At 43.1% G+C, this 144179-nt stretch overlaps 9 protein-coding genes and 4 pseudogenes across 9 annotated transcripts in view; 8 read left to right on the plus strand and 5 right to left on the minus strand.

The window, feature by feature from the left end:
* The first annotated feature begins 13124 nt into the window (after positions 1 to 13124).
* On the plus strand, positions 13125 to 20861 carry LOC133905372 (probable calcium-transporting ATPase 8, plasma membrane-type). The gene is made up of 8 exons (XM_062347135.1): positions 13125 to 13140; positions 15264 to 15508; positions 16380 to 16434; positions 16517 to 18456; positions 18533 to 18691; positions 18981 to 19152; positions 19261 to 19559; positions 20377 to 20861. The coding sequence occupies exons 1-8, from the start codon at positions 13125 to 13127 to the stop codon at positions 20680 to 20682; spliced, it is 3192 nt and encodes a 1063-aa protein (XP_062203119.1). The 3' UTR covers positions 20683 to 20861.
* A 399-nt stretch (positions 20862 to 21260) lies between these two features.
* Positions 21261 to 27810, minus strand: LOC133905373 (benzyl alcohol O-benzoyltransferase-like; annotated as a pseudogene).
* Positions 27811 to 31796: 3986 nt separating this feature from the next.
* LOC133905061 (calcium-binding protein CBP) lies at positions 31797 to 34847 on the minus strand. The gene is made up of 5 exons (XM_062346763.1): positions 34140 to 34847; positions 33069 to 33115; positions 32697 to 32872; positions 32249 to 32267; positions 31797 to 32125 (listed from the first exon to the last, which is right to left on the minus strand). The coding sequence occupies exons 1-5, from the start codon at positions 34705 to 34707 to the stop codon at positions 32021 to 32023; spliced, it is 915 nt and encodes a 304-aa protein (XP_062202747.1). The 5' UTR covers positions 34708 to 34847; the 3' UTR covers positions 31797 to 32020.
* A 3696-nt stretch (positions 34848 to 38543) lies between these two features.
* Positions 38544 to 42961, plus strand: LOC133905241 (uncharacterized). The gene is made up of 13 exons (XM_062346974.1): positions 38544 to 38826; positions 38916 to 39013; positions 39162 to 39244; positions 39365 to 39491; positions 40553 to 40616; positions 40906 to 41003; positions 41093 to 41177; positions 41290 to 41413; positions 41628 to 41729; positions 41809 to 41873; positions 42327 to 42408; positions 42502 to 42581; positions 42677 to 42961. The coding sequence occupies exons 1-13, from the start codon at positions 38621 to 38623 to the stop codon at positions 42732 to 42734; spliced, it is 1272 nt and encodes a 423-aa protein (XP_062202958.1). The 5' UTR covers positions 38544 to 38620; the 3' UTR covers positions 42735 to 42961.
* A 1677-nt stretch (positions 42962 to 44638) lies between these two features.
* LOC133905374 (cytochrome c-type biogenesis ccda-like chloroplastic protein 2) lies at positions 44639 to 48135 on the minus strand (annotated as a pseudogene).
* Positions 48136 to 53765: 5630 nt separating this feature from the next.
* Positions 53766 to 57886, plus strand: LOC133904945 (uncharacterized). Its single transcript, XM_062346602.1, has 2 exons — positions 53766 to 54082; positions 56841 to 57886. The coding sequence occupies exons 1-2, from the start codon at positions 53989 to 53991 to the stop codon at positions 57632 to 57634; spliced, it is 888 nt and encodes a 295-aa protein (XP_062202586.1). The 5' UTR covers positions 53766 to 53988; the 3' UTR covers positions 57635 to 57886.
* A 1427-nt stretch (positions 57887 to 59313) lies between these two features.
* Positions 59314 to 63595, plus strand: LOC133905495 (PP2A regulatory subunit TAP46-like). Its single transcript, XM_062347301.1, has 9 exons — positions 59314 to 59794; positions 59874 to 59996; positions 60319 to 60405; positions 60634 to 60738; positions 60860 to 61021; positions 61639 to 61674; positions 61808 to 61879; positions 62574 to 62851; positions 63210 to 63595. Exons 1-9 carry the CDS (start codon positions 59645 to 59647, stop codon positions 63442 to 63444), a joined length of 1248 nt encoding a protein of 415 aa, XP_062203285.1. The 5' UTR covers positions 59314 to 59644; the 3' UTR covers positions 63445 to 63595.
* Positions 63596 to 70442: 6847 nt separating this feature from the next.
* Positions 70443 to 74093, plus strand: LOC133905150 (uncharacterized; annotated as a pseudogene).
* Positions 74094 to 78181: 4088 nt separating this feature from the next.
* On the minus strand, positions 78182 to 82468 carry LOC133905580 (uncharacterized; annotated as a pseudogene).
* A 4756-nt stretch (positions 82469 to 87224) lies between these two features.
* LOC133905375 (scarecrow-like protein 3) lies at positions 87225 to 89876 on the minus strand. Its single transcript, XM_062347136.1, has 4 exons — positions 89646 to 89876; positions 88307 to 88623; positions 87963 to 88254; positions 87225 to 87230 (listed from the first exon to the last, which is right to left on the minus strand). The coding sequence occupies exons 1-4, from the start codon at positions 89874 to 89876 to the stop codon at positions 87225 to 87227; spliced, it is 846 nt and encodes a 281-aa protein (XP_062203120.1).
* Positions 89877 to 123031: 33155 nt separating this feature from the next.
* Positions 123032 to 125889, plus strand: LOC133904335 (BTB/POZ domain and ankyrin repeat-containing protein NH5.2-like). The gene is made up of 2 exons (XM_062345802.1): positions 123032 to 123755; positions 124566 to 125889. The coding sequence occupies exons 1-2, from the start codon at positions 123288 to 123290 to the stop codon at positions 125511 to 125513; spliced, it is 1416 nt and encodes a 471-aa protein (XP_062201786.1). The 5' UTR covers positions 123032 to 123287; the 3' UTR covers positions 125514 to 125889.
* A 10081-nt stretch (positions 125890 to 135970) lies between these two features.
* LOC133905043 (protein STRICTOSIDINE SYNTHASE-LIKE 10-like) lies at positions 135971 to 141437 on the plus strand. The gene is made up of 3 exons (XM_062346739.1): positions 135971 to 136407; positions 140395 to 140664; positions 140786 to 141437. The coding sequence occupies exons 1-3, from the start codon at positions 136127 to 136129 to the stop codon at positions 141360 to 141362; spliced, it is 1128 nt and encodes a 375-aa protein (XP_062202723.1). The 5' UTR covers positions 135971 to 136126; the 3' UTR covers positions 141363 to 141437.
* Positions 141438 to 142736: 1299 nt separating this feature from the next.
* LOC133904381 (protein STRICTOSIDINE SYNTHASE-LIKE 10-like) overlaps positions 142737 to 144179 on the plus strand; it is an 11314-nt gene continuing 9871 nt past the window's right edge. Inside the window, exon 1 of the mRNA XM_062345848.1 lies at positions 142737 to 143289. Coding sequence (XP_062201832.1) covers positions 143009 to 143289 — 281 coding nt within the window. The 5' untranslated portion in view covers positions 142737 to 143008. The remainder of the gene's footprint in view (positions 143290 to 144179) is intronic.

The following is a 144179-nucleotide window of genomic DNA, read 5'->3' on the forward strand; positions in this document are numbered from 1 at the left end:
AAAAGATACATTCAGGAGTAGAAACAACAACTCTAGAGATCTAGAGATGCACTTTAATTCAATGAGCCAAGATGCATATTTCAAGCTCGTATGCACCCAAGTAAACGCCCAAGCCATTATTAGTTTAGTCTGTTGTCAAGCTAAATGCAGTGGACATGAACGTTATACAAGTATATCATCAGACACTTTCAAGCCCCTATAAGGGATTGCTTGGAAAGGTGGTTTTGGGATCAAATCTCCAGGAAAACCTAACCGAATGAGTTTGGAGGACCCATGCAAGACACCACAACATGAGAAAAATGACTGACACGAGAGATTTATTACAGTTTCAATGCCACATAATGTCAATAAAAAACTCATAATAAGCAGGAGAATGCAAAACATGCATACAGGGTACAGCAAATCATTCTAGACTGACATCATATAATCATATCATTTCATACAGGTCCCTGGCATAGAAAGGATGCTTATATTAACAGCAATTATACAACATAAGTTACATGGCCATAATTCTCAAAAGACCTATCTACACTAACAAACATAAGTTAAAGACGTGTCAACAATGGAATGAGCACACAACCCAGCAACAAATCCTTCTAAACTGACACCATAATCAAAACCACTGGTGTCTATGAAGCAGAACTCAAAACTGAATCAGTGAAGATTGTGTCATCAAGGATTGACTAGCAGATTCCGACCAAAGCACTACATCTAAATCTGAGCAGGCCTTAAGATACCACAGAGAAACAAACAGCAGCAACAAATTAGTAAATCAACCAGAGAATTCCTCCACCCCACATAGAAAGGATTTCTACTGATCAACCTTCAAACATAGGCTCCAAAACCTTTAAGGGTACCATCAACTAGCATCAATTTACACCTTGGAGAAAGGAATCGAAATCCACCACACATGTTTTCTTAAGAAGCCTTCAAACTTCAAATTAACTAGTTGAAAAGTGATAACAAAGAGCAGCGCAGCAGAATCACCTCCATGAGCATTCCAATAGTTATAAAACAAGAACTGTTTTAACTTCCAAAGAAAGCATCTTGATCTGGACCACATCGATCTCAGGGAATGCCCTCACTAAGATACTTTGCAACCATCTTCAAATAAACTGACCAATACCATGCTGGAAGAAAGAAACTAGTATCATGGAGCTGTTAAAATTCTGAACAGACCTAAGAACCATCTCCAACAATTTCTAGACCTTCTGATGAGGCTGACTATCATAAAGGAATCATATCAGAAACAAAAGCTGAAGAGTTCCAAGCAGGCCAACTGTCTCCGGTAACAACATCAGGTACTAGTTTCCACCAACAAAAAACAACCGCACGATCTAAGCAAGATGTTTGCAGCAAATCGACAACCTCCAAAGGAACATACCAATCAGCATATAGACCAGGGACAAATCGAAACCACACGCTTCAGTTAATCCTGTTTCGATCATGCCCAAATTATCCGTGGCAACCAAATAATCTGACCCGACCAATCAATCCACCGTAACAAACAGAACTCGAAGCAAAAGAAGTGCACAACCCTAGATACCAACAAATCGCGATCAGTCACAATCGCGACCCAGAATAGGGTTCAGGGGAGCTAACGCAACAGAACATGGGAACAATCCAAACTAGCACCCGAATCGAACATTCCAAGGCACCACAACGAGAAGGGAACGATCCATCTGCTAGCCCAAGTACCTGATCAACCAATCGAAGAACAGAGGAAAAGGCGTGAGAGATCGAAACCAATTGCTTCTTACCTCCGACTTACCTGTCGCCGGAAAGAGGCGCGCGGCGCAAGGGATCCATCGACCGATCTACGAAGACGAAGAGGGCGGGGTCGAGTGAATTTATAGAGCGCCCCTGAGGCCGAGGTCGGTTGGGTTGGGGGGGGGGGGGTCGGAGTCGGAGTCGGTGCCGCTCTTGTCTAGCTGTGGACGGAGACGAAGGGGGAGCGTGAGGCGCACGCGGGTTTGGTGGCAGACGAGTGGTCCCCGCGTGGCAGTTACCGCCTTATTATTATCTGTTCGATCTGGTGGGGCCGTTCTTATCGTTATCGCTTATATACAAAACGATAGGCGTCGTGAGTCATGATCCACCATTGTATAGGTCCTATTTTGCTGAGCTTCGGTTTAAAAAAATTAAAACATACCATTTTTAGCATTATAAATTTTTAGAATTAAGGTTGTAAATAGATTTAACTTTTTTTTAAGACATCTTATTTTAATTTTAGATTAAAAATATATATTTAAATCACTTTATTTTATAATATAAACTCCTAATCATACATTAATTTTGAAACCGGAGCTCTACTAAATATACTTATAGATCCGGTTAGAGTTCTAGCTTCCAGTTTCGACTAAGATTAAGTTATTTAAATATATTTTTTCAAATTAAAATAAAAACAAAATAACTTACTAAATATTTTTAGTGTACTGACCGAATATTAAAACTCTGCTAAATATGTCTATAGTTGCCAATTTTTTTGTGGGGGAACTCGACATGCTCGTTCTGCTCGTGAATTGACGAGAAATAGAATAGCGTGGGTAAACATGGGTTGGGCGAGCCAATTATTGTCATCCATCAAACATCGCCTCAAGTGCGTGAGCACGCCAACGCTTTGACGAAGCTAGCATGGGTAGTCATCCAAACTGTGCCCATAGGACATATGCAATTCGGTTATCCTATTCATAAATATATACATGACGTGTACATTCTAGAAATAGTGTCATATATGTATAATTAGAGCATGTTTGCAATGCAGAAATCTTACAAATTCTGTATCGAATTTCAAAAGAACAATCAAATTATCGCGAGATCTAGGGAAATCCACGTGTTCTAATCGGGATTTAGGGTGGGACTCTGATCTGATCGTTGGCATGTACTACATGAGAGGACAGGAACTAAACCAGTTCCAGCATTTCGGCACAACAAAATGTGTTCGGCTGGCTAAGCAAGAAGAGATTGCCCAGAAACGATAAAAAGAGGATTAGGTCAATGATCTTTGGCGAGTGTTTCTTCCAAAGTCTTCAGCCAATTCACATACTGGGCGCGCTCCTTCTGAAGCAAGTGGTGGAGAATTGAGCTTGCAAGTTTGGAGTTCACACCTTTTGCTACCAAATATTCTTGCAATGCAGCCTATAACCGAGGATCCAAATCTCTGCACACAGAAAGGCACACATAAAGCATACTTATCAATTTTAGACTCCACAATTCAAATCAAAAGATGTAATATACTTAGATGCTTACCTTACTACTCTGACAGTTGTTTGACACTCACCGTGCAATACTTGCAAAACTCTAGAAGATTGGCGTTACCTTCAACCACAGCCGAGTCACATGCCGTTACTTCGTTCACTAAACAAGAACATGTGCAATGATGAGCATGAATGAAGTGCAACAAGGTATGCCACATATGCATATGATGAAATACCATAAAATATGCTTTATAATGCAAGAAAATATCTTTCCTAGATAGCACTAATCATAACATGAATTGTTCAAGAGTTTTCGTAATTTTAGGACATGGTATTAATTAACTGTGATCTAATCAAGATAAAACATATTTAATTAATTAATTATCAAAAGTATTTTATTGGGTTCCAACATTTTTAACATGTAGTTCATACTCGTAAAAAGCTAACGCAACTGGTTTTATCATTTTGGAGTTCCTATAAACTAATTATGAAATTTACAAACTATCAACACAAAAGAAAAAGGCCTAATGAACAGTAACTCCGGAGTCTCCGGACTTATTCGGAAAATTCCTCGGACATTCCAAGCTGTGGAGTCTTCGAAAACTTCTCTGGACTCTTCGGATTCTTGCAGAAAGCAATTCTTCGCGAGGAAAAATTGCCGATTTGATTTACAAGCCTCTTCAACTCAAAGGGGAATATATTTGAGAGATTTTATGTAGTTTATAACTCACTCATCAACCTAGCAACACAATTCCTAACTCAAATCTCATCCAAATTCTCTAAATTAACTCCAAAGCTAAAGAACTTAAGAGCTTCACAGCCCTAACTCTAAATTCGAAATCCATCCATCCAAAATGTGGATTATTACCATGGATGTCTAGGAGACTCACCTAAGTTACTTTTCCGAGCTTGGGGACCGTTGGTTGATGGAAAAAAAGCTCGGGAAGAGAAAAAATGTTGGTGCTTCTTGTGCTTCAACCAAGAACACCAAAAGACATCAAAATCAGTTCGAATCCTTCGGGAAAACACAAATGAATTGGATGGATGATGCCATGTCCCAAAATCTGTAATTGCGTAATTAAGCATAAATATGCTTCTTAAGCATTATGTTTAATTTTGCGTGATTTTGTTTTGTAACTATAAAACAATTCGTTTAAAATTATTTGGATAAGAGAAAAATATTTGGGAGAGAAAAGAATAGAAATCGCATTAGAAATACCCCATTTTCTCTTACACATGGGCCTCACAAAGTGGACCAATCACCCCAACCACTCAAATGGGCAGTCCCACCTGCTCTCTCTCCTCCCTCACTCCCCACACCTCCACCCAGCAGCACAACAGCTGCAACAGCTCCCCCCTCCCCTCTCAAGCTCTCTCACTCTCCCTTGGATTTCTCTCTCTAGGAGCAAGATCAAGATATGCATGTGGTATCTATGCATTCTCTAGCTCATGAGCTACTCATCTATTCAATTCATTTTTGTTTTCATGGAAGAATCAAGTAGTTCTTAAAGTTCTTAAGCTTTTTGGAGCAAAAATGGAGTTTTGGACAAATTTGAGCTATAAAGTCGTGTTGCTAGTTGATGAGTGAGTTCTAGGACCCATGGACTATCCCTAACATGTTCTCTTTAGACTTGGAGAAGATCGCAACTCGAATCGACCAAAAATCCACTCGAGAACAACTTTTCTGGGCTGACCTGGATACTCCGACTTCACCCGGATACTCTGGGTTTAGCAGAAATCGTTCGTCGAATTGTGTTCAAAATGTGTTAGGGTTTAGGGTGCAAGATGGGTTTAGAATCATTTAGATAGGGCATATACACGTTTGTGTATCACAAATTTGTAAAGTGAGTCGAATCAACCGAGGGAAAATTTGTGGAAAAACCTAAGTCTGCCTCACCCGGATAATTCGGGTAAATTCGGAGACTCCGGGTAATTGTGTTAACAATTCACCGAAAGCCTCTCCCGGAGCCTCACCTGGAGTGTCCGGCACAACCCGGATAGTTCAGACCATCCCGGAGGTTCCGGGTTAAGTTAGAAAAGTGGCTAACCGAGCACCTTCACCGGAGGATGGCCTGGAGACTCCAGAACTCAGATACTCCGGATTCACCCAGATACTCTGGGCCAGTCAAATAAAAAGACAGTAGCCGAGCGCCTCTTCTGGAGGTTCACCCGGAGGGTCCGGACCCGGATACTCCAGACCAACCCGGATACTTCGGGTGGCTGTTATTTTTTAGATTTCGTTTATATCGTTTAGTATTGCATTGATTAGCATGTCTTGTACTTCTAGCATGTTGTTAAGCATTGTGGCATACCTTGTCGCATTCACTCATGCTCATCATTGCATAAGCTCTTCTTTAGTGAACAAGGAGCCGGAGCGGGAGATGCCCGGTTGAAGACGACTCTAATCTTCCGGATTTCTGCGAGTGTTACGTGCGTAATTATAGGCAGTCACCTGAGCAGTAAGGCAAGAAACTAAGCATATTGCATCTTTTGTTCAATTGAATGAAGTCTAAAATTGATAAACTATGCTTATGTATGTTTGCATGTGTCAAGTCAAGATCGGGTACAAATGGGTAGATCCTATGTTGAATGCATTACTTTCACCTTGAATGTTGTTCATCCTTTCCTTGTCACCTTGAGTATATTGTTGGTGTCTAGATTATAAGTTAAATTGAAATGCTTAGCAATGCATAGGTCATTCGGTAGAAGTCGAGTGGTGAATTGTTTCATCGTTCGCGAGCATAGGTGTTATTTACTTTTGTAATGATCACAATGTTGGATATGGGTTGATGATGGTTGGATGAGTGGTGAGTATGAGACGAGATGTGGACGGTGCTAGGGGTTAAGTTAGTTGCTCACACCTATTTGTATAGGTTGCTTACCGCTTATGTTTAACTTAATCATGTGGTTTTTTCTTGCTAATGGCTCAATGCATAATCCCTGTAGTCGAGTTATGTATATGTGCTCTTTATGGTTTAAGTCTTGTGAGTACATTCGTACTCATGCCTGCGTTTTCAAATACTGCTGGTGAGGAAGAGCTGGTGTTTGGCTACTTCGTGCCTGCCGTTCAAAGTGGCGGGTAAGAGTAGTGCATCCTACTCTCAGAGGTCGTACTTTTAGGGTGGAGCCCAAGGGCATGTGGCTCCACTCTCTTTTATTGTATAGGTTTATGTTTCCGCTGCGTAGATGTTGTTGCCTTTTGATGTAAATTGTTGAAAATGGTTGCATGTTAAAGACTTATAATATAACTTTAATTACCTGCTCTTTCTTAAGCTATGTTGTGATGCTAAATGTTGGAAGGCATGTGTTCCGATCTTAGACACAAAACACGTGCTGGGACTACCGGGATGATATTCTATTTAATCATCGAGGTTGTGATTATGAATAATGATCCTCTTAGTGATTAATTAGAATATTATTTGGACGGTTCCTCACAGCTAGAGAATGCATAGATACCACATGCATACCTTGATCTTGCTTCTAGAGAGAGAAATCCAAGGGAGAGTGAGAGAGCTTAAGAGGGGAAGGGGGGAGTTGCTGCAGCTGTTGTGCTGTTGGGTGGAGGCGTGGGGATTGAGGGAGGAGAGAGAGAGCAGGTGGGGCTGCCCATTTGAGTGGTTGGGGTGGTTGGCCCACTTGTGGGGCCCATGTGTAAGAGAAAAGGGGTATTTTCAATGCGATTTCTATTCTTTTCTTTCCCAATTTTTTTTCTTTTATCCAAATAATTTTAAACGAATTGCTTTATAGTTACAAAACAAAATCATGCAAAATTAAACATAATACTTAAGAAGCATATTTATGCTTAATTATGCAATTACGGATTTTGGAACGTGACAGATGAGAAGCTTGTAAGCTAGGGAACGTGTGAGTACCACATGCATACCTCAATTCCTTCTCTTAAGGTGGGATTTTGAGGGAGAAGAAGAGAGTGCTTGAGAGAGAGGGAGCTGTTGCTCCCTTTGGGGCTACACGAGTGGGAGAGAGAGGGAGCAGATGAGAGTGAGTGGCTGCCCCCTTTGGAGAGATAGGGTGGTTGGCCCACCTGGTGGGGCCCACATGCTAGGGAAAAGAGTCAACTTTAACTGTAAATTCTATTCTTTTCTCTCCCGAATTTCTTTCTCTCATCCGATTGACTCAAAACGAATTGCTCCAGCGTCCAAAAAATGAAAGTACACAAATTTAAACATAATGATTAAGAAGCATGATTATGCTTAATTATGTGATTACGAATTTAGGACGTGACACCACCTCATTTGTAGCTATCTAGAAAGCGGATTGCTACTGCTTGCTTCATGATTATTACCCTTTGAAGCAACTTAGACAAAAGTAAGTATATGTTTAGACTTGACCGATTTATCACAAAAACAATCAGTCCTTTGCTAAGTTCTTAGACACTACTTTCATTGAACCAACCTCAATAATATCAGCAGTAGCAGTACTCATCTTATCAACATTGGAATATGAATTTTGATTAGAAAAACTACTTCCTTTGGCCCAATATTCTTTCTTCATAATGTTAGCATGTTGAACATCACTAGACTGATTTGTATGTTTCAATCGGTCATGGATAGGACGTGGCATTATATCAAATACCAGCCTTTGTGGTGCTACCCATCCCACAATAAAAGGAGTAAATTGCATAGGAAGAGATGGCATCCACATACCATTATAGCTCCATGTTGGGCAAGGAGGGAAAGGCATTGGAGGGAGCACCCATAGCGATGGAAACATCAAGCCAAGTGACGGGTAGAAATTAGTAGCATAGCCTTCTCCTGATGGATAGTGATTATGCACTTCTTGCCTTGAAGGTGATATTGGTTGCTTTAACCCACTTGGTCGACCCATCTGTCCTTGGATGGCCTTGATCTTCTCATACTTGGACGAGAGTTGCTTGAAAGTAGGCTTAAATTTCTCAACCATGTCATGCTTCTCATGCTCATTTAGTTTGCACTTGCCAACCTTCATATTTCTTGGTTTGATCATCTTTGGCTTAGCACTGACATGCAGCCAACGATTGAAGTTTTTACCGCAATCTTGACTGATTCTTTGCCTTTGGGAGATTTCTCAAGTAACACTTCTTTTAATAAGTTTTTGTTCTTCCCTAAAAGCTTGGGCCTTTGTTCACCAACAATCACATTTTTCCCTTTAGTTGATTCAGCTTGAGTTGGCTGAATTAGAACGCTCTTGTCTTGGAGATCAATCACGTTAACAAAAAACAATTGCTTATCTATTTGCATCTGCGCAAAATTTCAATCGACCTTCATTAATGGCCGATTGAATCTATCGATGAAAAATATTACAATCATTAGCATCATGAGAATAAGAATTGTACCACTTACAATAAGCTTGCCTCTTTAACTCATCTAATGGTGAAATTACAAAACCATGAGGCAACTTAATCTGTTCTTCTTGTAGAAAGTAATAAAAAATTATATCGCATTTTGCTACATCAAAAGCAACAGACCCATCATGTTTTTGTTTAACCGATGTTAGATGGGACAATATAAGATCAGTGTCCCCGATATAAAAATATTCACGAAATTTCTGGTCTAATTGGGACCACATATGTATAGAATTGGGAGCCAGAGATGTAAACCAAGTAAAGGCGGTTCTAGACAATGACAAAGGAAATAATCTAATTTTCAGCACATCGTTGGAACTAGTTTCACCTAATTGTGCAAGAAATTGACCCACATGCTCCCTAGTTGTCCTATTATACTCCTCGATAAACTTTACAAAATCAGGAACTTTGAAACCATGGGGATATAGAATTGCGTCATAGTGCTCAGGATACGACTTTTGGTGCGCATAAGCTTTCCTCATAACTTCTAAGCCAAATTGTTCTCTAAGCACAGTAGTTACTTGTTCTCGCATGATTTCAGCATAATCGACTACAATTCTAGTAGGGTTAGCTACTGGTTCAAGTGGCAGTGTAGGCACATCCGGCACATAAGACATGATAGGAGGTGGTGTGGTGAAATTTTGTTCAGGTATCGGCTCATAAGGGACTCCCGATCTTTGCGGTGGTATAGATGTAACACTATATGTTACAGTTTGATAATAAGATGTTTGCACATTAGGATAACTTTTGGCTCTATAAGCTTGAGACAAAGTTGAAGGATGATGTCCCAAAAGTCTTCGTAGACCTCTTTCCGATGAAAAATCTTTTTTTGTGTAATTCCAAATGTGAAGTTCTAGTATATAGTGTTTGATACAGGTTTTGTATCACATCAGTGTTAGTAGCATGAGAGGTAACATGATTAGGTGCAACACTACCCATAATATTTCGGCTATCATGAGGATTATTCAAGTAAGGATAAGAATTGCTAGGTAATGTATTAACAACAGTAGGTGGAATTAGGGTACTAACATTACCAGTAACATGTTTTTTCAAATTTTGTTACTCATGCATTTGTAAAACTAAAGACCAAAGCTTATCAACAAACATGTCCTCAACCATCTTTTGAACGCTATTAGCCATAATTGCACCAACAGATTGATCAATCATAATAGCAACATCTTCATGAGAAGGAGAGGGCTGAGTACTCACATTAGTTAGTACCTTAGGGCTTGTGTCGACGGATGGTGGGGAATCTTCCTTCTTGAACACGGCTTGCTGAGTCTTTACATAAAGCAAGAGCAGCTACTGCCGATGTTGCTCCAAGTCGGCCTCTTTTGCCAAACGTGCTTCTTCCAACAACTCATCGTAAGATGCCATGATGATGTTATCCTTGTTGATTTCTGAAGTAGACATGTCTAGGGTTTTAGAATTTAGCTAGGAAATGGCCGAAAAACATCGTCCCCAGCGGAGTCACCAAAAAATGTGTTGATGTGAAAAGATACCGCAACAAACACTGAGCACCTCATGTGCAATATCCGGTGAGCAACACCTAGGATACCCCGGTCGTGGCGCTGCGTCATCGGACCTTCGTCGTCACCTACGCTCGGGAGGGACCCCGTCAGAGCGTGGATGATCGGCGGCTTGTCCTTAATTGTCGAGATCAAGAACGGGTAGCAAAATAGATGGGAAAAAAGAATAGGACTACGAAAGCTAGGCAAAATACAAAAGGTAATGTAAATTATGTTTGATCATTTGGATGATGATTTCAATCGGCCATGACCCTCTCATATTTGAAGGGCGGCAGGTCTTAGCCATACAAGATCAGGACTTCTAATACAAACTGAATAAAACTTATAGATATGATTCGGCTATACTTTCTGATCTACAAACTTTCTATAATTAATATATCTTTCCTATTCAACCACGTAAATTCTCATATATCTACCCGAATATCCTTTATTGCAATTTGACCTTCTTCGATTCAACTACGTTCTCGATCCGAACATCTGTCTGCATCGCCTGGTCGTGATCGCTAGCCGCGGTTACTGTTCATCGATCGGAGGTATTGTTCACTAGTCAAAGATATTGTTCATGGTCGTAGGTACTGATCTCATTCCACTGCAATAGCCACTATAAATACCAAATCTTGTCATCAACAGATTTGCAGCGGCACGAACAACGTCGACACGAGGAACTCCTCGGCGGCGCAGGAGCACTTCTTGCACGCGTGGCACGTCTGACACGGTGGTGAAGTCTGGTGCGTCCTTTAAATGGGGGGAGGGAGGTGTAAGTGTGTGTGGCGCTGGGTTGGGGGAACCAACCAGCGGGAGGAGAAGGAGGTGTGTTACCTGGGAATGAAAGGAAGGGAGATCGGAGGGGGCGAAGGAGGAGAGCTCATGGGCTAGCTCGGCACATAGGGCGGCTAGGATACCGCCGTCGTTCACGCCACAGTGAAGGGCGGTGGATGTTCTCAACCGCTAGAGGAACATCGGGCACGGGCTAGATTGGAGATGGGATGTGTCGGAGGGTTAGCTCCTATCGCAGGGATCTTGAGGGACCCCTTTTTAGAGATTCGGCCGGGGGGATGATTCTGAATAAGTTTGCTGGAGAAATAAATGGATGTAAATGCGATGGCAGGTGGTGAGGAATGATCCAATGAAGAAAAGAGTAAATGCGCTGAGGGATTTTTAGACAGGTTCGGGCCGCACTGCGCGTAACACCCTACTCCTATGTGGATGCTATAAATGCCCTGAGAATGTCTCTCAGGAATGTGCTAGTTACAAGAATGTCTGTCTATCCTAGAGCCTTGGGCTCCTTGTTCTTCGGTTTCTATGCTCGTACAAAGGTGTTCTTTGATCTCTGTTGGGTTCAGTTGGCTCTGTGTGCGCCTGTCTGAGCTTGGATTTTCCATAGACTGTGTTCGATCTGCCTCTGTGTTCCAGCTTGTCTTTGTCCGTGCTGCCGACTGCTTTAAATACCCGCTAGCGGTAGCGCACCTCGAATTGGAGGGCACGAGTTCCAAGGCACCATAAATGGAAAGGGCGTCATCATGGCCTCTGCGCGAAGTGACGGGGGTTGAAAACGCGCCCCGCGCCCGGTCTTCAGTCGTCATGATGGCGATGGCAACGGGCGCCGCGGAGGGGGCACACCAGGCAGCCGCAGAGCAGCCCGGCATGCCCGCCCGGTCTTTTTCGCCTGCCATAGCAGCGCGGCAGATGGAACATCTTGGACCTCGTGATGCTATCCTGAGGCGCGCCGGATGGCACAGGATGTGACCTATGCATTAAATGTCCCCACACCCTTCTGCTAGAATATGGCTGGAACTGACACCGAGCGTGGCGGGAGCAGTTGGAGGTGACAGGCAACGCGCGCTCTTAAATGCGGCATCGGGCCTTTCACTGACTGACACCTCATCGCTGGACCCCTGTGGGGGCCACTGACGGGGAGCTTCCTGGATCGTTGGGGAACCGAGTGCTCGGGGGTCACTGTTCACATCCCCGAGCACTCTCTCCCGAGAACGCCCTCTCTTGGTCCTCGGGGAACCGAGGGCTCGGGGGCCACTGTTCATGGCCCGAGCACTCTCTCCTGGACTTGACTGTACGGAACCTCGGGGAACCGAATGCTCGGGGGCCGCTGCTCGCAGCCCCGAGCACTCTCTCCCGGAACTACCTTCCTTGAGTCCTCGGGGTACTCGGGTGCCCGGGGGGCTACTGCTCGCAGCCCCGGGCACACCTCTCCCTGTACTCGGTTCTCCTGGTCGTCAGGGGACTTGGGTGCTCGGGGGTCACTGTTCACCTCCCTGAGCACTTTCTTCCCGGTCACTTAGTCTTCGTAGATCATCGGGGAACCCGGGTACTCGAGGACCACTGACTGTGGCCCCGAGCGCCCTCTCTCGGGACTTAGTCTTTTTTACCTTTGCGGGGATGACCCCGCGGGAGGGCGCCACGTGGCGAATTGCTGGCCTGGTCTCGGGATTCGGGGATCCCTGGTTCCTGATTCACCAACAGGACGGGAAGCAGATCGATCGGTAGATGAGACCATCTCCAACGGTTTACCTTCACGAGTCGTATTCCCTTCGTAAAGGGATTCTCGTTCCCTTCAGCGTTCCAACGACTTCCCTTCGTGAGTCTGATTCCCTTCATGAAGGGATTCTCTCTTCCATTCCCTCCACCACAGGATTCTCTCTATTTTTCCGTTTAGGAATCCTTTCGAAGGGAAGCTGTTGGAGATGAGAAAAAATAAAAGGCATTAGAATAAATAGGGAAATCAGAAAGGAAATGAAATGAAGAGAATATAATTGGAGATGATCTCTAGATGCTACTACGGTTTTTATATAATTTTTAAATCAAAAATTATAAATATATACATCCATTTTGAAATTTACAAATCTTTATTCATTCCGTCCGTTAATTGTAAATATTGGCAAATATTCATGTCGTCCTTCTAATGGATGACAAGTCTAAATAGCCTGCCACGGGGATATGATGTTGTGTGGTCTTTTAAAATGGACACATATATTTACAATTTTTGAATTTAAAAATATAAAAATAAAAAATTCCTGCTACCGTGGACAAGAGTCTGGTGCGATGCGGTCACAGTCCGGTACATTTGCGAAGAACCTCCGATGAGCAATTTTGCATTTTTAATGAACTAGTATTTGTTTTTAACTAAACACATTCGATCGCATGAAAATATTTGAAAAGATTTAGTCGAGTTTCAGACTTTTGGATACTCTTGGAAGTTCATGTGCTACGTACGAGCTCTAAGGTAAAATGATCGGCTTACTATTGTCTTGTGTCACGCTTAAACAAAGGCAACATACTTGTCAGTGCTCGGTAAAGTCTATTAGAACGCTAGATTCTTAAAACACGATTTTTTTTTAGATAATAGAAAGTTCCGGCTTTCACCTCGAAGAGGCTATGACCTAAAATATTACATCATTGTGCAGCACCTCCGTCTGCAATAAACATAAAAAACCAAACTACAAACACGTTCGGATGACGAGAATTAATAATGAGAAATCCTATTACTAAATCTTCATCCATGGTGTGCAGAAATCTGCATTACCGCCACCTCCAGCTTCGGCAAACGCTCTTTATTAATTCTTGGTCTTCTTCTTTGGGTTGTAGATTTGTCCAAAACCTAAGCCAGTGTGTCCCCTGTATGGTACTGCATATATGTTTTCATAGGAGTTTTATCAAAGACAACGTCATTCCGACTTAACCAGATAGCTCAACATATAGCTGATGCACCTAATAACAAATGTCTTTTTAAATTGGCGCCCACCCCTTTGAACCATGTCCCAAACATATGATTAAAGCTAGTTGGGGGGGGGGGGCTGTAAACCAAAAGTAATATGAACCAGTCTCCACAGAAACTTTGCAACATGCCAATCAATAAAAAGATGTTGAATAGTCTCATTATCAGAAAAAAAAACAACACCTCTCACTACCATGCCAATTTCTCTTAACTAAATTATCCTTAATTAAAACAATTCCTCTATGCAGATACCACATAAATATTTTAATCCTGAGAGGTGACCTCATCTTCCAAATGATTTTAGAGTGCGCTACATTGCCGTTAGTCATTAAAGCTCTGTGCATTGATTGAACACTAAAAAGGCCCGTATTCATGAGATTCCAACGAAACATATCACTATCAGTGTTTAAAGTCACATGAGAGATCCGGGCCACTAAATCGCGCCACTAGATTCTTAAAACACGATAATAGAAGAAAAAAAGTGCTCTGGCACTTACAATCTTATAAGAATTTAAATTTGTATAAGATTGTAAGTGCTCTGACACTTATAATCTTATAAGAATTTATGACGGAGAGCTAGATCAGTATACGTGGATGCGACTAGTTTATGTCGAAATTAGGTTGTCATTGTGTGAACATATTCTATTTCCAATCCTTAGAACATCTGTAGAGAGCGAACCAGTAGTTGTCCCTTTTGTGGATACTTCCTAATGTTGTTTAATGTTAAAATTAACAATGCTAAGTTTTTTTTTGTTTACTCTGGTGCTAGTAAAAAAATGATCACTTAAAGAATCTTAAGCGAAACAACATATTTGCAATCAACGTTATTGGTGCCAAAGAATTTATGTATAGTCACTGACCAATAATGTAAGTGGATAAGATGAAAAATAGAGTATATTAGCCTAACTTTCATCTTTAGACGCTCTTGTACAAATAACATAAGTGGATAAGGAATCGGGTTCCCAGGTAGGTTTTGTTGACTTTTGGCGGTGCTAGGCACCTTTCGCTCAGTGTCAAAAGCTTTTCAATTATGTCCCTGCAAACTAGCAAATTGATATAAACGAATAAATAATAAATACTATCTATCCTATCCTCATTGGGAGGCTACGATTAATCTCATCATTCTATTAGTGGATTTCACGGTGAGTTTTCTGTAAATCAAGACTTATATCAGTAAGATAGTGAGATTAATCGTAGATTTTGAATAAAGATCTGACAAATAATATTAGTTGTTTTCGCACATTTGTTTAGTTGCACCAAAAGTCCGAAGTGCGCTGCTGGCCACCCATCAGACCAGACGGACGGACATAACAAAGCCGCTGCCGGCCGGCCGGCCGGCCCTGCCGCCGCACGTACGCGGACCGCACGCTGATTCGGTACGAACTGGCGATCTAAAGAGCAAGGCTGGCCGCCGGTCAAGAACCCCGGACCACGACGCGAGCTGTTTCTTTATATATATATATAAGCCGCCCGCACTGACTGGTCGGTCGGTCTCCCTTTCCCTGCTTGCAAACCACTCTTCGTTCGCTCGTGGCTGGAGAGGACTCTGCAAGAGCAGTTCGATCTGCCGTCCAAGAACCCCTCCGAGGAGGCGCAGCGGCGATGGCGCTCCGCCGTCGGCACCATCGTCAAGAACCGCCGCCGGCGCTTCCGCATGGTGCCCGACCTCGACCGCCGCAGCCGGAACGAAGCCAAGCGACGCTCCATCCAGGTGACTATCACCACTCCTAGTACTCTAGTGTCTGCTGCCTGCGTCCCCCCTTCATAGTTCATGGCCTGATCTCCCCCCCCCCCCCCCCTCTGCATCTCCCCAGCACCTGACACTTTCCGCATCTGCAATTTTTTAAGCACCTTTCCAAGTCCAACTAACCCACTCTGCATCTGATTCATCTTTTTCTTTTCCGCTAAGAAGAAGTGCATGCTACTGCTGCAGAGTAGAATTAGTATCAGTTGGTCTTGTCTTGCCATCAGATCGTGACACGGACACCTTCACCAATCTAACTCTAATCAATCTCGTTTTGCAACTAACTATTAGGGGAAGAATTCAGAGCGTTTCTGTTGCTATCTCAGTCTCTCAACAGTTTATGTAGTGCATCCAAATGCTGCCCATTAGTTTATGGACGGGTTGACGGGCCAATTCGCGCAGGACGAGTGTGACTGCGACGCTCAAGGAAGCTTCCAGGAAGCAGCCTTGAGAGGGGCCAAAGAGGAAGTACAAACGCATCACGTTCACACGTCCTTACCACGTTGGCCAGCACATATCACAATCTCCTGCATATCTAAATTCGTCTTAGTTTAATGCCCTACACATCTATTTTAGCTTTTCTTGTTTGTTTGACTGGGTGAATCCAGCATTTTGTCTTGGGTTAATTAGTGGATTAGTAAATTTCTCTAGTTTTGGCGCATGGGGTGGGTGCACATCCATCTTTGAAGAAAAGAAATGATGTTGTCTGTTACTAAACTACAAGTATATTATATTAAAGAAGTAGCTAGCTTGTATCTCATATCTTATATGTAAGAAAAGTACTTTTATATTATATGCTATGGTAAAAGCATTTCCTCCTTTGTGTTTCATTCACCAGGAAAGTATTCGGATTGCCCTCTATGTGCAGAAGGCTGCGATCACTTTTGTCGATGGTACTGCATTTCTTATCATGTTACTGTTTGTTTTGGTGCATTATGAATTCCCTTTAACTTGTGAACCATCTGATGTTTAAAGGCGCCAACAAGAAAGAGTACCAGCTAACAGAGGATATTATGAAAGCTAGATTTTCGATCAACCCAGATGAACTGGCATCAATCACAAGCAAGCATGATTTGAAGGCTTTAAAGATGCATGGTGGGGTAGATGGGATATCCAAAAAAATCCGTTCAACATTCGACCTTGGCATATCTGCTAGTGACTTAGATACAAGACAAAACATCTATGGTGTCAATCGTTACACGGAGAAACCTTCAAGAAGTTTCTGGATGTTTGTATGGGATGCATTTCAGGACATGACTCTTATCATTCTTATGGTATGTGCTTTGCTATCTGCTGTAGTTGGTCTGGCATCTGAAGGTTGGCCAAAGGGAATGTATGATGGCTTGGGAATAATACTAAGCATTTTGTTAGTTGTGATGGTTACTGCTATCAGTGACTATAGGCAGTCGCTTCAGTTTAAGGAGCTAGACAATGAAAAGAAAAAGATATTTATCCATGTAACCAGAGACGGCTCTCGACAAAAGATCTCTATATATGACTTGGTAGTTGGTGATATCGTGCATCTATCAATTGGAGACCAAGTGCCTGCTGATGGACTGTTCATTCACGGATACTCCCTTTTGATTGATGAATCCAGCTTATCAGGTGAGAGCGACCCAGTTTACATTTCTCAGGATAATCCATTCGTCTTGGCAGGAACTAAAGTTCAAGATGGATCTGCAAAGATGATGGTAACTGCTGTCGGTATGCGCACTGAATGGGGAAGGTTGATGAGCACGTTGAGTGAAGGAGGAGAGGATGAAACACCATTGCAGGTTAAGCTAAATGGAGTTGCAACCATCATAGGGAAGATTGGCCTGGTGTTTGCCACATTAACATTTGTAGTCCTGATAGTTAGATTCCTTATTGAAAAATGTTTAACAGTTGGTTTGTCCAAATGGTATTCTACTGATGCATTGACTATAGTAAACTACTTTGCAACAGCAGTCACAATTATTGTTGTTGCTGTTCCTGAAGGGCTGCCTCTAGCTGTTACTTTGAGTCTTGCATTTGCAATGAAAAAGCTGATGAAGGATAAAGCACTTGTAAGACATCTTTCAGCATGTGAGACAATGGGATCTGCTGGTACCATCTGCACAGATAAAACGGGAACTTTGACTACTAACCATATGGTAGTTGACAAGATATGGATATCTGAGGTTTCAAAGTTACTTACCAGTAACAATAGTTTGGAAGATCTGCATTCCGTTATTTGTCCAACCACACTGAGCTTACTTTTGCAGGGCATTTTTGAGAACACTAACGCAGAGGTAGTCAGAGAAAAGGATGGCAATCACACTGTTTTAGGAACTCCAACAGAAAGGGCGATATTAGAATTTGGCTTGAGATTGGAAGGAGGTCATGATGCTGAGGATAGGACCTGCAGTAAGGTTAAGGTTGAGCCTTTCAATTCAGTCAAGAAGAAGATGGCAGTTCTGGTCTCATTACCCAGTGGCACATACCGTTGGTTCAGCAAAGGTGCATCAGAAATTATTTTGCAGACGTGTGACATGATGATTGATGGTGATGGAAATATTGTTCCCTTATCGGAAGCTCAGAGAAAGAACATCTTGGATACCATCAACTCTTTTGCTTCGGATGCTTTAAGAACATTGTGCCTAGCATATAAGGAAGTGGATCATTTCTATGAAGATACAGATAGTCCGACATGTGGTTTTACTCTAATATCCATTTTTGGCATCAAGGATCCTCTGCGCCCAGGAGTCAAGGATGCTGTTGAGGCCTGCATGTCTGCTGGTATCATTGTGAGAATGGTGACTGGTGATAATATCAATACAGCTAAAGCTATAGCCAAAGAGTGTGGAATATTGACTGATGATGGCATAGCAATAGAAGGTTCAGAATTCCGTAGCAAGAGCCCAGAAGAGATGAGGGACTTGATACCTAAGATTCAGGTTCATTTCGCTTTCCTCAGCCTATAGGTACACTAATATCTTGAAACAAATTTTAATTATCTACTAACATTGGCAGGTCATGGCTCGTTCTTTACCATTGGACAAGCATACCCTTGTGACAAACTTGCGAGGTATGTTTCATGAGGTGGTTGCTGTGACAGGTGATGGTACGAATGATGCTCCAGCATTACATGAAGCAGATATTGGGCTTGCTATGGGCATAGCAGGCACAGAGGTACTATGTTATTATGCATTCATTCATGGAAGTGACATTACCAGCAACTGATTATATAACCTATTTATTTATTTCTCTAGCCGTGATTTGAATGGTTTGTCATTATGGCCTCACAGATATTAACATCAAACATATTCATCTTTGCTATTCTTACTGTTAAATTCTCGTGCTGACTGCGTACTGGGTTAGTGCCGTTGGAAGTTTAGAACTCCTGACTTACAAAGGCTTGTCCTTCAGTAGCTCTTCATGATCCTTGAAAGATAATGGTATAACCTTACAATTTTTGCAGGTAGCCAAGGAGAGTGCTGATGTGATAGTACTTGATGACAATTTTACAACTATAATAAATGTCGCAAGATGGGGTCGTGCGGTTTACATAAACATCCAAAAGTTCGTGCAGTTTCAGTTGACTGTCAATATTGTTGCTTTAGTCATCAACTTCGTCTCAGCATGCATCACAGGTGCAGGCATTATCTATAGTATTTTTTTTTTGTGACACAATGGATGTTCTATTATTGATTCGTGATATCCACTATTCAAGTAACAATATTTTGATTCTTGCATCACAGGGAGTGCTCCTCTCACAGCAGTGCAGTTGTTGTGGGTCAATATGATTATGGATACATTAGGAGCTTTAGCGCTAGCAACAGAGCCTCCAAATGATGAAATGATGAAGAGGCAACCTGTTAGGCGAGGGGAGAGTTTCATTACCAAGGTCATGTGGAGAAATATCATTGGGCAAAGCTTATATCAGTTGGTTGTACTTGGAGCTCTCATGTTTGGTGGGGAGAGAATTCTGAACATCAAGGGTGCAGATTCCAAATCTGTTATCAACACACTCATATTCAACTCTTTCGTGTTTTGTCAGGTGGGTGCGTTATGGCATACTCTATGTATGCTACTTCTGCTTCATCCCCTTACTCTAATTCCAAAATGCTGGAGAGTTTCTTTCCTCAGGCCTATTGTGAAGCTGAGGTCATTTCAATTTCCATCATAATATGTTTTTGGTCCTTCTTCCGCATCTTCCATCATAATATGTTATTAGCCCTTCCGCATCCCAAACCAGTAGATTTATATGCAAATGATACATTTCCAGTTCGCTATTGATTGTGTCAACTGAAGGACCCCTTGTCTAGCACAGTAGCACTTGTAGAATCCTCACCACTGTCACCAGTCACCATTTTAGACATCATTCCTTTTTATACCTTTGGTTCATTACCATCGTTACATCAATATGATTGAAATAATTTTGTACTGCTGTAACCTATATCCATTTTTATGATCCTTGAAAATTCACATATATTAGATTGGTGGAAGCACAACTGTTTATTACTCTCTGGTCTAAAGAATCTGTTTATTATTCTCTCTGTCGCTAATATAGTTCGCGGTGTGATTCATGTGATCAAACTTTTGATTCCTTGAGCTATAATATAGGCGGAAGTATATGGATTGGTCTCATCAAAGTAATGTTTGTATATTTTTCTTGGAGAACACTTTTTATGATATAACCTATATCTTTTATTGTTCAATCATAAGAACCATGGCCGAAGTCTTGCACTGGAGACCATGAAAAGGTTTAAAAACTTAATATATTTGATGACAGTCTATGATTTCTTTTATATCATTACATCCGATCAACAAGAAATAGAAGATCTGATGATGTTCCTTCATCGATGTTGTACCAGGTATTCAATGAAATAAATAGCAGGGAGATGCAAAAGATTAATGTCTTCCGTGGTATCATCAGCAATTGGATCTTTCTTGCAATCATAGCTGTGACAGTAGCATTTCAAGTGGTGATCATAGAATTTCTTGGCACTTTTGCCAGCACTGTTCCACTTAATTGGCATCTTTGGTTGGTAAGCGTCGGCCTTGGATCCGTTAGCTTGATTATTGGTGCCATCTTGAAGTGCATACCAGTTAAATCAGGTGAAATTTCTGCAAGTCCAAATGATTACGCGCCACTTCCCAGTGGCCCTGATAACATATAACTGAAGAAGAATGATTGAAAATTACTGCATTTGCTAGTATAGCCGATTCATGAGAACGGTTGGATCCACCACAGCTACCTTCTCTTTTCAGTCCTGTTTGTAATAATTAACAAACCCTTATTCAGTTTTGCCAAATTGTTCTGTTTCTTGTGATGCAATTGCTTGTTACATGGTCCCAACTTGCAACCTTGTCACTACCAGATTCTGATATGTAAAAAAGATGGTGATGAACACAAGGCACTCTATTTTCATGGGTAGTGGAAACAATGTTCTTGCTGATATTTTAGACAGTTTATCATGTTCTATATAAAAATCATCTCTAGATTAAGAATAAGTCCTCTACATATTCGGAAGTGATACAATATGAAAATATTATACTACTCTAAGTACGGTACGCCTCTCCACCCCAATTATATAAGGAGGGGAGAATGTATGTCCAAAGGAAGAGAAGAGGGAGCAACATAAAGAAAGTGAGGTTAGAGCCAAAAACCGGATAAGCAATACGAAGCAAGCATAGGCAATATAAGCAGAAACAACTCATTAAGATCTATTACATATTAGATTCATTGACAATAGTTTCAAGACCTACAATATGAGAGAACTCAAGAAGATTCTTAGAATTAGATTTAGATACATCCTTATTGTAATTGTATTCTCTAGAGATTAATTAAGATAGAACAAAATACATAGCTATTATCCTTAGGAAAATCTAAACCTGTATAAAATCTTATGCTATTCTTTTCGATATATATAGTTGATAACCAACTATCTCTACTTTAAATAAGTATTTGCATAATTAACTATACCATTCCTCGTCACTGTTGTGGTCTGTCAATAAGTGTATAACAAGAATTCAGTGACGCCCTACTGAGATGCGTTCATGCAATAAAAGAGAGTACCTTCCAGGAGTGGGTCTCGGGGCGTCCGCGTCGTTCACGATGAAGGACAGGCACACCTCATCGTCGGGCCCGTACCCGAGCGCCGACGTGCGGCTGCGCCAGATGCAGGCGGCCACGAGATCGAACCGAGAGCAGCCCCCGCGCATGTGCAGCGGCGCGCGCCGGCGCAGCCCGGCGATCTCCCGGAGCCCGAAGAAGAATGGGACGCGCGCTATGTCGCCGAGGGCGTTGACATCATTCTGTCAGGCCCGCGCCTGCCGGCTCACGGTACTCGAGGTGAGGGTATGACGGCTGCGGGGGCTGTCGCGCCATGAACATCTCCCTGCCCCACGCCGGCGGCACCGATGGCTCCTCGGCGCCGTGCGCGAACTCGCAGATGGCCTTCTCGAGCTACATGGCTCCCAGCGCGTCCACGACGCAGTGGCAGATCCGCTGCCCGAAGATGAATCCTCCACACTTGAGCCTCGTCACCTGCCCGTATGTAACAACAGGTAATTAATTTGCTTACGGTGCATAGCAATAGTATCGCTGGAGCCTAGTGGCGGATCCAGGATTTGATGATTAGGTATTCAGTATTAAAAAAAATATTTAATCTAAAATACAAGAAGTTCATAGTAGCATAAATTTTAAAGTATAAATTGTTTATAGTAGAGAAGTTTTAACTAATTAAGAGAAATTACAAAGTACTTAAAGAAAATTACAGTTTAACTTTGTGTTACTTCATGGCTTGAAAGTGTTTAATGATGTCACCATCCTTAACTTGCACATAAAATTCACACTCAACTGCCGACTATCGAACTGGGCAGTCACAACATAGAGATCATGAGCTCCTGATACTTGCTGCTATGGTATGAGAATGTGTGCTCTTTCCAGTTAATAGGTCGAGTGAAGGATGGATGGTAGCTTGGGCTCACGTTTTGCTAGGTGGTCTGATGGATTGAAGCAGCAAACAAACAAGTTGGTCCAACTAGAGATATATATACGTAGTATAGTTACTATATACTCTTTTTTTTTTTTGCAAAAAGTTAGATATTCAACTGAATACCCTTGCATCATAGTGGGTCCGCCCCTGGTGGAGCCATGGCGGTGCATGCATGATGAGATCGTGGCTAGGAGTATGCTGCATGCATGCATAACCTTTTCCTGATAACGTTGGTCCATACCTGAATATACAGCAAGGGCGATGGTGGTGCTCTCCAGTATGAACTGCTCAAAACAAGGGAACGGCGGGCTCTTCATGTCGCCGAAGTCGTCGGCGTTGAGGTCGGTGTCGACGTCGCCGAACATGACGCCCTGGGTGCCGCACTCCACGACGAGCTTCCTCTCGGGCTCCTCATGGAGGCGGCCGGTGAGCGGATAGTAGGGGATGAGCGCCCTGGCCACAGCGCCTCCCGGATGACCTTGGCCGGGTTGCTGTGGTACAGGTGGATCCGAGAACTGTAGAACCGCGCATGCCCTCCCCGTCGATGATGTCCAAGAAAGGCTTCACCTCCTGCGACGTCGACTCTGTCGGCACCACCAGCACCGGCTCCCCTCGCCGCACCCTGAAGGCCGGCAGTGATGGCTGTAAGTGGAGAATATCACGCGAATTTTATATTGATTGATTCAAGCCACAAGGGATTACATATATATATAGTCTAACGTGGCTAATGGGAACACAAAACTAATATGAACGCAACACATGATTAATATGAATTGAAGAGGTTGAGCACACATCACGAGGAGGCTAGGTATGTAGGACCCAAAGAGGTAGTCTAACATGCCCTGTAGTCTAAGTGTTGCTGGCATGGACGTTTAGATTGGATTTGAACTTGGTGAAGACAGAAGTATGCAGCCTTTTGGTGAAGATGTTGGTGTACTATGACAATCAGAACATAGAGTACATGGACATTGCCGAGTGCGATGAGCTCCCGAACAAAATATAGATTGATCTCGAGGTGTTTGGTGCATTGGTGCTGCACCGAGTTCGTCGAGAGATAAATGGCACTGATGTTGTCACAGTAGATGAGGGTTACACGACGCAAGGGACTGTGAACCTCCTGACGTAGTCGTCGCAACCAGCAAGCCTCGACAAGGGCATTAGCCACATCCCTATACTCAGCTTCTACACTAAAACGAGACACCGTGTTCTACCGCTTGGATGACTAGGAGATGAGTTTGTTGCTAAGAAACACAGCATAGCCTGATGTGGACCTGCGTGTATCGGGGCATCCTACCCAATCAGCATCGGAGTAAGCAAGGAGGTCTGTTGGCGAAGACCGATGTAAGAGAATATCGTGATCAAGAGTGTCGTGAATGTACCGAAGGATATGCTTCACTGCAATGAGACGAGGTTCTCGAGGATCATGCATATGTAGTCACACTTGTTGAACAGCATATGAAATATCCAGACGAGTGAAATTGAGGTACTGAAGTGCACCAGTGAGATTGTGATACCGTGTAAGATCACTCACAGAAGGACTAGCACAGGAGGAAACCTTCGAGTGAGTATTCACTGATGTGCTGCAAGGCTTGCAGTCTAACATACCAGCATGCTCTAGAATGTTCAACATGTGTTGGCGCTGAGAGAGGAAAAACCATTAGCACGCCACTGCACAGTCACACCTAGAAAATGATGAAGGACGCCAAGATCCTTCATAGAGAATTCCCGTTGCAACGCACAGATAGTCCAATGAAGGAGCTGAGCTTAAGATGTTGTCAGCACAATGTCATCCACATACATAAGCAGCTAAGCTGTGTCGGTACCACGATGGTAGACAAAAAGAGAGGTGTCAGACTTGGCCTCAACAAACCTGAGGGACAACATGTAGGAGGCAAAGTGTACCACGTGCAAGACACTTGCTTGAGTCCGTAGAGAAGACTTGTTGAGGCGACATACATAATTGGGATGGGAGTTGTCAACAAAGCTAGTTGGGCAACTAACAGTATGCTGTCTCGAACAGGGTTTCATGAAGGAATGCGTTCTTCACTTCCAGTTTATGAATAGGCCAATCTTGGGACAAAGCAAAGGATAAAACGGTGTGGACTGTGGCGGGTTTCAAAACAAGACTAAAGGTCTCATCAAAGTCACCAGGGTGCTAAGTAAAACCATGAAGAACCCAGCACGCTTTGTAGCGGTCAAGAGAGCCATCAAAGTTGAGCTTATGCCAGAAAATCCATTTGCCAGTGACAATATTTGCCTTGGAAGGTCGAGGAACAAGATCCCACGTGTTGTTGGCGAGAAGGGCGACATATTCATCCTCCATGGTGCTTCGCCAATTGGGATCGGTGAGAGTGGATTGGTACGTCTTTGGGATGGGCGAGAGGGTAAAGCATGGAGGTTTAGCTGCTGGATAGGCTGGCGGAAGCCTTGCTTGCCGCGAGGAACCATTGCATGAGAGTTATCGACTGGTGGGATCAGTAACGCACTGACCAGATAGCGGATGTGCCGGGGCGATGGTCACTACAGGCACCACGGTGGGGGCGCCCACTAGCACCGTGAACCAGGGGGACGCTGGGACCTGGCCAGCCCAGGTGTACCGGATGGGGACACATGGGCTTCGCCAACAGGTGAGGAGGGCACATCTAGGGGTCATGATGCACCCAGCTCGCACCATGCATCCACATGTGTGACCAAGGGTGCTGATGCAGCTCACACGACATGCCCAGTGGTGGGCGTAGCACCAGGCATGATAGCGGCCCAGTAGTCTAGGGGGGAACCATTAGAAACGAAACATGATGGCTTGACAAGAACCGGCATGCTCAAAATCCAATAAAAATCAAAAGCAATAGCGGATGTGGGATTCGACTCAGAAAAAGGGAACGAGGTCTCATCAAACGTGGCATAGCAAGATATGATAACCTGATTGGAAAACTGATCGAGACACCTGTAGCCTTTATGATTCGAGGAATAATGAAGGAAGACACACAAGGTGGAGCGAGGTGAGAGTTTGTGAGGGGCGGTGGTGGACAAATTGGGGTAGCACTTGGAGGCAAAACACGCAAAGATGGTCATAGGTATGATGCACCCCATAAAGTGTAAATAATGGTGTGGAGAAATTATGCGTCTTTGTGGGAAGGCGATTAAGAAGGTAGGTGGTGGTATGAAGTGCTTCTACCCTAAAGGAGGGGGGAGACATGCGTGAAACAGAAGTGAGCACACAAAAGGAACGGAGAATATGCTTAGTCTTGCCATTCTATTGAGAGGTGTATGGATAGGACATGTGAAGATCAACACCATGAGTGAGGAAAAAGGTGCGGGAAGAGGAGTTGTCAAACTCCCAACCATTTTCTAATTGAACACTCTTGATCGTGCTGCCAAATTGAGTAGCCGCATAAGAGAAAAAATTAGAGATAATGGAAAACATATTGGACTTGAGACGTAAAGGAAACATCCAAAGGAAATGCGAGCAGTCATCAAGAATGACTAAGTAGTATTTGTAACTGGACACACTAACAATGGGATATGTCCAAAGGTCACAATGCACTAAATAAAAAATCTTGAGAGCTCGAGAATTGGTAGTGGCAAATGGTTAGTGTACATGATGCCTAAGTTAACTAACATGGTAAATAGTGTCAATGGAACTTTTAGTACATGATATGGTGGAGGTACTAGCTAATTTGGAGATAGCATCCTGTCTAGGATGACCGAGAAGTCGGTGCCATAAAGTGGTTGGGGCACCGGTGACGAGAGCACATGGTGGCAAACATACGCCCACAAGCCCGGAGCTATCACACTTGACGATCACATTCTGGGACCGAAGATCCTTCACAAAAAGGTTAGCGGGGTCAAACTCAATAGAACAATTGTTATCAGTAGTGAACTGGCAAACATAAATAAGGTCTTAATAATGTGTGGTACGATAATAACATTGTTAAGACGAAGAGGACCAGGAAAGGCTGTAGATTGAATCGTTACCGACAACGACTGATGAAGGAGTAGAAGACAGGGTAGTGTGAGACAAGGAGAGGTCGCCAGCGTCCGATGTCATGTGCGAAGATGCACTAGAGTCTATGTACCAGTCCATTGTGGTTGGTGGAATAAGAGTCATAGTATTGAAAGCATTCACTACTGACTGTTGGTCCCATGAGCCAAAGCCAAACTCAGGAGTCCAGATGGAGGCGTCGGGGGCTGGTTAAGGAGCTAGGGCCGACAACAATGGGTAGATGAACTAGGGAGACAATAGGAAGAGCACCGGGAATGGGGCAACCATTAGCACATGTGGCGAGGGCGCACCATGGCACAAATGCAGCTGCTACTCTGGGGTGGCAGGAGCTTGCGTGGGCTGGCCGCGAGGGAAACCGAGGGTCGGATGCGGCTCCTGCCACATCTGGATGGTGCTCGCCCACAGATTGTAGAATGAGGGACATCTGTCGGTGCTGCCGTTTGTATTGTAAATGATAGTATCTATGTAGTCATACAAGATGAGACGGAGTCGTAATGCCCATGGGCTAACTAACATGCACAGCTCATCTTTCCTTGTGCAATCGGACCGAACCGCTTACCTGCAGTTTAGTACAACAAGCACCTGTTTAACAATGTCACCAATAGCGATGACCATGATGTTGTGAAACGACATCTTTTGGACAAGATTAACATGTGTTCAATTAGTCAAATAACCACCATTAGCAGTTAATCTCTGTAATTGGTAATTACACATGAAAGGCGTTGGGAGCAACCAACCGTCCCAATAGATGCCTTGCCACCCTTTCAGTCTCTATATATATGTAATGACTGTTTCAGAGATTAATACAAGCATTAATTCTCAACTCTTTATCTCTACTTTCTACTTCTCCTTACAATATGTTATCAGTCACTTTATCTCCACTGAGCAATCGGAACAACAAGCCCAGAGAGGCATAAAGGCCTCTCCCAGAAGGTGAGCATAGTAAACCCATTTTGCCCCATTCATGGCATACTTGCATCTTCCTTCTTCATCGGCTGCCACAACAATCCTACACGTGCCGCAACCCATGCGGCAGCCGCTACTGCCGTTTGGCCATCACCCTCACAGCCACCTGTCTCGCTGCCCCTACCGCCTTTCTCCTTCACAATTAGGATGCCTGCAACACCGACCATCAGCGTGGGGTCCTTCATGGCAACGACTACCACCATGATGGCGGTTGGCTCTAGACCACCACCCACTATTACAGCTTGTCGAGGTGTTGTTCCCCTCTTCAACGGTCCAACGGTGGTGGTGTCCACAGAGGAGGAGGATCCGGAGGAGTACGTCCCAATGCATGGCGGCATGGCGCCATCACGGCCTCCACAGAGTACACCCAGCTTACTCCTCCAACGGACGATGATGCCACACACACCACTCTAGAGGACACCACCCTTCCTTCACCAACACCTACTGCTCCCTCCTCCGAGACGGCAGTAATGGTTCCGGTGCCCTTCGATGCGAATATCACCGCCGCAATTAGATCTTCAGGATTCGTCGTGGTAGGACACTCCCTGAGCCATGGCAAACTACGACCCCATTTCTTCTTTCCGCAACCTCGACCTCAACATGTCGGCTGGGGAAATGACTGAATCCAACGAACCCATTGCTGGACCACCCATGATGGACTCCTTCACCGCGGTCGGAATGGGATCTAGCCAAACCATGGACACCTCAGCATCCGGGTCCTCCTCCTTCGCGCCGACCTTCATCAACTCCAGCCTCGACATCGAGGAGGAGCCCTCCGACATGTCCTCCACCTTGGCCTCCATCGATGCCACATCGTCCACCTTTGCCTTTAGCGCTGACGACGACATGATGGCGGCACGACGCGGCAGTCTGACCTTTTACATTGACGTGACCACCTCTGACCTCCACGTCAACGCTGCTCCACCAGCACGTCGGCTCTGGCGCACGGTGATGGCGGCGGCCAACCGTCGCCCGGGCCTCAGGTGCGGCTCGTGGAACCCGGAGGCCCTAGGCCTCCCCTACACTGGCAACTAACACGCACGACGTGAGCAGGCGGGGTAGAAAAGGTGGGTTGCAGCAGCTGACGGTGGATGGGCTGCGGCGGCTGATGGTGGAATGGCAACGGAGGCCGAACGGGAGGGGGCGGATGCAAACCCTAACTGCTGCTCCCTTCGTGTTTTATATGGCACACCCACCCCACTTGGCCAAAAGGCCGAAAAGGCCTCAGCCTAAGTTGACTTGGCCCATAGGCCAGTAAAGACCGAAGTGCAAAAGAACCCCCCCCCCCAGGTTTCTAACAAATAATTTACCTTGAAAATAATTATGATGCTAATGATGCATGATTAAGTTTAATCACGCGATTATAGAATTTATGACGTGACAGAAGTACTGTCAAAAAGGACAAAGCTTCCTGCAAGCTACCACGGAAACAAAAGAATCCCTCATCCAAAACAGTAAATGTAAATCAACATCAAGTTGAATGATACCCAAGGCCTATGGATCCTATACATCCAATAGATGATCAACATCCACATCTCAGCTCAACCGTGTACAAAAATATTGATGCTAGGATATCGGAACACTCTGACTCTATCGTAATTGGAAATCACGATGAGTCAGAAAGGATAGATGAAATTTTCATCAATTATATTAATTCTAGATAATCATTTGACCGAAAGACTACAATTGTTGACACTTAATTTTCTTCAAAGATTGCAAATGACCTTCACAATGGTCCAGATCCCAAGATTATGGCAGAGTGCCACAAAGCGCTCGGACTGGGCACAATGGAAGGATGCAATCCAAGCATAATTGTGCTCGCTCTCCAAAAGAGAGGTATTCACATCAATAATACCTACTCCTCGTAACATCTTCCCTGTAGGATACAAGTGGGTTTTTATCCGCAAATAGAACAAAAACAACGAGGTGGTGAGATATAAAATGAGGCTTGTAGCATAAGGGTTCACGCAGAGACCCAGCATTGATTTCAATGAGATCTATTCTTCAGTAATGAATGGAATCACGTTCCGATGTCTAATTTCATTGACAGTTCAAAATAATCTATCTATGTAGTTGATGGATGTAGTGACCGCATATCTATATGGGTCACTTGATTCAGACATATACATGAAGGTTCCCGATGGAATCAAAATTTTGAATCCAAATGCAAACTGCAACATGTATTGTGTAAAGCTTAAAAAGTTACTATATGGAGTAAAGCAGTCGAGAAGAATGTGGTACAACCGACTAAAAGAGTTCCTTCTAAAAAAGGGTACTCCAACAATGATGTTTTTCCATGTGTTTTCATAAAGAAGTACTCAACGGGATTTTGCATAATCTCTATATATGTCGTTGATCTGAATATCATTAGAAATACAGTAGATATAGATGAAGCGTGCAATCATCTAAAGATGGAATTTGAAATGAAGATTTTAGGTAAAACCAAATTTTGCTTGGGTATACAACTCGAGCATCTTCCTTCAAGTATTCTAATACACCAAGCCGTATATACCCAGAAAATATTAGAAAAAATCAATATAGACAAGTCATATCCATCCAAGACTCTCATGGTTGTTCGATCTCTTGATATGGAGAAAGATTCATTTAGACCACGGGAGGAAGGAGAAGAGATACTAGGACCCGAGGTTCCTTATCTCAGTGCTATTGGAGCGTTTATGTATCTTGCAAATTATATCAGATCTGATATCGCATTTGCAGTGAACTTACTAGCTAGACATAGCGCTGCTACAACTAAACGCCATTAGGTAGGAGTCAAAAATATCTTCCGATATAAATCTTGGTATTTTCTTTCAAAGAAAATAAGATATAAATATTGGATACACTGACACTGGCTACTTATTATATCCCCGTAATGCCAGATCATAGACATGCTTCATGTTCTTACACTGTGGAACAACCATTAAATGGAAGTCTTCAAAATAAACTCTAGCGGAATGATAAACCACATACAACAATCATGTGGTATTAGTTCAATTGAATCACCAATAATTATCTATGAAGATAATTCTGTATGCATCGCTCAAATGCAAACATGTTACATAAAGAACAATATAACCAAACATATTGCCCCTAAATTGTTCTATCCTCATGAATTGCAAAATAATAGGGAGATATAAATCTTACAAACTAAATCATGTGATAATCTCGCTGATTTATTCACTAAGTCCTTACCAACTTCCGCATTCCAAAAATGTATTCACGGAATTAGTATGCGACGACTACGAGATTTGCGAGGTCCAGTGGGAGTTGATCCCTAGATAATACCATGTTCATATTATATTACGCTCTTTTCCTTTATGAATTTTTTCTATATAATTTCTCATATAAGGTTTTTAATGAGGTAATATCTATCTTATTCCTTCTATTTTCTTAAGTGATTTTTTGGAGGTTTTAATATAATTCATAGATCATAATTATTGTCTCTAAACTCACCAATGAGTTTTTTACTTTCTAAGTTTCTCATATGAGTTTACAACGAGGCAATAACCAATATATATCATATCATTTTCTCCTTATATTTTTTGCATTGATGTTTAAAAGAGTTTTAATGACATATCAACATATTATTCCTTCTCATATTTTCCCATAGGATTTTGGAGAAGTTTCAACAAGAAGTTTCCAAATAGTATAATTGATCAAGAGGAATTTTGTGAAACGACATCTTTTAGATAAGATTAATATATGATCAATTAATCAAATAACTGTCATTAACCGTTAATCTCTATAATTGGTAGTTACACATGAAAGGTCACCCGTTGGGAGCAACCAACTTCCCAATGCATGCCTGGCCGCCCTTTCACGCTCTCTCTCTGTATATATTATGTATGTAATGACTGTTTCAGAGATTAATATAAGTATTAATTCCCTACTCTCTCTCCCTACTTTCTACATCTACTTACAATACATGAAATGAATATGCACGTCCGACTGTTCATTGCTCCTTGCCGAGCCAGGTAGCGCTGGCCTGTAGCTTTTTAACTTTTTGTTCAACCCAAAACTCACTCTATACAATTAAATCTAATGCTTTTCTATCTAATTGCTAATTCATTTTCTTATTAGATTTGGAGTACAAATGAACCAGGGTGAACCAACTACCCATTGGTATTCACTCGCATCGCTATAGCAGTGAATCAGTGATGGTGCGGAAATGAACAGGGTAGAGCTGTAAGGTGCTCATAACAGCTGAGCGCAGAAAGCAAACAACCTTGGATAAATTTGGCAAGGTGCAGACTACGGAGCGGCCACAAATAAGTTTGATATCAGAAGATGACTAGATACATTTTTCATGAGCTGACAGATCAAATAAACATACCGCAACATTTTCTGGTTACCATTAACATCACTGTATATTCCACTCAAATACAATCAACGACCGTCAGTTATCTTTTAAGGTATGTCAGATGGGCAAAGCAGCAACATAGCTAAAATACTCAGAATTAAAACTTCGCTAAAAAAAACACTCTTCGAAAAGAACCACAACTGGCATGGTACGCTTATAGCTTGGTCTGAACTCTGAAGTACACGGCTTTAGGCAATGAGGAAAGGGAGTACGGTCAACATGAAAGCCTCATAAGTGAAAGTTGCTGATCCAGAGAATGCAGTGTCCTTTTCCTTGAACTTCTCGGTCAGGCCCTGCAAAAGTAGTTCAAAGAAATGAGCACAGATGTGATCAGAAATGCATATCTGAGATAAGATACAGAGAAGTTTGGTGAGACTGTTTGTGTTTGCACTCGCTTGGTATGGTGGAGGCATTACCTTAACAGTGAGGCAACATCTGCAGAGGTAAAAAAGAAAACACAGTTAGAATTGTGGTACTGGACAAACTGAAAGCAAATAGAACATATCCAGTTTTTATCAGTATTAACTGTCACAATAGTCTTGCATCAGAAAACATGGCTGAAACTTAGGAGGCCAGTTGATGAACAAACCAGTTTCTAGTTTGATCTTTCACAAGTTAAGAAAAGTTTTTGTTTCAAAATATAGAACAACTTGTTTCACCAATTATGGTCAATGGCATAGGCAGATATCAGCGAGTTACAAATTGTTAAAAAATGAGGACAAGCGCTTCGCCAAATCTTGTGTAGAAATTCTAAGAAACTACAGCCATTTGATCTGAATAAGATTCTTAAGGTTGAACACGGTACAACACATGTAAATTCATTGGGCAATAATGAGCCTACTTAAATTGAAGGAAGGTTCTTACTCAATGAAGTTATCATATTCAATCGCTCTGCTCTTGCCCCCAGTCTTGTCAAATTTAGACACAAGCAGGTCTAGCACGGTTGGAGAAACAGAATATCCCAGACTGAGAAGAGCATCACGCAGTTCTGATGCATCAATCTTACCACTACGATCACGGTCAAACCTCTCAAATATTGCCTGAACAATATGGCGAAACATTAAAAAGCAATGCTAACTGGGAAACATTACTTCATTAAATTAGCTGATTGCCTTGCTTGCATAAAAGTAAAGGGGAAAAGGAACATTAAGTTGCAGGTCATCATTAAATTAGCTGATTGCCTTGCTTGCATAAAAGTGAAGGGGAAAATGAACATTAAGTTGCAGGTCATCTTACTCTCCAATTCTGAAGACTGTAAAACACAGAAGTAAATTCCTTGGGCCCTGAAAGGATGAAAAAGAAAGAAAAAAGATATGAGATACTTAGAGAAAGGGAAGGTACATGAGATAAAAGGGAAATGGTGAACCTAATATAGGCATATTTCATACATGTCAAATAAAGAAAGAAAAAAACACAACTTAGCACTGGTCTTTTGAGTTGAGACTAATTGTGAGATTCACAATTCATGACTTAAATCTCTGTATTGCATAACAAAAGGAAACAAAAAATATATATGAAAACCATCCAAAAATGATTAACATTGTGAAGACCTTGTTAGTACTTTCAACTTAAAAAGAATCTCTACCAGACTGAATCCAACACTAAGAACTCCAGCAAATATGAATGTCCATATGGCACCAAATTACCATTATTAAACTGAAACTACCTGTTCAGTGTTACAGAGCGACATGGCCAGGAGCACCACTTAATGCACTACAAAGAAGTTCCATGGTTTCAATAAGCTAACAGGAACTTCATGTTACTTGGTGCTGTATCTATAGTGCATGAGACCTAGTCTGGACTGGAAAATAATACTGCAGGACCAACTCAAGTCATCTACACTCTACGCCTCTACAATATCATTTTTCATGTAAAGAAATGAATCTACTTGATCAAGTCAATATTTGGCCACTCGATCCAAGTCTAAAAGGAAAGTGGACTCTTCACTTATTTAAAAAAACGATCAAATTGCCACTACAGACCACAGACAAGACCACTCTGCGTGCCTGTCACTGCCTGTTAGCATTCTAAAAAAATTCTAAACCCATCGAGCTGAACTAGGTCATTCGGCAGATGGCGGAAGTCCTCCGTTTCCCAATCCAAAGTCAAAATACCTTGGGCAGCTTGGCAAATCCGGAAACTTGCACGTGCTGCCCTGAGTGCACCACGCAACACCTAAACCACAGCACCGCTGACCAGCATGACGAGCAAATAGCCACCCACAAGCTACCACACCGCGCCGCGCCAAGCCGCACCCTAGAGCGAACAATGGCAGGACGAAAGAGGGGAAGAGCATGATGAAATTACCGATCTTGCGGACGTTGGTGTTGGTGAAGAGGTACATGAGGAGGTGGACGGTGCGGAGGCTGAAGCTCTGGTTGTACCCGGACAGCGCGGACTGCAGCTCCTTGTCGTCGATCATCCCGCTCCCGTCGCGGTCCGCCGCCTGGAAGCACGCCACCACGTTGGGGTCCGTCCCGGGGGGGAACGCCGACGGCACCAGCGCCGCGAACGGGCTCCCGTACCCGCCCGCTGCCCCGTACGGCGCCGACGAGGGAGGCGGGGCCCCGTAGGGTGCGGCCGAGGGCGGCGGAGCCCCGTACGGCGACGACGAGGGCGGCGGGGCGCCGTAGGGCGCGCTGTACGACTGGCCGGCGGGCGGGGCCCCGTATCCGCCCCCGTAGGGGTGGGGCTGGGTTGAGGGCGGGGCACCGTAGTAAGGGGGCGCCGCCGAGGAGGTCTTGCCTTCCTTGGGGGGCTTCTCGCCGTAGGGCGGGGCGGAGGGGGCGGGGGAGGAGCCGTAGGGCGGTGGGGCCCCGTAGCCTCCGCCGCCGCCGTAGGGGTAGCCGGGGCCGGGGGGTGGGTAGCCGGCCATGGGGGTTTTCGGGTCGGGAGACGACGAGATCAGGAAGCGATGGCCTGCGCTTGGGGAATTGCTTCCGATGGGAAGGAATGGAGCAGGTGGGCGCAGCCGAGCAGAGGACGACGGAACGGGGCAGGGCAGGGCTTTATTATATATTAGGATTCGTATCGTCTGGTCAGGCGTGCTACATTAACTCGCAGTTCGCATTTTCTCGTCCGTCGGATCGCTAATGGATGGGTAGGATTTCAGTGGTACAGTATTACTACAGTACCCACAAATTACTGTGCCACCTCTGACTGGATTCATGTCCTATTATATTACGATAATGATAGAGCAAGACTTCCGATGCCGCTAAAAATACCGAGCTTGCTCATACGCTCACGCGTATACGTCTTCTCGGCTTCCAGCGAGTTTTGTCTTCCGTGCCCTTTACCCTTTTCGTATCACGTGCACATCCTCATCGACCAGTTCTCAATTGTTTCTTTCTTCCGGAGCACACTGGCCAAGCTTGGCTTACTCAGTTTGCTCCTGCCCCCTCTCTCTCTCACTGCAGGGCCTCAAAGAAAGCTACGGAGCAGGAGATTATGGGGTGATGGTTTTATGCGTGAAGATGCCGGAGCTCCCTTCATATGATATTATTGAGCTAGGGCTGGTTGGATTTTGTGAGATCTAGAACTCCAACAAGGTGGTGCTTGCGGGCTGATGTTTCATATTGTGTGAAGATGTCGAAGCTCCTTTCATTTGACTCTACAGTGGTCGAAGGTCTAAACTCATCGGTTGAAGCACAACAGATTTGTCACTATCATAAATAGAGTTTATTAGCTGAAGAGGAAATGGACGGTGAAAACCGTAACATGTGATTTTGGAAATGTTGTATTTTTTATGTTGTATCAACATATCTAAGATGTTATTATTAGTATTTTTTGATGTTGCAAATGTGATTTGAGATATTTTTTTCGGGGATGTGTTTGGAATGTTGCTGTCGGAGAGTGAACTCCTGTCGCAGGGATCCCGAGAGACCCCTTTTTAGAGATTCGGCCGGAGGGATGATCCTGGAAAAGCTTGTGTGGGAAATAAGCGGGAACGGAAATAAATGCGATGGCTAGTGGGAGACGATCACCCTAATGCAAGGAAAAGTGGGTACGCTGGGTTTTAGACAGGTTCGGGCCGCACGGAGGCGTAACACCCTACTCCTGTATGAGCGCTATATTTATCTTTGAAGGGGATTCTTCAAGGAGGTATCTGGTTCTAAGGGGAGAACTGTTTACAAAGAGCTTGAGGCTCTTATGTTCTAGCTTAACTTGAGCTGGTTCGAGTGTCTGTCGATCTATCTTTGGCCTGGTTCGCCGGAGATTGTTGGTTGTCTGGTCTCTTGGTCGTCTTGTGGTCGGGGGCTGTTGCTCTCTCCTTTTTTAGTGTTCTCCATCCTTTCCTTTTATAGGCGCGCTGACCTCAACATATCCTGAATGGGAAAGAGGGGACGCGAATGCCAAGGTGCCACGGAGAAAGGCGTAATCATTTCATCTTGGCGAAGTGACAGGGGCGGTGGAGAAATGCGGCGCGCATTCGACCACCAGCCGCTGCGGAAGCCTCGGGGCGCCATAAAAGGGGCCCACCGGGCAGCCTCAGAGGTGCCCGGTGCGCCCACCCTGTCTTGTTCTTCTGCCAGGGCAGGGTGGCAGGCGGAGCGCTTCGATTCTGGCAACGTTATCCCGAGGCACCTGGATGAAACGGGACGGGACCCGTGCATTTAATGGACCCACGACCCCCTGCCAGTGCATGGCAGGGTCTGACACTGGGGCGTGGGCAGCTGAGAATGTCAGGATGTCAGGATGTCAGACCGCGCGTGCCTATTAAATGCGGCATTGGGCCTTTGACTGGATGACACCCTGACGACGGGACCCTTCGGGTCGTTGAATGATCTTGCGCGAACCTTCGGGGAACCGAGTCCTCGGGGGCTGCCACGTGCAGCCCCGAGCACTCTCTCCCGAGCACTTCGGTGGGACCTTCGGGGCACCGAGTCCTCGGGGGCTGCCACGTGCAGCCCCGAGCACTCTCTCCCGAGCACTTCCTTCTTGGTATTTGGGCTCTGCGGATCATCGGGGAACTAGGGTGCTCGGGAACCAGAGGCGGCGGCCCTGAGCACCTTCTCCCGGGACTTAGCTTCTACTTACCTTGCAGGGTGGTGACATGTGGTGGATGGCCGGCCTGGCCTCGGGACTTAGGGACCCCTGGTTCTAAATACACCGACAGTTGCAACTGATGATTTCGAATGTTGTAATATGTGATTAAGGATGCTACAACAAATAATTGGAGATATTGCTATATGTAATTTGGTTGTACTAATGTTGCATTAAGTGTATTGGGACGTTGTAATATGTGTTTTGAGATATTGCCATAGCTTTTGGATGTTGCAGTTGTTTAGGATGACTGATGTTGTATTTAGAGATGAGAAACTTGATTTTATAGATTATGATCTTTTTGATGTTATTTTTTAGTGAGATTAGTTAAGGAGTCGATCTCATTTAAGATTTACTACATGAGTTCAAAGTCGAGTGACCTCATGAGGTTTCACGTGAAAATATTACGTAAAATATGGAGTGATGTTGCGGTGAATTTTTTTTCTGAAATCAGATACATACAACGAGCTATTTTGATTCATATTTTTTAATATTATAAATATTGACTTTTAATGATGCAGATGTTATTTTTCCACATTGCAACCAACTGTTAGAGCTTCCGATAAATCGGACGGCAGATCGCTGGCAGCATCCTTTTTTTTTACACCTCTCGACTGGGTACAAATGTAGCATCTGTTCATACATGCATACACACAACAACACACACCACCTCACACACTCAACACATACACACAGACCTACATCTATACGAAGCAAAGCGTCCTTCTAGGAATCGACGAAACCAGCTGGTTCCGTAGGTGACGGACACATCACGATCCCCTTTTAGCTTCACACACAAGAGGTAGATCTGAAAATAAACGAAAAAACATGGTGCAAACTCGCGTCGAGGCTCGGGCAGCATCCTTATTATTATGACCGAAAGCGGGTTGGAAATTGGAGCGTGTCTGTCAACGGCTCGGAGGCGGCATGCGGAGCCCATCTTGATGAATTGACAACTGCAAACAACACAAGCCCACCCAGCACCGGAATAGAACCTTTTTATTTTAATATTTTCTAAGTAAAAAATTGTAAAAATATGCGTCGTTTTGGAATTTTGTAAATCTAGATAGGTTCTTATAGCCATTCCGACGGGCAATGGGTTTAAAAATCCAAAACATTTCACGTTCCAATGCTTTGAAATTCAAACACTATCAAATTAGTCATGAAAAATTCAAAAAAATATAAAGTAGAATATGCTATCATCTAGCCCATAAAAATTTTCAAACAAAAGCTTGACCTTTACAATGAGAAAAAAGATAAATTTTGGAGTTTATCTTTTTTTTCTCATTATACAAGTTTTTATGCTGAATTTTTTTGAATAACTATATTATAGCATCCTCTACACCACCAATTCTTTTCAGAATTTTGTATGACTATTTTGATAGTGTTTTGTGATAATATTTTAAAAATTTAAGAGTATTGATACATGGTATTCTTTATTTTAAACCTGTCGCTGGTTGAAAAGACCACGAGAACCTAGATTTGCAAAATTGAAAAATAGTTATATAATTTTTCAATTTTTATTTTAAAAATATAAAAAATCAAAAAAAAAATCCTGGAATAGTAGTGTTGCAGCTGTGCCTGTGCATGACACACGACAGCACGAGATGGCGCCACCGTGCCAGGGGCTGCCAACGACCACACATCTGACATGTCGTTCCTGCGCTCCAATTTGGGAAGCTCACCAGTCACCACATCCTTCGGTGAGAGCACGGTGTGCGTAGCCGATAAGCCCACGGCCCGGAATGGCCTCCATGGGCATCGTCAGAGCATGCGCGCCTCCCGCCGCCGCCGCCGCCGCCGCACCCTCCAGGGACGCTGCCAAGAGCAGGCCCTCGAGGAGCGCCCGCGTGCTCGTGCTGGGCGGCACCGGCCGCGTCGGCGGCTCCACGGCCACCGCGCTCTTCAAGCTCCGCCCCGACCTCAACATCCTCGTCGGAGGCAGGAACCGGTGGGTACCTTGACACCACCTCCTCCGCACCAGTCCATTGTCTCTTACGTTATCCTCCTCTGCCACTTATTGGTAGGCCATTTTACCAGGGAGAAAGGTGAATCCTTTGCATCTAAACTCGGAGAGCAATCCGAGTTTGTCCAAGTTGATACCCGCAAGGCGAGCATGTTGGAGGAAGCGCTACAGGGTTAGTAATGCAACATCCTGCGTCTGCTGCGATAGCAGTGAAGGCTATTGCAAAGCTTTTAACAAGTCCTCATGTTTGAGCACCTCAACCAATGTTTAGTTTTGCTCCAGGAGAAGCATAACTAACCTGAAAATTTCTCTTTTCCCAGATGTGGATATAGTTGTCCATACTGCTGGGCCTTTCCAAAGGCAGGAAAAGTGCACCGTATTGGAGGCAGCAATATCTACTAAGGTGGAAACCTGTCGTTCTTGAGGCTCAATTGAAAAAAAAAGTTGCTACATCTGTTGAAGTTAGCGATATGTTACTGACCTGAAAATGCTATTGGCACACTTAACACTTTTTTCTGAACAGACAGCGTATATTGATGTTTGCGATGACACGGACTATTCGTGGAGAGCAAAAAGCTTCCACGAACAAGCAAAAGCTGCTGGTGTTCCAGCTATTACTACTGCTGGCATATATCCTGGAGTCAGCAATGGTAATTAGGGTATCTTCTTTTTATTAGTAATTTAGTATTCACAAGTTTCCTTGCGTGTGCTTATTCTTTTGATGAACTGCACAACGACATCTTTTTGGACGACAATTTAGATAAATCATGTGATACTCCACTATAGTTTTTGAATGGAAGCACAAGATGTGAAGTCAATCTAGTATGAAGAGGGGAAACGAGGAAATTTTCTATGACTCACCAAATAAATTAATGTCAAGTATAGTGTGCCCGAAATTGAAATATATATAGAAATATAATCTAATAGAAAGTCAAATGAGCAATTAGGTGCTCCCTCTGTACTTGAATTCATAACAATGACATAGCTAGACCTGAGCATTTCTCGGCCGGGCCGAGAAAAGGCCTGGTTTTTGTCGGGCTGAATTTTGTTGCCTAGGCCCGCCCATTACAGGCTGTTGGGCCTGCAATTTCAGACCAGGCTCGGGTCAAGCCTAGGCCGGGCTTGGGCCAGGCCCGGGGTGTTTCGGGCCTGCTGTCCTCTGCCAAGTAAGAACCATCAGTCCTCCATGGGTGGGCTTTTTCGGGCCGGGCCAAAAAATGCTCAGGTCTAGGCATAGCACGATCTCGAAGAAACAACATTTACTGATATTTTTTTATCACAATGTGTTGGTAAAAGTTATGGAAATATAATGCAATGAGGGTATTTTTCTGACAAACATATTAATATTTCGTTCACTTTGTCAAGCTAAATACATTTTCTCATATTAGCGGTCATAGTTAAGATCATCTGACTACACATTGTCCAAAATTACATACATTTTCGATGCATGGAGGAATGGAGTATAATTTATTTGTCAAGCTTTAAATAACCCTGTCCTCCTCAAACTGAGGAAGGAACTCAGATGGCACATGCCTTTTCCCAGGACAGAATGTGATAAAAATCAAAGTGGATCACACCAATTTAGTGCAATTTATACATAGATGGTGGTGCTTTAATTTAGTAATAGGAGTGGCTATCTAGAAGAGGCGAATATCTTGATTTTTTTTAGTGCTTGTATCGTATTTTTCATTGTATTCTTCTCTTGTGACAGTTATGGCTGCTGAACTTGTCCATGCTGCCAGAAGTGAAAATGCTGGCGAACCTGAAAGACTAAGGTTAGAGTTCTACATTGTCTAGAAAAGGATTATGTCAAAATAGTCATTCGATGTACAGGAAGGGTGATTGGATTTGGTTCTGTTGTCATGTAGCAGTTAAATTGCTATGCCCAATGATATGTTTTCTCTCCTAATAGATAGGCCAAGTATTCCTTTTATACTGAAGACATCTGCATAATCACTGTATTGCATTAACCCTTGTCATCAACGATTTCTTGATTTATGATGTTAGTAATTAGTGTTTCTATGCATCCATATCTATTCTATATGTTGCTAAATCCCTTTTTAGATTCTTCTACTATACTGCAGGTTCTGGTGGTGCTGGCCCAACAATACTGACAACAAGTTTTCTGCTTCTTGGGGAGGATGTAATTGCATATAACAAGGGTACTTCCAATTTCTTCATTAGTGCACCTATGGGGTTCCTCACTGTAAGGGAAAATCTTAAATCATTCTTATTTGTATTACTAATTCAGGAGAAGAAATCAAATTGAAGCCCTACAGTGGAGCTCTGAGCATTGATTTTGGAAAGGGGGTCAGAAAGAAAAATGTTTACTTATTGTAAGTACTTTGGGATAATATTTACCTTTCCATATCTTATACTTGACAAAATGGAAATCCAATATAACCAGAAAGAAAGCTAATAAATTTCATATTACATTACCTATTCCAGGAATTTGCCTGAAGTGAAGAGTGCTTTTAAGATTTTAGGTGTGCCAACTGTTAGTGCTCGATTTGGTACTGCTCCTTTCTACTGGAATTGGGGAATGCAGGCTTTCGCAAACTTTTTACCTGTTGTATGTTTTTTTTCTCAGATTATGCATTATGAAGTTAATTAATCAGATCCCTTTTAAATATAATTGCTACTTTTAAATATAGTTGCTACTAGCAATAGCAATTAAAATAATGGATGTTGCAGACAGCTAATAGCATTTATCTTTCTGCAATTACAACATTTAACCAATAATTCTTGTATTACAGTTAAACCAACATCATCTTGGTCCTTTTCAGGAGTACTTGAGGGATAAAAATAAGGTCCAAAAGTTGGTCGAGTCTGTTGATCCCTTGGTTAGAGCCGTTGATGGCATTGTAGGAGAGCGTGTCTCCATGAGAGTAAGTTCTTTACCTGTGTCAAGTTTAGTACTGGGCTACGAATGGCCATTGCCTGATCAAATTCATTTTGTTTCTGTAGGTAGACTTGGAATGTTCAAATGGCCGGAATACTATTGGATTATTTACTCATAAAAAATTATCTTTGTAAGTACAGAGCATGAGCAATTGAGCATCCTCGAGATCCAATACCTAATTGATATCTAGAATTCTAGTTTGTAACATTTTTATCCCAACTATCTGATTAGTTACAAATAGGAAGCTTCACATTAACTTCGTACAAACCACAACACAGTTTTTATTGATAGTTTCCTTTGGTTTACAACATCTTCCTTTGGAAAACCATTAGTTTCTATCTTTTGTATAAAACTGGGCTACTTACTGATACTTACTTCATATTTTTTGTTTTCTTTGTATTCTCTTACAATGCTAATTTTAAGAAAAAAAATTAGTAAAATTTCACCATATGAAACTGGGCTACTTATTAATACTTACTTCATTTGAGAAGTTCTGGTGTGATCTTCAGTTTTTACCAGTGACCAAAATTACTAGGGAATACTGTCTGCATTGCATCTAAGCATGCTACATTGGAATTCTCAGGTCGGTGGGCTATGCAACAGCAGCGTTTGTTTTAGCAGTTCTTGAGGGCAACACACAACCCGGTGTTTGGTTTCCAGAAGAAGTGAGTAATGCTTTAGTGGAAGAAAAGAAATGAAAAGAAAATACTAGAGGACTTTATTTCCCAAACTAACTGTCTCAATTTGTTATAATGAAGCCGGAGGGAATAGCAATCGAAGCAAGGAAGCTGCTTCTTGAGCGTGCATCTCAAGGGACAACCAACTTCGTGATGAACAAGTAATTTCTCTTTGTCCAACCTCAAAAACATTATATAATGTTTCAACTCGTATGTTTTCTTTGAGCTAAACATGTTCTTCCACTTCAATTCGCAGGCCTTCTTGGATGGTAGAAACTGATCCGAAGGAAGTTGGCCTAGGAATTTATGTGTGAGAAGCAAGCTTTAAATCACGATTTTCGCGGCTTCATGGCATAGTCCTAGAAAAGCTACATAAGCTGTCGCGGGAGCTATCCTTTGACGAGTTTTAGTATTAGCAAATAAAAAAATTAAAACTTTTACATAATATAGTTCATGTTTGGAAAAATTATTAAGATATTGTACAAGCGAATGTACTAAATATAATATATTAATACTATATGTCATAATATTCTTAATAGAAGTACTTAATCATTAAGAAATGAGTGTTGAAGTATTGAAAAAGAGCAAGATATGTTGTCTTGCAAGGTTTTCTCATAGTTCAACCTTATAAAAAAATAATTCTATGCCTTATAGCGAAGTTGGATTTTAAAACTGATTTATTGTAGGTACATACTTAGGATAGCGGAGCTATCTCTAGCTACAAGCTATGGCAAATAGCGTAGCTATTTAGGGCTATAGCGCTTATAGCTCATATAGCAGAAGATTGGCCCATCGCTTCGTGTTTGAGGTCCAAAACAGCTATAGCTAGCTATTTAGAACCTTGGTGAGAAGATGAAGTGTGATTTACATTCTTGATGCTTGACATTAGTCAACTTAATCTTGGAGTAATTTACAGTCCGCAAGAAGTTGAATGCGGCAGCAAGCAAGTTGAAAGTCCTGTAGGTTGAGCATGATGTTTTTGAACGACCAGTTGGACTATTTTGTTTTGGAAAGAGGGTTGTATATATATGATGGTTTGTAGGAAATAAGCATTACAGATCAATAGAACAATTTGTACAACAAAATAAAGTTGAATGGTGGTGGAAGCATGGTACATGTAACACCCCCGACCCAAAATTCACTCGACGCTCATCCTCCACATTAGGACAAACTATGCGTGCATATCACCTCGCTTATATACTTTCAGTCTATGTTACCACGCTGATCTTTCAGCCTCGCTTCACATTAAAACCAAAAGGTATTTTGGTTATGCCAATGCTAGTATTAATCATTACTGAATAATATATAAATAATCTGGCCCTGAAATTATTTATTTCAATCTATGCCAGTTGCAGTTGATTGTTGATGCTTTGATATAATTTGTAACACCATAAGCCCAAAAATTCACTTAGCTTGGGGCACGTGCAGAGCAAGTTGACACCCATCAAACTGGTTGTGTAACCATTTGATTATCTTATCATGTGAAATTGTTGTAACTAACATAATTATTTTGTATTATTGCACCCTACAAAAAACATGCTGAAGAGAGAAGCATTGCACAAATCATCGACCACTGATATGACCTAATGATAGTTGAGATCATAGGTTCAACCCGATTCATAGGGGTATAGGCATATTTCATTGCTCTGCTATTTGTATGGATTTCCATATATTCTACCAATGTATCCAGAAACAAATAATTTTAGCAGAGTAGATCTCCAATTATCGAGACCCATACAGACTATAGAGGTCAAGATGTTTTGATTGTCCCAAATCGTTGTACATGCCACCAATGAAGGGAGAAGAGGCAGAGGCAGCGTCAGAGGAGGGGAGGTGACAATTGGTGGGGAGGCATTGGGGGAGAGGAGGCGGGGGCAGTTGGTGGGGAGGCGGCAGATGGAGAGGAGACGGAGGTGGCTGGTGGGGAGGAAGTGAACTAGATGGGCTAGGGCTAGAGAAAGATAACGTGGATTGTATGAGCTAAGGTTATAGAATGAGTTGGGGGTTAATTTTGTGGGCTAGACAGTCTAGTAGCCCACTTATTAATTCTTCTTCTCTTTCCATCTTATTTTTTTTCTTTATTTTCTTTCATTTTTAAAATTAAAAAATAATATATATTAGACGAATCTCAAATCCTATTTTCTAGAGTTCGCCGAATCGGACACCCGCACCCGAGTCGGATACCAACACCCGCACCTGTATCCCGGTAACACCGCATGCCTATACAATGCAGAGAGAACTGACTATAGTTTGTTAGCATTCATTAATCGATTAGCTGTTTTACATCCAAATACATTTTTATTGCATGTTGAACATACAGTTGCCTTGCAGTTCTTGTCCAAGAGTGGCCTACATTACCATTGATGTTGCAGGAAACACCTGTCCAGTAGGGTATAAATACCTCCACCAAGTAGAAATGCACCACTGCCATGAAAATGTTAGTGCAACACATATCTTTAGAAAAGGGGAAAATAATGCTAGATAAAGGAGCAATTGATAATGATCTCAACCTCAGATGGCATTTCTTATGCAAATAGGTAAGTTCAATAGTTTGCAAAGACATTCACACATGTGGTGCCAAAACAACAACCAGTCCATATATGCCATTTGATGTGCTGGTTTTTTTGGCAGCCAATCTATATATCTAAAGTTCAAGAGTTAGCTAGTTTAAGGAGTAGATTCATAGTGGTTATAGGAGGACAGAGCTCACAAATGTTTATAAACTAAACAATATGATGTACATATGACTGTATAAGCTGAAAGCAAATGAAAGCTTGCCATATAAGTCTTTGATCTCAGACTCTTGACTACAAAACACAAGATGCCAATGGATATTCAGTCCAATATTAACAATTACTTTACAGAATCATTCAGATTTCAGTAAGAAGTAGATACCTGATTGGGTTTATCCATGCTGAGTATCTTCTGAATGACAGCAAACTCTACAGAAGGCCATTAACTTAATTATGAGGGGCATAAAAGTAGAACAAACAAGTTTGTTCTATTGGTCTGGTGCTGTTAATTAAGTCTTAAAAGCAATTCAAAGTTCAAATCTTGTTGGAATTTTCCAACTGGGGTTAAACACCCACCATGGAGTCCTCAAGAAAAAATAAGACAACATCCTTACCTGCAATGCTCCAGCAAAATAAGCTGCAATGAGAAGAGGTGCAACATAGCCGGTTGTGTATGCCAACAACAAGCTTCCTCCAATAATTGGATCCTGAAAGAAAAAGCTTCAAGTTGTGGTGACATGACATCATCATCATTTCAGAAAACACATAAACTATGGTAAGCATATAATCTAAAATAAAGCACTGCATGGCAGAATGTAACTATTTGCTAATTTTACCAATTAATCAAAGTTTCCATGCTGAAAATCTCTAACACAATTTTTCGCAGTGCTGAACTTTAAACAACCGTAATAAACTATTGCCTGCGGAGGCAACTTATGTATCCAATCATACATACTCTTGAAGTGGCAACATATCCCAAAAGGGTAGCGAGAACAGGCGTGCTGCAAGGTGATGCTGCCAATGCAAATGTAAGACCAGCAAGATATGCTTGTACACCTGAAAATAATATTAAATAAGTGAAAAAAAGAAAGATATTACTTGTGACTAAAGAAAAAGATGATGATGATTAGTCTTTTTAATAGGAAATAAACAATGATGTCAGGAGGCATCACTTGATGGGAGGTTAGCTGCTGCAGCCCGAGGGTCAAAATCACTGAAAAAAGACAGAAGTTGCAACTCAAATATAGAATAACAGAAAATAAACAGTTTAGAGCAAAACCACTTGCTAATATGTACTTCCAAAGGAGCAAAAGCAGAAATATGAATTTCATCAGAAAGTACTACCATTACAATCACTTTATACCAGAATTTATAGAGAGAAATCGAGAAAAGCAGACATTACTTTATCTCATAGATGATATAGCTTAAGGAAACAGGGGAGGAGAAAATTGTATTTAATATGCTCCAGTTTACATTTCATTTTTCCCTGTGATTTACCTCCAGAAGGTTCAATCCCATGATGATGGCCAATCCGGAAGCAGCCACTGGTAGTCCTTGTCCGACCTGACCATGAGCCTTTCCAGCAAAAGAAGCAGCAACACCAAGAATAGCTAAGGTATCCAGCTGGAAATATCAAGCTTTCAACATTATTAATAGACTTAACTACTCATATAAGTGGTTTAGTGTAGATAAGATATTGAATTTACAAATATCCTAACAGATAAATGCAAATTTCTTCTAGTTCTCTTATGGCATAGAGAACCACAATTTGTCCATTCATCTTAAATTACCTTAGCTGGGTCTTTCCCAGAGCCAAATGCACCTGAAAGTTTACGAAGAAAGGACTACATCAGAGTCATCAATTGTGACCAGTTCTGGGGAATCCAACAAGTCTCAAAGATAACCCCTATACTAGTTACCTATATATATCCTAGAGTCGATGATAGAACACTGAGTGTACAAGGAGACAAACTAGTTACAAGTCCAGCGCCAAAAATGACTGCCAAGCTGGAGAAGAAAGGTAAAGATCAGACAGAAAGAGACATGGGCAGTAAGCGGAGAAAAGGAATAACTGAGGAGGTAGAATTGTTTAGAAGAAGTTAACATAGTGAAAAAGAAAACCAGACCTAGTGAAACTGAGAGCAGACAGCTAATCCTGAACAGCCTCATTAGCCTGCTGCCCGGCTGAATACAACAAAGAACAAACCCCCAAACCAATCTCCAACGCTAAGGTCATCCAAGAGGAGCCCTGATGCTCCGTGTTGATGAGAAGCAAGTGGTTTGCAGGGATTAACGCAAAATCAATAAATCACTGCAATGGAAGGCTAAGCAAACATATGCAACATGAGAGATATAAGAAGCACAAATTGAATACTTTACAAGTGAAAAAGGTATGTGGTTGCTATTTACTATAATTGATACATGCTGCAGCTTATGCAATGAATAATATTACTCGACATGTTAGCCATGCTGTAATCACAACTTGACACTATCAATCAAGGGTAATTTCTGGATTTGCCACCCTTAACAGGTGCAAATTTTCCGCTGAGGTTGACATGCGGGCCATCCTGAGTCTATGAAACTGAGCCCGGGTGGCAAATTGCCTACCACTCGGTGTTAAAAGTGGCAAATCCTGAAATGCCCCATCAATCAAACATCGGCAACTCCTTAAGGAACATTAAAAAGGTGAAAAGGGAACTGATTTGAAGAATTGAAGGCACATGTGATTCTCCTCACTAGATAATCCTGTAGCTCGGCAGCATTTGCGGCGTCAGCAGCAACCAGGCTCCCCACTGTAACCTAGACATTGCATTCATGTCAGCCATAGCCATTTCATCTAACAGACTGCGAACAAAAGTAAACATGTCGGAACAGGGAAGCTCGGAGGAGCTACCGGCCATAGGCGTCAGCAGCATGGGGCGGCGCGGGCGAAGGACTGAGCGCCTCGCCGCCGCCTCCAATTTGACTCCATGAACCAAAAAATAGGAAAAGGACGAATAAAATAACCGCGCGCGAGCGAGCGCGGACATAGACGTACCAGGGGAGGAGGAGGGATCGGAAGCAGCAGCAGGCTTGGCTGGGAGATGGGGGCGGCGTGAGCTGCTTACGGTAACGGGGCGCGCGGCCATGGCGACGGAGAGCATGGTGGAGTGGAGAAGCAGCGGCCAACGAGATTGGAATGCTAAGCAGCACGAGTAGATTAACGAGATAATTTCTTACGAGCCATTCCATATTAACGAAATTCTCAATTTATTATTAAAAAATTATGATCATTTGCATACCATTAATTTGATTTTTTTCATCTTTAAATATGATTACTGCTATATCGGAGATAACGACAATAACATACAAGAATGGAGAATTAAGTTTTTTCATCCTAGCTAATACCATCACCTCCGTTACGACGAAGATAACATATAGGAAAAAAAATTAAATGATGGCATTAAAAAGATTATGATTTTTTTCATTAGGAAATCGAGAATTTTATTAATATTCAGTGTTACATAGAGAATTATCTCCATATTATTCCAAGATCCAGTGAAGATAAGCTTAGACTGGCTCAGTTTGACAAGGGCACCTAACATACTCTGCTCAAATTCTTGTTTTTCAGTAGATTTAATCATTTTTTTAAGTTGTAAATGTCCTATCACTGTTATATTATCGCTTATTTTTTAGGCTAAGTTTGCTCCTACAATCTGATTTAAACATGGCCATATGTTTCACACTTGACTTCAAAGGTGGCTAAATGAACGATGTGGCTTGGTTAGGTTCGTTAGTCAAACGGATCGTGTCGCATCAGTCCATGTGCCACAAATCCGATCTAAACATGGTCCATTAAGATCGAGTTCATAAGAAATTGAACACACAACTTTTGTTTGGAAATCAAATACGTTACGATTATACCATATATTATGTATGGTATTATATCAAAACAAATTATATAAAATTTTACAAAAATATAAAAACTTAAACGACCCGACGTGGCCACCTCTGCTCGGCTTCCTCTTCCCGTTTCTTCTTCCTCTTGCCTCGCACACACGCGCAACCAAGGTTTCACTTACCGATTGGCCATCGGTTACCGAGCTTGCTCGGTTATCGAAAATTCGCAATTATCGCGATAACTGCTCAAAATTCGGCTAAAATTCAGACAAAATTCATTTGCTAAAATTTAAAAATTGAGCAAAAATTTGTCAGATTGACTTCTCGGTAACCAGTCGAATCGGACCGGTTATCGAGCGGTTTATACTATAACCAAACACCAATTTACCGAGCAAATTTGATCGATAATCGAGCAAATTTGAGCGATCACCGAGCGATTTGAACGCATTATCAATGATTTTGTAGGAAAATAAAAAACACAAAAAAATCACCAATAAATCAGGGGAAAAAATAGTAACAAATGTGGCATGAGATTTGCTATGTTTTATAACATAAGAAAAAAATTTGGCATGACCTTTGCTATATTTTGGAAGTTTATAAGGCACCAAATAGATACTAATAGAAATACAAGCATGAACATATAATTATTTCATAGAATATATGCATACATTACATATGTAGTGCCTTAAATTAATAAATATATGTCGAATTATTCTAAAGCTAAAAACGCAATCTTATGGCATCTATCAGTAATTACCAAAGTGATAGTCGACGTTTAAAATGTAGTTTGCATAGTATCTACGCCATGTGCAGCCTACGAGAAGGAAAAAATAGTATAATACTATGATATGGAAATAAAGTAGTTGCAAAAGGTAAATTTTTATCACCTTTAGAACCACCAGCTTGGGGGCGATTAAATTCGGTTGTATTGTACTTCTCAGTAGATATGAGAATTATCCTTCGTGCAGATAGCAATTCTGTCTTAAACTCTGCCCAAGTTTGTCCCGTCCATATAGAAATGGTTGAACATTGTCCTTGCAATATGGCATAAAACTCAGGGTCTTACCATTCATAGACCCACTGAATAGGAGACTCTAACTGAGCATCGGGGATATGATAGTGGTACGGATATGATACAGAACTACTCACCATGCTATAGTTGCTGGAATAGCTCCCACTATCTTGTGGTCCATCGTGGCCACCCTGTATGATATGTCTTTGTGAGAATGGGGCATCGTGGTCCTGGTTCTGTGTAGCATGCGAAAATTGACTCTCGCCAGTGAATTGCACGGGAGGAATGATAGAGGATGGGCATAGAGGAACATAGCCGCCTTGACCATCATCGTCACCGCTATCTGTCTTTGAGTTGCTGTCATTCGATTCTTGGTAAGTTGTGCTCTTTGCTTCACTATTTGTGCTCTCATCGCTTTGCACTTATCTTTTGCCCTTACCCTTAATCTTCTTGCTCTTCTTTGTATGCGTCATTTGCTTCTTCCTCTTTCTCATGTGTGTGTCACCTACCACTGTAACAGCCCATTGCTGTAAATCTTGTAGGTTTGTTGTGTCTGTCACCAGGTGAGTTGGTAGGGGTATATCACTGTCTGTGTCCTCCTCATCAAACTCAGGGGCTGCATTTGATCTACCGATCTCCATCCAGTCCCGGAGCGAATTGTTCTCCTCGTTCAATGTGAGCTCCATAAGCTGCTGAAATGGATCATCATCAACAATCGACATGATATCTGCATCCAAATTGTTCTGTATTTTCAGGTTGTAGTTGACATATACCAACTTATGGAGCTTCTTGTAGCTTAAGCGGTTGCGAACTTTAGTGTGGATAAATGCATATGTACTCCAATTCCTCTCACACCCACTAGATGAAGCGCACTGAGACACTAAGCGCTTGTGAAGTATTGTTAGTATAGGTGTAGACGAACCAAACATAGACCACCATTACGCTGCAAGTAGGTAAAGTGATATGAGGCTTGGAAAAGTAGATAAAATGATGCAACTATTAGATATGTCAAGGTTTTCGTACCAGGTTGAGTCCTGCCGTCACAAGCCATCCGTGAAGTGAGCGGACCTACGAACGACAGAGACTTTGTCCGATATGTTTCAACCTGAATAAGTGCTTCCGCAACAGTACTAACATCAGTCATCCTCTCAAATGCCGCCCGGAGATCTTCAAACAAGTTTGGGCCCGTGCCATACGTGTACTGCGTGCGGGGGTTCAGAGCGACCGCTGCAAGTTGATGATCGAAACATTAGAAACATAAGCATTAGTACAATAAGACTGCAAGTGGTAGGAGTGTATCACCGGCATTCATGTAGGTCCCATTCGCTAGCTCATGCATTCTGCGATCGATAGTTGCCATGTACTTTTCAAAAGAATCCCTATCATTGTGATACAACGAATCATACTCCTGCTTCACAACGGTGTATCTCAGGAGCACCTCACTCAATGTTGGCACCTTATCCTGATCAGCAAATCGGAGGAATGCATACAATGGCTGAACGGAATCGACAACCATTTTAAGATTGTCTCACCATGGTAAGCTGGATAGGCAACTATGTGCATATCTCTCAATATCAGAACTAATGTAGCGAGACTATTGGAGCTAACTAGATGTCATCCATTACATGAACATATCCTTTCGGCGTAGAAAGCTATCAAGAAATAAATAGTTTGTGCCAAATCTTGTGGCATTCCACCTCACTAACTCTCCACCAATCGCGGCCTTTATTATTTCATGTAGCTTTGAATGATTGTACAGCCATCGCGATATGGACCTTGCACTTTGAATGACCATGTCGTGTTCTCTAAATTTACCAACTGATTTTAACATTAAATTTATCATATGAGCCACACAAGGCTGCCACGTGATAGTAGAAAATTCCCTTCTGAGAACCTGATAGGCCTTCTTATAGTTAGACCCGTTATCAGTCACGATCTGCATAATATTTTATGGCCCCAAATCATTGACCACTGCTCTTATCTCCTGTATAAAAGAATGAACCAAATAAATATGCAACAATTGAAATACTATGTTACCAACTTAGCAAAATAATGTACCTTGTTCAAATACTTTGCATCTTATCTGTAGCCAGTCGCATCTACAGACTTATGAAAAAATATACGACCATTGCAATACAAGAGGAAATTAATAATACTCACGTGCGCCGGTCCAGTCCACGAATCACACATTATGGTCACACCATACTCTGGCCATTCTAGCTTTCATTTGTCAAATATTTTCTTCAATGCACTTTCATTCTCGTCTAGATACTTACCATCTATATCTCGGTCAGTTGGAGATGGTACACCCTTACCTGTTACAGAACAAATAGTCATAAGTCAAAAAGAAAGAAATATGATAACAATAAATTCATTACAAACTTAATCACTCACCTCATTTCTATGTTTCTTTTACTACAGCAACAAAGAATACATCGTCCGCCCTTCTACCAGGAATGCTTGAAGTGTGGAAAAATTTAGACCATACCAAACCAATAGCTTCCTTCACTTTCTTTTCCTTCACACTCCATGACCCGATGTCAATCCTCGGCTGCACAGGGGCTTTTGCTAAAGCAAAATTGTAATCTCTGACTAAGCCATGACACGCTACACCTGTTCCTCTTCCGTATCCTCATTGTTGCTTATCAAATCTACCTATACACTTGTTGACTCTTGCCTCCGAAACCTCTCCTCAGTCTTTCCCTTCCTCTTATCTCTTGCCCTATCTAGCTCACGTCTGAAATAGTCAAGCACATTTGAAGGCACCTTATCACAATATATAATATTCGATCCGTGCCCTGTCAAATGTTCTTTTAACCTTGTGACACCACCGCCTTTTGTTTTCCTTATTGCAGTAATTGCACCTAAACCCTGAGGCCAAATTGTCCCTGTGCTACCACACCACATCTCTATCCGCCATCGATTAGTTTGTGCTGTCTCTGTTGGAAGAAGAAAACTCAATGATTAACCTACTAATAATTATGTCCATGCATGTTAAATTGAACGAATATTAACAAGATCTGCACGTATAATTGCTAGTAAATGGTCGATTAACTTGAACGAATATTAACAACATTTGCCTGTATAAGGTAATTGACGCAATATGGTCGATAACTGAGCGAATCAACCACTACATCTTCCTAATCGACTACACAACGAACTGCCGCCCTAAAATACTAATACCGATTACCGACCATATTACACGAAAAATCGCTACTAAAAGGTCGATAACCGAGCGCATTAGGCACTGCATCGTCGGAATCGACCGCACAAGTACCTACCGCCCACCTCGTTACGGTTACTAATCGAATAACACGAGAAATCGCAGAGAATAGAGCGGCTACCGAACAGGTTTCGTCGGTAATCGGTCTGCGTCAGGGAGTCCGCGTAGCTCATCGAAGTCGGTTGGTAACCACTGCGATGCGGTCGATTACTGAGCCCAACCGCTCAAGAATCACCGCTCCGTCGTCGGATTCACGCTGGAGAGCCGCAGAGTTGGCTGGACGGGCGACGAAGCTGCTGTTTTGGCTGTGGAGAGGAGCGTGGGGAAATTTTGCTGTGCACAATGTTGACCACAACGCCGAGGAACCTTATCCCTTCCATATGGGCCGAAATGGGCCGCGGTTATTGTGCATTCGGCCCGTTCGCGCTTTATTGCATCTAAGCTCGTTTAACCGAGTACATCACTTTGATCACCTATTTGTTGATGCAAACGAGACGTTTTTTAGAAATTCTTTACACAGATACTCTTAGAATTATCTCTAGTTCTGTATTACATTTTTTATGATTTTTTTAAAGTTTTTTCAAAATTAATTTGAATTTAATTCAAATTCGATTACCAGTCGCATTAAAAACTGAGTCGGACTGAAAGAACCAGTTACCGCGCATTCCGAATGGTAACCGACGCATTTTTAAACCCTGCTCAACTCTTTGCTTGCCTTTTCTGCTCTCGGCTGTGTCAATATATATAGCAAAGATCCTCGCTCGGACAGGCACAGGTGGGCCCCAATCTCGCGATTCGATGGGTTCGTAGCCGCATCGCGAGCTAGTTCTTGCGGGATTCCGACTGCCTGCCATTAGGCTGGCTTGGTTTGGTGCCGCACGTTGGGAGCTTCGGCGAATCGTTGAGTTGGGGGCCGGGTGCTCCTCCTCTTCCTCCTCCCGATGGGGGGTTGGAACAATCGGCCATGGCAGGCGAGGCGCCACCACGACCGCTCCCGCCGCCCTTCACGTCCTCCTCTTCCCCCGCCGGATTACGGTACGGGTACTTCTTACTCGATTTCTCTTCCTCTCCTCCCTTCTCCCACTCTCTATACTGGGTCCGATTCCGTGCTCTTATTTTCACAATCCGATATCGCGATTTGGGTGAAATCAGCTGGTAATCCCTTAGGGTAGGATCGGGTTAGAACTTCTTCGATCTATGCATTTACTTCTCAATTCTTTATGGTCTCTGAAGTTTTTACCAGTGTGTTGAAATGGACCTAGTTATCGGTTCAGTTCCTGCCATCCTTAGAGCGCCTCACCCCGTGTAAATGGTGGATTCCCTTTTTTCTTATGCCAGGTTCAAGCGTAAAATCGAAGTCACTGATACAAGTAACCTGTAGCACTAAGCTTTCACGTTAGTCTAGTTTTTACCATCGCAAAATGTTGCACTGAAATGCCAGGATTGTGATATTTGATTACCCTTCCTAACTCACCCTATTTGGGTACACGAATAGGGAGGGTTCTACAATTGCAAGTGTGCACATTTGTACAACATCTCACTGTCTGCCCAGCATCTTTTGCAAAAATAATAGGATTTGAGTATTAATTAGGTTATGTAAATGTAGCGCCATAATATTTTCAAGGATACAATGAAGTGATAATCAACAATATTATGTAGCGCGTGAATTTTAAATTTTGAATCTTATTCCCTTCCGTCATCCATTATAGTTGCCTAAAAACAATATCAATCGTTCATTCACTGTTTGCATTGATATCTATGTTTATTCACCATACCACGTGATCCAACGGCTGGGATTTACCTGATTCGTGGCTCACTTCGCACGCGCCGTCCCGGATTTGTTGCTTTGTTGCTGTGCGCACTTTGGGGAACCACCTAGTTCCGTCCTGATTAAGCAACCAATGTCCATTGGCTAAGTAGTACGATCTCAAAGTTATGATCTGCTAGCGGCACTTGGTCAATTACTTTCACATTATTTATTATTATTAGATAAATGATGTAGCTGTCAAAGTTGCACTTTTGCGGTAATAAATAAGCTTACCTTAGAATGAGTGCTGCCATTATTGGATTAAAACTTTAATATAGAATTTCGAAAGATTTCATTGTTTAAACCATTACGAGTATTATTGTTCGGTGTCTTTTCTGCCACACCATAAATCTTCATTTATAAGAACAAAGGGGAAGACTGTAAGCCCATCCGAAAAAGTAATAACTTTTTTATCCTAGGTCGGGTGCTGCATAAGGGTGTGTTGCTCTGAGCTTGTCTTCTGCATGAAACGATTAAGGCCTATAAGCCAGTTAAGCCTAAAAATTGGCTTATGTCGATTAGTTGAAACAATGTTTGCAAAAGATAAGGCTCTAAGTTAGGATGAAGGTTTAGTTCTTTTGTTTTAGTGGTTTATGATTTGTGTTTGGGGGTTTTTGTTCAGGTTTAGGCTCTGGCGCACCATGCTCATTTGTAACAAGATATTCCTGGGGTTCAAATGAAAAGAAGTTGGGGGTGGGTAGACCTGGAAAAAAGAGGGAATACTCCCATATTCGCCAGCGAATCATATTGGCAGCTGGCAAATGAGCTCCTCCACTTAAGCTCTTGGAAACCTTATTAATGTAGCCATGGATATGAAAACATGCTAAATAGGAATTTTAATACTAATCGCCGGCTGTAGTTTCGTACTTGATCTTAATTCTTTTTAGAGTACGGAGATGAGACCTCGAGCTTCATATGTTGAAACCAAAATAAAGTTACAGTACAACATCAGCACATAAAATGAAAATATTGGCATAGCCTCCTGGCAAGTGCTCTAAACATCGTGGACACATAATGCCTCCTCATTGCAATGAACTTTTTATACCACGGTTGGTTTTCATTAACTATTTTAGTAATCTGAGTGATTTTTCATGGATTATTTCATGTTGGAAGAATTTATTATTATTTGTCAAATTTGTCGGTTTTTTAGAAAAAAAGACATGTTTCGTTACTGAAACTCACTGCAAAGGTCTGCATAACATTGAAAATACATTCCTTTTTGACTAATTGAATTGGCTAGCACACACATGACCAACATGGACTTCGACATCTAGGGTTGCCAATGGAACTAGAATGGCAAAACATTATCTTTGTAACTCCAGGATTGTGATAGTATTACTTTTACATTGTTACTCGGCACATAACAAATACAGTAGCTAATTAAGAAAAATTATCTGCCTAGAAGGCTCATGAATGAGCACATAATAGTTTCTCCACCTATCTTTCTTCCTGAATTCATATTTTGTTCGTGGTGTGACTTAGACCTTACAGGCTTAAACTATCACTATGTTATACTGTTGCGTTTCTTTTTTTTTTTTTCTTTTGTCAGTATTTATGGCAGAACTATATACCCACTAGTCCTGGTCAGAAGGTTGCAGAAAGTACTTGATTCACTTGACTTGCCTTTAGTCTCTATTGAACTTGTTATCCTTCACATTATAGTTGACAAATTCCTGGTGGTGGAGTGGTCAGTGCACATTAGTGCAAACCCACCAACCTTGGTTCGATTCTCATCTCCTCTTAATCAAAGTGTGCACAATTTCTTACTGTTTATCTAGATTTTTTAAATCCTGTCGTCTATTATTTTATCCGTATATAAAAACCACTAGTACTTGCATATTCTACTTTAGCCTATTACAAATTTGCACAGTAGTATCTTTTTTTTTTGGTTCCTGTTTGCAGAATGCAGTAGGTTAGGAATCTTTTATCTTCCTGCATTACCGTGCTGCTACCCTGAATTCTGATATTCGTTTTTTGTATGCACAGGACACGAGCACTGCTCAGTCCCATTATGGGAAAGGGAATTTTGCAGTTATGTTGGTGACATTTCTTGGAAGAGATTCTGTGAAAACAAGCAATATGTTGAAGTGTATAATAACCTAGAGCAATGGGATGATTCAGCGGCTTTTGAGAATTTTCAGAATGCAAAGGTGAGGTTCTGGGCTAATTATCACGGTCTACCTTCTGACATACCTTTGCCGGACCCTGATATGTATATCGATAAGGTCGACCACCGATGCAAAGTCGACCCTGAGTTGGTAGCTGACCTGGATAAGGAACGTCTACCACCATTTGACTCAGATAATAATTTGGTCCCAGCTACTGAGGCTGATAAGAAGTGTTCTCAGAACCAGTCTGGAAACTGGGACATCTATGTAGAAAAGCCAGCTCAAGTTAATACTTTGGAGGACAATTCAAGATCCAACTTGAGTTGGGGAGTGAAGCCTGAATCTTTCAATAAATGGGGTAATAGCAACTCCGGTTGGGGTCATGCTCTAGATAACCCCAGTTGGCGCAGTTCGAGCAATAACTGGTATTCATCAAATAACAGGAATAACTGCGATGGTGGATCCAACAACAGATACCAGGATCCAAGTAACATATCTGGGAGGAAAAGGAACAGTGGTGGACACATCCAGCAGAGAAACAATAAACAGAGGAGCCAGGTTGAGGGCTACCGAAGAAGCAGCTGGCAGGATCACAGAGGAAGAAATAGTGAATGGCGTCCACTACACAACCGGGCTTGCCAGGATGGTCAGGGAATAGAAGGTGGACTTTGATTTCGTGGCGAAATCACAGAGTTTTGATGAGACCTGGATAGTTTCTAGCTTTTGTTTTGAGCAGTGAGTTGGCTGTTGGAGAAGTGGTAACTGTGCATAGATGTTTGGGTTCTGCTACTGTTATTTCAGAGATGTTGTCTTGGTTTTCTTTTGTCCTAATGGGAGCATGGCTGCTGCCATTTCATTGCAAAGATGTTATAAATTAATCTAGTTGCAACACATTTACACAATCCTGCATGTTACAATAATTATTTCATGAGTTCATGTATTTTTAAAAGACATAGGATCATGTAAGAAGACTAAAAAAGTTTCATGATTTTTGGATTAACAAAGAATTAACAATGAATTTAACTAGGTTTAGCAAATATATTTTCTCACAGAAAATATACAATCTTTTCATGAGTATAAATACTTTTATCATGTAGATAATGTTACAAGGAAACCAACAAAATTTGTTTCACTTGATTTGAAACTCAAATGAATTAGTTATCGATTTTACAAAAGTTAAGCTATTTTTTTTTGTTTTTCTTAACTTTACTGAAATTTGATAAAACCAAACCATTTTCAATAAAATCGAATGATTTTTATGAAATTTGAGCTATTTTCAATCACAAATGAAATGCAGGAAATACGGTCGGTTAGAATTCGAGCGGTCGGTTTTCGATTAAAAAAAGGAAAAATACTGAAATTGACGGTATAAACATGATGATTTGGCCCATCACGTTAAAAAAAAGTTTAACATATAAACACATATTTTTCTATTAGGGTGTATCTTAAGATGATGTTTAAATTTTATTTCATTTTATTTAGAGTTTTATTAATTTCTCCATAATTTTTACAAAATTCACGAGCATAAAGTGAACATATTAAGAAATAGCATTGTAGTTAAAATTTTCATGTCTACTATTATTTTTTCGACATAAAGTATAGTATAAGTAAACTAATAAAAATGGTTTAACTAATTTTGGATGTGTGATGGATTAGTTATGAATTAATCTAATTGCAATATATTTACCCAATCCTGCATGTTACAATAACTATTTCACGAGTTTATGTATTTTTAAAAGATATAGAATCATGTAAGAAGACTAACAAAATTAGTTTTATAATTTTTGGATTAGCAAATAATTGACTATGCATTTAACTAGGTTTAATAAATATATTTTCTCGTAGAAAATGTACATTTTTTTCATGAGTACAAATACTTTTATCATGTAGATCATGTTACAACGAAAGTTTTTTTTGTTCCACTTGATTTAAAACTCAGATGAATTAGTTATCGATTTCACAAAGTTAAGCTATTTTTTCCCCTTGAACTTCATTGAAATTTGATAAAACTGAACTGTTTTCGATAAAATCGAATGATTTTTGATGGAATTCATTTCAATAAAATTGAACTGTTTTTGATAAAATCGAATGATTTTTGATGGAATTCGAGCGGTTTTCGATCACAAATGAAATACGATTGGTTTTTGATGGAATTTGAGCGGTTACCAAATGATCGGTTCGTCCGGATTTTGCGTCCAATTTATAAATTTGACCGAGTAAATTTATCTGAATTCTCACTGAATTTCGACCGAATTTTTTTCTCACGAATATAAAAAAAATGGCTGAGAGCGGTTTTCATGTCCAAACGAATATTTGAACCTGGGTCCCAACGCCAATGTGCCGGCGTACGGCCCAAGTGTTTCAACTAACGGTCCGCCGATCCGCCCACAAATTTTGACGCCGGCCGGTGGACGCCACGCAACGCCGGCAAAGTCTCCGGCCAGCACCCGTCCACCACGCGTGCTCCGGTCTCCGCCACGCCGCGCTGTCGCCGTGATCAGGAGAGGAGAGGAGAGGAAAGGAAAAATAAACCGTGGCAGCCCCCCCACACGCCACGCCAGCCTCTGCTCTGCTCCCGTCTCCTCCGCGCTCTGCTCTTCTCCCTCCTCCCCGCGACTCCGCCCCCACTAGGGTTCTGCGATCTCTCGCTTGCGTTCGGCTCCGCGAGGCAACCCGCTCGAGATGGTGGAGGTGGTGGAGGTCGGGAACAAGATGCAATCGCAGATGCGTGTCCATTCGGAGTCGGAGGGCGACGCCGACCTCCCCCTCCCGGCCCTCTTCGACAAGGCGTCGCGGCTCCACTCCCTCGCCTCCGACTCCTCCCTCGACCAGGTTTGGTTCCGGATCGCGTCCTTCTCCTAATCACCAAGAGATTGGGCGAGTGCTTACGTGCTTGGTTTGTACTGGGCAGGAAGGGATCCGGAAGGGGGTCGAGCTGCTGCGGCGTTGCGATGAGATGGTCGGCAAGCTCGGCCTCTTCTCCCGCAACGAGACCAAGGACGACGTCTCCACGGCCAACCTCAAGTACCTACTCGTATGCCTTCTCTCCCTTTTATTCCCAAGTCTGTATTTAGTCGCTCTCCGTTTCTCTATCCTAGTATCCCTTTTTTTACAATCTCTATCCTAGTATCCTGTGAAAACAATCATGATGTTTTTGATATAGCTTCGAGTCCTAAATGCCTTTAGATCATTTCTTTGTCCCCTTCCCATGAGTTTGCATCATTGATATAGCTAGTGTAAGGGAACTCAATAGTCAATACTGGCTGTTATTCTTAGTCTACAAATTTAGTCCTTTTATTCGCGCAATGGGGGTTAGATTCGTGGACGTGAATTGTGATTATGGATGGTTTCTTCAGGTACCATACTACCTTGGGGAAATGACTGAGAATGTAGTGCAGGAGGACCGGACTTTGATCCTCAAGGTGTCGCAGGATCATTTGAAGGTAAACGATCTGCTGTGTTGTATTGGTTGATTTGGTGTGTGGTTATTATGCAATGCTTTAAGGGGGCTTTCTCACATGATTCCCTCTCGTCACATCATCCATTTCACACACATTCATTGATTTGGTGCATGGTTATTATGCAATCCATTAAGGGGGCTTTCTCATATGGTACCCCCTCATCACATCATCCATTTCGCATGCATTGAACACACCTGCTGGGTTCTGCAGGAGTTCATTTCTATCTGTGAGGCATTGGAGCTTATACCAGAGGACGAGCTCGAATTGTCTAGACAGAAGCAGCCTGATGCTGCAGCAAACCGAAGAGCACAAAAGGTGAGCCTGAATTGCCCTTTTTTTAATGTCTTGACGAGCCATACTCACAGTTTTCATTTTACAAGAGAAACAACAAAGTAAGGCACGTAGGTTACTCTGTTGCCTTATTTCTTGATATTAGATTGCCCGGTTCAACCGTCAAAAGGCTGTGCAAACAAAGCTCCAGGAGATCAAAGAGAGAAAAGAAAGGCGTGGGCGGTCATTGAGAGCAGCTGCTTTATCTGCCCCCATTGAAGCTGGTGAGGAAGATGCCCTGGAGGACAATGGAGAGGAAGAAAGAGAGGTTAGCACCAGACATCTGGAAGGGGTTCATCTAAAATTGTTCATGGCTTATTTAATCTGGTTTCTGTAACAAAGCCTTTTGGTCCTAAGGAAATCGGGGTAGGCTAGAGATAAAACCAAACAAGATCCACTAATAAAGATGATTAGTCTGGTTTCTGTGTATCAACATATTTCAAATTAAAATGAACTGTGATATACTAGAAGATAAAGCTTTGTTCCACTTGACAGGAGGGATTCCAATTTATTAATTTCAGCTTATGGAGCTTTACGGAATTGATGCATGTAGCTAGGTTCTTGAACACCTGCAGGGAATTGATCACATGCCCTGTATTGTTCATTTGTTCCTTTAGTGCATGCCAAGCACATGAATATTTTGTTGTCTAATGACACACCATGTTACCATCAAACTTTTTCCATAACAAAATCCTCGCCGTGAGGTCTTCAAGTTTTTAACCGTCAATTCATCTTTCTATTCTAGTCTATTTGTTTGACTAAATAATTCTTTTGTAATCTTGTCGATAGTGCTTTTGGGATCTTGTCAATGTGTGCTTCCAAATCTTATACAGTTATATTGTACTTTGGTTATATAATCTTATGATTTCTTTTTCTATGCTGCAGGCTTGGTTAGCTACTATCTCATTGGCTCTCTGCAAGGTTAGTTTGCTGTGGTTAGAAATATTCCATAACACTGATTGGGGAGTTCTTTTTTTCTGTTTCTCAAATTTCCGTTCTTGCATTCTTAGTAATATTTGATCCACAAATGGATCTGTTTTATTTCCCTCTGTAGGCTTTCGATCTCCTCGACATGCAAAAGAAGGAAGAAGAAATGCTTCTAGCTGTAAAAGAAAGACTGGCAAAGGTAAAACTAATGATAATGACTAGGCAATTTCTTGTCATTAGCATGTTAGGCCTATTATTTTCAGGATTTTTTTCTTCTGGGAACATGGGAGTCTCAGGCTATCATGTCGCATAAATATTTATCTGCTTTGTACAATTTGGATTGGATGTATTGTTAGCTAAATAATGAAAAAATTCAACTTGGAACTAGCCTTAAGAAAAATGTGGTAGTAAGAGTTACCGTAGCTCACATGTAGGTCAATGCACAAAGTTTTAGATTAGCTTTGTTTCTCAAAATTATACATAGCATTTGTCAAATGTTAACCTAAAATGTGTTTTCTTGTGATTGGCGTCTCTTCATAAACTTGTTTTCTTATGACCGGCAACTCCTACAGAGAACCACTGGAAGTATTTCATCCCATGGTTTTTTCTTTGATCCGGGAAATAGTAAAAGTATTTTACACGAGTGAACCTGGTTGTTGAACAGTTTGTGCATATTTATGAAAGAAAAACATAGCTATTAAAATGTTTGAAGGTGATCCTTTCTCAGCATAGATTAGAATCCAGTAGATTTTCTACCAAAAAAACAGCTGCTTTCATTGATGGTGCTTTGGCTTCCTTTAATTGCATCGCTGTTTCAAGTAAACTCCGCATGTACACGGAGGCTCTTCTGTTGAACAAAAAAACTGCCTGTTGTAACCTTTCCATTTATTTAGGATGGGAATGCATTTGCTCGTGAAATGCTTGATGAACGTACAAAAAAGGCTGAAGCATGGCACCATAATGCTGCCAACCGTGCACCATATTCCAAACCAGCTGATCCAATCACTTGCGCAACTTTTGCTCAAGACGTCATTGAAGGTAGAGCTAGTGTTTCACAAGGTCATGAGCACAAACACCAACCCCTGATATTTGGACCTGCAAGTCTTGTTGGTGGGGGACTAACCGGTGAAAGGGAAAGGACGGCAGCACAAGTTTTTCAGCCAGGTTACAGGTATGCCTTATTCACCTGGACACTACAGTGTTTGCCATTTTCCATATTATGATAACATTGTCATTGCCAAATGTGAAATGACCACTAATTACTACAATTCCTAATGAAACACACTTGATGTTTGCCTTAGAGATGTGACCATAGGCTATGACATGGTTCAAGTAAGAAGTGAGTATTTTCTATTAGCTGGTAGAGACCAAAAGATATTATCCCCTACAACACCATGCTGAAATCGGATCCTACCCTTGGATTGATCTGTATAGTCTGTCCTTTGATGGTTCATGAAGCATTGTTGGAGCGTACGAGAGTACCCTTTTATTCATTTTTATGTTGCCTTTCTGTCTTGCTTGGATCATAGGATGCCAACAATGAGCATAGAAGAAGCTGGTTTGCGTGAGATGAAAATGATGGAGAAATGGCAAGAAAGGACTGCTAAGATGATTCAAGAAACGAACTCCGCATGGTATAAGGATGGCACTAGCTCAGCCCAAGAGGATGAGGATACCGAAGAGGAGAAAGCAAGAGCCTGGGATGACTGGAAGGATGACAATCCTCGTGGTGCCGGCAACAAGAAGCTCACTCCCTGTGGGTAAACTGCAAACTGTGTGTACTGTATTGAAACTCCACTTGTGACGGATGTTCATGTAGATGATATAATGTTTGATTTTGTAATATGATGCCAATACTGTGCAAGTCAGCAAGTGCATTGGCTCTATGCATGTACTATTGAAATTTAAAATAGCATATCCTCTGTTATCAATGTGCTGGGAGCACGGAGGTAGTTGCAGCAGTAGCCATCGTCATTGTAGCCGGCCTGGGAGAGTCTGGGCATGGAGTTGTCGCAGTGGTGGCACCCGAATTGTGGGCAGAATAAGCGAGGAAGGGACGAGCACAAAAGTTACAAATTTTACTTGCTGGATAGGCTAAGATTTATTGCGACGGCCCTACATTTGATTCGTTCATTTCTGTTTGACTATTTTGTCTTTTTACTCAAAATAAAATATAGCATTTTTTCAATGGACATGGCGATGAGTATGGGGAGGTGAAATCAAACGGCGATACTGTCACTTAAAATTGCACGATGAGCGTAGGATTCGATCAGATGGAGTCACGCAAAAGTATAAATCACTCTCAACGAATATACTATAAAGCCACTACAGCGATGCATCGATTCTTAAAGCTTCTGAAACCCTATGAGTGCTGGAATTTATACCTAGACCGACGCCAGTGGTGTGGTGTCTGCCATGGAATAAGAGAATAGAAAGACGTCACTAGCATTTGACCCTTGCACGTACAAAACGAACACTAGAGCTGACGGCTGAGCCTGAATTGAACTATGTCATGCACAAACTTATATAGTAACCATGGTATTTTTTATACGTGTTATTGCACCGGTAAATAACTAATCTTCACAGCATAAGCAAGTAATTCAGTACTACAAAACAATGAAATGTAAGCTCAGCGAGCACACTTAGGCCTCCTTTGGAATGGAGGATCCTAAAAAAAAAAATTAGGATTCTAGTTCCTAAGGATTTCCCCCACTAAGGTCCCGTTTGGTAGAGCTCTAGGAGCTGATTCCGTTCCGGAATCACTCCCAGCGCTGCCAAACGGGTTGGTCGGGGAGTGATTCCGCTCGGGAATCACTTCTCGTTTTGTATAGCGAGGTGGGAGCTGAAAAAACTAGCTTTCACTTGATTTCCGACTGATTCTCCTCGATTTCAACATAATATCCTCTCAGGAATCACTTCCACCACTAGCATACCAATCGATTTTATAAACAGAATCGCTTCCACTACAGAATCACTCCCACCTACTTCCACTACAGAATCACTCTCACCATAGAATCAGAGCTCTACCAAACGACCCTTAAGGATCGTAGGAAAGGAGAGGAAAAATCCCTATGGATTGCTTTCCTTTAGTCTGATTCTAAAGGAAAATAAGCAAGAGGTTGGACCTCAGGAAACTTTTCTTTGCATCTGTCTCTTTTTAAATTCCTGGTGTTTTTCCTTTGTTGCTTCCAAACGTTTCACTGAAAATATTTTGACATTTTGAATTTCTATAGGATTGCAAATGCCAGACAACTCTAATCATATGTTTTTCCTATTTCTATATTTTTAGAATCCTGTGTTTTAAAAGACCCTTAAAATCAGTTCACTTTATAGCTCAACTGGCGTTAGGCAACCAGTGGGTGTTGATGACTGGATGCCGTAACAGCCGGAATCGCAAACGAACGGCTGGCTTTGGCTTTTGCAGTTCTCAAGGCGACAAGGATGAGGAGGCAGCGCAGCGTAATGCAGCCGAAATTCCTGCTGAGTTTCCCAATGAACAAACTCATCAGGTGACGCTGTATGTCTGTCAGGTCGGTTAGTTCATCTACAGTAGCTACCTTAAATTTTTATCATAAAAAATACTATTACAACATCTTTTATTTTTTTCATCTCTAACAGCTACTCTTTTTCTCCCTCCGATCCCGCTGTCAGCCTCTATAAACAGTTTGCTACAGTGTTTGCGTACTACTACAGTACCCCGATAAAAATACAGCCACATACTCTCTCCGCAACACTGTAGCAGTATTATACGGCAATGTAGCACCGGATGGGGTACTGTTGGAGACTGATTTCCAGAGCTACAGTACTTTGCGGGTACTGTAGCACTGGATAACTCCTCTGCTGGCGTTGGTCTCAGTTTCCTGAAACTTTACGAAACGCAAGCAAGCGGAAGTTTCTTGGCACCTTCCTTCAACCAAATCCATCACGCAGTCGTAGCCTGCATTTTCATGGGATATGCATGTATACGATACCAAAACTTGCCCAGTAATAACACAACTTATTACGCCCAGTAATAACACAACTTATTACGGTAAAAATATATAACATATGCTCGCGTATTTATCAAAATAGATAACATATCGACGTATTTGTAAACCTAACACCTGTATTCAGCAGCTTAAATACCGAAAATCCAATTTCGGAATCTCAAAAACCGAAAAAGACGGGTCTGACCATACCTCAGGTGCCAAATACGGCATTGCTCATCCGTATTCGACCCCTAAGGTGGCGAATATAGGCAACAATACCGTATTCAGCACCTGAGGTCTGTGCCAGTAATTGTAAATTCTCAAAAATCACGATTTATTTTAAAAAAAATCCAACAATTGTAAACGTTTTCATGACAGTGAAATCTTCGCAGTGGCTCATGCACAGGCAACTCAACGGTAGATCACAACCCTCCTTCCTCTAGTCTTTTGAGTAGTCGTCCATGAAGTTGTAGTTTGGCTCGTCGTCTGAATCCAAAATATAAGTGTAGTATATGAGTACACAAGGTAACTAGCATGCCCTACTCAAAAGGCACTAGCGTATTTTACATGCATGGAATAAATCAAGGAATCTGGCTGTATAGGTTAATCTGCAAAAAAGCGGGTTTAGCAATCCTAATGTTTTGAAAACCAAAAGACGAGATGATAGAAAACCCATTTTGTTTCAAAAGTTAATTGTGTGATTAACATATCTTGGTTGGAGCCCCCACGCTCCACCCGTCAGGTAAACACCTTCATACTCCCCACAGCTCACGGCCGAAATCGAAATACACCATGACTCCTCAAAACCAAAAGTAACCTTCCAAAAAGCTAGTCGATGTGGATAGCTCCTAGGCATGCCCATAACCGTGGACACAACGATACGTATAGATTAAGACTTTACATAGCTTGTACATCTAGACCCACAGGAAATGGTCCCTACATCGCCCAAGGGCACTTGGTGATTTGGTATCCATAATAGAGAGACTCTCCGGCTAGGGAGAAGTACTATCCTGCCTAACAGGTCTGGACCGTCCCGCCTGAATTCTCGGATTCAGCTCCAGGACCCTGCAGTAGTGTTGGTTGACCACCCGATCCCCTCGCAAGGCAAGGCCAGTGGGTTCCCCTCCCAGAAGGACAATACCTCACTTCACTCACATACCCTCACTCCCACAATATTCATACTTCCCCTAACCGGCCAGTCGTCTAAGCCCCGCCAATACAAGGCATGTGGTTAGTACGATTTGGCACAGGGACCATATACGACATAAATACTCAGTCCTTAATCAGCTGGGGCAAGCACCTTCAACATCTCCACTCAACACACTCGTACCCACCATAGATACTCTCACATGGGAAACGCCAGAGCGGTATCTCGGCACAGTACCCAAGGTACCTCCCGTCTCAACCCCCCCCCCCACGCTAAAAACAGTTTTACCATTTTTCCCACCCAACACACACAAGAGATACAAGCCATCACAGATACAAAGCGTAAAGGAACATGTGATGGTACATAAAAGTAAGTAGTATCTCAATGCAAGCAGTGCTAAGTAGTTCTATAAACATAAAAGTAATCCTAAGCATGAAGACATACTAGGATCATGGGGTATAAGGATATAAATAGGTAAACAATCAATCAAGGCATTGGATCAATCAATTAGGTCATGCAATCAAGGGCTAATAAATCAATAATGGTAAATAAAGTAAAAGTAATTGTGAATACTATTCACTACACAAAACATAGGATGAATATGATCAAGGGATTAGAAGGGCATGCCTTTGATACTCTTCTTCTCCCTCCTCGAACTCTGGCAGGTACTCTTGATCTTCCAGATCGTTGTCAACCCACTCTTGGTCTATGCAACGCGAATTCCCAGTGAGCGAACATGCTGGCTCCGGCTCCACGCACCTGCTGACACCTTTCGAAGCACTTTCACGTGTGAACCAAAGTCGTCTTGCCGAACTCCTTCCTTTCTCATTTAAGTCCTCGCCTTTTTCATCTTTTGTAGGGGCATTTAGTCTTTTGATTAAAGTAGAGGTCACGAGAGAGCAGAGTGTACCGCCCTGCCATAGTCGCGAGGATCTTAATAGTCGATTGCGAATGTTGTCATAGTCAACGACAGTTGAAACTTCCAGGAAAAAACTTCGAATTGGGAGAGCGATCCTCCCGGTGAACTGACAATATTAGGTAGTAGAGGGCATCGCCACTCAGAGATTCTACGATAACCCTCATATTCTATTTTTTGTTCTCCTTCCTCTAGCCCCAGAACTCTGTTCATCCCTAGTAGCACTCCCGTCTTCTTCCAAGGATGAAGACTCAATGTCATTCCCTCTTTCTCAGGCACTAGATTTTGGGCTTTCTACGCCCCTTTCCCTTATTCTATTCAGGCATTGGATAGTGGATTTGAACCAGTAAAGTACTGAGAAATAAATAACTAATACTAAAAGGGAATTAAATTCAAATGCAAATTCGTATGGAAGAGCCAAAATAACTCTAAATGCAGATAAACATAATTTTATTAGATAGATTACAATTTTAGAAAACTAATGGAGTTGGTTTCGTATTTTTCTGATTTAATTTGAAATAACTATGAGTTTCTAAAGGTTTAATGTGTTTCTGAAAATAACAGGGAATATTCCCTGCCTTTTATTTCTCTCAGATTTTTTTCAGGGATTTAGCGCTGACAGGTGGGCCCTGTCTGTCATTGACTCAACCGAGTGAGAGAGAGAATGGACTAGGTCTACAGAGCGTAAAGACATAGACCTCAGTCTATGGTCTACATAGACCGGGCCTGCGAGATTGCTTGCTTCCCAGGGTTCATGTACACCAGGCTCATGGAAACTGGGGCGGCGGTGAATGGTTTGGCTGTAGCCACCGGTTGGTTCGCTGGTGAACCCCAGGGAGCGGTCGACGCTCGGATGAGAACAGGGCGGCGGCGCAGTGGGGAATTTCTCCGGCGGCGGCTCGCCGGTAGGAAGCGGATCTCCGGCGAGGGAACGACTGTTAGGAATAACTTTGTCATTAGCAGGATAATTAGTATGCGCGCGCGCATGGCGTACACGTTGTGGAGTCACGTTGTCATGCACGTAAAAGTTGTGGAGTCAAGTGTCTGTGCACTTGTGGAGGAGAATTGACTAGTTGGTTAATGCATGGCGTGAGTTTAGAGGGATAGTTAGTGGAGAAGAGGTCAGTTAGTGCCGACATGCAGGAGGTGGAATTAGAACGTGTGCATGGTGGATGACGCATGTTAGTTGAGTCAGTGCTATGAGGATTCGTTTGGATCTTGTGTGTGTCTGTGAGAGATGCACGCCGAAAGATAGGGAGTGAGGGAGATGAGCGGGTCATCCCCAACAACGACGGCGTCGACGAGAAGCCCACCTACGAATTCTACTCGACCAGGCGAACTCATAAAGGCGCTCCTCGTCGTCGGACTCGCGGCGGAGCACTCCCAGGAGCTCGCCGGAGTTGGTCCCAACAACGGCGCAAAACGGAAAACGAGCTACGGTCAACCAAACTTCGCGGGGAGCGGCTCTACAGCATCACAAGCGCGTCAGGAGTCTAACACACGACGTCTCGTCGTCGGCCGATCAAAGACGACGGCCCACGACGATGATCTACGACGGCAGAAACAGGGAGCACGGCGAGATATAGGTTCTAGGGCTCAACTTGATCAACCTGCTAGTGCTTGAGCTTCAGGAGGTTACGGTGAAGTGCAACCACTACATCTACTCGACCCTAGATGTGCTACAGTGGCCGGCGACGAGCGGCGGCCATGGCGGTATACCGGAAAACCGAGCACTAAAACGGCAGACATACCAGTTATGCGCGCTCTAGCAAATCCTACAGCTGACCTACATGGATATATGTATATATGGTTGTTGTGTAGCTTTTGGATTCCTTATAGAGTAGAATTATGTTAATCTTAGAGATAAATTTCTCTATTTACAGATACCCCGGTATTCGTAGGTAGTTTTTATATATCTAAAAATTTCTTTTCCAGACACAAACATATACTCTGAGAATATAAAAGTCATATACGATAGTTTTATACTATCTCATCAAATTAATAGTATAATGCCCGCCATGCTTCCTCTTCTGCTAGAGCTAGACTAGCACTGATACTCTGTATTCGCCCAAAGCTGTTGTATTTGCTCTCCCCTAACTCGATTGCCTCATTCTCTCCTCCCTTTCCTTCAACTTTTTTTAGTAAAAAAACACACTACATTACACAACTATATTTACTGGAGAATCTCCTGGTGCATATCCGCGTTCGCTCAAAACTTGAACGTAGGCAGTGAAGCATTGCCACAGACACCCCATCACCTAGCCGTGTCAGGAAAGTAAATTTTATAAGATCCAGTTCAGAAAGGAAACAAATTTTATAGGATTCGATCTAGAAAGATCTTCGTAAAATCCTATCCATCTCGTGTTTTAATGATTAAGCTGAAGAAGAGAGATAAAATAAACACACATCATCATAAAAGAAAGAGTCTTTTATAAAATCGAATACCATAAAATTTACTTTTCGTGTTAGACACCGAAATTCGGTGCACCTACACGGACGGCATTTAACCAAGCGATCCTAACAAACCGGGCGTCTTCTCCTACGCTCCTTGCTCCAACTTTCTACCAGCTAGCAAGCTCTTCTTCTTCTGCATCCAATGAGAAAAAGGAAAAAAGAAAAATACCTGATGCTGGTGGGCGTGGCCTTTTTTTTTTTGCTGGGTCGTCCGACGCGGGAGTGCCCTTTTTGGTTTCGTTCTAGCCAGCCTACATAGGCATCCGCTTCCGCAACCCAAACTTATTGCCTATCAATTCGTATCCTAGTTGGAAACCCTAACTAACCTCCGGCGGTGGCGGGGGCTTGATGGGGCGCGGCAAGAGGAAAACGCCGGACCTTGATGGAGTAGGGGTCGGGGCTTCCCCTGACAAGCTCAAGCCACCCATTGGAGATCCGAAGCTAGAAGAAACGGAAGACCCCGTCAGCGGCGAGGGCCAAGGGGATGACGATGTCGATATGTCGGTGGAAGAAACACAATACCTCAATCAGATGGGGATCGTCGGCGGTGATTCGGATGAGGTACGAGGTCGGTCGGCCTACCTTGTGGCATGCCACTGGGACTGGTCTAGTGCTTCCGAGCCCTTCTCCGTGTACAAGGTGGACGTCGCCCCCTCCGACGCGTCGCCGGCGAGCGGGAGGCGCCGGCGCCTTCACCGCGCCGGCCGCCTGGAGATGGCCGCGGGCGGCAAGACCTTCGCCTCCGTGCGGTCAAGGCGCCGCGCGTGGATCGTCGGCGTCGGGGGCGCTTCTGGCGACACCGTCTTCTTCGACACCGAGACGCGGAAGGTCATCCGCGGGCCGATTCTCAATTCAGCAAAATGGAACCCTGTCCTGACGGCCGTGGGGGACCGGGTTTATGCCCTGTGTAGCAGTCCCGACTGGATTGGTGATCCCGATTTCCCACCCTGGTTCGAGGAACTTGATCTTTCCAAAGCCAGAGTCGTCACCGTCGCCGATCGCTCCCATCTGGTTCTGGAGGGGTGCTCCTGGAGTGCCTTGCCGAATCCACCTTGCCTCCCTTGGAAGCTCTCCCCGCTTGAATACTGCTATCCGCCCATTGTGATGGTCATGTCCTATGCGGTGGTCGGCCCCTACATCTTGCTATCGTTCAATCAACTCTGGGGCACACACGCATTTGACACCAATTCACACGAGTGGCACAAGGTCGATGACGAGAGGCTGCCTTTCTTCGGCTGCGCCATCCCGCAAGGCTCCTCTATCTTCCTTGGCTTGTCGAAGAAAAACGGGCCTGTCAATGCTTACCGCATCCGTGTCGCAACTTCTGGCAGGGACCATGCTCTTAAGTTATCCATCACTGTGCTCCCGGTGAGATACATGGAACATGAAGTTGACGCAGGGCCCTGCTTCTCTTCCTTGGATAATGGACGCTTCTTTTCGTAGAGTTTTTTGGTTGACAACTGCAGCATGACTCTTCACCCCAAGTACCTCGAATTGTTTCCAAGGAAGGCGCATGTAAATTTGAGAACCTATCAAATAGAGAACCCGTCACTCCTGGAGGCTCCAGAGGAAACGCTGCTAGCTGGGAAGCCAGAGATTGCAATCTCCAGCCAATGGGAGCAGTCCTTCAAGATTTCCAGTTCATCCCAAGGCTTCTCTCCCTCTTCATTCACTCTTCTATCCGTATAAGTACCATTGACACCATTATTTCACAGTAAGTTCCTCAAAGAACCCATTTAACTGCAAATGTAAATGCCATGCGCCTCTACGCATGCCTGTTCATCCATCACGGTTCTACCTTTAATAGGATGTTTTCCTTGTACTGGGATATTATTGGCCCTGCTACATTTCCTATATGTTTGCTTGAGTTTTTACCTCTATGCTGCCCTCCCACTTCCATACATGATTTTGCCTAGAAAAAGGATATGGAAACATTTTTTATTTCCTTTTTAATGGAATCAGGCCCTATTATTTATCTTAGCTGATAGAAAATTTGCTATGTGGGTGGCCTTTCAGAAGGCTGAAAACCTATTGCAATGAATATCAGTTTAAAATGTGTGTAGGGTTGCTGATGGTTGATTGTTGTGTTGCTACCTTAAATCAATATTGGTGCTAAGCATGTTAAGATGTCAATATTGGTGCTAGGCAAAATAACTCGAAAAGTAAAGACCAAACTAGCGGGGCATGCTTTAGCCGGGAAGAGCTGGCACACTTTCTTGTGGCCTCTTGAGGCTGTCCTGACAGAGATTCCCGAGTAACTCGGATCTTGAGGAGAAGGGGGAGATGAGATTGCAGCTAAATGTGATAAATAACCATTATCTTGTTTGTAGTAAGATTTAAGTAGTTTACTGCATTTTGCAGAGCCATCGGTTTGGTTTCATTTATTTTTAAGACTTGATAGTGAAGTAGCCATTTTCAGACTGAATGTTAAGTGCCCATATTACCATGGAAAATCTGCCAATGCGCCATTTGCTATCCTTCTTTGAAGTGAACAGTAATCATGGCAGCAGCAGGACTTCAAATTAGGATTTATCTATTCGGTTTGTTAGTTTGAATCAGATTCAGTTAGAGATAAGATTAGAGATCGGTTAGTTTAAATCAGATGAGTTAGAGATAAGTTAGAGTTAGATTTGAATAAGGTCTTTGTAGGCCTATATAAGGCACACGGCTGCTATCATTTGTAATCAAGCAAGAAGAATTAATCTAGTCTCTCCTAATATTCTAAGTCTCTTCAATCTATGATCTAATCCCACATCTAGCAGCAGACGCCTCCCGGCTATCCTCTCGTCGGGTGTTTACCCTAACACATGCTCATCTGAGATAGATTTAAGTGTGACCAAACCACTGCAGTCTCCTATGCTCATCTGAGAGATTTAACTGTGACCAAACCATTCTACAATAGAAGTTCTAAGCGTGGCAGAATGAAACTGTCATAATAAAGAGTTCGCTTTCTAATCTTGATTCAACAATTTCCACTGTAGTGTTTGAGTGTATCCCTGCTACCTTAGCTTGTCTTGCATAGTTGCTCACTGCCTCACTGTGTTACGTAGAGATCCTTTTAATGAGAAATTAGGAGATAACCTTACTCAAAAGAATGCACATCGAAAAAAAGAGGGAGAAAGAAACAGACTCAGCCATTGCTAGATTATTTGCTCAGTAGGAAGCCTGAGTGACTGGCAAGTTCACAAGTAAAAAGAGAAACTACATTCTACAGTTATACTAGGAGATTCCTGGAACATAGGGAACAAGATTCAGTTTCAATGTAAAGTTCTTTTTTCTAGACTTTCGTTTATATGCAGTTTCCCATTCAGTAATCAGCGGTATTTACATTATTGTTTGTTCAATCATGCATTCGTTCCTCCCAGTCCCAGCTGACAGTGGTGTCCTTCTATTGCAGGCTAAAATCCTAAGTATTGGTGAATTTGTGTTTTATTTCACCAGTTTTCTGGTGAAATTGGTATACGGTAACAGGTATAATCTTCCTATAATGCTCTTGTAACGTAATCATTACAGCTTCAAGATTGAACCCTAAGTTTGGATTATTATTATTATTTTTTAAAAGGTGGGTTTCCATGTTCCAGCTGGGTTCTGAAACATGGGATTGTGAACCTTTGTTGAATCTATCCATGACCGAGTCTCAGAATCGGAGAGGCAGCACAGGTATTGTCTGCTGAATTTAAGTTTTAGAAGAGAGGTGTAACATTAGCCACTAATTCAGCATTTACAGTTGGAATGTTCCATACTGCTTCATTGCTTGAAACCACGAAGTATGTGGTGTTCATGTGTTAAGGTGGTGCTAACAGTCCCCGCATTGCTTGTATTATATTACATGTTCCTAAAGTTTAGACTGCACAACAATGTTAGGATTTACTTGATGTATTTTCTTTCCTTGCCTTTGTTATGTACTTATGTCTCATATTATACTGATTGTTACCTTTTTCATTCAGGGTTTGTGTCCGATTAAGCAAGCTGTGCGATGGAGATGTGCCTAAACTTTGGCCGATTTTTCTTCGTTTTCTAGGAAGCAGCACTTGTATATTCGTATGCTAAAACAAACAATCGGCACGCTTTGATCGTTTAGGTTATTGTATCTGGTAAAATCAGAAGTTTCAGAATGAACTTTTGATCGGGTGAAAACAGAATGAACTTCCTTTGATTGAGTTATTGTATCATCAATTTTTTTTTGAGAGTATAAGTCAGATGCATGCAAACTCACACACACCGCTCACCTTATATACATCTATGTGGGTGTGTTTTATCACACATAACTAGATTAGAGGTATAACCTCAAGTAGTCTGGGCACGTGTTTTGATCACTTAATATATTCACGTGTGTATGTATTATTTTTATTGGGCGATTTAGGATTCGAATCTGGATAGGCATGTTCCATCACAAGAACCAGCTCATTCGGCATCATCAATTATTTTCTGAGTGCCGAGTATGTGAGAGGCTCGCTGCAGTTTATTGTTTGGTGGTGCTTTCCTGTAAAACAAGGTACGGTTGGTTCTTTCTTGTAAAAGTTGGTGAAGGCAGGCAGGTAGAGGTCCGACGTTCGGAACATGCCACTGTGCATTTGGTTCCTTTGTGGATGTTCGTGTTTTCGTGTTCTTCTACTTTTGTAGTTAGGAAAAGGTTCTTTTTGCTGCGAAACCGCCGATTCCCGTCGCCAACCGTCGATTCCTACCGGCCGCCGCGGACTCTCGCCGCTCGTAGCTCAATCTCGTTCCTGTTTGTCTCGCCAACTGCTGGGAACTGTGGCCGCCATGCAGAGTTCAGACAAGGGAGAAGCGACGCTTCGGAGCAAACTTAACATCGCCTTGATTCAGATCGAGTTGTTTAGCCTGGTTCGGAATCATGTAGATAGACTGTAGAGGAAAACATGGTATAAAACAAAAGAAAAAAAATCTATTTCACTCTTCGAACTATTTTGCTAAAGCATTTAACGTCCTAAACTATTTTCAGCTCATTTTACCATAATATGATCAACTATTGACAACACAACTGCCATATGTCTGCACGAGGAGTTACTCATTTGGAAGAATGCTCCTTACATAATAGACAAGAACTCACTCTTTCACTATGTATAAATATATAAACATATCGATAAAAATGATCATCGATTCACAACACTCATATCTCTCTAATCTCTCTATCTCCACTATTAGGAGCTCAACCTCAAGATCTCGATAAGGAGGTGGCACGATCTCCTCCAGCTACTTCCAGGTGAGGAATCCATGATCTGGTGAGGAGGTGGCGGGATCTCCTTTGGTCACGGAAGCAGGATGCGTCAAGGCCGTTCGCAAGGTTGGAAGTATAATGTACTGTTGTGTATGTATGAACAGTATGAACTTGTGGATGTAACGAAATGAATCAATCATCTTTCATTGCATTGTGTTGATACACTTATATACATGATAGAGGGATGCAAACATGTTCCTTCAGGGAGATATCCCTTCCAGTAGATAACCGTCATCGGCAATTAATCAATTGACTACATGTTTGTATTCTAACACTCGTTGGTTAATTTTGTCATAAAGGAAAAAAATATGAGGAGATATAAAATGGTAATATGCCATGAAAAACTCCCTTAAAACCCTATGTATTTTGGGGGAGGGGGAGATGTCCTAGCACCCCCTCCTTCCCCAAGTACAACGGCGCAGTAGAGATCTCATGGTGCCGCCTCCTTCCTCAAGTCCAACGATGTTGTCAAGATATCCCTACACCGTCTCCTACCCTAAGTCCGGCGACGACCCCCTCCTTCCCCAAGTACAACGGCGCAGTAGAGATCTCATGGTGCCACCTCCTTCCTCAAGTCCAACGATGGTGTCAAGATATCCCTACACCGTCTCCTACCCCAAGTCCGGCGACGCTACCGCCATGAGCTTCATGGACGGTATGTTCATGCCATGTGATTCGGATTTCTCAATGTTTACAACCAAAGAATAACTATAATTGATTTGTTCATGTTTCCATTTCAACAATTCTCTTGCTAACCAAACAAAAATATTGAATTGGAGTCTCATTTCCATTTCCATTTCCATCTGGATTTGGAATTTTTTTTTTGGGTCCAATTCAAATTCATCTAGCCCAATTCCTGGAATCAATCAGAGCCTTAGGGATATCTTGACCCTCCTTTAAGGTTTGGAACTTAGATCTTCTAGTAATCAGGTTTGGTTTGTGACTTAATGGTATTATGCGACGTTACCTTAACTAATGGCTTTATTGTGTATAGATCCATTATATTGCCTTAAGTTATGTTACTCTGATTTGTTCATGTTGCAATAAGCTCCACTTACCAAAGCATGACCGTAGACTAGCATTCTACCTTGAATATAGAAATGTCGAGTCGTCACATTAATACTAGCTGGTATAGCGTCTTCAAATTAAAGTCAAAAGCGTATGGCAATGCAATCAGATGACGGCATTCAAGTTATCTGAAGTTAGAGTACTCCCTCCATTTCAAAATATAGGGTGCATTATAATTTGGAAAGGTCAAACTTCATAAATCTTGACTAACAATTAGTCAAATTATGCACATGTTCAGTATACAAAAGTTGTATCAATAGATTCATATTTCATTGATCTTTTAATACGATATGTATTTTATAGCAATTGATAATATATTGTAAGAAAAATTGATGGTTAAAGTATACTTTCAATGACTTTTTAAAATCCTAATACGTCCTATAAAAAAAATGGAGTACTAATTAATAAACTTCCTTTGTCCCCGTGAAAATAATTATTACTAGGTAAAAGGTAGATTTTACTATCCCCAACTATTCGGTTTGTCCAGTTAAGCCCCATACAAAATTTTAACTCATTTAACCCTACAAACTATTTAAACTGGATCAATTCAGCCCCTAATAAAGTTTTTTTTTTCTCCTTGTACAAATTAGGTTTTAAGTTCACATTTTGTGGAGTGATACCTAACATCATACCCTATATTAGAAAATAGTTTAAGATTTTTTTAGATAACTTTCCATACATTTTCGTATCTCAAGAGACAACCTAGTATCGATGCCCCCAACCTATGAAAATAATCACAAAAAATTCTGATACCCTTTTATAACATAGGGTATAGTGTTAATTATTAACCCACAAAATCTGAACCTAAAGCACAACTTGGACGAGGAAAACCAAAAAGACAAACTTCATTTGGGGGTGAATTGGCCCAACTTAAATAGTTCAGGGGAGTTAAATGAGTCAAAAATTTGTATGGAGTTTATGTGGACTAACCGAATAGTTGGAGGTACTAAAATAAACTTTTCCCAACTACTAATTATGTAGCAGACCAACTTGCTGCCTTTGGTCCCGATCTTTTTTGAAGGAGACTGCACCGAACTTTGTTTTCTTTTATAGGGTCTGTTAGAATTTGAAAAAAAAACAAACTTTGGAAGTTTTCACTGACAATTAGTCAAATTACATGCATGTTTAGTATACAAAGTTGTACCCATAGATTCATATTCCAGAGGTCTTTTAATACGATTTTGATTTTATAACTACAATATATTGAAAGAGAAATTAATGATCAAGTATGTTTTTAAAGACTTTTCAAATCCTAATGCACCCTATAAAATCAAGGAACAAGTTCATTTTACATCCTCAAACTCTTATTGGAGAAATTTAAATTACACCATGAGCTCACGACCCGTTCGTTTTCCATCATCAAACTTTTCAACCCGTTTACTTTACTCCCTCCAGCCCATACTATAGTAGGTGGTTTTTGGATGAGGTGGCTACCGAAATGGGATCCTCTGACGTCCACAGAGCAAAGTCAGAGAGCTACAGTGCCTCTAACTTTGCTCTATCTCAGTCGTGCGTTTGAGAAGAGACAGAGCATATTTGGAGCTACAGTAGACGAATGAACAATAAATTATACAGTTTTTTTGGTAAACAGTAACTATGCACAGTATTCATACGAAATGGTAACATCAAAGGCACTGTAGCAGTAGACTCATTTTACTATTTACCTTTGATGTTGAGACACAACATCAGACGATCCTGTTCCGTGGCCGCCACGCTCACGCTGGAACACTCGCACAACACAGACAAGTAGAGGGAGAAGGACGGCTCCATATAGCACACAGCTATGGCCGGAGGATGGTGGCGGACGGCTGCTGGGGAGCGTGCGTGCGGCAAAGCCCACGTGCATCATCCAGCCAGCAAACAAGAGAGGGAGATAACAACATATATATAGTGCATAGATTGCAATGATAGAGAGCTCCGGCGGAATTTTCTGGCCCGACATGAATTGTTATCCAGGCCTAACAATTGGATGCAGCCGGATTAGCAAAGTTTCATAGGAACCAAATCAGCATTAATCGGGAGCAAGAAGCTAAATTTTATCCATGAATTAATGCCTCCAATGAAGAGAAGTACATCGCATTGATATATGACAATGCATTCGGTGTCGAATGCAAACAGCATGAGCAGCGCGTGTAAGATGGCAGGTGCGGGATGAGCACCAGCAGGCGACGGTCAACTGCGGGCTGAATCCAACCTAACGACAAAGATAAAGAGAGGCTGAGGAGGAAGAACAGGAGTTTAGTATGAAATGAGAGGCCCAAAAGGTCCACAAGCTGCCAATTAGAACTCCACTTGGATGCCACGTCAACACAAATTTGAAAATGAACGAATTGTAGGTTCAGAATATAATTTAGATTTCTGCAAGAAGAGTTCAAGGGTGTCAAATGGCCCTGTTCTAAAACCAGGCTGAGGGACAATTTGATTTGGCTGCTATGTATACCCGCCTAATGGAATCATCTGTTAGAAAAAATTACAGGACCATGTCATCCTCATATGCAGCATGACAAAGTTGGAAAGCTAATCGTCTGTTCATGGTGAGCAATTTAGTAGTAACAAAATAACAAAGCAACAACTGAAATGAAAATACTGCTAGTCGTTTATCATGGTAAGTGACGCTCAATAGTAACATTCATTCATATTAACTAAAACTCGATTCATAGATAGGACCTAAAGATGGCCTCATCCTCAGGTGGGTGGGAAAGATGCAACTGCTTAGCCAAAAGTTACAGGTGCTTCGAAGATGGTGCTTTCAGTAGCTCAGCTTGCTCTTGTCTCAGTCGTTTCTCCCTGTTTCTCCCTCAAACGGTCATCGTAAAATGAAGCCCGTCAATATTCAACCAACACCAGTTATTGCACTCATAGACGACAGCTGATAAGCGGGCATAAAACGGAGCTAGCAAAACATTGTAGTTCATGCACACCCTTAATAAGTCGCGGAATTCAGGTTCAGTAGTAACACAACATACAATCTTAATGGTTCTCGAATTCAGATTCTGTAGTAACATAATGAGCACTACAGACGATCAAAAGAACAAATATCATTCAAAGTAGTACAGAATGAAATAAACTTGGAAAAGAAGCAAATACCAGAACCATCCACGGCTGGTTAACAATCAGAAAACCAAAGCAAAGCAATGTGTTCTGCAGTTGATAAAAAAAAGGTACTGGTGCAGTTTCCTGAAAACAGCTCTACCATTCTAATCCACTAGTCTTTGCTGGTTAGCTGCTCAACCCTATTGCTCTGTGAATTTAGAAAGATGTCATCTCAATCTACAACTATATCATAGTGCAAGTTTCACAAGTCGAACCAAAACAAAGAACGTAACTGTCGTCATGATTAACCTTCAAGGGAAGAATGGACCATACCCTGGCACGTGCCAATACATTTACTAGCTACTTGCATATTAAATCATATTACTTTGTGAATTTCGAGAGATTTTGTATCCCAATGCCACAACCAAATGGTATTGCAAATTTCACAAAGTCAAACCTTAATAGTGGAAAGTAGAAACACAAAGCAGTAATTGCCACAAGAATTCAGCCTTCGAGGGAAGTGTGGGCCAGAATCCCCTAGCAGACAGAAGGCCTAAGCCTTTCTTTCTCTTGCAATTTCATGTGCATACTACAATTAAACCTTGAGCAACACACATCTAGAACTCAGATATGAAGTTACTACATCAGTTTTATATCAACCCCTATTTAAAGGAATGTTCTAATGTTTTGACAGTTATAGAATTATCAAATAGAATCAGGACACACACAAAAAAAATAAAGCGCCTGTTGAATTTAAGCAAGAGAGAACAGTGGCATTGCAGGGGAGGCAGCCCTTGGAGCTCAACTGATGATGCAGCTGGGCTAGCCTAGATCTCACCAGAGCTAGCGGAAAAGACGGCAGATCTGCTCAGCGACAAACAAGTGCAATGTTGCATGGCATGCTAGATATTCGAATTGGTCCATACCAAAAGCCAAATTAAGGGTGCGTTTGGTAGGAATCCAGATTCTCCCAGAAACGTTTCGGTTTCGGATTCTCCCTGGAAACGTTTCTATGGTGAATCAGAAACACCTCTGGAAACAGTTTAGCTAGTTGTCTGGATTCAGTGTCCGGATGGAGAGGATGGTGGTGCAATTGACCATTTTGTCCTTCGTTGATTGCTATTTTTAGATTTTATTTGACTATTTTTAATACAAATAATATTTTTTTAGTTTTCATTTAATCTCTCCCCTCATCTCTCTCCCTTACGACTGAGCCGGGGGGGGGGGGGGCAGCTCGGGGTGTCGGCCTAGCGGTGCTGCAACTCGGCGGCTCAGCGTGTCGTCTGGGAGGGCGAGTGGTGCGGCGGCTAGGCGGTGGCATTTTGGTACATGCGCATGGGAGAAACGGGTGAAACGGCCCTCAAGCCGTTTCGCGATTCACCCCCAATTCACCGATACGTTTTGCCTTGAAATTTTTCAGGATGGTGTGTTTGGCTGCCAGATTCGGTGAAACCACCTAGAATTGGTTCCGATTCCGGCAGCCAAACAGGGCCGAAATGCGGTCAGTAGGCCATAGCCCAACAGAACTGAGACTGTACACATAAATTGGAATGTTTATCTATGAAAACAGAACACTAGTACACTTCATTTCATTTGGTGGTGCAAATATGTAGAAGATTTAATAATCTAGTAGCAGCGATAGAAATATAAATGACAGCTATAGCCTACCGAAGTAAAAGAGAGATGCTTACATGGTTAGGGCAGCAACCACAGGTATGTCAGATTCCAGCAAACGATATCGGCCCTTACATTTGTAAGTATGACTCTGTTCCTTCACTCGTGCTGCAACTGGCACATCCTTAGCCTTGGCACCCCGGGACTGGCAGGCCATCAAGATAGCCTCAATGTTCTCCATCTGAAAGGTGGTCAAGATAACCTGAACCTCCTTCAAGCAGTTGGCTCTGTGGCGGCTTTGACGGACGGATCCTAACCTGGTGGAACAGAAGCTGCCCTTTCCCAGGGGGCAGAAAAGCGGCCAAGGAATCTTGTCCTCTGATGCCGCCACCGAGAACTCTTGGATTGATAACGAGGGAGTGCTCGATGAGAGCTTGATGGACATGTGGAACACCGAGGCAGAGGCAGCGATGCCGTTCTTGGATATGGGGCAGGCGGCGAAGAGGCCGCCGCCGCCAAGGGGCACTGCCTGGCCAACAAAAGGCAGGTTCTTGTCGTGGACCTTCTCCCACGTTTTGTTCACCACATGAAAGGCGTAAGTGCCCACCATCAGTTCTTGCTGCGGGGAAAGCAAGATGTAGGAGCCCATGGCCGCATAGGATGTGACTGTAATTTCGGGTGGATTGCGAAATTCAAAAGGGTCCATCAAGGCAGGGAAGAAGGGTGGTGGCGGCAGGACAGTCTAGCAGGGCCAAACGCCGCGGTCCCAGGAGGGAACACCCGTGTTGAAGCTGAGGGATTCGAACCATGGCTCGCTGTCGATGGGGGGCACCACCCGGGGGCGGCGTGAGATGGCGTACACCTCGCCGCGGTGGGAGATGAGGACGGGCTTGTGCTTGGGGTACTTGAGCCGATGGCTCTTGAACGTCTCCAATGTGCTCGGGTCAAAGATGATGGTGCCCGCCATTAGACCACCACCGACGCCGACAATCCAGGAGCCGTGCCTCGAATGCGCAGCGACAAAGGACATGCCACGCTCCGCGCCAGGCAACTCAGCAACGATGCGGGCGCGCGGCCGCTCGCCGTCGCCTCCGGCAACGGCAGCGGCTTCGATCTTGAGAATGGAGTAGGCCGACTGCTCGTCTTCGCGCACCGCCACAAGGTAAACCGGCTTGGCGAACTCGGCTGACGATTCCATGGTGTCGTCCTCCGGCTTGGCGAACTCGGCTGGTGATTCCACCGAGCCGTGACCATCATGCTTCCTCTTGGGCGCCATTTTCGTTTCCCTCGACCTCGAGAAAAGGGGAATAATTTGGTTTAATTTGGTGCCCTCAACGCAAAAAGGAGACGGCGGCCGGCCGCAGTTCGCATCCCATCCCATCCAATGCCCTAGTCTCCGGTACGGATTGGGCCTATGGATTATATGGGCCTTGTCGTTGCGCGTGAGAGCCCAGCCCAGATGGGAAATTAAAAAGTGGTAAATGCAACCGGGGATTTAGAAAAATCAATTTTTTTAATATAATACTAACCTCTGTTACAAAATAATTGACAACTTTGATTTTTCATGTACAATCTTTGACTAATCATATTTGTTTAAATATTTAGCTAAGTAAAATGAAAAAAGTATCACTAGATTTGTTATTAAAGATACTTTAAGAATACCATATATTCTAGCTATTTGATTAAATATTTGTAGAAAAGATGGATGGTCAAATATTGAATAGTAAAGTCAAAGTTGTCAATTATTATGAAACGGAAGTTAGTAGTTATTATATTAATATTTTAAAATAATATATATGCTGGTTTATTTGTAACAATTTATATATCCTTAATTTTAATAGTGATAAATAAGGGAAATCATTTTAAAATCTAGTAAGGACGCTTAACCTCTTCCTAACGTCCAACTCGGAACATTCTTAATACTTAGGCCTCATTTGGTTGCAAGAAACGTTTCAGATTCTCTATTGATTCTCTAGAATCCCTGCCAAACGCATCAAAACGTGAAACGTTTCACCTTAAATCACCTGAAACGTTTCTCATTTTTAACACTACAAGGAGAATCACCTAAAATGGTGTTTCACCCGTTTCGAGAATCACTCAGGTCATTTTTCTTCAAAAATCCGAATCTAGAATCCCTGCCAAACGTTTTCAGAAAATTAAGAATGATTCACCAGAGAAACGTTTCCAAGAAGAATCTGAAACCGAAACGTTTCTGAAAGAATCTGGAGCCCTACCAAACAAACACTTAGATAGAGTTAACCTATCACACCTTATTCTTCAACCAAACATTACTAAAACATGTACGCTCTTGCTGACAGTATACATGTGGCGGTCAAATCGGACCAGACGCCAACGCCGACGCCAACGCCAACGCCGTCGCCACCCGCCAATTCCACTCTCCCTGCAATCCTCTTCGTCCCCAAATGCATCATGCGCTGGTGGCCTATTCCCCTGCTCCGCGCCCTTATGTTTGCAAGGTCTGCTCGTGCGGTCTTCCTATCTCACTATTTTTATTTGACTGATGAAACTGTTGCCTTGTAGATAGCGAACCTCCAATGAATGATTTTCATAAGTTTCGTTTCCAAAAAAAATTGCCCGTGCCATTGAGCGGACAGTATACGAATTCCAGTTATGAGCATTAAATTTGCAAGATTTTGTACAGAGCATATATATAGTTCTTTTGAAGCTAGAAAACTAGACGCATGCCTTGGGGACGCGAGGAGATTGTTCGCATCAGCTGTGCCGGTTGAATTCGAGATTGGGAAATCGTTAGCAACAGAGCAAGAACATGAGGGCTTTACAATTTGGATGAGATACTTGCATGACTGGAACTTGATGTTGGAAATATGCACACAAGAGCTAGGTGCTCAAGAAAGAACACACGTGAGGAAGTACTTTGAAACTCTATTCTGTTACATCTGCAAATGAGACGCGAGGAACGAACCACCCGCCGCTCAACCTCTCTACCCAACCCTTCCTCGCCAGCCACCACCGCCGCCGACGGTAGCCTCCCCTTCCTCTCTTTCCCTCTCCATTCTCCCTGCTCCCCTCCCCTTTCTCTCGCTCCTTTTCTTTTGCAGTTCCAAATCTTATGGAGGTTGTGCTTTGCCGTGCCTCGGCCAGCCTGTTCTAGCAGTTTGTGGTTGGACCCATGCGTGTGGCGTGTCCGTAGCGCGCCCGACCGGCGGATTCACGCGCCTAGCGGCCTAGGTGTGTTTCGGGGCAGTGGCCATTCTCGCATGCCGGTGGCGCCGCGTGGCATGGCGGTTCTGCGGCGTAGGGGTCGGTTTAGGGTGCCCGCGTGGAGGCCAGGCGGTGTGGCGCCACATGGTGGCTGGTGGCTTGCTCTTCAGCGTGCAGCTGGATGGGTGGCGTCCGGATCTGAGCCGCGGTGCACCTCGACCACTTCGGCGTGGGGCCGGTGCGCCGATGGGTGGCTTGTGCACGCGCTTGTGGCCGTCCTGGGTCTGGCTAGAGATGGGCACATAGATGCAGAACAGGCTCTCGTGGCTTGTGGCTGGCATCTTACTACGCTCTAGCTGACCGGATCCGGCCATCAGAGGCCCAGTTCTCGCTCTCCCCTTCGAGCTTGGCGGCCTTATGCCTAGATCTAGCGTTTGTGCTGCCGCCTTGCCGCTCATGCGCGCACTTCTCTCCTCGCTGGGCTGCGGTCGCTTTTCCTTGTCATCGTGCAGGGTGATAAGGTCCCGCCGACCGCCTCTGGCGTGCTCAAGTCACTGGCGCCGTGGAGTCCGTGCTCCTGTGCATGCTCGAGGTGCTCACCACGCTCCTTTGGAACCACACCGCACTGTTGTTGTCGGTCTGCGTTGTGTCCTGTCAGTCTACGTCGTGTGTTGTCAGACTGCGCTACTATCGTTTTGCTCTAGGTGCTCATGTTCTCCTCTGATCCCATGTCACACCGTTGCTATTAGGCTATGGGGCATTGTGGAAGCCTCGACATGGTGTGTTGTGTTGCCCTCCCCCTGATCGGGTTCCTCCCCTTGCCGGTTCTTCTTCCTCCCCATAGCCGCCCTACGGGGATCCTAATTGGTTGTGGGGTTTTCGGGGCTGCGCGCTGTCTGTGGCTGTGGCGGTTGCGACGAGGTATCAGTGCAAGTGTTTGGGGGCGGAGAGTCATGAGCGAAAGCTCAGGCCGGCATTCTACTGGTGCCAATATCGATGACGCACGTGGGTGCCATTTCCTCCCTGGAGACGATATTGTAGCATCTCTCCCGCCTTAGGGGCCTCCTTGAGGTGAAAACCTTGCTCTAGTTTTCGGTCAGGTGACGACGGCGTAGACGTCGCTTCCTTCCTGAAGGCTTCGTCTCCGAAAATCCTCTTGCATTGTTGGTGGCACATGGTTTCTTTTGTTGGTGGCACTTACGCATCCGTTCAACACGGCGATGTTTCCAGATCATGTGGTGTCCCTAATATCAGTTGTTGTCTGATGCGCACTCCTCCGAAGTGACACACCCACTAATTGTCTGGGGGTTTTGGTTCGGCGTGGGAGCAGGGCTCCGCCAACCAAGCTGCTACTGGCGTGGTAGCAGGGCTCCGTTGGCTTGTTGCTCAGGATGTTGGTTTGGTGCGCAAGTTGAGTTAGGTTGGACGCGGTTGTCTGTTGGTTGTGCCGTGTGTTGTGAGCGTCGTGGTATTTGTTCGGTGTCGTTTGTGGCCGGCTTCTTCTGTAGGTTTCATCCCTATGTCTTCGCTCCTCGATGGCTCTTCTTTCAGTTTGGTGCTTCTCGACAGAGATTTGGTTCAATGCGTGCTCCTCCGAAGCGATGTGCTGCCGACTTCTGTGACGGAGTGGTGTAGCGTGGGAGCAGGGCTCCACCAACCGAGTTGTGAGGGTGTTGTTTGGTTGGTTAGCACGCAAGTTGAGTTGAGTTGGTCTGATCTGTTATTGGGTTTGCGCTTCTGGTATGAGAGCCGTCTGTGAAGTTATGATCATATTGTCATCTCAAGGTTGTGAGGTTTTTAGACCCAATTTTTCTTATAAACTGGGTCAATTCTCTTCTTCTATGATAAAATTGGCAATGCTCTTGTCATCCTTTTGGGAAAAAAAAACTCTATTCTGTTGCAGTCTTACAAACACTGCACACTTTTGCTTCTATTTATTGTGATTACAAGATGATGTGAACGGAAGAGGAATACAAAACATAGCAACTCTTGGGAATCCAAGTGAACAATAAAATGAGGTAGCATTCTAAGAGGTTTTTGACCCTTGGTTGATCTAATTGAACTAGTGTTCAAATTACAGATAACACCCCCCCCCCCCCAATCTTGATCTGGTTCAATTAATGTTCTTGGCTCCCAGCAGCTGCCTCATTTCAGCAAACTTCAATCTTGACAATGCTTTAGTCAGTATATCTAATTTCTATTTTTGACTGTTGATATGTTTTACAATAATCTGTCCATTCTCAATGCACTCCCTCACGAAATGAAATCTCGTGTCAATGTGCTTATTTCTCTCGTGAAATATTGTGTTCTTCATGAGCGTGATTGCCGATTGGTTGTCGATATGCAATGTTACTGCTTATGGTGGTTCTCTATTTAAATCACTCAGTAATCCTCTCGGCCACAATGATTCACATGACACAAATGTTGCTGCCATGAACTTTGCTTCACAAGATGAGAGAGCAATTGTTCTTTGCTTCTGGAAGCACCATGCCACTGGATTTTCAAAATAATAGAACACCATACTGCTTGTACTCTTTCGGTCGTCAGTGCTCCCAGCCAGATCGCTATCACTATAGCTGATCATCATCTCATATTTTTTCCTGTTGTATGTCAGTCCATACTAAGTTGTCCCTCTCACATACCTCAAGACTTGTTTAACCCCCGTTTCGTTCTTGGAATTGGAATTAGGCCCAATTCAACTCTGGCATTTGGTTCTTATGTCCCTGCGGAAATGAATTGATGCTCCAACTGATGGAGGTTTGCGTAATCTTTCGAATGTAATATGATAAGTTGATTGGTGGAGTTTTAACGTAGATGATTCAAAGGTTCTAACCCGAATAGATCGAGAACCCTCGTAACCACTACACCACTACTCTGTGGTTGTCAACTGTACCAAGAAGCGATTGACCTCGCTAAGAAGATTTATTCCTACAAACGAATCGAGAACACAAGCAAGAACAGATAGATGTAATTTGAATATTACTAATTACCAATGAGAGCTCGAGTTTGGGATTCTATAAACCGATAAATGACGAAATTATTTAAAATAGAATAATATAAGTAAAACCTGAGCCTGAACTACGACAACTACTATATATATATAGAGAGACTTGAGAAGGTCGACCTAGGGATAAGTGACCCTAGAAAGAGACGTACATAATCTAGACTCTAACCCCGACACGCTTACAAGACTTGAAAAAGCCCATAATAGTGATGCAACACCTTATTTTATGTATTTAAGACGTGTAGAGATCGGGACGGACGCAGGGGAGCAGAACTCGTGAGATTTCTAAGAGCAGAACGGGCGCGAGCGAAACACAGGACGCTCAAGCTCTTTTTTAAGCAGTAGAGATTAGAAAAATATGTGAATTTAATATCAATTAATTAGAGAAGGAAAAAACATATTAGAGCCCTACTTACATACTACATGTGAATTTAATATTCATACTCCCTTCGATCAAAAATACATGATATTTTTATTTTTTTATAGTCTTCGATGTCCAACTTTGACCACTATTTTCTATTAGAATATATTACTCCTTCCGGTTTTAAATATTTGACCCTTTGATCAAGATCCCGTCAAACTTTTTAAATTTTGACGTCCATAGCTTTCAAAATATTTAGTTTAAAAACATTAAAAACAAAGAAAATCATATGCACGACTTCGAACAGCGCGGCGTAGTAGTGGAGCGCCTCCTCGAACCGCGCCATGATGTCCAGCCCATTGTGGCTGGCTTCCTGCTCCATGACGGCCACTACCTTCGGCGACAGCGCGCGCACCGCGGACAGGAAGCTCGTCAGTAGCGCGGGATGATCCACTGCGGGGACAGCGGCGCCTGTGCGAAGGGGGGCAACGGCGTCTTTGGGCTGGGGTGGAGGTTCATCTTGATCATCTCCATGACGTACTGGACGAAGCTTCTCGCTCCCGGGCACAAGGCCTCCAGCTGCTGGACTTGCGCCATGTTCGCCACCTGCTGGAGTTGCGCCACACCAGTGTTGCTTACCGTGTCATGACCGCGAGGAGGAGGTGCATCTGCAGCGCGCAGCTGAAGACACGCGCGTATCCCGATCTTATCCCGAGGGCGTCGAGAAGATTGCTGAAGTCCAAGGTCTCGAGCCGGCCTAAGAAACCGTGGAACGAGAACGCCATGTCTAGGGCCTCGGCTTTCTTGCGGAGCAACGCCGACATGTTGGCCAAGAAAGTCCCGTCGTCGTGGACGACGGTGATGCGGAGATCCGGGCTCCCTCCGGACAGCCGTGGAGGCTGCTGCCAGGGGTTCGCGCATGAGTTTGAGCCACTGCCAGGGTTGAGCCGCCGGACCTGACAAGTCGATTACGTGCACAAACTGTACATCAACGAAACCAACCGAATAGTTAGCATATTTGTACTCCAATTCAAAATTCATTGTTTGTTAAGGGTAGCAGAAAATTAGAAAATTTAGTAAATGATAAATTTAAAGTAAAGAAAAAAAACAAATGTTAGTACTGACAACTGTAGAATTCTGCCGTATAAATGGGGACATATCCAAGTAAATCACCATTTCAAGGGTCAATTGTGCAGTCCCTATTTGGGGGGAAATGCAAACGTACCTTTTGAATTACTCGATATATGAAATTATAAGTTCAATTTTATCATATGTGCCAAGATAATAAATCCAAAGGAAAGGGGGGGGGGGGATAAAGGATACATGCTACTATTTGTAAAAAAAATAATCTTTTTTGTTTATTATAACACATTTTGATTCATAAATTGAAATTCTAAATCATGCTACAGTGTTTATGGAACATTATAATCTATGTTTAGGAATTTATGTGTTTACCTGGTACCCAAACCAAAAAAACTTTTTTTACGTAATATGTTTACTATGTAAACTTTTATCAAAACAATTTTCCCACTATTAAATCCGCCTTTTATAGTTGCTGGGAGCACCGGATGGCACGGGGTTAGACAGTGCAGGATTACCTTTTTTCCGTACCCTTTCTGCTTGTTTTATCCGGGTCGCCACAAATTTTTTCCTTGCTCCCGTGGGCCTATCTATCTATCTATCTATATATCTAAATTCGAGTAGGGCTCACGCTGGCATGCCAGGGGCAAAAAATTGTAAACATAGCTTCAATAAGCGTGAAGTGACTAGTATTTGGGGAGAAATAAAATGATCAAAGTTGTTGAGTATTCAGGAAATGGGGCGAGTGCTATATTTTTCTAGTTAAGATTCAGCTGACAAAAAGGCTTATAAAAAAATAAGACCTTTTCATGCGCCATTGCGTCGAGGATAGCCCGGTTGATGGTTCAGTTCAAAGAAGCTGCAGCGGGCCGCCCTGATGGACCGCTGGTCGAAGTACGAGGAGGGGTCGATCAGAGCCCTGTTGTCTGTTGATGCCCGCGGTGAGGCGGAGGAGGCGGCGCACCAGGCCGTCGGCCATGATCACGGCGAGCCGCTGCAGCGGGCCGTCGGCGACGGAGGCGAGGCCCACGATGCGCGCGAAGCACCGGTTGTCGTCGTCGAAGCGCCCCGCCACAACGTCGGCCGCGCGGCTAGGGCCTCCTCCTGCTGCTCCTGCTCCCAAGGCCATGGCTCCTCCTGCTGCTCCTGCAGCCCAGGCCCGTGGATCAGCATGGTTTGCGAGGCCTCCTCCTGCTGCTCCTGCTCCCAAGGGTCAGCATGGTTTGCGAGGCCTTGGCAGCGAACATCCTCTTCTTCTCTACGACAATTCGAGCTAGGAAGGATTTGGAGTCGAGTGCTCTAACTTCGATCAGGCCCTTTCCGTTGTTGGCCTTGCTATATTTATACCGTCCAAGGCCTGCATGTCATCGACGCATGCATGCATGTGCGATGAGCATGTGAAGGAGTTTACGAGGACAAGATAATATTTTGGCGCCATATATTCTTGGACGCAGTGGCGGAGCCAGGACTGGCTGGAAGGGGGTTGATCTTCTTCTTTCTCCTCCAGTCCCCTTCCGTTCTTCCTCTCTCCCATTTTTTCTCATTTTTACTACTGTTTGCTACTGTTTCTCATGATGCAGCAGAACGTAGGGGAGGCTTGAGCCCCCTCAGCCTCCCGCTGGATCCACCACTGCTTGGACGCCTTGCACGCCTTGGAAGCGATGCTACAAGTATATGCATTTCGTTACCTTTGGATTCTTCTCTTTGGTTCCTTCGTATCCACTTAGGTAAATACAACAATGGACAAAATGACGTTGGATGAGTCTCCATAGACTGTGGAAGACGGCTGCTTGGAGCTTCCTGTAAACTTCGACCAAGAAAATATCCAAAGCAATCCTCCTAGCTCTGCTGCTATAGGCCGAGGAAAAGCTATCATGTAAGGATTTTAAGGTCATCTAACATGTTTTACTCGACTCTTGCATACACCTTTTAACTTCATTCATCCGTTGATTGCTTTTCTTAAAACACCATTAATAACCTGGCATTGCACATTTCCTACTTAGCACTGCAGTGCATGTATGGTAGGACTAGTACTACTACCAGTAGCACAGTACTAGCAGAAGTTCTTCTCCTTGGACCTCCAAGATTTTCTACCATGGTTTCTTATGGTTGTAAGGGTAGTGGAAGAGGAGGAAATACAGAAGTATGTGTATGAGACTGAGACAGGTTTGGTCCTGATATTTTGGTGATCCGGAGCGAGATTAAAAATGAGGCTCTATTATTAAATATAAATCGTCCAGATCTAATTTTTTCAGATTATTTTTAGACCGATATACACAGTATATATATACACATGAGGCCTTTAGATTTTGAGGGCCCGGGATGGTCGTACCGCTCGACCCCTTCGGACCGACCCTGGACTGAGAGCTAAGCATGTGGTAGCAAAACTAGTAAACGAATGGACTTCTAGTGTCAACTCGTGCCAAAATAGTTGAAAAAAATTCACGCCGAGCTGGAGTCACAGCAGGGAGGTAAAATCAGAAGAAAAAAATACGATTGTTGCAACCAATACTTGAACCTGAACCTCTAGAAAGCGAACCTAGATGTGCATTATCCTACCGATGGATATTTATTGATGTATTGAATAACTCTTAAGTAGTTGAGTTATGATAGGTAAAATGGTAAATAAATAACTTTAATTAAACCACTTAGTATCTTAAATTCTATCTAAAATAATATATGATATGAAATCGGAGGAAGTATAATGTGGTAGTATATATTGGTCTATACTATATATTAACCGGCCAAGATGCAGAGATCTCTCATAAGCTAAGACAATGTAGTACTGTAGCATCTTCACTGTCGCTACTGTTTATGTAGGTCCTACGTATGTATATATGTATATATATACATGTATATATGTATATATGTATCCATATATTTACATGTATAATATAATTTTTTGGAAATTTCAGAAAAATAGCAAAAGGTATAATAGTTATATTGATAAATCGGTTGAAATGATCCAAATGCACAGAAAAATATCTAAAACTCAAAAAAAAATATGAAACAAATTTTGTTCGGTTCGTATTACTGTCGTCTATATATTAAAATTATGTGCATGCATAAAAATAATATTGTTTTCCACACAATTAAATAAATGTGTTAAATATTAATAAATTCATAAATAAATATTGAGATGCCCAAAATTGGTGAATATAATTTTTTTAGTCTTCTTTTGTCATGTTCTGTGTAAAAAAAATGGTCGCGGCGTAGACACGCCAATCCGCCTAGTATCATTATGGATCCCTTCTATCAATTCATCGTGTTGTACATTGAAGTCGTAGCTTGAGGTCTGAACGACTAAAAAGAAGAACGACTCAAGAACCAATGCTGGGCCAACCAGCTTGATAGGGAATTGGACACGAGAGAATGATTTAATGTGAAAAAATCATTCAATGCAGAGGTAAAAACGATGAGGAGCAAATCTCATTATGATGGTCTAAGATTACAAGTATAAGGGGTGATTTATATTTATATGTTCTTTATGAAGTCATATTCGACTAGGATACATTTAGAGTTTAAGTCATAATTCAATAAATCTCCTCTGGACTCAAAATCCGAACAAATTGTCCATAAAGAAATTATCTCTAAAAACACTGAAGGGTGATAAGCATACCAACTAAATCCAAATAATGCTTAAACTTGGTATTAGAGAGTGTTTTTTCATCCAATTCCTCTCATTTATCATTTGACATGTCCGCTGGTTTAGTAAGCTATGCCTTTCGTACGTCTAATTATATGAGAATAGCTTTCATCTGAATATATCATATGGAAAAACTAATATTGTCATCGAACTTCTCAATATCAAATTTCGCAGATGACATGGTGGGAAAAAAATCATAGAACAAAAATGTAGTAGATTCTAAAGGAAAAAAAACTTCCGGTATGTTGTGGGTGCGTGTAGATTCTAAAGGAAAAAATGTGCGTTGGCTGATCAGTTCTGTGTGCGCGTAGATACTGACGGTGCGGAACAGATGGCTAAGAATCCTGGGCGTGTACACTGTCGAGGATTAATTTTTAATAATAATTTTAGTGGACCGGTTAATAGGCATGTGAATAATATTTACAGTGTGATTAACTTAAGAATACTAGAAGTTATCTAGATTTAAACATCCTAAAGGATAACAACTCTATATCCTATATGTTTTTTTAAGTATTTATGAATTGGTTATAGATGATTTTCTGCTTGAATCGTAGATCGGGTGCTCTCCTCTTTATATATAAGAGAAGGAGAACTTACAAGTGAGTCACTTTTAGTAGATTCATATCTAGTTAGATATTCTTTTCTCAAGGCATCACCACGCAGAGCATGCACGGCACCTTGCGTCGATGGTACTACAGGGACCATCCCATCCATCGCGCGGCGCCGAGTCTGTCCGCAAAACCTCACTCCATAGCATTTAATGCTACGAGATGAGGCACTACCTATCTGCGTTGGTCACGACTTTACTTGCTGAAGGAGGTAGCTCACGAAGGAAAACACTTGAAGAGAAAACAATAAATGCGATTAGACAGGTTAGGCATGGACGTCCCGCGACTAGCAATGTCCGGTCGTGGGATCAAAATATATCGCAAGGAGGCTAGTCGTGCAAGCCTCGCACTAGTCGAGCGAGCCTTGCTATGGTTGTGCGATGGACTAGGGTTCGGGAAATATCCCCTCCGATCGCTATATCCCTCGTAGTGCCCGTTAGCCAGGACGCCCGCTTACTCAATACTCCAACAGTATCCCCCATATTTTTTTTGTGGTTGTGGTTAGATCTGGTCACACCACTTGGACCCTAAGGGAACATAGTCCACTAGAGATTGGTCATCGACACAGTTAGCCTTTAGAGTTGATTTCAAACTTCACGTCACATGGGGAGCTTAAGCGTCCTAAAAAGAGAGAAAGAAATATTGATTGCCGCCGGGCCCGAGGGACTTTCGGTTCCCCGTGCATGCCCCCTTGGATTTCGAGCGGTTCGTATGCCGCGCCGGTTGAGATTCCTCAGTACTCATTAGAGTGAGGTGTCATGATGAGATGTGTATAAAAAATGAAGGTGTTGGTGCCTTGATGCCGCCACACATGCACGGGTTTGACCGGGGCGTGGCCACGAGCCCCCTGGGTAGTAAATGATAGCATCTCGGGGACATCTCCCACAGTGGTTTCGCAAAGTGCATCTAGGCCCCTTGTGGGTTTTGGCTAATTGATGATAAACGATTAAGGGACTAATGAGTTTATCGAGTTTATGAACAGATTTTAGTCCCATTGAAAAAGGTTAAAAGAAGTCATCGTCCCTCAAAAAGAAAAGAGAAGTGGCACGAAGAAACTCATCGGATTCAATTTATTCTGCTTTTGAATTTGAGTTTAGAAATGTCGTACTATAAAGAGGGATGCTTTCTGGTAGTCTTGCTAGTGTCTCAGTGCTCAAAGTATCTTGTTAAAACCAAATGTTGAGAGACACAATCACTCACGGACACCAGAAAAAAGGGCAGAGTTGTCTGAGCCTGGAGTCTCCGGGTTAGTCCGGAAACTCCGGATTCTGTTAAGTGCTCTGGAGTCTCTGAGTGAGACTTCGAGAAAAGGTCTCCATGAAGAAACTCATAGGATTCAATTTATTCTGCTTTTGAATTTGAGTTTAGAAATGTCGTACTATAAAGAGGGATTCTTTCTGGTAGTCTTGCTAGTGTCTCAGTGCTCAAAATATCTTGTTAAAGTCAAATGTTGAGAGACATAATAACTCACAGACACCAGGAAAAAGGGCAGAGTTGTTTGAGCCCGGAGTCTCCGGGTTAGTCCGGAAACTCCGGATTCTGTTAAGTGCTCCGGAGTCTCCGAGAAAAGGTCTCTGTCTGGCTTTAAGTCTGAGCCCGGAGTCTCCAGGTTAGCCCGGATACTCCGGACTGAGTAAGTGTTCTGGAGTCTCCGAGTGTGACTCCGAGAGAGAGAGTCTCTATCTCGCTTCAAAGCCTGAGCCTGGAGTCTCCGGGTTAGCCCGGATACTCCGGATGCAGTTAGTGTCCCGGAGTCTTCGAGTGAGGGCCTCTATTAGCCGAGGGTGCTATAGCCAGAGTCTCCGGGTCCTGATGCTTCCGGACCTTTTGGGTATCCTCCGAACTAGTGTTTTAGCCAGTTTTTCTCAGGTGTGACCCGGAGTCTCCGGGTGAACTCGGATACTCCAAGTCAGTTAACGGCTAGTTCTGACAGGTTAGGTGCGTGATTTTCTATGCTACCCGGAGACTCTGGGTGAGCTCGGATACTTCGAGTCTGTCTGAAAAGTACAGTAACAGCTAGTTTTGGGGGAAAGGGTATAAATACCTCTTCACCCCTTCCATTTATTGCTGCTGAGCTACCAGTGAACAAACTCCCTCAAGAGCATTCAATAGCTCTCCCAAACCCCTCTAGTGCTTGATCTTTGCAAGATTTGAGAGTTAGGGTTTGGGGAGTGAGATTTAGAGCAAGAGGGCAACAAGAAAATCTTTGAGCATTTTGAGTTCTAGCCAAGTTGCAATTTTGCATTCTTTACTCTTGAAGCTTTGTGCTTCTAGACAACAAGAGGTCACCCGTAGAGCATCCAATCATTGTGGAGTGCCACGAGAGGTTTGTATTACCCGTGAATTGAGTAAGAACCCTAGCTCGATCTTTGTGGTCGCTTGGGTGAGGATAGGGTTGAAAAAGACCCAGCTTTTTGTGAGCTCCTTAATGGAGACGTAGGCACTTCTTTGTGAGGTGGCCAAACTTCGGGAACAAATCTTGTCACCATTTAATTTCTTGCAATTTACTCGTTCAATTTGTCAATTGGGGATTTGCCTCAATATTGTTGCTAGCGAGTATTTGAGTACAGGTTATTGTTGAAAGGAGCCTATACATCTTATAGAGACAATGGTAACTCGTAGACGGCATTAGACTTACTTAAATTTACTTTGATTTTTAGTTCCTGTATAGTTCGGGTAATCCGGGTGAACTCGGATACTCTGGAACCCAGAGTATCCGGATTGAGCCGGAGTCACCGGACACTGTCTGATCCGCTGCAGAGTTTTAAATTTCAGAAACAACTATTCACCCCCCCTCTAGTTGACATCAAGGCCTTTCAGTTTCGCCTTCCACCCCAGGCGTGAACCAATATCTGGTCAGGCTATAAAAGCAGGAGTATACCTAGCCGGATACCCATCTATGTTTTTTGCAAGGCAAGAAGATAACTCGCCTTGTAGATCATGACGTCTCCAAGCAACCATACACATAGAGCTTGCTTAACAGGGCGATGTTCCAAGAGTTGTGTAATTCACTACCGTCCTCCATAACTAGCTTGACCGCACCAGGTCGGGTGACATCGACCACTTTACATGGCCCTTCCCACTTGGGGGAGAGTTTATTCCAACCTGCCTTATTCTGAATTTGCCTAAGGATGAGGTTGCTTACGACCAATCTCCGCTCCCACACCTTGTGGCTGTGATAGCGTCTGAGGCTTGGCTAATATCAGACAGCTCGAATTAGAGCACGCTCACAGAACTATTTGATTGGGTTTACATCATCCTCTCATCACGCCACCTGGTCATCGTCCGAGTAATTGGCCACTCGAGGCGATTGAATGGCGATCTCGGAGGGAAGCATCGCCTCTAAACCAAAAATAAAGAAGAAAGGGGTTTCGGCCGTAGCCCTACTAGGAGTCGTTCGTAGCGACCAAAATATTGCAGGTAGTTTCTCCACCTAGCGTCTTGAATAGCTTTTATGCCGATCAAAGACCCGAGTTTTGATCCCTTGCAGTATCATCCCATTTGCCCTTTTGACATGTCCGTTGCTCTGTGGGTGTGCCACTGACGCATAGCAAACTTTGGTACTCATCTCTTCGCAGTAGTCCTGGAAAGCACTACTGGCGAGCTGAGTTTTGTTGTCCATACTTTTGCGATTTGGACTGCCCAACCGCACTACCAGCCCCCGTATGAACTTAATTGCTGTTGCAATGGTTATCTTCCTGACATGCTCGGCCTCTATTCACTTGATGAATTTGTTGATTGCCACAAACAGGAATTTAAAACCGCCTGGGGCTTTATGGAACGATCCCACAATATCGAGTCCCAGATAGAGAAAGACAAAGAGAGTGGTATAGTTTGCAGTGCTTGGGCTGGTAGGTTGGTTTGTCGGCCATGGTATTGACATAATTCGTACCGTTTCACCATCTCGCAAGCATCCTGGAGGGTAGTGGGTTAATAAAATCCTTACCAAAATGCTTTTCCGACCAGAGTGCGGTACGAAACGTGGCTACCACATACGCCTCTGTGGATATCAGAGAGCACTGTGCTTCCCACTTCCTGAGTGATGCATTTCAGTAAAAGACTGTTGCTCCCTTGGCGGTAAAGGGGTCCCTCTACCGGGGAGTATCTGCGAGCTTGTTACGAGACCTTTTCTGTTGACGCATCATCATCAGGGATTGCTCGATTCTAAAGCTAGTACGAGATCTGATCCATTCAGGTCATACCCGAATCGAGCAGGGCGACCACATGATGGTCACCCGAGGTCGACGACACCGAAGGAGGCGTTGCCTCCAAAGGTGTTGCCTCTGGTGCTCCATTTCCAAGCATAGCATCGCCTTCACCTTGTCTCAAGACCGCGATGGATGGTTGTCTGAGTCTTTCTTCAAAGATTCCGACCGGGACAGGTTCACGAGAAGAAGCTAGATGGGCCAGCTTATCGGCTTGGAAGTTGTCCTTGCGAGGAACATGCTTTACTTTGAATCCAAAAAAACATCGCCTCTAGTCTTCTCACTTTGACGAGGTATGCCACCATTGTCGGATCAGAGCATTGAAACTCCTTATGCACTTGGTTAACAACCAATAGCAAGTCCCCTATCGCTAAGAGGCATTTAATCTCAATTGTGGAGGCTTCTCGCATTCCAAACAAGAGGCCCTCGTATTCCGCAATATTGTTAGTGGCTAGAAAATATAATTGAACTATGCACCTGAGGATGCCTCCGGTTGGTAAGGTCAGGACCACTCCAGCCCCCGCTCCCTTCAGCATGAATGATCCATCGAAGTGCATGGTCTAGTACTCGTTTGCCTCTGGTCACTGAACGTGCTCGGGCTCAAAGGATGACCACTCGGCCACAAAGTCGGCCAGTACCTGGGACTTGATAGCCGTTCGAGGGATGAACTAGAGATCGAACTCCCCGAGTTCTACTACCCACTTTACTTTTCTTCCTGTTGCATCCCTATTGTAGATAATTTCTCTAATCGGGAGTGAGGAGATTACCTTGATTTTGTGGGTCTGGAAGTAGTGTTTGAGCTTGCGAGAAGCCAGCAGAATGGTGTATAATAGCTTATGATCCTATGGGTAACGAGCTTTTGCATCGTGTAGGACCTCACTGATGTAGTACACTGGTTATTGAAGACCTTTTTGTTTGACGACTAGTACCGCTCTCGTGACCTATGGGGTAGCTACAAAATATAGTAAGAGCTCCTCGTACAGTCGAGGTGCAGTCAGTACAGGAGGGGAGGAGAGGTACGTTTTTAGATCTTAGAGGGTCATTTCCGCTTCTGGCGTCCACTGATCGTTCTTCTTCAAGAGCTTGAAGAGTGGCAGCCCCTTCTCTCCCAGCCTTGAGATGAACATGCTTAAAGTTGCCACACATCCTGTCAGTTTCTGGACATCCTTTAGCCTGGTCGGGGATTTCATCTGGCCGATGGCTCTGATCTTATCAGTATTTGCCTCTATTCCTTGACTAGAAATGAGGAACTCGAGCAACTTTCTAGATGGGGCTCCAAACGTGCACATCCCAGGGTTCAGCTTCATGCGGTACTTCCGAAGGTTGTCAAACGTTTCCTAGAGGTTTGCGACACGGCCGTCCTTGGATCTACTCTTTACGACCACATCATCAACATACGCCTCAATGTTTCTACCGAGCAGTGGTCAAAGAATGAGCTGAATACAATGCTGGTAAGTGGCACTGCCGCTTTTTAAACCAAAAGATGTTTTTACATAGCAAAATACCCCGAAGGGTGTTACAAAAGTAGTCTTCTCCACGTCTTCCCTATACATGCTAATCTGTTGGTACCTCGAGCGTGCATCTAAGAAGCTTAGAATATCGCTACCAGCAGTTGAGTCAACATGCTGGTCGATCCAAGGTAGAGAGAAGAGATCTTTTGGGCACGTCTTGTTGAGGTCGGTGAAGTCGACGCACATTCTCCACTTACCATTGTGTTTTCGGACCATGATTGGGTTAGCCAGCCTCTCTGGGTATTGTATTTATCGGATGAAGCCTGCTTCCAGGAACTTGTCGATCTCCACACAAAGTGCTTCCTTTCGGTCGGCTGCGAACCGAGACACTTTTTGTTTTATTGGTTGCGTGTTAGTTTGCATTGACAACTTATGCTCGATCATGTCCCTGGGGACTCCAGGGATATCAGACGGACTCCATGAAATGACACCCGCGTTCGCTCGGAGAAAAGTGATGAGCGTGAGTCCCTATTTGGGGTCCAAGCTGGCCCTTATCTGGACTGTCCTGGTCGGGTCGGAGTCATCAAGGCATACTGCATTGAGCTGCTTGTCCTGGCTGGTGGCGATGTGAACCTTCATCGGGCGTCCACTAGGCATAGCGTTCTCCGACAATGACCTAGGAGTTAGATTGACCATGTTGAAGCTCCTCTTGTCGCACTGCATGGCCATCTTTGCATTGCCAAAGATGGTGATGGTCCCAGTTGGACCATGGATCTTAATCACCTGATACGCATAATTGGCGACATCCATGAACCGGGCCATCACTGGTCGCCCCAGGATTGCGTTATAAGAAGTCCCGAAGTTTTCCATATCAAACAGGATCTTTTCGGTCCTGAAGTTACTTGGTGAGCCAAAAGTGACGGGCAGCTCGATCCGCCCCAAAGATCCTAGTCGAGGAGCGTGGGGTAATTCCAAAGAAGGGGGAGACGGTTTCAATGCACTCCTCGGCATCCAGCACGTCAGCGAAGAGGAGGTTGATGGAACTCCCTTCATCGACCAGTACGCAACACAGTAGGATGTTTTGTACGGTGGGTTCGATCACAATAGGGTACTGACCAGGTTGCTTGACACTCGTGGAGTGGTCGGCCTGACTGAAGGTAAGGGGCACCTCCGACCACTTCAAACGCGAGCTTGGGCCCGGTGTGGTCGCCCACACCTCCTGGACCATCGACTTATATTTCATGTTCGACGAATATGTTGCGGCGCCCCCAAATATGTTGTAGACCATGTGATCGGTTTGCTGGTACCCCAGTGCCGACTGGTCGGAGTCACCCCATTGTCACCATCTTTGTTGTGCCTTGATTTACGCTCTCCAAGCTCCTTGTTGATGATGCCCCGCGCGACCTAACACACAATCAGGTCGTGGGCATTTGTGTGGTGGATCAGGCAGTAGCCACGGCCCTTCTTCCCCTCCCTTTTCTCGAAGCGCTGGTGCGGTTGACCGATCTGCTCAACTGCCATGACATTGGACAATCCTTCCTTGTGTTTGTTCTTCCGTTTCTCCTTCCGACCGACCCCTTTGGAGGAGGTGGACTGGTCGAAGGTCATCTGCGACCTTACATTAATCTGACGCTCTCAGGCCTTGGCGACCTGTGCGTACTTGTTTGCGAGCTCAAAGAGCTCGGTAGTGCTTCAGATTTTCTTGGTGGCCAGCTTCTCGACCATCTTTTGCTCTCTGGCCCCTCTCTTGAATGCTATGACCACAGATTCACCCATGATCCTTGGGATGGTATTTCGATGCTCGGTGAAGCACTGGATTAAGTCCCGCAATGTCTCACCTTGTTCCTTCCTGACTTCATACAGGTCATCCTTGACCTCAGGTCGGGCATAGGTCCCCGGGAAGTTGGCAACAAACTAGTCGCACAAATCCTTTCAGGAGTGAACTGACTCGCTGGGGAGGTTCATAAGCTAGGATCGGGCTGAACCAGTCAAGGCGATCGGGAAGTAGTTGGCCATGACTTCTCCATGACCTCTCACGGCCTGCACCATGGTGGTGTAGATCTGCATGAACTCCTCGGAGTTGGTCGAGCCGTCATACTTTTTGGATAGGACCAATCGAAACTTTTCCGGCCAGTGCACCTCTCATAGCCCAACCGATAGAGCATTGCACCCCATTCCCTAATGGGGAGTGACCTGCTGATGGGTGACGACGTGTGCTCAGGGAGGAATCTGACACCTCCCTGCATGGGAGAGGCGAGTAGTAGGGTTGCTTGCCCTTTTCCTGTTCTCACCGGGCGCGATCCTCCTGCTCTTGGGTGGCTGCGTGGCTCTGGATCACGCCGCGAAGGTCGTGTTGGCCCAGAGAGTCGCGCAAGTCAGGGGTTTGGTTGTCCCAATGCGGCGGGGGTCTCCAAGAGCTCCCCGATACTGAGGGATGACAAGATCTTTCCTATCGTGGGGCATGCCATGATTTTTGGCGATCGCAACCTTCATTAGTCCTAGCGACGGACATGGTGTTTGTCACCGCAGTTTGCCGTCGAGCGGTCTCAACTAGGAGGGCGAGGTCACGCAACCATGGCGTTACTGGTGAACTCTCTGGTATTGCTATCGGTGGGTGGCTTAAAAGTATTCGCACGGTCTGCAGATTCTACGCAGATGTCATGGCCCTATAGTTGAGTTGCCGAGCACGGAGTGGCGACATATCGCAAGGGGGGAGCCCCCGACATTTGTGCGGCGTGACGGCCTTGGTGACGACGCTGCCAAAGACCACATCCTCTGCTGCGGCTCCTCCGGATGACGCTATCGTGGTTGGGGCTGTGTCAGAGCGTCCCCGTGTCCGACGTCGATCTGGTTCCCCTCTAGGCTATGGCCTGGGGATCATTGCCGGCACCCATAACGCGGGAGCCTCTGCTGCCCCCCTTGCATGAACTGTCGTGAAAACTTTCTGTGGAACCTCAGAGCCATCAAACTCTGATTCGGTGTCCCATATCTGGAGCACACCGAGCTCATTTGGGTCGTATTAATGAATATCTCGCGGTGACCTGGGTCCTAGGAACGGGATTCAACGGTTGTCTTGGATCCAGTCATAGGTAGCCCAATCTAATCTCCAATACTTACTGAAATGCAGAAACACGTCCTTTACTTGGCGCATCAACTGTCGAGGGTTAGTCCCTGACAATGATTCTGGGGTGTACCGATCGATGGACGCGTGAACAACGCTTACAGTGTGATGAACTCAAGAACACCAGGGATTATACAGGTTCAGGTCTCCCGAAGGATAACAACACTAAGTCCTATGTGTTTTTTAGGAGTATTTGTGAACTGGTTACAGATGATTTCCTCCTCGAATCCTAGACCCCTTTTTCTCTCTCTTCTACATACCGGGTCCTCTCCTCTTTATATATAATAGAAGGAGAACTTACAAGTGTGCCCCTTTCAGTAGACTCATACCTAGCTAGATATTCTTTTCTCATATCATTACCACGCAGAGCGTGCGTACCACACCTTGCGCCAGTGGTACTGCGGGGCCCATTCCATCCGTCGCGTAGCACCAAGTTGGTCCGTAAAACCCTACTCCGTAGCATTTAATTCTAAGGGACGGGGCACGACCTATCTGCGCTGGCCAAGACTTTGTTCGCTGAATGAGGTACCTCGAGAAGGAAAACACTTGAGGAGAAAATAATAAATGTGATTAGACAAGTTAGGTATGGACGTCCCGCGACCAGCAAGGGCTGGTCGCGGGATCACAATACATCGCAAGGAGGCTAGTCACGTAAGCCTCGCGCTGGTTGAGCAAGCCTTGCCCTGGCCCGCGATGAGCTGAGGTTCAGGAAATATCCCCATGCCGGTCGCCATATCCCTCGTGGGGCCTGTTAGCCAAGACACTCCATTACTCAATACTTCGACACGCGTGAAATCCTACCTAGTGCGTGAAATCCAACGAACGACGCTTGGAGATTGGCGGTGGTGCAGCGGACGGCATGAAATCTGGAGCTAAGATGGCACAAAGGCAAGGAATCCCGACGAATCTAGCGTGAACGCATCGGCTCGAAAGGATGGCGAACAAACCAGACACTGGTACCACTTATTAGGGAATTGGACACGAGAGACTGTGATTTAACATGAAAAAACCTCCAATGTTGAGGTAAAAAATCACAAGAAATAAATCTTATTACGATGATCTAAAATTACTAGTACAAAAGATAACCTATATTTATAGACTTTTATGGAGTCGTATTCAATTAGAATACCTGTAGAGTTTAAGTCATTATGCAACGTAGCCCAACCAGAAAAGCCCACTTAGCTTGGCTGGAAAACCTACTCTCGTGAAGCCGCATAGGTTTCCTAATATTCTCTAGCAACAGTCTCCCGGTTACCTGTAAGGTTTTAGTTACCATTTTGCAAACTGTTATCGGTCCCCGGTGGTAACCACGGTTACCGCGGTAACTACATAGTAATTTAGTGGAATTCGGTAGAAACCGGTCAATTTTTGTCAAATTTTTGAATTTTAAATTTAAGTTTGGTTAGTAACCGTTTAATTTATAAAAACGGTGCGGACCGAATCATCCGATAACCGCGATAAACGAGTGGTTACCGATAATATTTGTAATCGTGGTTACCTGACAATTGCATAAAGAAAATATGAGGAACAACTTGAGCTACTCGCCGAAAACTTCTGAAGAATTTGGCTGAATTTCTCACCGCGGGTTAATTCTGCGCACGTGGAGGGCTAATTTGCGCTAGCTTATTGGCAGTCGATGGTGGCATTTAGCTGGTGATCAACAGTCCAAGTACTTCACTAACTTTGTGCCTAAGTGAGTGATCCATCAACACGATAAATGGTACACTACACTATAGCGGCGGTTAACAATAATGTAGTAATAGTAGTCCTCTCCGAATGCTTTAACATAGTTAGTTTCTTAATATTAATTAAGTGTTCACGTAACAAAAAGCTAATATTAATTATTTAAAGAGTAGAGAGATATAACTTATTTTTATGAAAGAAACTAGTTAGTTGAGCTATATAAGACATAAGACATTATATTGGGACGTTTGAATTTCTTCCTTATACTCTTTCTTCCCCACATTAATTTGATTCTCTACCACCTCCATGACACAAGCACTACTAACTCCTCCTCTTTCTATAAAATATTAGAGTTAGTCACATGACTAAAATGATAGTTTTAATCATACCACATGTAACCATTAGTGATCTTAGGAGACCTAAAGAAATAAACTATAGACAATATGTATTAGAAACTTATTTTTTAATATCAATTTCTTACTTCTTCTCCTCTAAGATATTATCTAAGAAACAAAGTATTGGGAGCGACCGTATGGCTACTTTCTTCAGTCTAAAATAAATGTCATTTTGGATATCGATATGATACCAAAAATACAAATTTAACTACTACTTTTTGTTGTAATATATTGATAAAACATAGCAAAAGTATACTATTATGAAAATATTTTAGAAGACAAATCTATCCGTATTATTTTCAATATGTAAACTCAAAACATAAAAAATAATTTATAGTTAAAATTTAAAACAGTTAACTATATGAAATCTAAACGACATTCTTTTTAGATTGAAAGAGTACTTCTCAGCAGATGATCGGATACCCCTTGTCCGTGTCTGCGCTACTGTACAGTTGGCACCAAATGCTGTTATGGGCCGTCTGTGGCAAAACCAAATAATGCATGCATGTTCAATTACTTTTGAACCACCGGCAAAAGCTTTAATTTGGTTGCTCTTCTGTACACTTGAACAATATTGGTCAAAGCATACCGGATAGTATGGTACGCACACGCTGTGTATCTCTACATCTCGTTCAGATGGTTAAAATAATACAGCTCTGCAGCGTCAGAGGCATGGCACGTATACTTCTGTGAACCGACGACACACGCAGGAGTACAGAACAGCAAGAGATCGACCATGCTGATCAGTGCGTGTATATTGTGCTCGGAAAGAGTGGTACGTGGAGGCTAGAGGAAACAACAAGATGATGAGAGAAGATAAAATGAAAAGGATCAAAAGTTTCTGACTTGTGCTATGTACTAATGTTTCTGCGCGCTGATAGAGTGCATAATATATATCGTGCTTGGAACGTATCAATTTTTATATGACTAAAATCATGCCAGTCATGAATTCCATATGGTTTTGTTTTGTAATGGAGTTTGTATATGCGTTTGTAGCCGCATGGAGACAATTCAATTCATATTGCATGCATGCCAACAGTTATAGCATATATAGAAATGTTCTTTTTATAGGGTGTTCCTAATCCACAGGTGCTCATGACTTATCCAAGTCACGTACGTGCATCCAACTATGAACCGTGCCTAGTTAAGCACGAACTTTGATATCAACTCAAAGTACTTTGAACACATGAGACAACCGAATTGCTGCTTTGAACTCAAATAGATCAAACTTTGAACACCAAATTATCACCTATTTACCCCTAAAGTTCCAATAACTTTGAACTAAAATTTGTAGAAATTTTGAACACACAAAAAAAAAAAACTTTGAACTCAATGCACCTTTGAACTCGAAAATTCAACTTTGAACTCACACAAATTGGCACTTTGAACATGTAACCATGATCTTCGAACCTGAAATTTCAACTCTAGAACAAAAATTTATTCAGATTTTGCCTCCTTGGTGCATCTAGACGGTTCCAGTGGAGGATTCGTATCTTCTGACTTTGCTGGTGCAAAGTTTATAGTAACGCGATTTTATTAGCTCCCAGCCGTCAGATCGTGGGCGGATGAACTGTGATGAGTGCCACAGTGACCTTGCTACATTGCTCTTGCTACAGTATTCTCGCTACATTACTATACCCACAGTAAAAACTGCACATCCACTGTACCTTTCACACGAATTACTGCAAAGTTAGAGGATGCGGGAGGGGCTCAGTTGGCACAGAAGCGCACAAGGGAAGATTACGTTGGGAGGGGTTTGCCACCACTAGCCAGCGGCAGAAAAGGCATGACGCTTGAGGGAAAAAGAGACGAAAAGAAGGCAATATAATGGATCAGGCTGTTGGATATGTTTCCAATGGACACTCGTAAAATTAAATAAGAAACCTGTTTTTAATTAATATAAGCGGGCCAATGGGTCTTTGGTCCAAAATTAATTATGGATTTTTTTTTTGAAATTACGATCTTTAGTGCTCGAAATATGTATCAGCCTTCCAAAAGAAATTTCTTTTCTCGAGTAGACCTATCTTCATTTGGAACTATAGTCATATTATGTTCGTCATATATATTCTAGACAATATTCTTGGTTGGATGGTGCGTATGGTTTTAATTTACTGCCAATAATCAAGCACATGTGCACATTTGACTGAGATCGATCTTTGCTATGACTAAACTAGCCGATCAATCACAAACTCTACTTGAATTCCATCTCCTCACTTTACCAAAAGATAACCCAAGTTAGATTTTGTTTGGCAGAGCTCCAGCTCCGAGATCCATACAAGATTTAGAGTTTGTAAGATAAAATAAAGTAATTTAAGTACCTATTTTTAGTCCAAAATAAGATAAATATGTATTAACCAAATGCCATCTAACTGCTCATAGCTCTAGTTCCAAAATTTTTTGGAGCTGTAGATGATCAGCTCTAAGAATTATTGAAGCTGGAGCTCTTCCAAACATTCCCTTAACGACCGCCACAATAACACACGTACATGTACCACACTGGCTCGCCTCATTGGCAGCTCGGTCCATGCCTAGCCTACTCACCATTGTAAGCCACTACTATAAAATCCATTTAGTGTGATGTGTCACCTCTGTACAGACGATGGATCTACGGAACTGTTTGTACAAAGGGTATCATGAATGGCTCCTAACTAGAATCATCTGAGACAATGATAACGAGCAGTTTAAAAAAAATGGATGTTCCAATACAAACCAAACCGTTTGTTCTGATAGTATAGATGGTCCTAAACAAGAGTCGTCTATACTGTTACTACAGGTGGTTCTAAAATAGAACCACATGTATTGTGCCTATATCATCCCCTACCTCGATCTCAAGCTTGTCTGAAATAGAAGACTTGTCTCTGCATTGTGCTATTTGGAGAAGAGGCAGGCAATTTTGACCAAACTATAGATAGATTTTAGTGAAAACTCAAAGATTCATTAGTATTTGTTAGTGTAAGATGAGTATTATGTTCTAATTTTGTTTAGATTTAGATTTGTGTTCTAATTTGGTCTTGAGAGCTACATAGATCTAGTAGTTTTTTTTTTCATGATGATCTAGAATTGTTCTAGGTATGATGCTCAAAATGTAGTTCTAGGTGTGAAGCTCAAATGTAGAGTAATATGGCTCTTTTGGGTTAATTAAATATTTAGCTCTGAACTTAAGTAGTTTTGCATAATTGGGTTTAATTATATATCACCATAAATGGATAGCTTAAATCTAGTTGTTTAGATAAATTTACGTAGGTCTTTTATTACATGAATTTTGGTATACATAAAATTATCAATACATAGTATTTACTTATGAATTTTGGAAGTTTTAGTTCAGTTTAATCAATTGTCTGGAAAATCAATAGTACATATTATCATTGTTATATACCGATTTGTACTATTAATAGTACAGACAGTCTAGAATACCATACCGTCTGTAATATTAGTAATATAGATGGTCTATTATTAAGACATATATGTACTATTAATAGTATAGATGGTAATTATTAATAGTACAGACGGTTTGGAGTACCGACATGTTTGTAGTTGCCCCGCATATAACTATGTTTTTCACCTCCTCTCTTCCAAAACTTGCGTCACCACCTCCTTCCTAAACCCTAGTCGCCACTCCTCCCTGACGACCCTGGCTGTCGCTCCTCTCCGGCCTCCCCGCTCCTTCCTATCGACCCTGACCTCCCGAACGACCCAGGATCAATGCCACTCCTCCCCGATGACCCCGGTCGCCACTCCTCCAAAGCGACCTTGGCTCCTCCGCTCACACACTCCCTCCTCTCCAACCCGACAACCCCGACCACTGCTCCTCCCCGAGGACCTAGTATGTGTTTTAAACTTTTAATGTATTAGAATTGGCCATTGTAAACATCTTCCTTTATTATGGGATGATTTTCCATCTAAAGGATCTGCAGTGGCATCCTGATGGGATGTAATGTATATATTTTTAATATTATAAGCTAGGAAATTCATGAGTTTTTAATATCTTGCATCTTTAGAAATAAGATAGATAGTTTTACATGGCAGATTGTGACAATTTATGGATCCCCTTATGAAGAGTGCAAACATAAGTTTTTTTTTCTAAGGTGCATAATATTTGTAGCAAGGCTACTGTTCCCATCTTGATACGTGGATATTATAATCTTGTTAGGTATCAAAAAGATAAAAACAATGGTAATATAGGTTTTAAGTGGTGTGATAAGTTCACTACAACAGAAATAGTCATCCGAGACGGATCATCAGTGCCGGTTATGATAGAACTGGCACTGATAGAGTATCAGTGCCGGTTCATATCAGTCCTAGCTCTTAAAAAAAATTGATACTGATACTTCAGTGACAGCTGGCAAGCCTGAACTATCACTGATTTTATCAGTGCCGGTTCATGTTACGATCAGCACTGATAGTGCTGTTAGACCCAAAATTATTATTGATTCTGCTTTTTTGTCTCATGGGCCCACTACTACAGAACACCATATATATAGCGTCCTATCAGTGCTGGTTCGATAGTAATCAACACTAAAGACGTATGAGTGCCAGTTCTTAAACTGCCGCGCGCAAACAACAGCTGAGGAGATAAGAACCGGTACTGATAGTGATTGTATCAGTGCCGGTTCTAGACATAAACCGGAACTGATACATCAGTGCCGGTTCTAGACACGAACTGGCACTGATAATCAGTATCAGTACCAGTTCTAGTTATGAACCGCCACTGATAATTGTTACTGTCACAGCTCATCTTAAAAAATTCATAACTTTTTCACACGAAGTCGGATGGGGAAAAACTTTATATGAAAATTATAGCTCTCGATGAGATCTACAAATTTGTAGTTGAAAACTTTTTAATTTGAGATCATTAAATGCCCAAATAATTATAATAAAGTTGCAATAATTGTCGATGACTGCTCACATTAAAAATTCATAACTATTTCACACCAAGTTGGATGGGGAAAAACTTTATATAAAAATTATAGCACTCAACGAGATCTACAACTTTGTAGTTGATCACTTTTTTATTTGAGATCATTTAGATATCCAAATTACTATTTAAATATTCAGTCAGAAGATGTTAAAAGGATTTATTTTGCTACTATACTCACGAACGGACGATAGCTGAGATGGTTAGAGCGGTCATGCGTACGCACAGGATATGAGGTCTTCAGTTCAAATCTTTGTTGCCGTATGCGAGCGAATATCACGTAACTTTGCAAATAATGGGTGTGGTCTGGTGGGCAGCCTCTGGTCGCAAAAAAAAAATTGAAACTTTTTTCAACCCAAAAAATGTTGAATCGGGACCGACTATCAGTGCTGGTTGGTAGCTCCAATCGGAACTGATAGTTCACTATTAGTGCCGGTTGAAGCCACCAACCGGCACTTCACTATCAGTGCCAAGTAATCAGTATCAGTTCAAAATCAGTCACTGATGACGATTTCGAACCGGCACTGATGAGGTGTTTTAGTGTAGCAGCCCTCTCGCGTCCGCCACCATTCCTTATCCTCTCGGTCTCTCCTCTTTCTCTCCACAGCCTACCATTCCTTATCCACTTCCCCCTGCTCTCTCTCTCTCTCTCTGGAGTCTCAACTCAGCTTCCTATACCTCGGATCACCGTCGAGATGGCCGGGGTCAGTGCGACTTACGTTCCGGACGGCGGGAACATCTGGGTGAGTGCGGGGGCATCCGTGCTCACGTTCGATAGCCGAGCCGCACCTACCGCAGAGGATGAGGAGTGCGACGCGTGGATCGACACCGTGGACCAGCGTTACAGTGCCACAGCGGTACTGGCAACGTCCATTGGCTTTGACGCGACCACGGGATGCCTCACCCTGACGAAGAGGGTAGCACCAGGTGGTGATGCGAGGTAGCCGTTCGGGCTACTGTTCTCAAGCATGTCATCGACCACCTCACCTGACCGCGTGGCGCTGGCCTACATGGTACGTGCAAACAACAAAAACAATTCTTCATCCACATTAGTAGTTTTCCATCATAGAATTCCTTACGATTGCACGTGTGCGTGCACGTGCACAGGCAGAGTGCCAAACTGTAGGTCATCAACAACACGAAGTCATGCAGCACGGGCAGGAAGACCAACAATGCCATGTCAGCACTCACCATCCCGACCAAGGACTCGCAGAGCCTCGCGGCCAAGGTAACTTCGGTTGACAAAATTGAAGTTTCCTCCATTGAAACGCTCCAATTCTCGGTATTCTTAGGCCATCACGAATTCATCCAATTTGCAAAAGCTCGGTCACCCATCACGGTCGCTAGAAGCTGGACAGGCGCGGGGGCGGCGACGGCAAGCACTCCCCTCGAGACTATCCTGACCGGAGCAGTGGTGGGTGGGATCACGCCATCAGGGACAAGGAAGTAAACAAGCTCTACATTGCTCTTCATTCTTTCAGATCATAGGTTGGTCTCGAGATATTGGTGCTCCTTTAATTCTTGATTCCTCTCAGTCCTAAGAAAGCAGCTCTGTTATGTTCATTCTGAGCACCAATATCTCTCTATCTCTCTCTACTTCTGTTTTATGCGTGGAAGTAGTAGACACCATGTGTATGTCAAAATGAACTCCCTCTATATTGAATAAATCAAGATTGAGTTCTTGCAAATGTTATTCAATGATGCGAGATGATTGGAATTAATATTCAATACTGTGAGATGATTGGAATGAAGGTGGCTCCAACTTGATGCATTGAGCGGGCTGTTTCCGGTAGATTTTTTTTTTTGGAAAATGGCAACACTATTGGCTCGTGATAAAGAACTGGTAGTGATACTCAGACTATCAGTGCTAATTTTTTATCATGAGCCGGTATTGATAGTCTGAATATTAGTACCAGTTCTTTGTTATGGACCGACACTGATACTTATTATCAGTGCCGGTCCATAAACCGGCACTGATAACCCGTGACTATCAGTGCTGAGTAATCAGTGTCGGTTTAAAAACTATCACTGATAGCATTTTTGAGCTGTACTGATGACCATTTCTGTTGTAGTGGTTCAACGAGTGCATTGATGCTTGTGACTTGATAGAAATTAATTTGCTAGGTACAAAATTCACATGGGCTAACAATCAGAAAAATCTCAATGTGTTCAATATTGATAGAGTTTTTTTAGCACAGAGGTGGATCATCCCTTCCCTCTAGCAACTGCTAGAGCTTTACTTAGAATTGGTAGTGATCATACACCAATTCTCTGGGAGTCTGGTGTTGGTCAAAATATTAAAAAAAAACCTAGATTTAAGCTAGAGAGAGAAATTAAAGAGAAAGATATATAGGAACACTATATATTTTCATACTGTTGCTGACCAAAGAAGAAGGAAAACTATAATTCATTGCTTAGAAGGCCCTGAAGGGGTGGTCAGTGAAACTAAAGATATGATTAAGGTAGCTAATGAGTTCTATAAAGATCTTTTTAAATTAAAGCTCAACCTAGAACTAACATTGCTTTAACGCATTATTTCTTTTCTGATTTGGAGAAAGAAATTAAAATATCTGTTTTTGTATGGAGAAGAAAACTGCATTCTTATGCTGGCAGGTTAGTTTTAATCAAGGCTTGTTTAGCCAGTATATAATCTATTTGATGTGTTTCTATATTTCCAAAATGGACACTGCAAATGATAAATAAACAGATGGCTAAATGCATGTGGAATGACTCTGCTAACAGGGAAATGATATGCATGAAAAAAACAATTGGAGGCATGGGGGTTCCTAGTATTAGAGATTTAAATTTGTGTTTGTTAGGGTCTTGGGTGCAAAGATTTATCAAAGGAGAAAATAGGCTTTGGAAGAGGCTAGTTGAGAGAAATACTGTCATAGAACTAACAATATTTTTTGCTTATCCCCTAATCATGCATCTAATTCTTGAAGGGGAAATAGTGAGATTCCGGGAGGATACCTGGTTTGGTACCTCTCCAGCTGTACAGTTCTGGGACTTATACACTGTAGTGAATGAGAAGGGTAAAACTATTGTTAGATCTGGTGTGCAAATGAAGCGAGATGTACTTTTAGAAGAACTTTCTCTACCGCCATGATGCAACATTGGTTTGAACTAGTTGAGATAGTCTCAGATTTACAGCTAAAGAATGATGAGGATGAGTTAGTGTGGCAATATGAGTCAAATGGGGTTTATTCTAGTCAGTCTTTGTACGCTATTGTGAATTTTATAGGGGTAACACTAATTTATAAACCGTCGATTTGGCATCTAAATATTCCACCTCATGTGCAAGTTTTTATATATGTGGCTTCTATCTCATAACAAACTCATGACAAAGGACAATATGATAAAAAGGAATATGAACAAATATCCTGAATATAGTTTTTGTTTGGAACACATATGAAAGCATTGTTCATTTGTTCTTTAAGTGCACTATTGATGTAAAGAATATGAGGGTTCCCTGCCAGGATGGTCCACAACTACCAGTTTTTGCAGGACCAGTTTTGTTTCTCTAATCCAGGTCCACCGCGCGACCACGGTCCTGACCTTTGCTGGAATTCCCGCGACCAGCCTCTACTGGTCACGGGACAGGTACTTGTATAACCGGTTGGCTCTCATTTAATACCGCTACTCATGTTGTTTTCTTTCTTCAGGCGCTCCACTCCGGCTGAGGTGACCAAGGCTGGCGCAGAGCTTTCGTGTCCCATCCTGTGACATTAATTGCTGTCGAATGGGCTCACAGATGTAACAGGAAGCATGGCAGGCATGCGTGGGAAACTGGCGGATGGGACAGGGCAGGCCGGGTGACCTGATTGCGACAAGCAGGGATGCGGCCGATGGATTGGACGGGCATCGCAGTGCTCCAAGACAGGCACAACACATGCGTACCTTGTAATGATAGCCTATATTGACCATCTAGGCAGGCATGGGTCTTTTTGTTGAGCCCACATGTAAGACTCTTATCCCTCTGGAATATAAAGGGAGGGGAGTCCGGCTTGGAGGAGGGGGAGCTGGGTAACACAAGAATAGACTCCATAAGAAGAATACACAGGATGTAGGGCTATTACCCCACGGGACTGAACCTCGATAATCTCTCGTGTTCTTAAGTAGCACACACCCAGAATGTAGATCACGCACACGTCGTCTAGTATACCCCAGAATTATTGTCAGGGATTAACTCTCGACATGCACTATTGCAAAATTTGAGTTTTCACAAATCAGTGTTGGTGGAAGTTATGAGTCTATAGCACACCTTTACTACTTGATTCAAATGATGCTTCTCATCGCGACAACAAACAACTATTTAAGTTTGAGTTGTGTTAGCTGATGAAAGAAGGTTTTTTTTTGAACAAGTAGGGCAGGTGTGGGCCAAAGAAAATATGGGGACTAATGCAATTGAATGATGGCAATATAAGATTTGAAGACTTAGACAATATCTAAGAGTTTAGGCAAAGATAGATGAACTAGATAGGAAGGCGGAAAACTTTCTTTTATCTCCTCAAGAAGCTAATATGTTGTGTTGCTTTAAAGCAAGTTTAGCTCAATTGTTAAGAGAAGAAGAGGTAGCATGGTTCCAATGCTCTAAGACGGTACATCTCTTTGAGAATAGAAATACGAGATATTTTCAATTGATTACTAAGGGCAAACATTGTAAAACTCATATCCTTCAAATAGAACATGATGGATGAATGTTAACCAAACAGGATGAAATTAAATAACATATTGCTGCATACTACAAATATATCTTTGGACCACCAGTGAGTAATCAATTTTCAATGCTTGAGACTCACAAGGGGGACATACCTCAGGTCTCTGATATAGCGAATGATATGCTTGCATAAAACTTTTCTAAAAAAGAAGTCAAAGAGGCGATATTCCAGATGGAACATAATAAAGCACCAAGTCCAGATGGGTTCCCAGCGGAATTCTATCAAGTTTTTTTGGGAAGTAATCAAGGTTGATTTGATGGCCTTATTTGATGATTTCCACAAGGGAGCTCTTCCTCTTTTCAAATTCAATTTCAGAATTATTACGCTACTTCCGAAAATTAAGGATGCAGTAAAAATACAACAATACAGACCAATATGGCTCATGAATGTTTGCTTCAAAATCTTCACTAAAGTTTCTACAAATAGAATCGTTGGGGTATCACATAAAGTAGTTAGACCTTCTTAGATAGCTTTTATGCCGGGAAGGAATATTATGGAAAGAATAACCATACTTCACGAAACCATTCATGAGATGCATAGGAAAAAGTTTAATGGGTGCTTTTTAAACTTGATTTCAAGAAAGCCTATGATAAAGGGGGTGTTTGGCACAACTCCAACTCTAAACTCCACCACGGATTTGGGCGGACCTCTACCAAACACCCTAGGTCCACCAATTTTTGGATCACCAAATTCCATGGAGCAGGGCGGGTTGTAGTTCATTTTGGTGGAGCAACCACAGGGATGCTCCACGAAACACTTTTTCCAAAGTCCGCTTGGAGTTGGGGTAAAATTACCTGCAACTACCACTGGGGTAATACCCCTCCATGCTCGAGTCCCCTACCCCCTACCCCTGCCCCCGCCCGACTCCTCTCCTATGGCGACCTAGCCTTAGCCCACCACTACCCACCTATGCCCTAGACAGTCGCCTCGCACCTCAAGAACAAGCTACTCCCGCCCACCTCCACCCACTACTAGCCACCTCCGCCCTAGCCTACCACCCTAGCCGTCGCCCTCCTCCACCCTAGTGAGCTCCAGGCCATCGACCGCTCCCTCTAGTCCTCCCACCAGGGTACGGTCCTACCCGCCATCCTCTCCTCCCCTCCCCTCGTCGTCACCTCCACTTGATCTGTGCGCACTACTATAGAAAGGGTCATCCGCGACCCCTTTCACGACCAGTTCTTAAGCTCTAGGCATGCAAAAAAAGCCATGCCAATAAGAACCGACATCGATAGTGGTTATCATCGTCGGTTTGTGTTACAAATCGGCAGTGATGTTCAAATTATCACTGCCAGTTCTTAAAAAGGCGTGCCATTAATAACTGGCAGTGATAATATTTATCTCAACAGGTTTATATTCCAAACTAGCAATGATAAATATTTATCATTGTCGGTTCTTAAAAAGACTTGTATAAAAAGATATGCCTTTAATAACCGGCAGTGTTAATATTAATCATTGCTGATTCATGTTCCGAGCTGACAGTGATAATATTTAATCACTATCGGTTCATGCTCCCAACCAGTAGTGATAATTCTTCTATAAATTGAACTTATCTCCCTCAGCCACACCCATCTCATTTCGCTCTCCCTGAAGACGCTTTGAGGGGTAGTAGAGGTCAAAGTGGAGCGGTGGTCACCGGCTGTCTCCTCTGTGGCCACCTCTACCCCTCGCGCCCGACTTCAACACCACTCACACGAGCTCCTCACCATAGCCACTATTCGTCAAGCTCGACGTTCGTTGTGCCTGTCGTCTCCCGAGCCAACTTGCGGCTGCACTCCTTTCCCGTCTCCTCATTCCTCTCCCCGTGGTCTCCTCTCATCATCTCCTCTCACCATCCTTCGAGCAGGTAGCCACCTCACGTATGTTTGCCGAGCCAAGCGGCAGGCCTTCCCCGTCTCCTCATCTCCTTTCTCAACGTCTCCACTGCGCGCACGAATGTTGTGTGAAGATGGTTATGACAATAAATAGATCTAAAGAAATGGCAAAAGGCATATTCTCTTCAAGCTAAGTTTAAGTGTTAAAGATTGTGCTTTTGCCGATCATTTAGACTTTCTATTGTCACTCTCTCGGATAGTAAACTCAGTCGACTAGCGTGCAAGATGTATAACGGATGGCACAGGGTTGATGTATTAGGAGCTTATGTCTGAAGAGCTTCTAGTACAACAGCTTCGTAACATCTGTTTCTATTTTTAGATTTAGATATAAAATACCCTATCATGAATATTTTGGTATGGAGTTTCTATCTTAGGTTTGACATCAAACTTAAGAAAAATTATAATACTGAAGGGTTTATGGTAGAGTATTTTTGCACATCTACAAGGATTATTATTGCTGATTTATAAGCTGACCGTCGAATCATAGATTATCACTGTCACTAATTCAACACAAATTAAAAAATACCAGTAATAACTTTTTTATAAGTAGTGGTGGTTGCTGCTCCTGGTCAGGATTCAAAGTGTCTGATTCGGTCCATGGCACCTCGCGTGCCAGCTGTTTGTTGTTTTGCCTACGAGATTTTCCTCCTTCCTCTTCCTAGAGAAAAACTAGCTTCGTTCTTGCCCCCCGAGAAATTTGTTTTGACTGTTTTCTTTGATTCCTGTCGCCAATGAGGAATCTAGCTTCTATTAGCTGTTTATATTTTATTGCAGTTTGCAAGTACGAGATGATGGCATTTTTGTATGCTGCGTATATGTACAATTTTTATGAATTGTTGTCACCGAATTTTTTTTGAACGGATATCATTGTCACATAAGTTAAATTGGCTTTTGTGATTCGCTAGTACCAAACTGTTGATTCAAAGTGTCAATTTGTGTTCTCTGGAGCAGTCGATGTCGAGAGGCACGCGAGGGATTTCATGGAGGCTGCCAAGAAGCTCCAGTCTTACTTCATCAGCCTGCAGCGTGAGGACCAACTGGCGACAGAAGAGATGCTTCAGAAGGTATATTTCACCTCATATTTGTATAATCGCAAGCAGAGTAAAGCTGTGTGTAGGACATCGCGATTATGCGTGTTAGGGGAGGTGGAGTGAGTAGGCAGAAAGCTGACAGTCAGTTTGTGACATTCAGTGTAAGCTTCACTACAAAAACTGCTGAAACCTTTTCTGACATCACCTTTTTTGCTAGAGAAAGATATGTATGTAACTCAAGAAAATCTGAAACAGAATGATGTGATGGGATATTTTTGCTCTATTCTGATTTAATCTATGTACTAAAAACATATCTATTAACACAAAATTCAAGGATTTAAAGGAACTGAGCCTGGCTGAATTCTCACTTCTAGAAAACACAGCGTTCCCAATGGAATTTCCTAGTACGTCTATACCACCTTCGGAGCACATGAAGTTTTCATGCAATCAATTCTGTAAAAATGCCTTGGTAGCCGTTGAGAGAAATCGTTTGTGCTATAGCTTAGTCACCAGTCTTAATTAGGATACCCACTCACCCAAGATCTATCGTCCTGTTGACATGTTTGGTTTTCCACTATTCAGGAGATTACTACTATGGAGGAAGAACTGAGGACCAAATCAGAGCTTATTGCCAAGCACAAGAAGTTGATTGAAGGTGCACTACTACAAAACAGCATATCAGTACCAGTTGACAAACGACTTCAATGCCAATTGAACTCAGCACTGATAGTCAGCAATTATCAGTGTTGGGTCTAGAACCGACACTGAATATTTTTTCAGTGTCGGGTCATGCCTCTAACCAGCACTAAAAAGATTCCTGAGCCAAAAAAAAAAATAAACCGGCTCAAAACAGTCGGCTCAGCTGCCGCCACTGTCACCATGCTCCTGCCACCGCCACCGCCGCCGTCATGCTCAAATCGACTCATCTCAATCCAAATAGCAGGCTAATAATCATTTCAACATCACACAAAAAATCGACTCAATAACACACAAAAAATCACTCGACATCACAAAAAATGATTCAACATCACACAAAAAAATCAATCGACATCATACAAAAATTGATCTATCAGTGCCGGTTTCATTATCCATCCAGCACAAATCACAGCACACAGAGAAGGGTCATCCGCTCAGGGCCGTCGCACACGGATGCTACAAGCACGCCGACTGGGTCCCCTTGCTACTAAGTCGTGACGGGAGGAGGCACAGAAGGAGACCCTGTCGCTGCTCGGCACCACAAGGCACAGCATGGCCGGGCGCGCGGTTGGACAAGCACCGTAGCGAGACCAGCCCAGCGGCATCTCGATCGGCACCGAGCTTCACGCCATGGCCAGGCGCGTCGCTCCGCAGAGCCACCAACGCCAAGCGCCGCAACCGCCCCATCGAACGCGGCGTGTCCCGAAGGAGCCCGCCACCCTGTAGCGTTGCGCCCAACACCTCCATCCACGCCTTGAGGAACGTCAAGGCAATGGCCTGCGCGGACGACAGCCGGCTGCTCCGACGACCTCGTGGTTCGTCCGATGAACCGAGCGAACTGACCTTGAGATACTCCATGCTAGACGCAAAGAAAACTAGATCTATACTATTTCTATAGAAGACGCGGATCCCTCCACCTGCACATTACCGGCGGCAAGTCGGAGACGGATGGGAGGGGCCGGATCTGGCTAGAGTAGAGAGAAAGGCTATCGAGAGGCGTGTCTGCTAGAGTAGAGAGATAGACTATCTTTTGTGGTGGAGGACGCATGAGGAAGAGATAAGGCTAGAGCCGAACGGACGCGATGGGCGAGCCAAAACGCGATTCTAGTAGAAATTCGGGACCGGTACCTTCAGTGCCAGTTGTGATTGGAACCGGCACTGATAACCGACTATCAGTGTCGATTCTTAACGTCTCAGTCATTTTTGGGGCGCGAGAGATTAAGAACCGGTACTGATAAGATGCTACTTATGATATATTTTGTAGTAGTGGTGGCAGAAAGAACTGAAGGAGCAGCTGGGCAAGCACACCACCGAGCTTGAAAGGTACTTTGAGAACTGTGATTCGATGACCATGAACCTGTAGGTGACCAAATGTTATGTTTGCCCTAGAACATTGTGTACATCAAGCAGACCACCCACCGTAACATGCTTTTAGGATCTAACTATTCCAGTGAACATGCGATTGTTTTTTGTTTTTATCTCATAAGACGCAACCAAAGTCCCTTATCGATGTTTGGTGTTGTATTTGCTTATGGTCTATGCAGTTAATAATTCTGTATGAACGATGTAATATTTGTAATTGACTTGTTTCGTGATCATTTATATTCTATTATTGAAATCTTCTGGAAAATAATATTTCCATATGCTGAAAATGCCTAAAAAATTCTATGTATCGTATTTAATACAAGAAAACGATCACAAATGCTTATATGTAAAAAAAAAGTATACATTTAACACCATAAGGGTACCATTGATAATTCCCCTAGACACCTCTCATTCCTGGATCTAGAGCCACCTGCTAGCCAAACACCTTCACTGCCAGCTCCATCTCCATGGCAGATCTACTCCACCATGGATTTCTAAAGCAGAGTTGGAAAACCTAAAGTGGAGCTGTGCCAAACACGCCCAAAGTCAAATGGTCTTTTTTGTAACAATCATTGAGAATGAAGGCATTCTCTCATATTTGGTGCTCATGGATTGAGCAATTTGTAATAAGGGGAGTGTTGCAGTCAAGACTAACAATGATATAGGAAGATATTTTTGGACAAAAAAAGGTCTAATGTAAGGTGGCCCTCTATCACCTATTCTCTTTAATATAGTAGTAGATATGTTGGCCCTTCTGATTGGCGAGGCCAAAGAGGTGGGTCAAATACAAGGTGTTGTGTCTCACTTAATTGATGATGGACTATACATCCTACAATATTTTTTATGGAACATGATATTGATGAAGCGAAGAATATGAAGCTTTTGCTTTGCGCATTTGAGCAACTTTCTGGCTTGAAAATCAATTTCCACATAAACGAATTTTTATGTTATGGGGAGAAAAAGTTTGAGGAGCAATATTTGCAAGATTTTGTGTGCGAGATGGGGAACTACCGCTTTAGATATCTTGGCATCCTTATGCATCACAGGAAGATAACCAACAAAGATTGGCGAATAATAGAGGATAGATTGAAGAAGAAATTGAGTAGCTGGAAAGTCAAACATTTGTCTATTGGAGGATGATTAGTTCTGATTAATTCAATTTTAAGTAGCGTTGTGATGTCCATGTTGTCCTTTTTTGAGATTCCCCGTGGAGTACTTAAGAAATTGGACTATTATAGATCAAGATTCTTTTAGCAAAATGATGGGCACAAGAAAAAATACCGCCTAGTGAAATAGGGAATCTTGTGCAAACCTAAAGTCCAGGGCGGATTAGGCATTCAAAATCATGATGTACAGAACAAGTGCATGCTTAGTAAATAGCTCTTCAAACTTATTAATGAAGATGGGATATAGCAGCAATTGCTTAGGAAAAAATACTGAAAGAATAAAATAATAGGTGAGGTGAGATGGAAACCTAAGGATTCCCACTTTTGATCGGGCCTAATGAAGGTCAAAGACCAATTTTTAACAATGGGAGTGTTTCATCAAAATAATGGTACCCAAATTAGATTCTAGGAAGATAGATAGATCAAAAGATCAATATTTTGAGAGCTCTATCCACGTCTATACCCGATAGTTAGAAAGAAAAATGTAACTGTTGCAGACGTTTTAAAGTTAGAACCCCTTAATGTATCCTTTCGTAGGGCTCTAATAGGGCAAAATTTGTATGATTGGAATGATTTGGTAGCAAAGTTGGCATTTGTTTGACTTAATGACAAGAAGATGTTTTCAAATGGTCTTTGCATGCTACCCGTACATTTTCGGTGTAGTAATGTATAACAACCTAATGAATCATAGTTTCAATAGAATATACAATTTTTTATGGAAGTTAAAATCCCCTTAAAATTAGGTTTTCCTGTGGTATTTAGTTAGAGGGGTTATTCTCATAAAAGATAATTTACTTAAGCAAAAATGGCAAGGTAATGTCCATTGTTGTTTTGGTAATAGCATGTACACTATCCAACATTTTTTTATTGCCAATTTGCTAAGTTCATTTGGAAAGCACTGCAGATTGCTTTTGGTATTAGTCCTCCGAAAAGTGTTGCATATGTTATTGGTGATTGGTCATCCAAAACAGATCCAAAGTTGAAATTCCAAATTTTGATTGGGGCAAGAGCTTTATGTTGGGTCATTTGGCTAACTAGGAATAAAATTATTTTTGACAACTCAAAACCAAACACTTACATGCAAGTGATCTTCAGGGGAGCGTATTAGATTCGACGTTGGTCCATATTGCAAAAGGAGGAGGCAATAAATAGAATGAAGCGGGTGTGCCGTGTCCTAGAGACCACAATAATGGAGATATTCGTCAAACATGGGTGGATGTTTACTAGAAGGCTCGATCCTTGAAGCTGGATTTCCATCACGTTTATGATTGATTTCATATTAGCTTTTGCCATTTGTTTGCCTTTTATTTGCAGCCCATGGCTGAAACGATATAATAATAGATGGTTATGTGCATGCCTTATGCAGATGCCAGAATAATACAACATTTCCTTATTAAAAAATGAGTCTATAGACAAGTTATGGCTCAGCAACAAAAAGCATGGAGCTTTTAATGTTGTATGTGCTTTTGTGTTATGGAGCTTATGGGAAATTCGTAGTGAAATGATTTTTCAGAATTTGGTATTGAAGAATATAATACAAAGTCTGGAGGACTGCCCTCATCAAGTAGAAATTGGTTCCAGGAGATTTGAAGGCATGATTTGCATCCATCAATGCTTGATTTGCTTTGTAGTGGAGAGCTTTATCTTCATCTTCTTCATTTGGAGAAAGAAGCTTTTGTTATGGGACGGTCAAAGGCTGAGATTCCTCATATTCCCAGCCTACATTGACACATGCGCACATATGGTGCTCTACATAATTTGTCAGATGATGACCATATCCACTTCATTGTCTGGTCTCAATCACAAAAATGAATGAGTTATTTTAGCAAATTCATTTTTCCTATTCTGGTACAGGATGAAATGAGTCATTTTAGCAAATTCAGAAAAGGCAGTGAAGAACTAACAAATATTCCCACTATATATAGTGATAAAAAAAAGAAGATATCTAATTAAGCATATGATTTTTTTCCTATTTTAAAGATGGCATTTAGAGATGAACATGAACTATCTCATATCTCTTCTCCTCAATAAGAAGAGGAAGCCACTCCTCATGAGCAAACTGGTAGAACGGGGATGCGGAAGTGAAAGTGAGGTGGCCAACGTAAAAACCAAATACCCACAAGTTACTACACATAACTCATGTCAATAAGGAAGGTGTGCCTATATTGCCTTTGGACGCTCAGGTGGCATTTCGTAGAGCATGTGTTGCACTTGGAAAGACAAAGGTCTGGATAACCTATGCCAACTGAAAGATAGTGCCGTAGAGCGAAAAAAGGTTCCTGTGGAAAACAATCAAAGCTTTATTTGACACTCTTAAGGTTCCTTGGAGGCCTTGGAAAGATAGGCATTACTCAAGATGGGCAAGGCGTGGAAGACTTTCAAGAGCAAGCTTTACAATACATATGTGAAGCAGAATCTAATTTCGTTAGGATCCGAATGCTTATAAGTACTTGGAGAATCAATAGAGAGAGTTTGTGGATAGGTGCCACTCAGAAGAATTTGTGCAGTAGAGTTAGGCTAAAAAGGTGCTCCAGGAATGCAACACTCACCCTTACAGGCTCGGCACTAGTGGGTACACGCGCAAGAGTTGGACTGAGACAGGGAGGATGAGCAGGTAGCTCGGGAAAATTGCTCCACACTTGTTTCCCATATCCTAGAGAGAGATGCCCGAAATTGAAACCGAGGGAGGGTTGTATGCTCGTCCAATGATTTCATCCCCTTCAGGAAGCTAGAAATTGCGCAAGTGGTCTAAAGAATCCTACAACTTTTAGAAGAATCCTCTCGAGAATCTTTTCAAGCTTCTAGATGTCAGTGAGTCGTCCCTTAATTTGTGGTTGAATGACTTATTGCTTCACTTTTCTATCTTGTGGTTGAGGATGACTTCATATGTATTGGACTAAATCTACTTGTGATAATGACTTATATATATTGATCTGTTGTATACAACAGTACATAATATAATGATCCGCTTGATCTGCTATATATGGTTGTATGTAATGGACTTAATCATCTGATGTATGGCTGTGTGTATTGCTGTATCACTTTGTTGCTTAATAATCTGTTGTGTATGCTTGCCGGTTAAATATAAAATTCAGTATTATACAAATAATTAGTATAGATGGTACCATCTATACTTAATCGAAAATCAAACACATACGTACAGATGGTTTTATACTAAAATCATATGTAGTATTTAATTAGTCAGACGGTTTCGGAATCAAATAGCCTATATAAACCTGATTTATACAAGACTTTTAGTACAGATAGATCGAAAAAATGTTTGGCACAGAGTTTTCGGACCGTCTGTGCAGATATTTCTGAAATAGCCTGCGCATACATCAATAGAACTGTAGACAAAGTCTGTGGAGACGTCCCCACCCACGAACCACAAGGCACAGCGATTGTTCTGCTGTAGCGCAAAGGGGACCGAATTGATAGGGCCGGGAGCGCACGCCTCTCCTCCTCCATTCTCTCCTCGCTTCTTCACACTTCACCCTAGCCTTTTCATCCTCTTCCTTCCTCCACAGTTGCTCGGCCGCTGTGCTCCCCTCCCTCCTTTCTCCTCCAAATCTCCACAAATCCGCGCCCTTATCTCTCCAAAAAGCTGGGCTAATTCGCCCCTCCCCTTTACCTCCGAGCTAGCTATAACGACCTGCACATGAGATCATGAGCTCGGAGGACTCGCTCAAGTCCCTCTCGCTCGACTACCTCAACCTGCTCATCAACGGCCAGGCCTTCAGCGACGTCGCCTTCAGTGTCGAGGGCCGCCTCGTGCATGCTCACCGCTGCGTCCTCGCCGCCCGCAGCCTCTTCTTCCGGAAGCTCTTCTGCGGCCTCGACCCCAACCACCAGCCGCCGCCGCCGCATTTGAACAGCTCCGGCGCCCGTGCCGCTGGCGCTGCGCCGGAGCTGGTCATCCCCGTCAGCTCGATCCGGTACGAGGTGCTCGTGCTCGTGCTGCAGTTCCTCTACAGCGGCCAGGCGTCGGTGGCGGCACCCAAGAGCGGGCCGCTGCCCGGGTGCGGCGCCCGCGGGTGCTGGCACACCCGGTGCGGCGCGGCCGTGGACCTGGCCCTCGACACGCTCGCCGCCGCGCGCTCCTTCGGCGTCGAGCAGCTCGCCCTGCTGGTGCAGGTGGGAATTTCATGGGATCTGCAGTCTGCTAACTCGGTGCGATTAAGTATGCATGACGGTAGTTAGCTTAGCTCTGCCATGATTGAAGATGAAGCATCTTTTGCGTGGCATCAAGATGGAATCAGAAACGCCTGAGCCGGTGCTGCATGCTCGACTAGATCCCTAGGTTGCCACTTTACCTTTCCGATTCATGCACTACTGTGACCTCTGAGCCTGCACCAGTATCAGCAGAATCCATTCAGTGCTCGATCTCTCCTCTCACTTTCTTTAATCGATTTTTATTCCATTTTTTATTGAGTTGTTTGTGGGTGAGAGCTGAGATTGGGAGTGTACTGGCAGGCGCAGGGCTGAGTCGTCTCTAGTCTCTCACAGTCTCCTTTGCTTTTCTGCCGCTTCGCCTTGCAGCGGAACGCCTATCATCACTTGTCATGGAGCCTCTGACTCATCGTTACTAGGAAGGGTCTTGTCACGCCCTTGTTTATGTCTGTCCCTTCCTTACCACATCCATTGCATTGCATAGCATTCCATTTCTAGGGTTTCTCGGAGATCGATCCAGCAGCATGCACCTCCCAAGAACTCGATGCCGCCGTGCATCATTTCCAAAACATTTTGCTGTACAACATGCCATGCCGATGCAAGTACAATCAAAAGAACCATGCTGCACATATTGCTGCAATGCAAGCTGGTGGAAACATGCAGCTAGTACACTGATAGATTAGCCACTACATTTTATGCTGCTAATTAGCTGCCATTTTTTTCTGACTAATTAGTGTGTCAGGGACTGAGAACGAGTGATTTGGAATATTGCAGAAGCAGCTGGAGAGCATGGTGAAGGAGGCGTCCGTCGACGACGTGATGAAGGTGCTCATGGCGTCGCGCAAGTTCGAGATGCAGGAGCTCTGGGCCACCTGCTCCCACCTCGTGGCGCGCTCGGGCCTCTCCGCTGATCTCCTCGCCAAGCACCTCCCGATCGATGTGGTCGCCAAGATCGAGGAGATCCGCGCCAAGTCCCCGGTTGCCGCGGCGAGCACGCCGCGCTCGCCGTTCCTGACCCACCACTACCTCCCCATCAACGCGCCGTCCTCCGCCGCCGACCGCGACCACAAGATCCGGCGCATGCGGCGGGCCCTCGACGCGGCCGACATCGAGCTCGTCAAGCTGATGGTCATGGGCGAGGGCCTCGACCTCGATGACGCGCTCGCCGTCCACTACACCGTCCAGAACTGCAACCGCGACGTCGTCAAGGCGCTCCTCGAGCTCGGCGCGGCCGACGTCAACTCCCGCGCTGGGCCGACGGGGAAAACACCCCTGCACCTGGCGGCGGAGATGATCTCCCCCGACATGGTCTCCGTCCTCCTCGACCACCACGCCGACCCGAACGCCAGGACGCTCAATGGCGTCACCCCGCTTGACGTGCTTCGCGGCCTCACCTCCGAGTTCCTCTTCAAGGGCGCCGTGCCGGGGCTGACGCACATCGAGCCCAACAAGCTCAGGCTGTGCCTTGAGCTCGTGCAGTCTGCTGTGATGGTGACCACGCGCGAAGAGGGCGCGCCCGGCGCCGGTGGCGATGCCGGGGGAAGCGACGGCGGCAATTTCCCAAGGAGCGACGCTGACGACAGCTTGGTGAGCCTGACAATGAACTCGACGCTCATGTACCAGGGGCAAGAGATGGCGGCGGCGGTCGCCAGCGAGGCGAGGAAAGGGAACGGTGGCCGAGGGAACCCCTCCAACTTGTTCTTCCCCAATGGCTTCCCATGAGTAATCCTTATCTAGCATTGCCCTTTTATATATGCATTGATCTTTCCCTAGCTCTGTTGGATCTTTGTGAGCTCATTGTTGAGATGGTGTATCTAGCTACTACTTAACTTGCTAGGAGATATGAGCAAGAATTTCATGGTATTTGATGTGGATTGTTCGATCTTCACAAGGTTGAAGGTTGATGGATTGGGCAGCAAGTGTTGCTTTGTTAAAACCCGTCACTGTGATGAAACTTGTAATGGGACTTCGATTCAATCCGGTCCAGAGCTAGCTAGCTCCAGTAGTAGTGTACACTGTACAGCAAGCATGAGGATTTAGCTGTTGGTGTTTTTACATATGTCTTTATGCAGTGCAGCTTTTGGAGACTGTAGTAACGTTTGGACGGTAGGAAAGCGGGGCGCAGGCTCACGTGAGGAAATGGGGATCGAGTGGCCTTCGACAAGGCGAATCTAAGCCTGGAATTGAATGGTTTATATAGGAATTGCACATACATTTTTCTCCTGTTACGGCCAAAATCTTTATTGGATAGAATTAAAATATTTGAGATTGTGCATCCTGAGTTTTACTGATGGTTTTTAACCGGCACTCTTTACTTGACACTGATAGTCGAATACTATCAATATCGGTTGACCATCTGGCACTATTATCATTTTCAGAGAATAAAAAAAAGAGAATTGACGACGGCGGGAGCGGCATCCGAGCCGGACACAACTCCCGTCGCCACCCCTATCGCCACTGTCGCCAGGCGCTGCCGGGCACACCTGCAAAACGATAACATGATGGCTCGAAGGCCACTGCCACAGCACATGCACAAGATAACACGGGGGCTCAATCGCCGCTCGGTCGCCGCTCCCTCTTGGCCACAGCTCAGCCGTTGCTTGGCAGTCGCTCAGCCATAACTCTTTCACAGCTCATGCTCGGCCACAGCTCGACTGCCGCTACCACTCGGCCACAGCTCGACCGCCATACGCACTCGCCCTGGATCCCTCCTCTACCTCGCCAGGATCCATCCACCTGGGAGGGAGAAGGGGCGAGGGGAGTTGGTCGGTGGTGGGAGGGAGAAGGGGCGAGGGGAGTTGGTCGGTGGTGGGAGGGAGAAGGGGGTGGCCAGCTACAGGGAGGGTAGGAGAGGAGCAGGGCCACTACGGTGGGGGAGAGCGAGAGAGAGAATGCATAGAGAGCCGTCGGAGAGCGAGAACGAGAATGGAGAGAGAGTCAGACGCCAGTGCGAAGAGATAAGGGAGAGAGAGCCGATGGACGTAGAGATTGATGAACCAAAACGGCATTGAAATGAAATTTCAGGTCCGGGAGTAGCATCTGATTTTGCTACGAACCGATAGTGATACATTATCAGTGTCGGTTTTGGCCGAACTGACATTGATAAGCTGACACTTATGACTAGTTCTATAGCAGTGATAACTAGTCCCTCTAGTTATAAATGCTTGTCGCTTTTAACTTTTACTGTCTCCTTCTGTTCTAGTTGAAGTGTTCTCTAAGACAGGGTTTTCTTTTTGCAATTTAATTGGCATGGTCCTGTACACAACATTAATACTTCTGTCCTAACATGAGGCCCGGCGACAACCCGGTTAAAACATGAACTATGCACGACAGCTGACTAGCTGAGAGTAATGCAAACAAAGGACAACATGCGTGTGGTAGTCAAACATGAGAATTAATTTCCTCACTTTTACTGTTTGTGCTTGCTCCTCTTATTAATTCATTTGTCGTTCTCCGCCCTAGCTTAAGCCAAGGACTGCTTTGCGTGCTTACAATAATTTTTTCCTGCGTAATTAAGCATAACCAAATTTTTGTCAGAATCGAGCTTGTTGGAGAAATTGGTGGCCGGAAAGCAGCTTCTACTTACTAATAAGTTGTTGCAGAATCCTACCATTTGATACTCCGCTTCTACTTTTTCTCTGTTGAAGATATGTCAAACATGGCCTTAATTCCTTATGTCATAGGCTAGAGCTATCCATCACTCACAAATACTTCCCAATATAGTCCATCCTTAATTTGTGTGTCTATATATATATAGTAAGTACCTAATCTTGCGGCTGCTGGTCATACTTACAAATTTATTATCAAGAAAATTGTTTGAATGGTGTGCCATAATTAGAGAAAAATCGTAATGGCAGCCATCCATATTAAACTCACTTAGAATATATGTATTGTACTTTAATTTGTTCTATATATATATAGTACTGGCAAAAACATCATGCGTACATTAAAAGTATGAAAATCATCCTGATACGATATATGTAGTACTTTGATTTATTGTGTTAAAAAATTTGGAGCACTAGATCTTTTATCTTTTGAGGAAATTATAAGGATAAATTTTCAAATAAAATGATAGTATAACAATTGTGAGCTTTCCGATGGATAAATATTGTCAAAATAATATACTGATGGAGTTTTATGTCTTCGGTGTAATTTGATTAAGCATATGTTTTTCCTATATGTTGTAGTGATTATGCATGCACCGACTCGTTCGATTGAAAAGTATATGCTGGTCCAGATATCACCTTGGTCTTCGATATGCAACATTTGATCATATGTTTTTTTATAATACAGTCAACAATATATCCCCAAATCGCATTTGTGAATTTGTAGGGTAATTAAAATGGTCTAATCTTCATACTAGGGTGATAAAATAAATGATCAGAAAATAATTCATACATTATAATAACTTCAACGAATTAATGACATATTTGTAGTCCTCGATGGTATGTATTTCAATGTATCCTACAGTATATTTCATATTTTGTGGCATTCATACCACATATATAAATGTTTACTCATCCAAGCGTATAGTACAGTGGACTTAAATCATATACTCACATGCATATAGATCGTGGATGTGCATCCCAAATATAAAATAAAGGTGCAAGAAACCCCTGGTCCTTCCATTGAAAAAAAAAAAGTTGTGTGTGATATAACCCATGCAGTTGGACTTTGTCCAAAAATATTTATTAAGAATTAATCTTACAATGAGAAAATAATGTGTAAGTAAATTTGGATTGAAAAACAATTCGCAATATAATAGATTTTTATGTTTTACAAATATGTTAATTACAATGCAAATTTATGGTCAAAATTGTTTTTTTAAGACCGTGTCAAAGAACAAATTTAAGGTAGCTTGTTATATGACTGGAGGTGCATAGTAGGCATTATGCAGATCATTTTTTTTGGTATATTTCTACACACTTACGAACTCTAAATGAAATGAAACAGATAAAGGTTTTGTTTTATCAAAACATGTACTGTACCAAGTTAAACTGTAGAAGCAGCATCTCCATCTATCACTCGTCAAAATGTAGCTACTTACAAGTTTTTTTTGTTCGAATAGTTTAAAAGCACATTCCCTTTTTTTTCGCGGCTGTAACCTCTCTATCTCGGTAAAAATTCAAAATTAGACAACATATATTGACGTATTAATCGAAATAGACAACATATAGTCGTATTTATTAATTTAGCATCTGTATTCGATGCACGTTATATCGAAAATGAATTTTCGGTACACCGTGTACTGAAAAAGCCATTTTCAGCACACGGTGTGCCGAATACGTCACTGTTGCCCGTATTCGGCACACCTTGTGTCAAAAATGGATTGTATTCGGTATACGGTGTGCCGAATATGGGCAACAGTGCCGTATTCGGCACATCATGTGCCAAAAAACACTTTTTTCGGTATTTTTTGGCACATGGTGTGCCGAATACGGCACTGTTACCCGTATTCTGCCTACCGTGTGCCGAATACAGTCTATTTTCTGCACACAGTGTATCGAATACGAGTAACAGTGTCGTATTCTGCATACCATGTGCCGAAAATGGTTTTTTCGGTACACTATGTATCAAATACGGATACTAAATTAATAAATACGACTACATATTATCTATTTTGATAAATACGTTCATGTATATTATCTAATTTTGATTTTTTTTCCGTCTATCTCGTATCTGTAGATAACATGAATGTCATACATAGTTCTGTAGATGACTAGTATTCTGTACAAGTAGACTCATACAATTATGTCACCAAACAGGACCTGTGTACCTTTCACATGCACATGGAAACTTTTTACTCAGCGTCATTAATTTGTCCCTTTATACTATCTTATACGCATTCTTAATTTTTGTTTATGCCGTTCTTCATCGTTCAGATGCTGCGACCAATTCAAGCGCTGTATAAGCTAAATGCATGTTGCGAAAACTTGTAACAACAGTAGTCCAATGTACCTGGAGCTAGGTAGCGACTGTCAGACTGTCCTGAATCATGAACATCATGTACATGCACATAACACAGTTCTCTCTGCATTCTTATGCCAGTACCATAAGGGCACCTAGCTCTCTCTTCCAACATCTCTCTGTTTGTTACTGCAGTAGATTCCAATTCAGAGATCGGCAAGCGAGCATGGCCATGGCACTGGGGCGTACGTCCGTAGCTGTGGCACACATTGCACGCGGAATTTTTAGATTTTGGCTCTTTTTAAAAGCGTTTTCTACACATGGATATATGAGAAACAATGTAAACAAATGAATTCTTTTTACAGTGCCATGATATTTGATATTTTGATTGAATAATACGGCGGCGTGATAATTAACATTGTGATAGCTACTACTTATAATATTTCAAGTCCTAAATAGAATATCACTAGCATGGCACCAAATATATTTAACTACGATGCCAAATGTTATGGCACCGTGCAAAAGGTCCACTTTCAGAAATTATTTTCGCATGAGTCTAGTTATATACCACCTCTGTTTTCGTTTACTTGTCACCAGTTTTTACTGTAGTAAAAAATTTGACCTTGCATTTTTTTAAAAAAAATTATAAATACTTAAAAGTATACAATACTAATAAATACACGACGAATCTAATAATATAAAAGTTTTAGATATCTATAAAAAATTTAAAAAATATAAGGCCGAAATTGCTACAATAAAAAGCTAGAGACAAATAAATAAAAACGATGGTAGTAATATGTTTAAAAAAATCAAAATGTAAAATTTTCAGGCACCACCACCAGGACGACGTGGTTGATAACCATGCATATGTATGACAAAACACATATGCAGCTCGATCGATCGCTAGCTAGCTGTGCTGTCTGCTATGGACTGTGGCTAAGTAGACGTACATCTGATCGTCACTGTGCACGCGAGCCCCCCCGGTACTATAGTATTATGCTCCCGCGACTGTTAAAAACATCGACTCACAATAAAGGCGTGGTCTCCCTCCCCGGGTGTGGGTTCCTCTCCAACTGTTCCTGCGCTTGGACTGCACTGTTTGGCCAGCGCTGTCCTCTAGCTTCCTCCAGTTTCAGCTCGATCCCCCGGTCCACCTCTCCATTGATGTCATTGGCTAAGCTGGATGTGTAATATTGTGTTCTCTGCTGCATCATATCGCTCCCAATATAACCATGACCCTACTGCTAGTTACTCTCTTCATTTCATGCGCAGTTGGAACAATATTTTCCTAGATTAATCCTTATATAGTTAGTAGCATCGATGAATCTTGTAATATGTGGACATGACGAATCCGGCGATGGTATCTTCTTCTTTCATGTTGCTCTCCTTTATATGTTGGCGCCGCAACTAGCTAGATGGATGCAACTAGTTCCATCGATTAGCTAGTTGGCATGAATTTTTTTTCATAAGTAGCTGCATATACAGTTCCTTTATTTTGTTTTCAGCCGCAAGCGTGCGCGCATCCTTTTTTTTACCTTTTTATATCTTTTGCTACTTTTCTTTTGGTTCGTTTGCAGGTTGCAGCTGGTTATAGTTGTACGTACATGCTGTCTCCATGCATGCCGAGAATCTTTACAGTGATCCAACGTCCCATCAATTGAATGGTGCTCCTTTGTCTGACGATGGATCATAGTATTTCATCTTTGCATGTGTCTCCAGGTGCATGCAGTGAGTTGCCAAGGAGGCAAGGGGATGGAAGCGCACAGTACTATCTCAGTTCTCAAAAACTCAAACGCTCCCATCTCCTTTCTTTATTACGTGTGTGGACTTTACAAAACAAGAACGCATGGCACGGATGCCTCTTTTGTTCAAGCATGGGATAGGAATATATACGAGTAACACTGCGTGCCACGCTGGTATAGTTATATATCCAACTCTTTTGGCATTTTGAAGCCTTTGACCTGACTGCACATGCATGCATGGGCCATGGAGCTAGCAACGGGAGAACAGGAACGAAAAAGAACACTAAAACGTGCACGCATGTAAAGTGTTTTCATGCGAACGGGGGTGTGCACAAAAGGGTCCATGTATGCATGCAAGCATGCATGCTGCAGTGAACGATGCTGTGTTTTCATTTCGAGCAATGGATCGGAGGGAGATCTTGGTTTGGCAGCATGCATAGGTGCATGCATGCGCGTGCAGACTCATATATCGGCCAGCAACCACTGAACTGCTACTAGTATGTTACTCATGTATACGTGTGTAAACATATGTCGTCTCCTCAGATATACCGTGTACAGTATATGAGGAATCTTTTAGCAGGATTTTGCACTTTAATTACTTGCAAATCAATCGTCCAAATCAAAAGACGATTCAAGTTAATTTTAATTCAAATTTCACCAAAAGACCAGACTGTTTCAGGAGACTTTGGGGGCATATGGAGTGTGGAAATACTGCTATTTGGGAACGAGCGCTGGCTTAGTAGAGCGCTCCGTTGAGAGGGGTATCACCCTAGCTCCAACCCGATACCCACCTCCTTCTTAAGGCCAACTCCAACAGAATCTTTTTCTGGTGCTACAGTGTCTGCAAAACACTGTGCCGAGCTTGGATGCCCATCGGAGGCTGCAACAAGCACTCCAATAGAATTGCTATGGACTTCTACAGGATTGTGGACTGAGAGGGGTGGTAGCAAATTTGCAGATGGAAAAAGCAAACTATCGCTGTGGTTAGGGGATAACTATGGATCTAAAGAGATATAAAAAGTAATGGAAGATAAAAAATTAAGGTAGCTGTTGGAGATAAAAAAATAATAATATAATAATATTAAGAGTACTATAATAATACTATAGAAAATAAATTTTTAAATATACCTAGAGATAAGCTAACAGTATGGCCGGCACTCCGAGGCCCTTTGGAAAGAAGAAAAGAAATACTACTCTTTATTCATACCTGTCACACACGCTCATCATGTGTTCCTGTAAAGCTGTTAAACTCGCAGCTCTGCTAGATTAACGAACCAATAATATGGGCCAGAGGTTGCAGCAGCGAGCAGGTAGCCTGAAGCCTGAACTGGTAGCCGCAGGGAGGCAGGCCGGCCAGGAGGAGATGTCACATCAAGACAGGCCATGACTTTTCCTTCGTACCTAGCCTGCGGCTGCTATGCTTTGGTGAAACTTTGTGCAGAACTCACCACTCGATCTGCCCCTTTTTAAGTAGCAAAGTTCAGTGCTTACTCCATCCTTAGTAAATACTTTAAAATTTTCAACATCTATAATATTATTATAATCTCTAAAACTATTAGAGTTTTTTTTTATCTCTAGCAGCTACTCTATTTCCTATCTCTAATTATTCTTCTCATTTTTTCCGAGCCTAGAGTCATCCTCTGTGAACAGTCATCACTTTATTAGTAGGATGCAATAGCTACGGAAGAAACTAAGGATCACCATCTTCACACTGTAGCAATAAATGCACAGTGATACAGCAGAGATGCCGACTCTGATGGGGATGCCTTTAGGGTAGTAGTAGTACCTAATTATTGGAAGTCGGATAAACTTTTTTTTGAAAGAAAAATGGAGAAGAAATTTATATCTCCGTGCATGGATTGATCTCAAACTGCTTCGAGAATAAAGATCAAATGGTATCAAATATCCAAAATAAGCTTTTAGAAGGGGATTGTAACACTAAATATTTTCAATTAGTTCAAACGAAAAACATAGAAAGTCAATAATTTTTCAGCTGTAACATGGAGAGCAAGTAATCCAAGGTGATGTGGCTCTTAAAACATACATTACTCGGTATTATAAAGGTTTGTTTGGACCCCGGGAGATGGAAGTGAGGTTGTACTCAATTTAAGTTAGTTTGAGGTTTAGGCGGGGGTAGCTGAATTAACTTGAAAATACCAAAGTAAATAATTTATTTAATATATATTTCACTTTCATGTATTTTTGTTGCCTAAAAGTTAGAGAAAACCAGTCAACTTCCCTTACCCTGTAATTTGTGTCATGATCAAAGATCCAAAACAAGCTTTTAGAAGGATATTGTAACACTAAATATTTTTAATTGGTAGTAAACGGAAAACATAAAAAGTCAAGAATTATTCAGATGGAACATAGAGAGCAAGTAATACAAGGTGATGATGCTCTTAAAATATACATTACTCAATATTATAAAGGTATGTTTGGACCCTAGGAGATGAAGTGAGGTTGTGCTCAATTTAAGTTGGTTTGAGGTTTGGGACAGCTGAATTAACTTGAAACACCAAAGTAAACAATTTATTTAAGGTTTCATTTTCATGTATTTAGTGGCCTAAAAGTTAGAGAAAATCAGTCCAACTTCCCTTACCCTATAATTTGTGTCATCATTAGTAGTATAAGTCACCCTTGATCGTACCTAGCAACAGTGGTACTGTGGCAGTAAGGTTAGGCCTTGACAATAAGGCTAGGGTATGGGTCCACTGGAGCCCAAAGGGCCCAAAACTTAGACGATTGGGTTGATGTAGGCATAATAATGACAAACAATGGCACCAATCACAAGATTCACTACCACAAAAACCCTCGGTGCCAATTCATAACCGACATCACTGTCAATTTTCACTAAAAAGTCAACAATGATAATCCTAGTGATAATCTAAGCATACCGGTCGATCAGAGTAGGGCAAACCTGCCTACCCTCCGTCATCATAGTCTAGAAGTAGTTGGCTCCGTCAGTGTTAGGCTAGTCTCAGGGTTTGGCATGTTCTGTCTGTATGTACCCCTCTCCTCCTATTATATAAAGGGAGAAGGACCGGAATTGTAAGGGACGAAACTCATTCTGTAACAAGTTCATCCAAATCGTAAGAAAATATATAGTATGTAAGATTGTTATCCCACGTTATGTCTAAAACTGGATAATTCCTTGTGTTCTTGAGTTTCCTTCAACACACACATCTACCGAAAATATTGATCACACGCCCGTCGTCTGGTAGACCTAAAATTATTATCAAGGATTAACCCTCGACAATATGAAATAAAGAATTATATATCTAGATAACAATTTAAATTATACATGTAAATGAAAAAAACACGAAAAGGAAAAATAAAAAAACAGGGAAAAAGAAAGAAATAATACACCTACCTAGCTTTGTTGGGCCTTGCACACTCGATGGTGGGCCAAAACTAGGCTGACTGATCCCATGATCTGGATCGGTCGACCTTAGTAGGTTTTTTTAATTTTTTTATTTAAAAAATTGCAAAAATATGTGTCCATTTTTGAAATTTACAAAAATAGATGCTTCTCGCCCATTCTGTAAGCGAGAAATACTTATCACCGATCCACGGATGATAAGTTTTATGATCACAAAAGTATTGCATTCCAATGCTCTCAACCTTCAAAACACTATCAAAATTATCATGATTTTTTTTTAATTTTTTTATATGGAGGATGCTATCATCTAGCATTCCATAAAATTCCAACTTAAATAATTACTTGTACAATGAGAAACAAACAAGACAACTGTACTGAAAATTTTGTTCATAATTTTTAATAACTATTTTAATAGTGTTTTGAGGGTTGAGAGAATTGTAACATGACATTTTTGTGATTTTTGAACTTATCTCTCGTTCAGTGGGTGATTTTTACTTCTGGCCCAATGAATAGACGGGCTGCGTCTATTTTTGCAAATTTTTAAAATGACTGTATAATTTTGCATTTTTTAATTAAAAAATACATAAATAAAAAAATCACCTCAGTATCGGAGGTCTCTTGAGACTACCCGCGTGGCCCATGAAGCGCCACTAGGGGCTTGCTAATCTGTTGCACGGCCTAATACCAGAATGCCGAAAAGAAGCCCACGTAGATATAGGTGACGCATACCTACGCATCCTCCCATCAAAGGAGAACGTGACGACCGTGAGCCCGTTTGACGAGTGATAACTTTTTAGTAGGCCCAGCAAAAATGTCACTCGTTGGTCGTGCGACTCGCTGACTAACATCACGTTTGCTATTTTTGACTGTTCTTATAAGGTGTAGACTGTTGGATGGATGATAATAAGTGCCGCTCAAACGGACGACGATAGCTTAGACGTGTAATATTTAAAATAACTATGTATTTTTACAAATATTAAAAACATAAAAATATATAAATAAAAATTCCGTGTCCCTGCTCCTGCATCTGCACGAAAAGAAGCAGGCCTTCGTCTGCTCCCTGCCCGCGTTTTTCTCCCCGAAGCGATGGCCCTCCCTCGTGGCGACTTACTGTGGATGCCAGGCGACCATACGTCCATATATACATAGATAGCACGGCAGCATCGCCGCGAACCCAGCTTTCCATTGCGTCGCGGCACGTACTCCAAGTCTCCAACTCCGGCTAGCATCGGACGTTTGGACCGGCCGTGCCGGCGTGCCGCTAGTGTTTCTTGCACCACCGTCTGCTGCTAAGCACCCATCGATCGATGAAGGTGATCAAGCCGATCGTCGTGCTCGCGGCCGCCGTCGCGGCGGCGGCGATGCTGTCCCTGGACTCGCAGTGCGACGTGGCGGTGCTGGAGATAAGCGGCGAAAGCCTCGAGCTGATCCCCGTCGACGGCGGCGCGGCGGGGCCGGAGAGCGTGGCGTTCGACGCCAGCGGCGATGGCCCGTACACGGGCGTGTCGGATGGGCGTGTCCTCAGGTGGCTGCCGAGCGAGCGCCGGTGGGTCGAGCTCGAGCGCTTGTCCTCCTCCGCGCCGGAACTGTGAGTTTACTCTTCCTCTGAACTCTGATCAGTCCTGCACTCTTGCAATTCAGTTCCAAGATCCACGCTGCACGCTGTTCGGCCTGCACTTGAATTGCATCACGCAATTCACAGGTAAATAAAATTTACGGAAGGTCACCGGTAAATATGATATATCTAATATACTTAGATAAAATTTAAATAAAATATTGTTGAATATAGTAAATTTTTTCTATCGAGATCTAACTATGGATCCGATAAACTTGATATATAAAATACTCTAATTAAAAATAAATTCAGTAAACCGGATATATCGAATATACCGAGCTAAAAAATTTCCCTATCATGATGGGTGCAACATCCATTGTGCTCCTACCGTCCCACCAAAACTGACAGGCATCAAGGTGCCATATAAGCTGATTGCGCTGCTCTTCTCACCCTACCCTTCGCACCATCTGTGCTCTTACTCTCATCGCACACATCACTGAGCAGAGCACTGAATTTGCGATGGCTCCTGTGGCATGAAACCAAACAATGCACTGTTATGTGTTCTGTGTCACGATAGAACGGAGTTTCCTTTCCTTTTCCCAACATTCGTGGCAGTTTGATATCTGTATCCACCGCAACTACGCTCATGAAAACAGACGATATCAGAATTCCTTTCCCCTTCCACATAAACACGATCTGGCCATTTTTTCAATAATAAATTTTTAATTTTTTTTTTGACTCTTATCGTTATATGAAAATAATAATATAGGAGTTCACCTCGGTCCTCTTCGTAGGTTGGATACACACACAGCCAAACGATCTGCCATTTAGACACACATGTGTTAGCCTTTTGCATATATAATCAGGCATCGCTTCACTCTGAACAAGCAGCGGAAGTTTGCTGTCTCAAATTCGGGTATGTAGTACAGCGCCATTTATCTGAACCGGCGACGGGCGTACGATGTGGTCGTGAAATCTATGCTGCCTCAGCGAGACACACGCTAGGCCATTCAAGCCGGTAGCAGTTGCAACCGTTGAGACAGGAACAGGCATGTTCGAATCAGGACCCGGACAGGTCTCGGGACACCAGGCTTCCTCCCAGTGATCGTAGATTGCAGAGGGGAGGGCCACGCATGCATTCATAGTTCAGCATTGTGTGTCGAACAATCACCGCATAGATGTTGTTGTAAGATTATTTTTAGTAGATATTTAAAAATTCATCCTGTATAATACTATTATAACATCTTTTAATATTATTATAGCATTCTTTATTTTTTTTTATCTCCAACAGCTACCCTATTTTCTATCTTTTATTACTCTCATCCTCCCTCCAGACCTACAGTCATTCACTCACTATAGTGATACCGACCCTCTCTCCTCATGTAAATTTGCAGCACCGGTCGTATCCCTGTAGAGGTCGAAGCTTCCTCTGCTGGAGCGGCCTGTCGGGCGAACGGATCGGCAAATCGACGAGAACAGGGATGCGGCCGCTCAATACTTCTTCTAGTGGAGTTGGCCTAAGAAAACCGAGCCCTTGCTCGAGCTGCGTGGATGCAGTTGCGGGCATGTTCCAGTGTTGGCTCACCTAAGCCTGCAGCCTGCGTCGCACAGTGCAAATTTACTCTGCTACTTAGTGCTTGCCTGTCTGCTTTCTTTCCTATGCACGCCGAGCTGTTCGTGCTTGCCGGTAGGGTACAATCAGATCAGATACGGATACAGATTATGTTGAACAGTGTTGGAGTCGGACAATATTGGATATGGATATCCGTTCATCTCATATTTGCTTCAAATCCCTTCGGTCGGTCGGACGGTCGGAAAATATCCGTCCCGTTTGCACCCTCGCCGCCTTGGCCGTGGCCCTGATCCTCCTCTCGCTCGACTCACTCAGCGAAGTGAGGTTGCTGGAGATAAGAGGTGGTGGCGTCAAGCTGACCCTGCTCGACGCCATTGCGTGACCGAAGAGCATTGTGTTCGGCGGAGGTAGCAAAGGGCTGTACACGGGCGTGTCAGACGGGCAAGTCTTGGAGTGGCGGCCGGAGGAGCCGTGGTGGGTGGAGCACTCCTGCTTTGCATCAGAGTTTTAAGTGTGTTGATCTTAGTACATCATGCTAGGTTTTTTTCGATAAAGGAAGCTTTATTAATTTTCATTGTCATAACAAATAGATACACCCGTGTAATAATTTGCTCTCAGGCTCTGCATTGTCGAGATATACATAGCCTGAAAGATAAAAGGGAAAAACCAAAAACACAAAGGAAACCTCATATAAAAGACTAAACTAGAAAAGAGCGACATCATGCTAGCTCTCTGTTGAACTCCGTGTGATTGATGCAATTCATTTATTCAAAGATATGGTTGGGCCATCTAGATGTCTAACCAATGTCGAATATAACACTGATCGTGCCATCTTCTCTGCTGAAAATGACTGAAAAGTTGATGATATAACTTGATTTGACACACCATCCAACATACCGAGATCCTCTAACTTCAATGTCACCATAATTTTATGGTTGACATATAGGATCGATGACTCGTGGCTCTATATGTTAATGACAAAGTTACGGTGATATTAAAGTTATAGGAACCGGTCCCAGCATACCATGCCATTTGTTTTTCCTGTCACTAGGATGCAATGCAATTGAGCAGGTTCGGGGACTCTGCATTTTTGCAAGCCAGGAGTGAAGCATTCTAAGCTGAAAGTGGTCGAGCTTGAGAAATCTGATAGCTTCTGATGCATTTTTTTAAGGAAACGATGAAATTTATTTTCAGTATATTACTCTTTTGCTGAAAGCCTAAAAGAAGTATTAGTCAAAAAAAGGTCTAAAAAGAAGTAGATACCATGACTGAGGTATACACTAAGCAATATGATATCTCTTATGCTTACATCTTTGACTGATCAATGATGTAAATAGGGATTTTGACAAGGATTTGATAACTAATAATTAAAGAATTACTATAAATATAATATATCATGAGAATGAAAGTATCATTGTACACGTATCTATCACCTTGAAAGGTAAGTTTAATAACCATTATGAGGTTAATAAGCCATATGTGGAAATTCTAAACAGTTTATCATGCTCTACAAAAAAATTATCACTGGATTAGAAAAAGAATCTTCTAGATATTACAATTTAGGAAAGTTACACTCGAGACTCTGAGTATGATACAACTTCCTAACTCAACTATATAAGGAGGTTACATCGAAAAGGGTGTGCGAGAGCGGGAAGGCTAAGAGAAGAGAAGGAGAACCAGAAAGAGAGCCAAACATAAGTAATACGAGGTCAGATAGAAACAAAAACAACAAATTCTGACCGATAGCAGATTCAAGCCACGATCAGATTCATCTGACTAGGGCTTCAATATTTAAAACACGAGAGAACTAGCCGAGTTCATAAGAGAAGATTTAGAAACAATCTCATTGTAATTGTCTTCTCCAGAGATCATGTCATTCTCTTCGATATCCATAGTTAATAATTATGCATCCCTGCTTTAAATAAGTATTTGTATAATCGATTTTACCGATCGTCGACAGATTAGATTAAGAAACATGATGTGGCTACTAATCGATTATCCTAGCAAACACACTATAGCTTATTAATGATTGATTACTTTTTAGGAATCTCTGCTATATAAAACGAGTTGGTTTTCACGTCACCTCTTTCCCTACTCTCCTCTCATCTAATAGAAGCCCTTAAAATTAGAATAATTTCCCACTTTACCATCCACCATCATCATCCGGCATCCCTGCCTCATTACTGGCTACGGATATGAGACTGTTTTATTAATAAAAATAACAAAAGAAATTAGAAGGGAAATTAGCAGATAATCTTATTTTTTTTAGATCCCATGTGAAATCAACTTACGACATCGCTCTCGACGTATTTGTTCAGTAACGTTTCCATAGCGCATTTACATCTTTATATCTTAAGTTTGTGTCTAAAATTACTACATCGAATATTTATATTTTTGTTGCAACCTATGGACACTTAGATAGTTGATTATTGAATTAACAAATGCAGGCTGGACGGTTGCCGGGGCTCTCAAGACCCAGGCCGGGAGCACGAGTGTGGGCGTCCGTTGGGCCTCAAGTTCAACAACGAGACAGGGGAGCTGTACGTCGCAGACGCGTACCATGGGCTGAGAGTGGTCAGCCCAAGGGACAACGTGTCCAGACCGCTTGTACCAGAGTGGCAAGTGGGCCGCCCGTTCAGCTTCGCCAACAGCGTTGAGATCGACCATCAAACCGGAGCCATCTACTTCACCGAGAGCAGCACAAGGCTCCAGAGAAGGCACGCACATCATCATCGAATTTTTATTTTATATCCTGACTGGCTCTCACATCAATTCTATGATTTCTTTCGAGCTTTTCCGAGCTGTTCTATAACCATGATTGCTGAAATTCATTTGCAGGGAGTTCTTGAACATAGTTATATCTGGCGATAAGACTGGTAGATTGCTAAAATATAACCCAAAGAGTAACCAGGTCGAAGTCTTGGTTGATGGCCTAGCATTCCCGAATGGCTTGGCTATGAGCATAGACGGCACTTACCTGCTCCTTGCAGAAACCACAACGTGTAAAATTCTAAGATATTGGATCAAGACGTCGAAAGCTTCAACCCTTGAAGAAGTCGTGCGTCTATCTTGGTTTCCAGATAACATCAAGATGAGCCCCAGAGGAGGATTCTGGGTTGGTCTTCACGCCAGGAGAGGGAAGATTGCCGAGTGGTCGATTTCTTACCCTTGGTTGAGCAGATTGATACTGAAGTTGCCAATGCTCCATGTTCAACGGGTCTCGTCGCTCCTGAATCAGCTTGGCCGTCAGGTGATAGCACTGAGATTGAGTGAGGAGGGGAGAACAGTAGAAGCGGTCAGTGTCCATGGTGCTGCTCAGAAGGCTTTCATGTCTGTCAGCGAAGTGGAAGAAAGGAACGGGAGCTTATGGATAGGTTCTGTTATGTCACCTTTCCTTGGGGTATACCATTTGTAGAAGCGTTGAAAAGACAACTTAAGTATTAAATTGCGCATATGTTATTAACTAGAGGAAGACATGGATTATATGCATGACAGCAAAATTGCTCTTATAATATAGTTTGCTTATATTGTTTTTCACTACTGGTAACGCTAGTTATGTGAGACGTGATTGCAATGCAATCAAGATCGAACTAGACATGTCAAATAACACCGACTAAAAGTTGTCTCTCGTGACAAGATGGTTGGGATAGGGATGGAAACGGGTGGGTTGGGTGCCAGTTAAGTTAAAACCTGTCCGCCATGAAACCAGAAATACAAAACCTACCCTGCCCCAGAAATATTTATTGGGCGGAAATCTACCCTTGCACCTGAGTCTGACGGGCACCGAAATCTAGGGGGCATGACAATTGCAGCACATAGACCACTAGTAGATCTACTCGGCTGCCACGCTCGTAGATGGGGGCGGAGGGGACAGAGTGGATGACGAACGGCGAGCGCGGGGCAACGCGGACTGTGAGCACATGGTTGTGCGAATGGCAAACAACAAACGAATGGGACAACCCCATCTGCTCCAACTGTGGCGGCGCGGCTGTGCTCGGGGAGGTGCCTCTGGAGGAGCAGCACCTACGCATCGAGAACGCTCGCCTCAAGCATTTAGGCCGTCTAATAAGGCGAGAGAAGTCTTTTGTATTTTTTTTACCCTTGTTTGGGTTTTTTTTTTGGCTTTGTGTAGCTCTGTCCATCGGGCTCCTAGTCGAGTGTCCGTGCATTGTAACGGAAATTAAAACTTCATTATGTCCCAACTAGAGGTGGGACTTGGGCCGGGTCGGGCCGGCCCGACCCGACCCCTTTGGGCTTCAGGCCTTTCGGATCGTGCTAGGATGGCCCGATAAACTGTTCGGGTCGGGTCGGGCTAGCCCAATCCACCTTCAGCTAGGTCCAGATCCGGCCCGAATGCACGATGGGCCTTATCGGGCCGGGCTGACACAGGCCTAGTACCACCACACTCCACCGTGCGTGAGGGCGCGAACCCATTTTTTACCAGGCCAGACCGCCCATTGAGCCCCATATCAAGACCCGGCCCGGGCCCATAAATCGGGCCGGGCTGACCCGGCCCATCAGTGCTTGGGTCGAATCGGACTTAAACTGCACCGGGCCATGCTAGGCTCGGACCGGTCCAAAAATTACGGGCCAAAGTCCCAGCTCTAGTCCCAACAAAGAGATCGTGTTTCCTTTAATTCTGATGCTCAGGCAGCAGAGACAAACATAACCAAGACACGAAAACTTCTACATATAGAAAATAATTGCTCTACCACTCGTATCGTTTCTATTAATTTTCAATACTCATATATAAATAAAAAAATCCGTGTCCCTGCTCCTGCATCTGCACGAAAAGAAGCAGGCCTTCGTCTGCTCCCTGCCCGCGTTTTTCTCCCCGAAGCGATGGCCCTCCCTCGTGGCGAGTTATTGTGGATGCCAGGCGACCATACGTCCATATACATAGATAGCACGGCAGCATCGCCGCGAACCCAGCTTTCCATTGCGTCGCGGCACGTACTCCAAGTCTCCAACTCCGGCTAGCATCGGACGTTTGGACCGGCCGTGCCGGCGTGCCGCTAGTGTTTCTTGCACCACCGTCTGCTGCTAAGCACCCATCGATCGATGAAGGTGATCAAGCCGATCGTCGTGCTCGCGGCCGCCGTCGCGGCGGCGGCGATGCTGTCCCTGGACTCGCAGCGCGACGTGGCGGTGCTGCAGATAAGCGGCGAAAGCCTCGAGCTGATCCCCGTCGACGGCGGCGCGGCGGGGCCGGAGAGCGTGGCGTTCGACGCCAGCGGCGATGGCCCGTACACGGGCGTGTCGGACGGGCGTGTCCTCAGGTGGCTGCCGAGCGAGCGCCGGTGGGTCGAGCTCGAGCGCTTGTCCTCCTCCGCGCCGGAACTGTGAGCTTACTCTTCCTCTGAACTCTGATCAGTCCTGCACTCTTGCAATTCAGTTCCAAGATCCACGCTGCACGCTGTTCGGCCTGCACTTGAGTTGCATCCAGCAATTCAGAGGTAGATAAAATTTACTGGAGGTCACGGTAAACATGATATATCGAATATACTAAATAAAATTTAAATAAAATTTAGATAAAATTTAAACAAAATTTAAATAAAATATCGTTGAATATAGTATATTTTTTCTACCAAGATCTAACGATGGATTCGATAAACTTAATATATTGGATACACTAACTAAAAATAAATCTAGTAAACCGGATATATCGAATATACCGAACTAAAAAATTTCCGACATGGTGGGTGCAACATCCATTGTGCTCCTACCGTCCCACGAAAACTGACATGCATCAAGTTGCCATATAAGCTGATTGCACTGCTGTTCTCACCCTACCCTTCGCACCAGGTGTGCTCTTACTCTCATCACACATATCACTGAGCAGAGCACTGTATTTGCGATGGCTCCTGTGGCATGAAACCAAACACTGCACTGTTTTGTGTTCTGTGTCACGATAGTACGGAGTTTCCTTTCCTTTTCCCAACATCCGTGGCAGTTTGATATAGGATGTCAATGGGATCGTTGATTTCCTGCTAGGAATTCTTCTATTAAAAGATGGGGATGGAGAGATTTCTTCTTCCGCGAACTCATATGGGGACGGAAAGGCGCTCCCTGTCCCTGCTCCTCGCTATATCCCCGATATCACATATATACATATATTTTTTTATATAAATGTACAAATATTATATTACATAGAGTAAATAATAAATTACTCTTATTCTTTTTTGTCTAACCTACGATATTTAATCAATCTTATATTAATTACCCTCGTATA

This window comes from Phragmites australis, chromosome 22 (genome assembly GCF_958298935.1).
Source record: "Phragmites australis chromosome 22, lpPhrAust1.1, whole genome shotgun sequence".
Taxonomy (NCBI): Eukaryota; Viridiplantae; Streptophyta; class Magnoliopsida; order Poales; family Poaceae; genus Phragmites; species Phragmites australis.

Excerpts from the sequence above, each read along its gene's own strand:
- LOC133905061 (XM_062346763.1), bottom strand. The coding sequence starts at position 34,707 with ATGGCCGGCTACCCACCCCCCGGCCCCGGCTACCCCTACGGCGGCGGC. Across the intron at positions 33,116-34,139 it reads CACCAACGTCCGCAAGATCG|GGCCCAAGGAATTTACTTCT; the intron begins GTAATTTCATCA and ends TCATCCTTTCAG. Across the intron at positions 32,873-33,068 it reads ACAGTCTTCAGAATTGGAGA|GCAATATTTGAGAGGTTTGA; the intron begins GTAAGATGACCT and ends CATATTGTTCAG.
- LOC133905495 (XM_062347301.1), top strand. The coding sequence starts at position 59,645 with ATGGTGGAGGTGGTGGAGGTCGGGAACAAGATGCAATCGCAGATGCGT. Across the intron at positions 60,406-60,633 it reads TGTCGCAGGATCATTTGAAG|GAGTTCATTTCTATCTGTGA; the intron begins GTAAACGATCTG and ends TGGGTTCTGCAG. Across the intron at positions 61,880-62,573 it reads TAAAAGAAAGACTGGCAAAG|GATGGGAATGCATTTGCTCG; the intron begins GTAAAACTAATG and ends CCATTTATTTAG.
- LOC133904945 (XM_062346602.1), top strand. The coding sequence starts at position 53,989 with ATGGGGGGTTGGAACAATCGGCCATGGCAGGCGAGGCGCCACCACGAC. Across the intron at positions 54,083-56,840 it reads TCTTCCCCCGCCGGATTACG|GACACGAGCACTGCTCAGTC; the intron begins GTACGGGTACTT and ends TTGTATGCACAG.
- LOC133905043 (XM_062346739.1), top strand. The coding sequence starts at position 136,127 with ATGAAGGTGATCAAGCCGATCGTCGTGCTCGCGGCCGCCGTCGCGGCG. Across the intron at positions 136,408-140,394 it reads TCCTCCTCCGCGCCGGAACT|GCTGGACGGTTGCCGGGGCT; the intron begins GTGAGTTTACTC and ends TAACAAATGCAG. Across the intron at positions 140,665-140,785 it reads AGCACAAGGCTCCAGAGAAG|GGAGTTCTTGAACATAGTTA; the intron begins GCACGCACATCA and ends ATTCATTTGCAG.
- LOC133905241 (XM_062346974.1), top strand. The coding sequence starts at position 38,621 with ATGGCCTCCATGGGCATCGTCAGAGCATGCGCGCCTCCCGCCGCCGCC. Across the intron at positions 39,014-39,161 it reads GTTGGAGGAAGCGCTACAGG|ATGTGGATATAGTTGTCCAT; the intron begins GTTAGTAATGCA and ends CTCTTTTCCCAG. Across the intron at positions 41,414-41,627 it reads TCGCAAACTTTTTACCTGTT|GAGTACTTGAGGGATAAAAA; the intron begins GTATGTTTTTTT and ends GGTCCTTTTCAG.
- LOC133904335 (XM_062345802.1), top strand. The coding sequence starts at position 123,288 with ATGAGCTCGGAGGACTCGCTCAAGTCCCTCTCGCTCGACTACCTCAAC. Across the intron at positions 123,756-124,565 it reads AGCTCGCCCTGCTGGTGCAG|AAGCAGCTGGAGAGCATGGT; the intron begins GTGGGAATTTCA and ends GGAATATTGCAG.
- LOC133905372 (XM_062347135.1), top strand. Across the intron at positions 18,457-18,532 it reads ACTTGATACCTAAGATTCAG|GTCATGGCTCGTTCTTTACC; the intron begins GTTCATTTCGCT and ends TAACATTGGCAG. Across the intron at positions 18,692-18,980 it reads TGGGCATAGCAGGCACAGAG|GTAGCCAAGGAGAGTGCTGA; the intron begins GTACTATGTTAT and ends CAATTTTTGCAG.
- LOC133905375 (XM_062347136.1), bottom strand. The coding sequence starts at position 89,876 with ATGGCCTTGGGAGCAGGAGCAGCAGGAGGAGGCCCTAGCCGCGCGGCC. Across the intron at positions 88,624-89,645 it reads GCTCTGATCGACCCCTCCTC|GTCCGGCGGCTCAACCCTGG; the intron begins GTACTTCGACCA and ends TCGACTTGTCAG. Across the intron at positions 88,255-88,306 it reads CTCCTCGCGGTCATGACACG|TCCAGCAGCTGGAGGCCTTG; the intron begins GTAAGCAACACT and ends ACATGGCGCAAG.